This window comes from Musa acuminata, chromosome BXJ3-1 (assembly GCF_036884655.1).
Source record: "Musa acuminata AAA Group cultivar baxijiao chromosome BXJ3-1, Cavendish_Baxijiao_AAA, whole genome shotgun sequence".
Taxonomy (NCBI): domain Eukaryota; kingdom Viridiplantae; phylum Streptophyta; class Magnoliopsida; order Zingiberales; family Musaceae; genus Musa; species Musa acuminata.
The window spans coordinates 11,646,368-11,771,788 of NC_088349.1; the positions used below are offsets into that span (position 1 = coordinate 11,646,368).

The 125,421-nt window shown below is 39.6% G+C and overlaps 15 protein-coding genes across 17 annotated transcripts; 7 read left to right on the forward strand and 8 right to left on the reverse strand.

Annotated features, from left to right (window-relative positions):
* Positions 1-622: 622 nt before the first annotated feature.
* LOC135628749 (transcription factor AS1-like) lies at positions 623-1,849 on the forward strand. The gene is made up of 2 exons (XM_065135612.1): positions 623-1,350; positions 1,560-1,849. The coding sequence occupies exon 1, from the start codon at positions 841-843 to the stop codon at positions 1,276-1,278; it is 438 nt and encodes a 145-aa protein (XP_064991684.1). The 5' UTR covers positions 623-840; the 3' UTR covers positions 1,279-1,350; positions 1,560-1,849.
* A 243-nt stretch (positions 1,850-2,092) lies between these two features.
* LOC103989981 (histone-lysine N-methyltransferase ASHH3-like) lies at positions 2,093-11,478 on the forward strand. 2 transcript variants are annotated; one of them, XM_009408971.3, is made up of 12 exons: positions 2,093-2,244; positions 3,962-4,091; positions 4,510-4,612; positions 4,794-4,893; positions 7,706-7,784; positions 7,884-8,055; positions 8,146-8,226; positions 8,384-8,460; positions 8,540-8,630; positions 10,625-10,676; positions 10,752-10,836; positions 11,183-11,478. In XM_009408971.3, the coding sequence occupies exons 1-11, from the start codon at positions 2,224-2,226 to the stop codon at positions 10,815-10,817; spliced, it is 972 nt and encodes a 323-aa protein (XP_009407246.1). In that variant the 5' UTR covers positions 2,093-2,223; the 3' UTR covers positions 10,818-10,836; positions 11,183-11,478. The 2 variants fall into 2 exon arrangements, 1 of the variants encoding a protein (XP_009407246.1); XR_010493114.1 differs by lacking the exons at positions 10,752-10,836; positions 11,183-11,478 and having other exon boundaries at positions 8,146-8,282; positions 10,625-10,673.
* A 1,781-nt stretch (positions 11,479-13,259) lies between these two features.
* On the forward strand, positions 13,260-13,970 carry LOC135628182 (pathogenesis-related protein PR-4-like). The gene is made up of 2 exons (XM_065134721.1): positions 13,260-13,556; positions 13,668-13,970. The coding sequence occupies exons 1-2, from the start codon at positions 13,296-13,298 to the stop codon at positions 13,836-13,838; spliced, it is 432 nt and encodes a 143-aa protein (XP_064990793.1). The 5' UTR covers positions 13,260-13,295; the 3' UTR covers positions 13,839-13,970.
* Positions 13,971-14,225: 255 nt separating this feature from the next.
* On the reverse strand, positions 14,226-23,247 carry LOC103989965 (magnesium transporter MRS2-I). Of its 2 annotated transcripts, XM_009408946.3 has the most exons (11): positions 22,865-23,245; positions 22,753-22,782; positions 22,063-22,216; positions 20,152-20,273; positions 17,923-17,997; positions 16,893-17,120; positions 16,726-16,770; positions 15,374-15,418; positions 15,272-15,301; positions 14,981-15,100; positions 14,226-14,898 (listed from the first exon to the last, which is right to left on the reverse strand). In XM_009408946.3, the coding sequence occupies exons 1-11, from the start codon at positions 23,105-23,107 to the stop codon at positions 14,812-14,814; spliced, it is 1,179 nt and encodes a 392-aa protein (XP_009407221.2). In that variant the 5' UTR covers positions 23,108-23,245; the 3' UTR covers positions 14,226-14,811. The 2 variants fall into 2 exon arrangements, with proteins under 2 accessions (XP_009407221.2, XP_064991361.1); XM_065135289.1 differs by lacking the exon at positions 17,923-17,997 and having other exon boundaries at positions 22,865-23,247.
* Positions 23,248-25,552: 2,305 nt separating this feature from the next.
* Positions 25,553-29,549, forward strand: LOC103989955 (exocyst complex component SEC15A-like). Its single transcript, XM_009408935.3, has 2 exons — positions 25,553-25,757; positions 26,215-29,549. Exon 2 carries the CDS (start codon positions 26,229-26,231, stop codon positions 28,602-28,604), a length of 2,376 nt encoding a protein of 791 aa, XP_009407210.2. The 5' UTR covers positions 25,553-25,757; positions 26,215-26,228; the 3' UTR covers positions 28,605-29,549.
* A 981-nt stretch (positions 29,550-30,530) lies between these two features.
* LOC135629163 (probable CCR4-associated factor 1 homolog 6) lies at positions 30,531-31,418 on the forward strand. Its single transcript, XM_065136353.1, has one exon. It carries the CDS (start codon positions 30,531-30,533, stop codon positions 31,416-31,418), a length of 888 nt encoding a protein of 295 aa, XP_064992425.1.
* A 6,343-nt stretch (positions 31,419-37,761) lies between these two features.
* On the reverse strand, positions 37,762-38,622 carry LOC135629164 (probable CCR4-associated factor 1 homolog 6). The gene has a single exon (XM_065136354.1). The coding sequence runs from the start codon at positions 38,620-38,622 to the stop codon at positions 37,762-37,764; it is 861 nt and encodes a 286-aa protein (XP_064992426.1).
* A 12,244-nt stretch (positions 38,623-50,866) lies between these two features.
* LOC135629166 (probable CCR4-associated factor 1 homolog 11) lies at positions 50,867-51,730 on the forward strand. The gene has a single exon (XM_065136355.1). It carries the CDS (start codon positions 50,867-50,869, stop codon positions 51,728-51,730), a length of 864 nt encoding a protein of 287 aa, XP_064992427.1.
* A 9,893-nt stretch (positions 51,731-61,623) lies between these two features.
* LOC135629167 (probable CCR4-associated factor 1 homolog 11) lies at positions 61,624-62,487 on the forward strand. Its single transcript, XM_065136356.1, has one exon. It carries the CDS (start codon positions 61,624-61,626, stop codon positions 62,485-62,487), a length of 864 nt encoding a protein of 287 aa, XP_064992428.1.
* Positions 62,488-71,863: 9,376 nt separating this feature from the next.
* LOC135629168 (disease resistance protein RGA2-like) lies at positions 71,864-74,431 on the reverse strand. The gene has a single exon (XM_065136357.1). It carries the CDS (start codon positions 74,429-74,431, stop codon positions 71,864-71,866), a length of 2,568 nt encoding a protein of 855 aa, XP_064992429.1.
* Positions 74,432-79,719: 5,288 nt separating this feature from the next.
* On the reverse strand, positions 79,720-82,271 carry LOC135629169 (probable CCR4-associated factor 1 homolog 11). The gene is made up of 3 exons (XM_065136359.1): positions 81,467-82,271; positions 80,775-80,854; positions 79,720-79,956 (listed from the first exon to the last, which is right to left on the reverse strand). Exons 1-3 carry the CDS (start codon positions 82,269-82,271, stop codon positions 79,720-79,722), a joined length of 1,122 nt encoding a protein of 373 aa, XP_064992431.1.
* A 2,092-nt stretch (positions 82,272-84,363) lies between these two features.
* LOC135629170 (PRA1 family protein B3-like) lies at positions 84,364-84,810 on the reverse strand. Its single transcript, XM_065136360.1, has one exon. It carries the CDS (start codon positions 84,808-84,810, stop codon positions 84,364-84,366), a length of 447 nt encoding a protein of 148 aa, XP_064992432.1.
* A 2,821-nt stretch (positions 84,811-87,631) lies between these two features.
* LOC135629171 (probable CCR4-associated factor 1 homolog 11) lies at positions 87,632-97,403 on the reverse strand. Its single transcript, XM_065136361.1, has 2 exons — positions 96,787-97,403; positions 87,632-88,010 (listed from the first exon to the last, which is right to left on the reverse strand). The coding sequence occupies exons 1-2, from the start codon at positions 97,401-97,403 to the stop codon at positions 87,632-87,634; spliced, it is 996 nt and encodes a 331-aa protein (XP_064992433.1).
* A 2,092-nt stretch (positions 97,404-99,495) lies between these two features.
* LOC135629172 (PRA1 family protein B3-like) lies at positions 99,496-99,942 on the reverse strand. The gene has a single exon (XM_065136362.1). It carries the CDS (start codon positions 99,940-99,942, stop codon positions 99,496-99,498), a length of 447 nt encoding a protein of 148 aa, XP_064992434.1.
* A 23,778-nt stretch (positions 99,943-123,720) lies between these two features.
* Positions 123,721-124,218, reverse strand: LOC135629173 (probable CCR4-associated factor 1 homolog 11). The gene has a single exon (XM_065136363.1). The coding sequence runs from the start codon at positions 124,216-124,218 to the stop codon at positions 123,721-123,723; it is 498 nt and encodes a 165-aa protein (XP_064992435.1).
* Between the last annotated feature and the right edge of the window lie 1,203 nt (positions 124,219-125,421).

The window sequence follows — 125,421 nt, forward strand, 5'->3', positions numbered from 1 at the left end:
GGAAATCCTTCGCTCGTGAGCGCGGTTCTCGCGCCGGGATGGCTGTAAGATTCTCACGAAGCTGTACGAACCTGTGAAGATAAAAAGTGTTAGTGTATGGCAGCTCGTCATTTCCATGCGCGACAAGCTTTTTATTCTCTCTCGTCCTCCTGCTGGTTTGGCCTTTGGAGATCGCAAGGGACACCGCCGTTACCCACAGAAAGCTCCAAATCAAGATCTCATTCGTGTCGGTAACACAGCACAGTGCTCATATCTCGTGCCCAGTTAATTAAGATTAATAATTAAGGAAAATATTAAAGTCAAAGCCAATCTTCAAACGTATATCCATACTCTGCTGGCGAAAGGACAGCACTTGCAGAATTCTTTGGAAGATTCATGAACATTTCTTGAGGTTTTACATATATAGGATCTTTTCGTGTGTGAAGTAAATCTCCAAATGAAATAAATTTTTTTCTATGTTATTATCAAGTAATATGGATTTTGATGCTCATCAACGCAATCTTTGCAATTTAAATTTGACACTTTGCAGCTTTTCATAATGTATTTTAGACACGTTTTAATTTTGTTCTTGTCTTTTGTTTTTGTTTTTTACTTTTATAAAATTATGCAAGTAGGTTTGGTGATATCTATTTAATATCTTGATCTTCCTATTTCGAATTTGTTAAAATATGATAGTGAATAATTTTATGAGTTTAGGATTTTCTAAAAAAATATTTTGGATATATAAGTATACAAATTTAATATTTTTGGAAGTAGATAAGTCTTAATAAATAATATGTGCTTATTTATATTTTCTTTTTCGCGGTTGTTCACTTGCTATATAAATCCTTAAAACATTGCATGTCAAATGTTTCCAGGGAGAAACAGCTCAAGCTCACCAACCAGTACGGCACCGCCGCCGGCGGCCACCACCACCAGTACACTACCAGCACAGTCTGCTCCTCTTCCCGATCGCCGTCGCCCATGTTGTCCTCCTCCTTCCCGCGGTCGCGGGATATCGCGGCGCACCAGGTGCCCATCCTGGTGCAGGTGTGCGAGGAGGTGGAGGCGGGTCGGAGGGCGCGGGCGCACCGATGGAAGGAGGCGGCGCGGCGGCTGAACCGGCTGGAGCAGCAGATGGAGACGGGGACGTCGGAGGAGGTGGAGGCGAAGTTGCAGTGGCTGAGGGAGGAGGAGGAGGGTGCGTGGCTTGATGGGATGGTTGCGGATTGGAGGCAGAAGGTGATGCAGGCGGCGGAATCCGAGGCAGTGAGGATGGAGGAGGCTTGGGCCACGTAAACAGGCCAAGCTCGCAGCATTGATCCAAAGAATTGGCGGCGTGGTGGTATTTCTCTTTTCATATGACGAAAGGTAGATCGGTATATGTTACTGAGGCATTCCTTTCTTCTTCGGTTTCATTCTTTATTTGTGTACTAATATTATATTAAAAAATATATGAAGTTTATTATTCAACTCCTATCGGCCCCTTTAAAAATATAATAAAATATTATTTTATTATTTGTCATCCAAATATTTCTATTTTTTTTCTTCTTCTTATTTCATCCTCGTTGTCACTGCAGACACCCCTCGCCATTGATCCCGCTCGATGTCGGCCGTCCTCGCTCGTCGTCCGCTTGATGTATCTTTCGAGGAGGGGGAAAAAAAGAAGGATATTTATATTTATTTACAAATAATAATTTAAAAATATTAATTTTTTAAAATAAATTTATAATAGTAATAAGGGTCTGAAAATAGTAATTAAAAAATATTAGTGATTAACGTGATTAAATTAAGATATAGTTTTATCTTTGAATCATGTTAGCTGCTGTTAATCGTATCATATGTGATTAAAAGTGAGTTTGTTGGATGTTAGCGGAAGGAGATATATATATATATATATATATATATATATATATATATATATATATATATATATATATATATATATATATATATATATATGTGTGTGTACAAATATGTATATATATATGTATGTCTATATATATATATATGTGTATATCAGGAGGCTAACACGAATCTTAATGCAAAATCAAGCTTTAAGCGTTGCCCAAATCCACCCGATCCGAAATCGAAACGAAGCGTACAGAGTTCATAGACTTCCCTCCCACTACCCCCCCCCCCTCGAAGCCCCGCTCAAATCCACTTCCTGGAATCCCTTTCTCCTCCTTCGTCCCCAACACGGTTTCCCCGTTTCTCTCTTCGGGGGCGGCAAAGGAGAGTGTCATGCCGGCGCTCAAGAACAAGGTACTTCTCTACAAGATCTCCAGATCTTGTCTCTTCCCTGCTCTTTCGCCTTCGATTCGCTAGGTTTTCTTGCTATTGTGGTCGATTTTCTTCTTCTTTACCCCTTTTAAGTCTTTAGCTTCCGAATTCTTGAGGCTGAAAGGGGTTTTCTTTATCAGGTTTGTTTAAGGTAGAAATCTTTGTGGCGAAGCTGTGATTTTGGTCATATGACGCCGAAGTTTCCACTGTTCGAGGTTTTAGTTTGATGCCCGGATTCGTATTTATAGTTATTGGAGAAAGATATTTGTGAGTTTATTGATGTCGCCAAAGATCTACCATTTCTTCTTCTTCCCTCAAAGTAGCCTCTCGAACCTGTTGGTTTCTTGAAACTAGTTCTTGCAGGGACACAAAACTCCTTGTCTTTTTGATCAGTTTTTTAAAATTTTGATTAGTTTCTTACACTTTCTCTTTGAATGTTCCTTTTAACACCTACAATCACAAAATCCTTTGGGCATAGAGGTTCTTTGACATTATCACAGAACCTAACGGAAGGTCTACAAAGTCAACCAGATTCTGTCGTGCCTGCTAAGCCACTTATTTAATTTTCCTGACTAGATGCTTTAATTATTTTTTAGCAGTTTCTCCTTCTAGTATATTTCGTTGGTGTTGTGTATTTATATAGGCCGACACATTTTTGCTCTTGAAGCACATAGATGAATCTTTCTGTGTGAAAATTAAACTGATTCTGAGCTTTGTTTTTCTTAAACCGATTCTGAGCATTGTATGTGGAAATGGAGGATTCAAATTTTGTTGTTGTTTTGAGTAGTTCTGTGCTAGAACTTATTTGAACTGTCCAGAAGTCATTGAATTAATTGAATTGTGAATGAATTTGTGTTCTATCAGCCTCACATCTAATTGTTTGTGAAAGAATTAGATTATTTGAAATAAAAGGTCTCTTTTTTAAATGAATGAACTTTCTCGTCTTTAATGATTGTCAAAATTGTCATCTTAACATCCAAAGAGAAATACTCCATGTTCCCTCTTAAGCTTATTCAGGTGGTTGGCATCATCGAGCAAAAGTAACTTTGAATGCATATACCATTTTGAAATTGTTTCATACTGTATAGATTGAGTATTACTACTCTTACAAATGAAGTATGCTGGGCACTTGAAGTTCAGAAACATTAATTATAGGACACATTATCTTGGTGTGAAAAGTTTAGTTCAAAGTACTTCATGCCATCTTAATTTTTTTTCGAGAATATCCTATGGTACTTGGTTCTCAGTTTCTGGTGACTCTCAAGACCACAAATTATGTAATATGGGGCCCTCTGTAGTCATTTCCTTTCATATATATTAAGTTCCAAAACTGGTATGTATAGTCTCAATGTCTACTATGATGTCTTGTACACAAAATATATTAGTTGTGTGACATATAGAAACAATTCTCTTTCTAATTCTGAAAGTATGAAGTTCAGAATGCTTTTGACTTCATTTGCCTTTTCTGGGATGTCAATATTTTGTTAGTTAATTCATTAACTAGAACATGTGTTAGGTGCTTGTTTTTTGGTCAAAATTTAAATATGGTAATCATGGGTTTGTCTTAACTGTTCATAGCTTCTTATCAGATAACTTTTCTTGATTTCCAAAGATATTTTCTGGCATTTATTATTGTACAATGAGAGATGGTTTGGGAGTTTATTTCTTCTCTGATTTTTTTTACTTCAATTGTAAACAGAAGCAAGAACAAGGGAGCATTGAACGCATATTTGAGGAAATGCTCATGGAGCTTGGTGGTCAAGTTGATTTTGATCTTCCATCCTGGCTGAAGAAATGGAAACCTGCACAGTATATAAGCATAAAGCGCAGTATCCATATTAATTTGATCTGAACTTTATCATTATTGTACATAATCTCTTGATTCCTCTTTCTTTCATGCTGTTACAAACTTATGTTTCCTTTCATACTTTATGTTTTTTGATATGTACTAGATTCCATATATGAGCCAGTTCATCATATTACTGACAGTTTTATGTTACATACTATAACACAGAAAGATATCACTAATAGTTTGCAGTTAAATTTGCTGGAGCATTTTGAATATTTTTGGGATTTCGTACCAAGTTTCTTTTGCTTTGGGATGAGTATATCTAACTTCTGTTAAACATGGAAATGGGTTCTAAGTGATATATATTTGTAGTTGTTTTTTAGAGGGATGATAAACATAGAAATCATGACTTGGTTAATTTGCTCAAGAACTTATCGTTGACCATGACCTTTGAGAAGACATCTATCTTACCAAAAGGCGAATTGAGGATGATGGAATCTTCTGTTCCTGTACTCAATTAACAGGATCGTCAACTGTCTGTGATGGAGATTGTCATTGTGGGTAAGCAACTTCAGTTTCAGTCAATGAAGTCGTCAAACATGTTTTCTCAATTATGTAACTTTAGCAACTTCATTAATCAACACATCTATGGTTGATAATTTTTGCTGCAATGAGGGAAAACTTGTTTAACATACATTGATAAGATTGTACTGCTCATGATCTCCCCAATTCTTTTTTTCAGGATGCTATTCTCTTGTTGCTCATCTAGTTGCAAATGTGGTGACAAATGTCTTAACAAACCTTTTCAGCACAGAGATGTGAAGAAAATGAAAGTTGTAAAGGTATATTTTACAAATGTCTTACTTTTGTTCTACCATTTTTTAATGCTTAATTTTGCAAATTTTAATCATACAGACAATCTGAAATGAGTTGAACTTGAATTGCATGAAGAACTATTTAGGAATTCAATTTTTGGCTAATATTGTATGTTTAAGACAACACATGTGTTGGTAGATGAGATTTACCTAATCTAAGCCTACATATGACGTTTGTTGACCTTAGTTACAATATGCTGATTTTGTTTATATGATTTGTGATTCTTTATGGAACTTGAATTATGGAGGAGATACTAATTAAAATTACTCTAGACCATTAGAATTGAGACTTTTCATATTCTAAATCTTGATTTTAAGATACAGGAACTTTTGATGTTCATGAACATATCATTTTCTATTCCAAATTAACTTCTTATCAGTTAATGTTTCTTAATTTGAAAAATGAGTTAATCCATATGTCGATAATTTAGTTAGTCTCTTTGTTATAATTAGTCTTTCATTTTAAGTACAATGAATTGAATATTAATTGCCAAGTAGATGATTCTGCATTCAAGTATGTGCTAATCCAATTCTAATCATTGTTCAGTGTGAGCAGTGTTTTAATTTTGTATATAATAACATCCGTAAGTAGACACTACTGCTATCAAGCAGGTGCTAATCCAATTTTATTTTCCTCTATTCCCTTTTTGTTCATCAAACTCATGTCTTCTATGATGGTTTATGTTAGTACATGCTTCTCAAGATTCATGGTGTTGAAGATGTGGGTTTCTCAAACAATTTTTTTAATGTTTACTTTTAATATGTTCTAATCCTTAATGCCAATAAATCTGATTTATATCATAGTTTTTCCTCATTAGTCATGCTCCTCAATTTGCTTCTTCTGTTTATGCAACCTCCAACTTTGGCATTCATTGTTCCTTGTGCCCACATGCAATTATTGCCATGTAAGTGACACAGGCATGCAATGGTGCTTATGTTGTGTTTGTGCCATTACATCATGCGATGTTAGGTAATTTTTTGGTGAGAGCTCAACTTCGAGTTACTCTGACCTTCATGCAAACTTAAAGATGCCATGCAGTATTCTACATTGAATTTATGGCTTGATATAGAATCATAGATTGCATGATGCCTCTTTTCCTAGTTCTATTGACATGTTCTCTTGAATTTGAACAAGGAATTGACCATTCTATGTTAAGGCCATCCTCATTAATGAGAGCTCATGGTTGGGAAGTTGATGGATGACTAACAGAGAATTTATTCCAGGTGGGAATTTAAGATGTGATTTGGCCTCAGCCGCTTGGTGTAGAAAAACATACAAAATTCTTAACTCGATGTTGATTACTATGACTAGAAAAATTATGAAAAATACTCAGCCCATGCTACCTTTGGTCAATGCTGTTTATTAATGGCCTTCAAATTATCCATTGAACTATAGATTATGGATGAATTAGCCATAATTTCCAACTCTTTATATTGCCTTGAATGATTCAGTGCTTGATTCCTTTTCGAGGATTATTAGATGTTGGGACACTTATTATAGATTCTTATTATTTTACAAAATTCATTGGAGACCATGTGAACCTTTAATTAAAATCAGAAGATTTTGGATGCTAGAGTGACATTTAGATATTGCTAAAAGATGCAAGAAGCCAAGAACTGTCTAAGTAGGGTGCAAAAATTTAATATTTCTCTTATTCTTGTGTAGACTAAGTTATCCTTTGTTTAATCTTAGTTTGACTGGTTATATTACCTTTGATAAAGATCAGTGTCTGAAAAAGATTCAAGTATTTGATCGTAACTAATTGGAAGATTGGAACCTTACTGTTTGTTGTTTTTGATAGTTAGGATATGTGACAATATAAGTAACCTGGAACTCTGGAACCAATTATAATTTGATTTGAGAATAAAGGATACCTTTCAAGTTGAGATTGTTTAAATCTTGTTAATTTGGAGAAACACAGATGTTTTGGATGTCGAATGGCAAGAATCAAAGTATAAACTTATGCTTTAAAACCAAGTTATCAATGTTGCTATTGGCACTCTCTCAGGAGTTGTCAAAAGCATAAGGTTGTGTCTCTTGCCTATGCAGCCTTGTACCATGTACATATGGATTCTCACTAAGCAGTTCTTACCTTTGATTTGGACTTGTACTCTTCAGACAAATTGCAGAGGATTGAGCTGAGATAAATTACATTTAAATGTTGATGTTGTTTTTCAAAAGGTGATGTCATATTGTTAGTTTTAACTTCATGAACTTTCTGCTAATCTCCAACCAGGACCTTAGGAACCTTTTATATATTGTATACTCAATAGTATGTCACAGATTTTCATACTCCTGCTGCTGATATTGATGCTGCTTAATTATATATCTCAGATTTCTGCATGTGTATCTGAGTCTCTTTATAGACCAAAATGATTATTCATATTTAGAAGTGCAAGTTTAGTAAAAACTTGTGATTGAAGATGAATTATTTATCATCCTTCATTATTTGTCTTCGATATTTAGCTCTGTAAATCATAAATTTTAGAAAGCTACTAATCCCACCATGTACATGCATATTTCTGAGAATATAGTACACTTTGTACTATATACAGTTTCTAAACTGGCTAAATTTTCTTGCTCCATGGTTAGTCATCATCTAGTCATATTCAATGAACTGTTTTCATAGTCAAATTGTTATTCTTTTGATGGCAGTTTGGAACGCCATCTTGTTGTTTTTCTTTTTATGGAGGAGATTTAGTGTCCACTTGTTCTCTATATGGTGATATAGTAGCATTTGCTTGTGTCTAGACCTTTAAAAGATTTTGTCTCCTCTAGACAGAAAAATGTGGTTTTGGTTTGGTAGCAGATGAAGACATAAAACAAGGGGATTTTGTGATCGAGTATGTTGGAGAAGGTGACTTCTCCCTATTCCATTTATCTCCACTGTCCTTCAAGATAATAAAGAAAGATTGAGTCATACAAATCTTTGACTCATCTTTTTGATATTCTACAGTTCTAGATGACAAAACTTGTGAGGAAAGACTCTGGAAAATGAAGCACCGTGGAGATACCAACTTCTACTTATGTGAGGTTAATCATGATATGGTGATTGATGCTACATACAAAGGAAATAAATCAAGGTTTATAAACCACAGTTGTGAGCCAAATACCGAGATGCAGAAATGGTCCTATACAATTCTCCATTCTCATTATTTTATTATATAATCTTTTCCATCATGATGTAAATTTTGTTATAATTTTATGTTTATTTGTAGGAGAGTTGACGGAGAGACAAGGGTTGGAATTTTTGCCCTATGTGACATAAGAAAAGGCAAAGATGTAACCTATGACTATCAGTATGTTCCATTTACCTTGGCAGTCTTTCTTTTAGCCTCTTGCACGTCCTTCTTTGGTAATATTATCAATGTTGGTCATGTACTTATTTGTCTTCTTTTGCCTTTCCCTAGTGATTTATGTTACTTAGTAGTTCTATTCATTTAATGAAATCTTCAGGTTTGTTCAATTTGGAGCAGCTCAAGTTTGTCATTGTGGTACTCATAGCTGCAGGCAAAAACTAGGCAATAAACCTAGTAAGCAGTAGTCTTCTTTTAGTATTCTCTCTTATACAATAAATCCTTTTCTTATATTATATTTCCATGTGCAACTTAGGAAGTTTAAATACGGTGCATCATAAAAGGAAAACTGACTATGAGAACTGTATCGGGGAGCTTGTACGTGTGTGGCGTTCAAAGGACAAGAGGTGTGTCTAAACCTTGAAAATTTCTTGGCTACAGTAGATATGCTATGTAATATTTATAAACCTTGTATTGGATATTTGGCTGCACATTGCTTGTTATAGAGATATGTACCTTAATTTACAGGTTATATCTGTATACTGCATTTGCTAGGTATAATCTGTACAAATTTTTCCTTGGTGTGAATTTCTTTTATTGAACTAGTTAATTTATGTTCTTTGTTTTAGGTCCTAAAGGTGCTTAATGAAGTCTACAGTACTAAAATAGTGTTTCCTGATATATTCTTGATAATTGAGGGTTCAATATAATTCAATTTGGTACAATTATTATCATTTATCTTGCTGCTTAGAAATATAACTGCAGACTATCTCTCTATCTACAAAAGTGCCTTGCAATCTAGTTACCTCAATTATCTTTTTTTTCTTAAAGACGTTGATGGTAATCTCCAATTTGAAGATATAGTTACTAATGTCTTGCACAGAAGGGAAAATATTGTTCATTTAAATTTGGGTGTGCAATTATATGCTTAGCTCATGTGATTAGTTGGTGGACATGCTGTTCTCAGTTATTAATATAGAAGCAAAAGCATACTTCTTCTTTGGTAGAGTAAAAGAAAGTTTATTACCTTTCAAAATACAATACAAAACTGTGTATATGGATATTCATGAAACCATCCCAAATTAAACAGCCAAAAAATTAACATTAACGATGAAACTTTCAGAAAACAACATATATCCTATCCTCAATGTTCTCAGAATACTTCTTTAACACTGTACACTAGAATAACAATGCATTTAATCCTAATCCATAAAACCAGAGAATAAACAATCCACATAAGAAAAGACTATTGATTTTATTGAATAAAATAAAATTCAAGTATTTTTCTACTGGAGAGTCCACCTTTCCCTCTATGAAGAACCGACAACTAAAAGATTCAAGTATTTTTCTACTGAAGAGCCCAGTTTTCCTCTATGAAGAACTTGCAACTACAAATTTCAAAAACACAAGGAAGAATGCACCAGTGACGCAATCCAGAGACCCACTTGGCAATTGAATTTGAGCAGGATTCTTCTTACCAGCATGCTTCAATCAATCAGTAGATATTAAGATCATCTTGAAGCAATCTTGCTGCAAACAATATGCAATTTTCTCACCAAATCACAATAAAAAAATGCTCAGGCAAAGGAGAAAATGGATTACTTCCCAGCCTCTGTTCATTTCCAAGGATCTGTAGAAGGACAATTTCAGCAATCCTATTGATGGAAAATGACCATCTGGGAGTGCAACTTACTTGAGTAGTCATGATAGTTTAATAAATTCATATTCTGCATAGGTTTCCTCTTTCATGTTATATATCTTTACAGTCAAGCTGCAATTGTCCAGGAACATCCTTTGTGATTCATTTAATATGCTGCCATGACCTTCTTTGGTAGCATCAGAATAGATACTTGTCTCCTTAAATATGCAATCCTTGTAGAAATGATGGAAGGCCATTTTTTATTTACTTCTTAAATTATTATGTTGAAAATTATTGTCATACTTGTCCATAGTTGCACTTATATACCTTTTTTTTTCCCAATGATTTTCTAGAGCAGTGACTTAAATGTAGAAATAAGAAAATCTGGTGATCTACTTGACGAGTAACTTGTAGATTGTTTTGAAAAATCATATTGGGTATCTGTGTAAATTAGTTTGTAGAAGGATGATGTTCAGGTGGATATCTTTCACTTAAGCTGAATTGGATTATTGGATATGTTTGTTCTGTTAATTTGATATTATTTCCTGAATTTCACATCTGCAGTCATTCTTTTGATTGACAAATTCCACAAGATTTCAAATTGATTGTCTCATCTACTAGAAAATATTGTTAATCAGTACATGGTAGCATATGCTTTTTACTAAAATGATTTTACATTAGTGCTTCTGGTATATATTTTCAAGGAAATAATATTTCTGAAATATATTATTTGACATTTTATTGCTATTTATTGTTTTCCAGGTACTATGGAGGTTTCATATCTGATTTTGATTGTTTCTCTGGAAAGCACACCGTAAGTAATTAGTTTCCTTGGTAGCATGCTAGTTTCGCAATGTCCACAGATCTTATTGTGATTTTGTTTTGGCAGATAATATATGAAGATGAACATGTAGAAGTTATTGACATGTCAAAAGAAGATTGGGATTTCCTATGACCACATACACATTGTGTAGGTAATGCTAATTACATAAAGCATCAGCAAACCAGTCTCTTTTTGACTTTGGGAAATTTTTATGTTCATTGTCATAGATTTTAGATGCCCATGCCCATGCCTATTTTCAGTTCTTTTTTCGTATAAATCTTATTCCTATGGAGATCTAGTAGGATGTTATTTAGAATGGTTACTGATGATCATATAGACAAGCGTGTGTGCACTATCTGTTGCAAATATGGTTATTACAGATGTAGAATAGAATACTTTATTTTTCCAGTTAAATTTGAAGGCTGGCAATCTAAATAATTATGCATGTTAAATTTCTTTTTATCACTCAATCTGTTCTTTGTTGCTCTGCTTTGCAGTAATGTCCATGGTGATCCACTGTATCATTAGCCAATCATTCATTGTGTTCCTAACAAAGTCAAACGGTGTCTCCGCTGTGCTTGTTACCGGTTTGTACTAACTATTCATTTCTTCTTATGTCCGACTGATACTCTGATCTGATGTTACCATACCTTTCATTGATCCTGTCCACAATATTTGGAGCTGGTATAACTACGGCTTGAAATATTACCTGGAATTATTGTACCCATTTAACATGAAACAGTTTGTTTCCCTTTTTATACAATGATAAATGAAGATTGCTTAATTCTTGTAATTATGTGTTCTCTTCAGTTTTACTCGATCAGTTTGCCATCATGTTTTTCACAGCTCAAGCACAAGAGGTTCTATATGATGATTGTTCGTGGACTCAATTCTTCTCTGATAGCTTAATTGGTTGCCTAAAGTGATTTTGATTGATGTTGCCACTCATATAACCCTTTTTCCAACCCTTGTTTAGAAAAAAAAATTTGGAGTCTTCAAGTTTGAGGATGAAGATGCTGCTTTTAGGAATTTTCTATCAGCTACATTGATTGTCTTGAGGACAAGATACCTAAGCATACATTATTGAGTGCTTGTGTGGCTACTTTCATGTTCTAGCAAACTTAATGTGGCTGATAAAGGTGGTTTAGTTCATCTATCATCAAACTATTAGTATTTGCAACTCCAATACATGTTATCTGTCATAATTAAACAACACAGAAATTTATGCTCAGGAAAGTGACACCAGAAAGTTAAATTGATTCCGTGTTCTCCGTGTCTTTGTTTATGTGCACTGTCTATAGGTTGAGAAATGGATTAGTGAGTAGCTCAAGTCATCTAGTCATCAAAGCTCAAGTCATCAAATTTATGCTGGGTTCGATTCTTGGATCTCTCTTTTGCTTGTATTGAGGGATTGATTGTATTTGAAGGCTATCGATGGTATGAGAACTATCTTTAGTATTTGAAGGCAATCGGGTATGAGATCAATAGCTAATTATTGTAATTAGCTATCTTAGTGTATCGATTACTATATTTAAAAAAATTATATTTGCATTCATCTATGTTCATTTATGTTAATATTTTTTTATTTTACTAATAAAAATATAAAAATAAAGAGTAAATATAATTTTAATATTTCAATTGATGATGACGGATAATGTCGGTAGTAGTTGATGATGATGCCGAGAGTGGGTGTTGTGGATGTGGAGAGCGATAGTGAGAGATGAAGATCGCTTTGTATCCGTCGATATCGATGTAGTTGTTGAGCGATCCTTACGTTGCTCGACAAACGTTGCTCGACAACTGTTAGTACCGATATAGATATTGAGTGACGAAAGGGCTATCGATGCGGATGTTGAGTAGTGTCACTCGATAATTGTGTCAATGCCGACATAGATACAGAGTAACTTTCACATCTCGTTGTCATTTTTTTTATTCACAATAGTTATCCGTGGCCCCCTAATGACGTCACCGTCTGTGCCATCAACATCCTCCGTCGTCATTAATTAGAACATTAAAATTATCTTTTTATCTTTTATAATCGAGATACTAAATATAGCTAATTACATAATTAATCCACAAATAAATCAAGAGAGTTTTTACTTATTCATCACTTGCATGCACCATATGATATGTGTTTCTATCATATGTTTTCGAACCAATCATAGATAAGTTATTTATCCTTTTAAAACAAAAATACTAATAATGTTGTCCAATCATTCCTCCCCATTTTCCGGTCTTCTTGCGCCTAATCTCTGGTCTTCTCTTCTAGACGTTGTCAATCCTCTAGAAGAATTCAGACTAAACAGCGGAAGGAATGGAGCCGATCGGATACGATTGGAGCAGTGTTGAAGGATCTGAAATGTATAACCCGCAAGTTCCAGGCAAGATCAAAGCATAGAAACGATCCAAGGTTCAGCCGTCATGAGAGAAGCTTCGAGTCAACGCCGCCTTCACCTCATCTTCCACAAGCAATGCACACAGAATCGAGACTTGCGGCTTTGAACCAAACGTGAGGGACACGTCGCCGGCTGGTTGCAGAACCCCCGCGGCGCCCATAAATAGACGAACTCGGAGCACCGCAAGCGCCCCATCTGCACCGAGGCCGCTGCGATGAGGACTACGAGATCCATCGTTGCTGCACTGCTGCTGTGCCTGGCCGCGGCGGCGACCGCCCAGGAAGCGTCGAACGTCCGCGCCACCTACCACTACTACTATCCAGCGCAGAACAACTGGGACCTGAACGCCGTCAGCGCGTACTGTGCGACGTGGGACGCCGATAAGCCATTGGCGTGGCGGCAGAAGTACGGGTGGACGGCCTTCTGCGGCCCTGCCGGGCCCACCGGCCAAGCTGCCTGTGGCAAGTGCTTGTTGGTAAGCATCGGCGTTACAGCCTCCGGCTGACCTTTTTTTTGGCTTTACGTCCGCGATGTAGTTGACAGAATCCCAAAAGAAACGACGTGACGGTGTGTGGGGGTGTTGCAGGTCACCAACACAGCGACAGGGACTCAGGCGACGGTCAGGATCGTAGACCAGTGTGCAAATGGAGGGCTGGATCTGGATCAGGGTGTCTTCTCTCAACTGGACACCGATGGGACTGGCTACGCTTTGGGACGTCTGATCGTGAACTACCAGTTTGTGGACTGTGGTGACTGATGTGCGTCTTCGTCTTCTCCTCATGCATATCATGGCCCCATCTTTGTGTCGTCCCTCTCAACTCAATAAGAGGCCAAAAATGGATGAGGAAATAAACGCGATGAAATAATAAAGTTTCCATGGTTGTCAGTATGATCTCCAACTACAATCATCATGTCCTCGGTCACTCTTCTACTTCATCAGGCATCCAATCTCTTTTACTTTTTTCCCAGTATTATCCTACAATTTATAAGATATTGATACGGCAACATGAACTCATCCCAATAAAAATATTATAAGACAAAGTCATTATACATATAAATATAATACTTTTGAATATAAATTTGTAAGAACAAACACAGAAACATCTTTAGAACAATAGCAAACGAGCACTTTATTCCCATCTCATATCACAAAAGAAATAATTGTTATTGTATGGTGCCATCACTCATGCAGTACAGAGAGGAAATATTTCTCGGCCACTGGGACAAATGTCATGTCGCACCATCGATGGTTTTGTCAGGTGGCAAGATCAATAAACATACATGATAATGGATTCACCTTGGATCCATCTCGATGGAAAAAAGAAGATTGATGAAAATTTTGAGTGAGCTAGTAAACAACACTAAGTTTGGAGGACTTTCAGTGATCCACAACAAAGAATAAAAATGAAGGGTCGATGAAAATTTCAATGAGGTAGCAAAACAACATGTCTTTGCAATTTTATTTCTGACTGCGGATCAAAACTAGATCTTCTAGTCACTATGCAAATCACGAGACTTGAGTGCTAAGTCTTACCAGCATTTGGACCCACCAATGAAGAATTGGAAAGCTGCAGGTTGCCGGTCTGGAAACGTTGGCAAATAGGTAATTGAGACGAGACAGAAACACATTTGATCTTTCTTTGGGTGCAAGCTTGCACAGTTTGACTTGTTGCAGGAGCAGGTGATTTCAAAGAGTACTGTGATGAAACTTGAAACAAGATCTGAGCAGATCATGACCCAATAAGACCTTTGTGGCGAGCATAAGCAATTATGAAAATGAACAGGAAGCCACTGATAAGTCCCGACAAAATGACCACCTAGGAAGCGAACAAATGTTAGCCAGATATCAATGTGGATGTACATTGTTGATAGAAGCCTTTTGTTCACTGGTCAGCTTACCCATTTGAATACATGTCCATGGTCATCATTCCATGAATACGGTATGTTCATTCCAAATATCCCAGCAACCAGTGAATATATCGAGAGGGAAACTGTGCCAGAACTCAAGAACAGCTCTAGCTACAATACCACAACGGAAAAAGATCAGCAAACAACGATAAAAGCGAATATGTGGATTCAGAGGAAAAACAGTAGTGGTTTGCTCAAGAACGTGAAACAACAAACAAAACGCAGATCTTTAATTGTTTTGCAGCTTAAAATAATGGTGAAGAAGACTTCGACCGGTATTACCTGAATAAGTTGGTTTCGGTGGTTGTCAAGCTGCCAAGAAGAAATAAGTGATATTAGTTATTCTTTCTACCAAATTTCTTGGGTCAATTGACCAAATCTTACCTGAATATTGATATAGTCCTCTGTGTCATCAATATATTCGCGTAGCTGAAAGAAAATTTAGATTATGTAAATTAACCAGGCAAAGAGACACCTGATCCTATGATAATTATTGATTAGAAACATAATAAACGGGTAACATACAACAAAAAAACAATATAACTATCAGCAAATCAATACACCTAAAAAGCTCATGTTTTTTAATAAGATGGCATCCAAAAAAGATGCAACTACACTCGTGTTGCATACACATTGGGAGCATGAAGCAGATGACATCTAGATAAACAGTGAGATGAAAGTTAATGCACTGAACACATTTTAACTAGACCAATGCAGCATGAACATGGAAGTCTGATTGTTATCCTGATCACAAAAAAAATCTTTTATTAACAAAATAAAAGAAATTATGGGCATAAGCATAGAAATGTTATCAAAGGTACAAAGAAAACAAATGAAATTATCAAAGGAATTATAAAAAAAACCATTGTAGTTTGCTAAGTGGCTCTAGTATCTGATTAAGTTTCCTCTTTCAAGATATAAATCGCAGCAGTCAACTGCCATGATGACAATGTCAAAACCAGCTCATGTCACTCTTAATCCTAAACACCAATTGCTCTTGCTAAGGGGCAACCTAATACTGATTCTTTTATAAATTAAAATACAATTTCTATGCATGTTTCCATAGTCTACCACTTTTTTTCTCCAAAACAGATTTGAGTAAACATCGCTACTGAAGTTGCCAGATTATTGACATGCATGAGTAGACAATACAGAATTATTTATTTATCATATATCATTACAGCTCCTGCTAGTCCTCTACCATATCAACTCTTTTCTTCCTAGTTTCAATTTCATTATCCGAACTCCTTTTTCACATGGATTATGTATAAGCAACATTTTATTATTAGAACTTCTGGCATTCTGTGCATTAATCTTAGTTTATTCACAGTTGAAGTAACCTAACATAAATTTACACAACTCTGACATGCTCAATTCCTATCACAAAGCTGGCAGCAAATGAGCAAATGGAGAGGGGTTGATGCAACTATCATTTGTTTTTGGCTTCAGATTTTCATTTGGAACTATTGCCTTAGATTTCTTTAAACAATAGTTCATGAGGTAATGAACATGTTTTTGTCATAGAGATGGGCCGTATGGCTATCTGATTCACCATACCACCATTCTGCATTTGAGTAATAGCAATTCAATTAGTTCCACAATTTGCTCAGATGAATGGTGAAGAAATGTTATAATGAGACAGCATGTCCTGACTATTTCTTTTGAAAAAAGGAATCCGAATATGTTGGAACATATGATCTTAGATACTGACTAATAATATAATTATAAAGACTTACAGTAGTCAACTTGTTCAATGTGCCATCAATTTGCATGAAGTATGCCTGCATAGATTAAGAAAATGCTTAGAATTAGATATTGATGCACAAGTTAGTTCTCATCTAGCTTCTTTTCTTCTGCCTAAAAGTTTATGAATCATAAATAAAGAGACGAGTTGCTCTATGACCTCGAGTAACATTTCCAGCTCCTCAACATCATTCTCATTTCCATGTATAGTTGCTGCACTTGCCCTGCTTGCTCTGGATATCCTAGATCCAATTGTTGGTGAAGCAGGGAGCCAGTTAGGCATACTAGAACCGCTGACAGGAGAGGATGCTCCAGCCAGTTTCCTTGACAAGTAAAGATCTGCCATATCATCATCGTCATCCAATAACTGTTCAAGCTCATCCCTTACCTGGTGAACACAATAATTTGCCAAAATAGATTTAAAAAGAAGGGGTACCAACCTGCAATACAGGTCATTACACAGGAAGCACTAGCCACCATACAATTACAATTCCAACATGATGTACGATTTGTGCTTGCTATGCCACTGTTCGTTTTTCCTTCTCAAAAGGTAAATGATAAGATGGTTAACATTATGAACTTAAACCTTTTACTTAATCAATGGCTATTCTCTCTCAAGCACAAGTAATAACCCTGGCAATGAAAAGGAGGTGATCAACGAGACAGCAATTACACAGCTGGAAAATCATCACTAGCCCTGAATGGATTTAAAGATGGAGATCATTGGAGAGGGGCTCTCTTGGATAGAAGTTATGCACTGTTGTAGCATTTGATTCTATTTCCATTTTCTTTTGAAGTTTGTGAATAAATAGATATAATATAGACATTCATTTACTACTCAAATAATAGCATGTATAGCAACTATGTAATTACTTTGTCTTTTGTGCTGTTAGCATCACCATCATGCCAAGACATAACTTAGCATGCTGACATAAACATAGCAGCCCGCTGACACCCTCCATGCCACTGATGTTGATCTAAAAAAGAAGTTGATTTGTGATCCACAAATCTGCATATATCTCAAGCACTAAAGCATCATGATAAATCCATGATGAGACAGAAAAACATTTTTCAAATATTCTTAATTGATGATATTAATAAAATTAAGGTAAAAATAGGTTCGCAAACTGTAATTAAAAAATAACTAAAGATTAAAAAAATAATTGGATATATTGAAAAGTAAGACAAACCTTTTGGACACGAGCAGTCAACCTAGTCATGGCACTCTTCAACTTACGCACTCGATCCAAGTTACGGCTGCTAATCTACACAATGTATTTGCAATTGTCAAACAATCAAATGGAAAAAGGAAGAACCTAATTTGCATAGAGAGAAACAAATACCAAAATAGTAGTTAAAATAAAGGAAAAAAATAAAAAACAGAAAATAGCACAATGCAACAAACTAACTGCATCTATTCCAGACTCTAAACTACCATTTACCAGACCAAAGAATCAAAAGGGGTGCAAGCTACCATCTACCTGTAGCCAAGTGGTCCAAGTAACACAAATTTACTTAAAGCAACAACTTGATGTTCATCTTTAGTTAAGGTAATAGAAGACCACCTCCACAGATTAGATGACAGAATTTCCAGGTCATGACAGCCCATAAGATTCAGGCTTGAGAGACCACTGGTGGGTCTCATAATCTGGTCAATACCTTTTAACATGGTAGCCCTCATCAACACACTGTTAGCTATGTCCTTGATACAGTATAGAAACCGGAGACCCCTTGACATGGCAATAGGTGCAATCTCAGTTTCAAGACGCGACGACGACATAAACTTTCCGACACTGAAACTCAGTGATTGCAAAAGGCGCTCGGGCGCTCGCCTAGGCGCTCGGGCGAGGCGAGGCGAGGCCCGAGTGCCTCGCTAATGTCCCAGGCGGCACGCTTCAAACAGGCGCCGCCTGGGCGCTCGCCCGAGCCCAGGCGTTGGGCGCTTCGGGCGAGCGCCTGGGTAAACCAAGGCGACCGAACCAGAATTTTAGGTCTGGTTCGGTCCTGGTTCGGTTGTTAGTTGGTTCAATCGAACCAACTAAACCGATATAACCCCAACCCTAACCCTAACCCAACACTAACCTGCTGCCGCTGCCGCTCTCGATCGCGATCGCGATCTCGTCGCTCGTTGCCGCTGCTCGCCGTTGTCGCTGCTCGCGCCTCCCGCGAGCCTTCCCGCTGCTCGCGCCTCCCGCAAGCCCTCTCGCTGCTCGCGCCTCCTGCGAGCCCTCCCGCGAGCCCTCTCGCTGCTCGCGTCTCCTGCGAGCCCTCCTGCGAGCCTTCCCGCTGCTCGCGCCTCCCTCAAGCCCTCCCGCGAGCCTTCCCTCTGCTCGCGACTCCCGCTGCTCGCGCCTCTCGCGAGCCCTCCCGCTGCTCGCGACTCCCGCGAGACCTCCCGCTACTCGCGCCTCCCGCTCCCTTTCCTTTTCCCCCCGTCGCTCGCCGCTGCCGACACTGCTTCCTTTCTCCGTCAAGCTCAGACTGCTCAGTATACTCTTAAATCTTAATATTAAGTTTATTTGAATTTTGAAATGATTAATTTTCATTAATAGATTAATAATATATTATTTTGATTTTAATGTTATTAATTTTGTGATTTTGTATCTTAGATTTTTTTTAATTTAATAGCATATTTTTATTTAAAATTTTAAATAATTATATTTATTAATTATATTATATATTTTTATATTTTAGCGCCTCGCTTCGCTCAGGCGAGCGCCTAGGTGAGCGCCTAGCGTCTCGGGCGTTTTTGGACCTTGGCGCCTTTTGGCGCCTAGCGCTTTTTAAATCACTGCTGAAACTTCATCTAGATTGAGTCAGCAGATCAGATTGTATAGGAATAAGCAGAGGAGGAAAAAAATCTGAAAATAAAGGTCTCGTAGGCTGGTGGCAGATCAGAATCGAAGTTATCAATAGGATCTCTTCTAATCCTCTCCACTCTGCTTCACTCGTCTTATGCCTTTATATTTTCTTCTGTCTTTTCTCCCTTTTCTCTCTCAATTCTATTTCTTAGAAGATATCTTCTCTCGAAGAATACAGATCCTTGATTGGAGTGGAAAATCTATCACAACTGATGAACAAGAAAGTAGGGCAATGACTCTTGTATCAATCAGATACTAATTTTCCACAAGCTATTTTCTACCGCTGATCAATAAAATAGAAATGGTCAATATCTTCTGATATGCTGGTTTATGCCACCAATATAACAAGTGCCTTTTCATACAACTTGCAATCTGCCAATTCATGTGTATCCATTAGAAAGGATTCATCTCAGCACCATTAACCAAGATAGTCTAGTAAAATGTGATTCACCATTTTTTGCGACATAGGAAAAGGATATGCATGAACATAAGTTGTAATCTGATAAAGAATTCAGACCAACACAGTGAAGGTATGAATAGAGAAAAATTGATCCTTACCTTGGAAGTCAGCTCATCTAAGGCCGGGTAAGCAGCAGTCTCTAGTTCGCTGGTGCGTGCATCAAGATAGCTACAAATAGCTTCTAAAGCAACTTCCAGGGCTCGAAACTCAAAGGGAGATTCTACAAAAAAAAACTTTATTACCTTAGGCAAATATATTATTAATAAAATTGGATATACCAAAAGCATTATTATTTTCTATAATAAACCAATTAAAGATGTTCTTAAGCATTCTATTTTCTTTTTCACCTTAAGCAATAACTGTAACCATAATATCATTTTTACCTAGGTTTTATGACATATTTTCCACAAAGTAATTAACCTAGACAGCATATGTTAAATCCTGTACCCAAAGACAAATATATTGGTCCAAAATTCTCAATGCAAAATATGGCCAGTATACACACACATACACATACACATATACATACATATACATATATAATATATATAAATACAAATATATATACATATATACATATATATATATGTATGTACACACACACACATGTTATGTGTGTGTGTGTTCCAAAAGAACATTGCTTCTATCTCTTGGGCCCGGAAAGGAACATGTTGTTTGACTTATAATTAAAGAGGGGAGGAAGGGTTTTCAGAAAGTTTCTTGGTATTGGAATGGAATTCTTAGCGACATTTGAAATGATCACTATATTGACGACATTCCCTTAACCAAATGACCTGATCTAATAAACGTGGATAAAATGAGGAATTTCCAAGTAGTGTCTGATTAATCCATGAGAACTAGTGGAAGCTGAGTATTCCTAATATTTTCTTTTGCTCCTCTCTAGCTGAAAAAAATAATTAACATTATCCATATTCCTCTAGTAAATTTGGATGCATCCTCTCAGCGCAACCACACTATACCACACTATGAAGTGCATATCAATACTTATAAAGAAGCATTTCTGATTTTTCACAGGATTGGGGTAGCTGGAAAGTGATTCTTAATGTTCAACTCTCTTTATGGAAATTACTTTGGCAAAGTTTACCAACTTCTACTTGGATTTCCAAATTCTTTAATAATCAAATAGAAACTTGTACTATCTACCACATGTTCCAAGACTGTAATCATAGATTTGTGAGTACACTTATGCATCTTCTTACGGGACCATTGTTAAATCCAAAATAAGCATTTGTTTTCAAGTTTCTTTATGATTGACCTTAGCATTGCATGATTAGATAATAATCAGGATTTGGACAAAACATCAGCTAATAAAATCAGGATTCCAATTGCTTATAGAATCTACGACATGATTGTCTATTTAACCGCCGCAGCATCCAACCTCTCTTTGGTGTCGTGCTACAGCCATGACAAATATGAGGGGGTGCAGAGGACACCAGGAACAATTTCTCCATCTAATTTACCGATAGAGGATTCTTTAATCCTGGATTGTGATGGGTCTTTTAACCCTAACTATGACCTTACAGGTGCTAGGTACATCATCAAGATCCTCCAGGGGAATGTCCTCACAGCTGGCTGCAGCCTTTGCAAGGCGTCAAACCTACTCGGGCAGAATGTTAGATCATTAGGGAGGGACTAAACTAGGCATGTCAAGATCTACAACATATGGGTTTGCTCAGACTCACTACAGAGTATCATTATGCTGAGTAACTTGAAAGTGATTCCTTGGGCCATTCACGACATGCTGAATGACATCATCTTTCATCTTGCTAGTAATACTCATGAGTAGAGGGGAGATCTTTTTGCTGGGACAGCAATTTCCTTGAATCCGTTTTTTTTGGTAAACTCCTCTATGCACTTACATACTATTAACACATGAACACATAGGTCTTCAAATTAAAAAAATTAGCATCAGCTCTTCACTATGATGCATTGTCACATAGCAGATATGTCAGTTATTGAAAAACTTGGCAAAAGTCAGTATAGTATACCATCTTCTTCGACAGCTTCCACGTCATGTTGTCCAGTAACATTCTCTCTCCCCTCTCCATGTGCATTATTGACAACGTTTGCCAGTGGTAATCGTCTTTGAAGCTCTTCCACAATTGGAACAACATTTTCTTCTGCGGGATCCCTAAGCAAAACCTAGTCCAAAAAACACCACAAATTAGGATACCATGACAAAAGTCACTATACAATACTCGAAAAATCTAGTGCTTATAGATGGATGAAGGTTGTCTACTATAAACTTATGGTTTCTTTTTAATTTTACCACATGCACAATGATGCAGAGGAACCCACAAGTTCCAGTTAACCATAAGTGCCAGAAACAGTCTCCAAAACAATTAAAATCTGTTTCCTATTCATACAATTTCATATCATGACATTAGTGACTGATTAGTTTCTTCTTCTTCTTTTGATAGGAAAACCATTACTGCTCTTTGTCAAGCAGAAATCTTGAAAAAGAAAAAGACATGTAGCAAAGAACTTTTGCGGTGAAATTTGCATCATCAGAGAAGGCAAAACAGAAGGTCTTGTATATTGCATTAACGGAAATAATCTAATTAGGAGTTATTATTGGAGAAAACTTCAAAAGCTAAAGCAAAAGGAGCTTTTGGTGCACGGGGAAGTAATAAATCCTAATCACCAAAGAAAGACAAACCGTAGCTTTGCGCCATTACCTCGTCCGCGGTGATGATCGCTTTAATGTGCTGAATCCCAAAGCCAAAAGAAAGCAAATTAGCAAAAAGATCGTACGCCCTCCATATCAAGGTGAAAGACAAAGCACGCTACCTCAAGATTGAGAACGATGGCTCGCTCGCGTCCCAAAATCGTGGAAGGGTACGAGAGGAGGGGGTCCAGGATCCTGAGGTCGCGCGCATGGATCTGAACCCGGTGCATGATAGCGTACTTGTCGACGTCCAAGATTGTCCCTTCCCCGCTGGAATCGAACAGAATCCAGCTCCTCGCGGCCGCCGTCTTCTTCTTGAGCGCGGCCTGCGCCTCCGCGGGCACTGCCAGCGCGTCCCGCGCCATCTCCTCCTCCTCCTCCTCCGCCGCCGCCCCCGGAGCTCTCACATCTCCTCCGGCGAAACGAGGCGCAATCGGGGGAGCCGAGTCCCTCCTTCCCAATTGTGGCGGACAGCAGTGCGAACGAGGCGGTGCAAGCAACAATATAAACTTTTCTTTCCATATACAATAAAGGAGAAAAAATTGGTAAGAAGGAGAGGTAGGAATCCCACCTCTCTCTCTCTCTCCCTCTTTAATTTACTTTAATATTAGTGCTTCATTCTTTATTATTATTATTATTTGTTATTATTATTATTATTACTAATTATTTAATTATAGTGCCTCAATTATTTCCCTTTGCATCTACTTTATGTCGAGGTTACATTTCTTAATTGGACTTCAAATTTGTAGAACAGAAATTAAATTCAAAAAAAATATTCTGAAACAAAATAGTGTAATTATTATAATCAAAACATAGAGGTCACTGTTTTACAATGTTCTTCTTTTTCTCCAATGAAAAAAGAATACTTAATTATTTATGCTTCTTAATATCAAAGCTGAAGCACATGGATAAAGTAATCACATTACATGACAAAAAGGATCATGAGGTTCTTCATATCCAACAAACATTAGAATAACATGTTGCTTTTATTTTATGTGGTGTTTGTTCTCCAAGGTAAGGAGACTCCAGTCCTCGTCTATTCCTTTCAATACTATTTCTGACCGTTGACCCAGGAGGGTGGACACAAGTCAAAGGGGGGAGGTCAAACGTTTTCTCATTTCACATGGTTGACCAAAACATTTAATTTGATTGGGTGAGAAAATAGGATGATGTGTCAAACAATCTTGTGTTTCTTTCGTTGCAGCATGTACACATCAGATGGTTTATTTTTCCAATGTGGCCAACTTAGATGTAGGTGGAAATATATTTACACCTTAAATTTTATATGGTAAAGAGTACATTTTCTTCCGTTATTTGTTATAAGTAGACGATATTTCTAAAAAAAAATAATTTTTTTCAAATATGCTTCTGTTTTTATTTTTTTCAAATGGTATCCATATTTTATTTTAATCTCATAAATACCTCTCATTGTCACATGCCATTGTTATTTGTCACTTTTGCCCCTCAATGATCGTTTTCGTCTTGCTAGCTGTGAATTGGGCAAAGGGGATGATAACAAATTGTTTCTTCTTTTTAAATATTATTGTCGTTCGTTCTCAGTGTGCTTAGCTATAGACATCCGAGTTACTTTTGATGAACTATAAACAAGGACAAGTTTAAGGGTGGGCGCGATATAAGCATGGAAGCTACAAACAAGGGCACAAGCGTCAAATGAAAAACCATGGGGTGAGGGGTCAACGGGAGAGTTGTTATAAGACGACGAAGGAGCTTCGTTAAGTTTGATGAAGAGATTGACCTTGTGGGTCTTCAAGATAATAGTGAGATCTATCAAAGATAAAGATTGGGTTAGAGGTGGTGAGGAGGGGTTTTGTGACGATGAGGGAGAAGTCGACGAAGGTGATGGTTTGTGAAGCAACAGGTGAATTCATATGAATAATGCTTTATGCGATGGGTCATATAAGAGAATGGAGGGGAAACTCTACCATGGTTGTCTCATTTTATTTCGTCAAGATTGACGATCACAAAGCATACGGATAACTCGACGATCGATATGGTGGAAGATATTAGAAAGGAGATTGTAGGATGGAAATGACAACGATGATTTTACAAGATTATAGAAAATAAGTATATCATTTAAAAAAAATAAAAACAAGGATGCTTTCTGGAAAAGTAAAAAAAAGTTTATGAAAAATAAAAGAGAGCGTGAAGCATCAGAGGAAATCAAAAAGGGCTCTAACATCATAATATCATATCTGACGACCATCAATTTTATTCCTTCTTGGTTCTTCCTTGCCTTTCTTTTGAGAGCCTTTTCTGTACATGAGAATTGGGCATCTAATCCCAATGTGCTAAATGAGTTACGTGTAGCCGAAGGAGTCAAACTCGGAAAACATTCGATCCACGGCAGCATTTGACTTTTGTTGTGTTTATTATGTATACTTTTTTGCATTAAATTCCTGTTGTGCTTTCAAGCAAAAATATAATCGTGGATTAATAAACGGATTATAAAACAGTGCTTTACCCCTTATTAATTAATCGTTATTATACAGTAATCTTATCATTATCTCATTAGACCGGTCCGGCCCGTGGTCAAAGCCATCCGGTCCAGGACGGTCTGATCGGGCCGGTCGAACCGTGGCTCGGGCTTCGGTGTGCTCGATTTCCGGGGGCGCGCACTCGAACCGGGAGTCAGCGGCAGTGCGAAGAACTCGCGGGGCAGCAAATGGGACGAGACGGACGACGAAGACGCTGACGTTGACAGAAGACATCACAGTCTGGGTTGGTTCATTGTTGTTATTATTTAAAGCGACAAGTGGGGATCAAAGATACACTCCCTTTCTTCAGTTCCTAGGAAGCCCTAGCTTAAAGGAAGCCTCCCCACATTTCTCTTCTCTCGCCCTCGCCTGTGATTCTCAAGCGAAGCCTTCATTCCGATTCTTGTCCTCTGCGTTTCCGAGATAAAGGATCTGCATTTCGGAACGGTTGCCTGTGGTTTTTGTCATTCTCGTGGTTCTTGTTCTCTGTTTTTTTCCGGGGAAAAGGAGCCGCCTTTCGGTATGTTCGCTTGTGGTTTTTGGTGGTTTATATTCGATGGGTTTACCCGCTCCATTTAAGTTTTCTGGAGAGAAATCTTTTCCAAAGGTTATACATCATTTTGAAGTATTTTTTTTTCTAGAGAAAAAGAAGTGATTTTTCATTGAAATGAAGTCCTAAGGCATTATAATTTTCTTGGTAATTTAATCATTCTCTTGCTGATTATAGTTCTCTTGATGTTTATATCAGCGCAGGGGTGAAAATATTTTGTGTTTCTATAATTAAGAACTTTGAGGTTAAAAAATCTGAATGAGTCTTATGGCGTGAGATGAAAAGCTTTAATGGAGAGATCTTCTATTTGTTTCTTTCTAAGTTGTCTATAGAGTTGTCTGTCTGTTTAAAAAATAAAAAAAAGAAGAATCTGATTTTGGTTATTACTAGTGAAAAACTATAGTAATCTTATTCACATTTGTTTCAGATTTTGGGACAAAGATGCATGCTCCATCCAAGAAGAGAAATGTAGTGGAGAATGGGGATGAAGGGATTGATGTTGTCCTTGTGAGGTCGATCATAAATGGGGAGCATCAGAATGTGGGCCCCATTGTTAGGTATGCATTTGAGAGAGGGAAGCCTGAGGCCCTCTTGCACCAACTCGTGAATCTGGTTGGTAAGAAGGAAGTGGAGATAGAAGAGCTGTGCAGACTTCACTATGAGGAATTCATTCTTGCGGTTGATGAGTTACGGGATGTGTTGGTTGACGCTGATGAACTCAAGAGCTCGCTGTCGAACCAGAATTTCCAGCTACAAGAGGTGGCAAGTACACTTTTACCGAAGTTTGATGAGCTCCTTGAGCTTTACTCGATCAAGAAAAATGTCACAAAGGCCATAGAAACATTGGAGGTCTGTTTGCAACTCTCAAAACTATGCCTGACATGCAACATGCATGTCTCAAACAACCGGTTCTACCCTGCAGTGAGGATCTTGGACTTGATCGAGAAGGATTACATACAAAAAACTCCATTTCAGGCCCTCAGGAAGGCAATTGAGAAGCAGATACCTGTAATTAAGCTGCACATTGAAAAGAAAGTGTGTAGTGAGTTCGATGATTGGTTAGTTCACATAAGGAGCACGGCTGTGGAGATTGGGCAGTTGGCTATCGGACATGCTTCGTCAGCCCGACAAAGGGAAGACGAAAAGCGTGCACGCCAGGAGGAAGCTGAAAAGCAGAGTCGGTTTGGTGTTGGTGATCCTGTGTACACATTGGATGTTGAGCATGTTGATGAAGATTCGGTGCTAGAGTTTGATCTGGCCCCAGTATATCGGGCACACCATATACACAGCTGCCTCAGTCTTGAGGATAAATTTCGCAAGAACTATTACAAGAATCAGTTAATGCAGCTGAATTTGGACTTGCAGATGCCGCCAGTTCAATCCTTTCTTGAATCCCACAGACCTTTCTTTGCACAAATCGCTGGGTTTTTCATTGTGGAAAACCGAGTTTTACAAACTGCTGGGGGATTGTTGTCAGAGAGCCAGGTGGAGACCTTATGGAATACAGCTATCTCAAAGATGACATCTGTTCTAGAGGATCAGTTCTCTCGTATGGACACCGCAAACCACCTTCTTCTTATAAAAGACTTTGTTACTCTTGTTGCTGACACTCTCATGCACCATGGGTATGGGTTAACACCTTTGCTTGAGGTTCTTGATAACAACAGAGACAAGTACCATGAACTTCTCCTCAGTGAATGCTGCAAGCAAATAGGAGACACCCTTGCAAGTGATACCTTTGAACAGATGGTGATCAAGAAAGAGTATGAGTACAATATGAATGTAGTGTCATTCCGTCTTCAGTCCTCAGATACACTGCCAGATTTTCCATATATTGCGCCATTCTCTTCCTCTGTTCCAGACATATGTCGCGTAGTGCGTTCCTTCATTGAGGACTCTGTCAACTATTTATCATATGGAGGTCCTATCAACTTTGATGATGTTCTAAAGAAGTATCTCAACAAGCTTATGGTTGATGATCTGAACAAGGCTCTACTAAAGGTGATCCATACAGGTAATTTAGATGTATCACAGGCGATGCAAATTGCTGCCAACATAGCTGTTTTGGAATGCACTTGTGATCTTTTCCTATGTCAGACTGCCCAGCTTTGCTCGGGCCCTTTACACTTAGTTGAAAGGCCTCATGTTGGATTGACTGCCAAGGCTGTTTTCAAGGCATCACAGAATGCTGCTTATGATGCATTGCTGAATGTGGTTGATTCTAAGTTGGACGAGTACCTCGCTTTCATGAACAGCATCGAATGGACAGCTGACAAAGCCCCAGAACATGCAAATGATTATATCCAAGAAACTGTTATATATCTTGACTCCCTTATCTCTACTGCTCAACAGATTTTGCCTTTAGATGGTATCTACAAAGTCGGGGTTGGTGCTCTGAATCATATTTCTGATTCTATTATGGCAGCTCTTCTTAGCGATAGGCTAAAAAGGTTCAACCTAAATTCTGTCATTGGCATTGACAATGATTTGAAAATGTTGGAATCATTTGCAGATGAAAGATTTCAAAGCACAGGTCTCAGTGATCTAAGGAAAGATTGCAGTTTCCGAGATTGTTTAATAGAATCCAGGCAGTTGGTGAACCTTGTACTAAGCAATCAGCCTGAGAATTTCAAGAATCCTGTAATGAGGGAGAAAAGTTATGGTGCTTTGGACTACAAAAAAGTTGCGATTATCGCTGAAAAATTCAAGGATTCATCAGACAAGTTATTTGGGAGCCTTTCTAACTGGAGCACAGAGCAAAAATCCCGGAAGAAGTCAATGGACATGTTGAAAAGAAAGCTGAAAGAGTTCAGCTGAATTAACCATTCAGTTCAGTTATCATGGAATTCCCTCGATCTTGTCGTGGCATGGCAGAACTTTCAAGTGACAAATAGAAAAGTTGGATTACATGATAGCAGATGCAACCAGCAGCATCTCCCAATGTTGACCTCCCATTGTTATGGTGACCAGAAAATTACTGAAGAACAGAGAACAGTGAGAACAAGGTCAGTCTGTCACTGTTGCAGAAAACAAGAACAGTCAGATCAATTCAACTTTCCAGGATCAAATTTCAGCTAACAAGCTAGATATATAACCCACATCTCTAACCATGGTGACGATGAGGAAATATCATCATTGAATATTGGAGTTTCCATGTTAACATACTATGGGAAGTAACATGATTGACAATCAGGGATTGATGATGCGGGTCACTAAGGCCAGCAAACTAATTGCAGTGGTAAAGGTAAGTTTAACAACAAGTGGCTAATAACATGAGCAATATCCATTAGTTGATAATTAAATTTAGAAAGTTATAGCTGCTTGCGATTGATGTAGATGAATGAAAGGGTTCATGATCATGCCTCGCCACCTTTGATGTTATTCCATCGCAAGCTTTGCAGCCAAGGTGTTAGGTGCATGTTCATGATCCTTTTTGGCAATATCTTTTTTTTTTTTTTTTTTCCTTTTGGTGCTTAGCTTGTACTGGGTATGCAATAGACTTGTAGTCTCATTTTGTCTGGTTGGCAGCGTTTTTTGTTTTTTGTTTTGTGTTTCTGTTTTCTAGGCTGAGTGACATTGTGTAGAGGGAAACCATCAAAATAACCTTGATTTCATGTGCCATAAGCTGTTATTGATAATGTTCTTGCAAAAAATATGTTATTTTAGTACCTTGGAACACTAGATGATATCGAGCTGGATGGAACATCAATTTTAGATGGCACTTAATGTGTCCGTTATCTTTTTGTTAGATAGTAGTGCTATGTGAAAATTGAGTTAACACTTAGCTTTCGTGATCATTTAGTTCATTTGCAAGTTCCTTTTGTGCGAAATAAAATCTATTTTTTTTTGTATTGCTTGCTCGACTTTCTTGTCCTTTATATACGATATGGTGTCATACAATCAGATGTAGATAATGGTCTCTTTGCATGATGGGGAGGCGTTGGAGTGTGGTTTAGCCTTGAGGATCTTCACCTTTGAAAGCTTAACACGAGAGTGATTCAACTCTCCAATCTTAGATAGAATGACCAATATGGGTGTTGGAAATACTAGCAATTGCCTTTTTGTGTTAGAGAGAAATGGAATCTTTTAACCATATTTTCTTTCATTTGTATATTTTCCAAAATTATTTGGAATATTTGTGGGCAAAGAATTGGTATTCAGTTCAATTATTTCTCTAATTGGTCAGATGTTCAAATGCTCAATGAGAGGGTTTGAACCAACCCGAATTTAATACTGATGGATCTGGAAATAATAGGAGGATAGTAATGGCTCCTTCCTTTTACAAGATAATAATATAATTTTTTAATTTAGATTTTATTATATTAAACTATTTTCATGAGCAATAGACAATAGAAAATAATATCATTTGAATATAATGAATCAAGGTATGTAATATTGTACCGTATCGATGTTTCGAGGTTGATTTGATACGGTATCGATGTATCGAACGGTATATCAAGACGTATCGAACGGTACATTAGAGTTTATCGAATGATTTTTTTATTATTGTAATACTGTTATAATGTATTACGTTCGTGTACCGGTACGGATGGTATCATTTGAAATTACATACAATAATATAAAATGTAAGCTACTAAATTTTGTTTTGTATTCCTACCTAATCCGGACCAGAAACAATAGGAATCGTCTCTATATAAACACCAAAGGGGTCACCGCTCCTATTGACCGAGTCTTCCATTTAGATTATCCACACCATAGGCTACCGAGAGATCAGTGTATGCCATGGCCATCAACGTTTGGAAGGATAACCTGGTCGAGCAGGTGGACGTCATCCTTCGCCTTCGTGGCTCCTTTCCTTACGTTGCAATCGATACCGAGTTCCCGGGGTTCATTCGCTCCACCCCTCGCCATGCCTCCGAAGAAGAGAGATACGATGACATGAAGTACAACGTCGACCATATGCGACTGATCCAGCTCGGCCTCACCTTATTCGACAAAGATGGAAACACCCCGTGGCCGGGGTGCTGCTGGCAGTTCAATTTTTCGGATTTCGATCCAGATACGGATGCTTGCTCCGAGGACTCCATCGAGTTGCTACTGCACAGCGGCCACAACCTCCAGAAAAACCAACAGGACGGCGTCGATGCATACCGGTGCTCCTATCTGCTGTGCGTGAAGCTCTTCCGCCATCCCCACAAGTCCAAGTATATCACGTTTCATGGACTCTACGACGTGGCTTTTCTGATACAGATGATCACCCGAGCCCCATTGCCCAACACCTTGAACGAGTTCCTGGTTTTAACAAGGAGCGTCTTTGGTGATGATCTTTACGACATCAAATACATCTCTAGGTTTTGTGAAGGACTGCACGAGGGAAAGGCTGGTTTGTTGACACTATCAAAGTTGCTGGAATTGGAACCAGTAGGGATCCGTCACCAAGCAGCATATGACAGTCTACTGATCAGGGCGATCTTCAACAAGATGAAACAGCTATGGTTTGATATCGAGGACGAGAGATTTGTATCGGTCCTCTATGGTTTAGAGAACAACTGCATGAAAAGTAAGAAGAGGAAGTCGAGTACAGTAGCAGTAGCAGCAAGCAGTCCTCCACAAGTGCAACCATTTCAACCTTATAGAGGTCTTCTGGCTTCACCCTTCCAAGCTCACTGAGCTCCAACCTGGTTGCAGTGTAAACCTTACCAGCATCACCAATTATCTAGCCGCTTTCTTTCCTTTTGAGTTGTATGTTAGGTTTCTTGGTTAGAGCTTATGTTTTAGGTTAGATTGTTGGGTTATAGTTTATTTGTCCAAAGGAATTCTACATATAAGTTTCTATTGGTTTCTTAATCTCTATTCATAAGTTTAGTCCCTTCTTTTTAGTGTGGAATTGTTGTCATTTACTCATTATCTGGTAGCTACCAAAGCTACAATTTGTTTGGTTGGTAAAATGAATATATCGTTGATCAAATCAAACTATATCCAAAAGATCACATAAATAATGATTATTAGAGAATTATTTATATATAAGTTTGTGATTCCTTACATCTATTCTTCACCTCTAGTTGATTTTGATGACTTAGTCATGCAAGACAAACTATATAAGTGAATAGTAATGTTCATATTCTCCTAGTCATTCACAAAATAGTAATATGCTCCTCATCAATTCTTAGATGATATTATTATGGAGGATGGTACAACTTTAAACATAAATCATTATGCAATATCTACTCGACTCTCTTCTTCCTTTAGACCCGTAAATTTTCAAATATTTTTTTTGATCCTTCTATCGAACCGAATTTAATTTTCGTGTCTCATTTTTGCAAAATAAATAGAACATATGTCAAAATTTTTGTGGGGCACCTCTACTATGGGGACAAAACAAGAGTGAGGTGAATGACCAAGGTTGGCAAGCAACACTACATCCTCTTTTACACCTCTAATGGTAATCAAAACTTAATCATCCCCTTGCATATCCCTCTTCAAAGATTTTTGAGTTTGTTACCTTTTATCTTATGATTCTTGTTTTTGTAATAAAAGCATCCAATTAACTTTTCGATATATTATTTAAGAGTCGCTTTCATTCACATCAACTTACATTGTCCTATGCCAATTATTTCGATAAATAATTTTTTATTATTATATGATTTTCATTGATCATTTCACACAAGTTTACATCAAATTTCACTATAATTTCCAGTTATTCGATACTACAATTAGACAGCAAGCTTGAGCTTCATTTTTGACTATGCATACATCCATGATTACCATAATGTAGTTTTTAATAATATAAATTAACATTAAGATGAGTAATATTCTAAAATTCTAATAACTATTATATATATAATCTGATATGTCATATTTACAATCGTAATTATTAAATATATTAATATTAAACCTTTTCATTAATTAATTCACAATCGTCTGCACCATTCTAGTTAGTGGAAATCTTTCAATTATGTTATATTGATGGTACAATATTAGGGTCTTGAAACATCAGTATCAGTAAGATGCTTAAATTCAGATTAATATTAGTACATCTATCATGATTTTTAAATCAATCCAAGTCTTTAAACTTTTGATGCTGGATTAAAATCATCTTTTCTTCTGCTTATTTGTATTGTTTGCTGATTAGTTTTGCATGACAGTTTTCTACTTATTTATCTATTTCAGAAGCAAGTCGTAGCTTATAATCAAATCTTAGTATGAAACTGGTTCTATGTTGTGACGTGTCCTTTGATTTTTATGATATCATAGCTTAATAAAATAATTGACTCTTTGGCTTCGAGCCTGAATCATTAGCCTAAAATACTTAAGCCCTTTATACTTACTAAAAATATAATCTGTCAATTAAGATACCTACCGTAAAGCCTTGCCATTAGGGAGGAACCCATGCATGCATGGAAGAGTAATATGATCCTCCATGGCACATAAGGAATGAAATTAGTGATATATTTTGTTATTTGGGAAATTTTCTGACATTTAGAATCACACAAGTCTTTTTAGAAGGAACTCAAAGTTTGGAAGAGCCAAACATACGGACAGCTTTTGATCAGTAGAATGACTTCCTAAAGTATATCTTTTGGTTTTATCTAAGGTAGCTTTTGAAAGAATCTTTTTGTCTTTCGGAATAAAGGAATTTACAGATCCCAGACAAATTCATATACTATGGCTATCTTCAAGATTATTTAGTGACAAAGGACCAATAGGACATAGAAAATACAAATATAGAAATAAATATAACATTGTACACGAATATAGTAAATAATATAAAATGTAAATACATCCTATAAGAATAAGAATAAGATGTAAATAACCCATCAACCTAACCTAAAATCCAACATAGTGGAGGCCAAGATAAGGTGATGATGGCATAGCTACAAACAAATAGTGATTGTGTTAAGGTGCACACTGTAACGAGGTTGGAGTTTGGTGAGTTTCGAAGGGCATAGTTTGGAGATATTTTAAAACTCAAATTTTCATAAAATATAATTTTGGTATTTGTATTAACTATCTTGATGTAAAGATATGTCCTTTGAGTCATAAAAATAACCCCAATTTATTAATTAAGATATGAATATGTTTTTTTTTTCTTTTTTCTTTTTTCAGTTATATTTAATTTTGTATAACTACTCAGTTTACTATATATATATATATATATATATATATATATATATATATATATATATATTTCTACTTTCAATTATAATTAATTTTGTATTGCTACTAGGTATACTAAGTCATTCTATGGTCATACTTTGTAAAGGGATAAAACCAGTTGAATTTTTGGTAAAAAGATCAATCAACTCTTGCTCATAATGACATTTTGCATTAAGAAAATGATTATATCCCTCCCATATATTTATAATATTTATTTTTTTAATGAAAATTTATATACTCTATATTTTACCCTAATAAGGCAAAGCTTGGATGTCAAGGAGACGGGGTGGGAGAGTGCTTACTCTGCCTTTTCCCCATCTCCCATTCTCACTCATTCCCCATTTAGATAGGGCATAGACAAGGATTGAGGAATCCTTATTTGGGGTGAGGAACATGTGGATTTTTTATATTATCCTAATTAATTTTTTTATCTTAAAAAATAAAATTATTATCAAAATTAATTAATAATACTAAAAATATAAATAATAATAATTATATATTAATAATATTTAAATATAAATATAATTTAATATAACTAATAATATTTATTGATATTATGTTATCTAGTTCAATTGAATCATATGACTCATAATTGACTCACAATCAATTCAACTAATGTTCAACTTAATTTGATTTGAATTAGATGGGCGTCTAGTCTACCTAATTAATATGTTGGCTCAATATCTTGATCCATACATTTGTATGGGTATACATGGAGAGTGCTCTATCCGTCTTTGCATCGTAACTGTATATGTACTTATATTTATGGGTACATGTTGGTGTCATAGAACTCTTTGGATGAAAATGTTCTTGAAACCGTAGAGGACCCATACAAAACTCTTGTTCTCGATCTTAGACTTCAGCTATTTCATCTTGTCGAATACTTTCATATGCGGCTTGGTTATGGATCCCTATGGGCTCCAACTATAGCAACTTTAACAGCGCTACCAAACCAACATCTTCCTCACTCAGTCCCTTCACAAAACTCCAGTGAAATATTTAAGATCATAAGAATCACCGAAGATGCTCCTTATCAAGACTTAAGCTGACTTATAGGGTTGATAGTAGAGCTTCTCATGCAACTGGTAGAGGCATCCACACGCTGATGCTATCTCGTTGATTTTGTTGGGTCCAGCGCATGTGGACTTAGATAATTGAGTTTTTGAAGCCTAAATCATTAATTAAAAGGCAAAAGAGATATAGAGGTGAGAGAGAGATCAGAGTGTCCGCAGCAAACGTGTGCAGCGAACGACAGCAGCGCACAGAGAGAGGAGAGAGAAAGAGAAAGATTAGGATTTGAAGGTTTTTGCTTTATGATCAGTGGTCAAATATTGTCAGTTTTAACCTAAATTTTATGTGGAGAATCCTTATAGCAAACTCTACAATTCTAACTATGTGATTGATTTATTGTTCTATTGTTTATGTTGTACTGGTTGATATTTTTATTTTGATATCAAGTTGGTATTTTGATGAGGAACCCATTTTGATACACAAAGAGTGAAAAGAATTATTTTCCTAATAGATTTCTCCAGAAGTTGTGGTGTTTCGTAGCAGCAACCACATCCATATCATAATCTACAAAATTAAACTACCAACAACACTCTGAACGACGTTTTACGTCAAGTAATCGTATCTATCTTCTTCGAAGCCATGGCGGAGGGTGGAGCATATATTATTCATTTGTTGGTTATTTACTCATATTAATTATCTAATTTTTCGAAATTTTTTCTTAGGACACTCTTACCTTTTGAACTTGTATAGTAGTAATGTTAATTAAACTTGGTACATAATCCTCTCCTTGCTCGAGCCAATAGCCACTCTACCCAAAGATTCTCTACTCACACATAACAATGAAAGAAAATAGGGTCGATATTTTAGCCAATGCTGCGAAAGAAACATATCTGCGCTCCAATGCGACCAGGAATATGTGTGAAGCTCGATCGAACGTTGCGAAAGTTCAATTCGTATCCGAATATAATAGAGAAACTAGATTTATAATGGTGTTGGTGATTCGTCCTTGGAATTAGAATATGAATCACAATCAGATTCCCTGCAATCGAAATTAGTTTGACTAAATCTAGTAACATGCTTGCATAAATTTGGATCTGCAAGGTTCAGTTTGGCTATGAGATCCCAAGTACACTACACATTCAGGATGGCCGTGATGTCTCTTCCTGTTGGGTCACTAAGTCACTCACGACATCTTAGGTTGCTGCTACCTCTTCATGTTGGGTGTCAATTCTGGCACATCTAAGGCAATCGCAACACCACCTTCCACGTAGCATCGATGCCCTCTTATATCTCTGACACTACGTATAATTGTAATTCAAGTCAACATGTCACAATATATGAGAAGATGATACAAATGAGAAGATGACTCAACTGACTGTTACCCTTGCACGATCACACTAATGGTCGGATGGAGCGTGTAATTGTTTATGCCATTAATCATGTCCTTGAACCCAACGATCACACGTTAAACTATAAAAGGGGCTCTCAAGTATGCCATGAAATCTTAGGTTCACTCTTATACTATTGTATTTCTATATATTTGACACTTGACCTAATCGCCTAAACAAGAAACTAACTAAAGCATTGGTTGGTCATTATCAGACATGCCCCTAATATAGTTTAGTAGGGTCTCGACTCAAACTCTTCCATTGCTCGACACCATCCCATCCTAAGATAGATGAAGAAAAGAACCTTAGTTGGATCAGAAGTATATCATGAACTCTCTTAACTCGCTCTTATATTATTGTATTTCTATACATTCAACATTTAACCTTATTGTTCGAATAAAAAACTAACTTAAACATTCGAGGGGTATTATCCACCATACCCTTAATGAAGTTTTATAGGGGAACTCTTCCTTTGCTCGACACCATACCCTCCTAAGACAAATTGAGAATAAAATCTTGGTTGGATCTAAATCATCACCCACATAGAACAACCAACATCTGACTTAGCACTTATGATATAATTTGTTAAAGTTGACGTGGAAAATATATGTGCACTCTAATCTGACTAAGAATACGTGTGAAGTTTGATAGAAAATCACTAAATACAAATGGATCGGTCCAAAGGACGAAAAAAAAAAGATATGTGACAATTACAAAAAATAAATGTACTATAACGTAGTATAAAAACGATGTAACTGAATTGTTCACATATGGATCGGTCCAAAGGACAAAAAAAAAGGATGAAAAGTGATAGGTGATTGGAGGTGTTTCACGTATTAGAAAAAAAGAGACGATGAGAACTCTGAAAACGAGAGGTGCTTCTCGGGAAAAGCCCAAAGAGGATTTTTTTCCAAGAACTCGCCAAGTAAAATATAAATGGTTAAACCTCTCGATCCATAAGAATATGTGACAATTACGGTTGTCACTGCAAGCAGCGGGTTGGTGAACCATAAGCTTAGAAGACCGCCACGTGGGGAGGAAGCCTCCACGGATGTAGTAGGAATAGTGTGTGTGTGTGTGTGTAGGTAGCAGTAGCAGGATGAGGTGGAGGGTCGCATATGATGCGGTGGACGTGGCACCCCTTGGATTCCCCTTCTAACTGATCTCCATCGAGTTGGTCCCTATACCGTAGTAGAGACTCATACGTGCAAATAAATATGCATATCCTGGATCGTTGTCGTAGGTAACTTTGTTGCGTGCTTCACCTCGATGAAGATTTCCCTGAGCAGTGGACCTGTAGGGCTCGTTGGTGCGTCGTCGGCTACTGTTTCCCATGCTTGCATACGTCGGATACGTACGAGCACCGGTGCGCATGCATCGTTGTCGTCTCATCGACTTCTGGTGGCCGCAGCAGTAGTACGTGCTGCTGAGCACATTCTTTTCGTACATGTACTAAATTAAACCGCCAACCCCATGGCAGCCAATGGGTGTTGCTGCCGTCTTGGGTAAGGCCGACCTCTTCGGTCAATCCTTCGAGTCCTGTTCTTGACGCATCTATTCTCTATACCATAGAGGACCGATGCAGATCTGTCGTCCTCTATGTTATGCCTTCGTTGCTTCATTTTGTTGAAGAGTGCCCCAATTAGTAGACTGTCATATGCTGCTTGGTGACGGATCCCTACGGGTTCAAAGTTCAATAACCTTGATAGTCCCACCAAACCAATCTCTCCCCGACGCAGTCCTCCACAAAATCGAGATAGATATTTGAGATCATAAATCTGGCCGAAGATGGTCCCCACCAAATCGGAGAACTCGTTCAAGGTGTTGGGCAGTGGGGCTCGGGTGATCATCTTTATCACAAATGCCACGTCGTAGAGTCCATGAAACGTAACATACTTGGAGCTGTAGGGTTGGCAGAAGAGCTTCACGCATACCAGATAGGCGCACCGCTGCGCGTCGATGCCGTGTAGTCGGTTTTGCTGGAAGTCGTGCCCGCTCTGTACCAACAACTCGATGGAGTCGGGAGAGGAAGCATCCACATCGGGATCGAAATCCGAAAAATTGAACTGCCAACAGCACCCCGGCCATGGGGTGTTGCCGCCTTCGTCGAACAAGGCGACGCCCAGCTGGATCAGGTGCATGTTATCCACGTTGTGCTTCACGTCATTGTATCTTTCTTCCTCGGTGGCATTGCGAGGGGTGTCGCGAATGAACCCCGGGAACTCCGTATCGATTGCCACTATCGGGTAGGAGCCACGGAGACTGAGGATGAGCTCCAATTGCTCCACAAGGTTTGCCTTCCCCACGTTGATGGCCATGGCTAGCTGCACCACTCTCTCTGTCGCTTTCTCTTACTCTCTCTTACTCTCTCTTTCTCTTTCTCTTTCGCTTTCGCGCGCTCTCTTCACTAGAAGTACTGTATGTACTTTGCGGTCACCGTCTTTGGTGTTTATATAGACGATTTCCCGATCAAATTTGGTACGCATATAACACAGATTTCTAATTTACATTTTTTACATTATTCATTGTATTCAGACGATGATATAATTATTATTTTTTCTATTCATTTTGTATTGCCTACATTGCTAGCTCCCTTTCATCACCAAAAATTGTTTGCCTAGCAATTGGTTCTACGTTCCATATTAACCTTGCTACTTCATTAATTCCCTTCCCTTCTCTACCAAAAATATGTGTGATTCACCAACTTTCTCAGCTTATCCCTATTCCTCACCTACCACAATGGATTAATTTTACAACTCATCCAGCCCCTCCATCATCATCGTCATTAATTCTAGACCGGGCTTCCCTATTTAACGTATATTTGACATCTATTTCCCTTACATTCCTTCAATGTCTTGGATACCTTGATTATCGAGGACAAAGGCCGTGACATCACCATTCTCAAAATCCTATTATATCTTGTGTTTGACAGTTTTTATACAACTAGTTCGACTAAGCCTAGCTTAATGCCTACGTACATCTTCTACGTTCGACACTCCCTATATGACAAGTTCATATTATCTTGATCGATATGGTCGTCCCTCACTTACATTGCAAACTCTCTATGTGCACCATTCAAATTAGGACACCTTAATCTAGTTGCACATCTCGTGTATAACACTCAACACACTTTCGCTAGTAGTTAATGTCCGTATGTTCCAATGCTCTTGAGTGTCTCAAGTCCCATGCACCCTACATGAACAGAGCATGTGGGTGTTATTTAGAAGCATTTACTGCATGTAATATTTGTCTGAGTTTCTGAATCCGACTTATTCCAATACAACCAACCCTTTTCCCCAAACACAATGTGCGGCAAATGATATGACTATACTTGACAACCAAATAGAATCGATACATAGTATCTAGTCGACTATAGACAAGTGATCAGGGCTCAATGAATGTCACTTATTGGACCCTAAGGGCCCAGTCAACATATGATGATGTGGCACCATCTAAGCATGTATAGTTAGTATGATAATGATGTGCCCCTGCCTACACATACCTAGTCATCATAACAACTGATAGGTATATTTTATTTATACACCCTAGCTTCAGGCCTATATAAAAGGATTACTTCTCTAGTCATACTAAAACCCTCTAATAGTTATATCTTAGTTTGCCATGTCTTCAAGTACACAATGCATTTAAATTGTCGTGATGTCTTCGACTATTGCATCACCAAATCAGTCATGAGATCTTCGATTGTTGCCTCTTCATGTTGGGTGTGACGTCCCAATTCCGGCACATCTTCGAGACAACTAAAACACCTTTTGAGTAGCACTAATGTCCTCTTGTATCTCCCACATTCGACGTATTGTATACAAGCAATTTAAGGTGGCATGCCCCGATGCCCTTGTGCTTCTTATTGGGTCTAACACCCCCTCTTCAAGGCAACATATGCCAATGCCCTATTGTGTCTTTTAAGTACTATACCCGTAAGATGGACAATTCAAGTTAGTATGCCCTAATGCTCTTATCCGCTTCCTCAGTCAAACAATTCTACACAGGCAATTGAAGTAGACATGCAATAAAGTCCTTATGCATCTCCTTTGTTTGATACTCTCTACCTTAGCGATTCAAATCAGTATACCTAAACGACCTCAAGTGGCCCTTGCATATGAAAGTACCTACATTGGTAGTTCAAGTTAACATTCTTAGTGTCCTACCATGTCTCTTGCATTCAACTCTTCCAATACAACTAGTTCAACTAGGCACAGCTCAATGCTTTCACATGTATCCTGCATTTGACATTCCCTATGTGGTAAGTATATGTTGGCATATGCTATGCTCTCACTCCTCTCTTGCATCAAATACTCTATGCGTGATCGGTTCAAGATAGCATGCCCAAATTTCATCGTGCATCATATTCATTGAGCACTCATTGTTTATGTCAACACGCTCTGATGATCTCGAGTGTCACCACATCCTATGCACATTACACTAACTGAGCTTGTGGGCAGTACTAGAATCAGACATGCTCTTGTACAACCAACCCTTTTCCCTAGACACAATGTAAGGCAAATGATATGGCTATATTTAACAACCAAATAGAACTCAACATGTGGCACGTAGTCAAACTATAGACAAGCAACCAAGGCTCGATGTATTTTGCTTATTGGTCCCTTAAGGCCTATCTAGCATGTGATGATGTGGCACCACCTAAGCATGCATAGTTAGTATGACAATGATGTGCCATTACCTACACATACTTAGTGATCATTGTTGAATCTCATATTTTGATGATGAAATCAATTAATAAAGTTTGTGATCTAATGTGTGTTTAAGTGACGCAGGACTAGCTTCGATCAAGAAGAGACAGATTAATTAAAGCAGGAAGAATAATAAGTTAGGCCAGAATTGAATATGTTACAAGATTGGATGTAAGACCGGAGGAATGGTCGACGTGTCAGCAGAAGGTTTTGTGCCATGAGTTTGAGCATCGACCAAGAAGATCAAACATTGCACCAAAGAGATTGGATGTTGCGAGAAGGTAACATGCCGATTGGGCAATACGCCGAAGGAGAAGACGATGCGTCAAAGGATCAGACGAAGTGTTAGATGAACCAATGACATGCCAGACAACTTAGTATTCTTGATTGTAATAATTTGTCTAGATCGAAGTAGTTTAAGTTGTAATTAGGTTGGTTTAGAATGTAATTATACTAACTCAATTAGGGGATAACTGGGCCCGAATTAGGGCTATTTTGGGCCAAGAGAAAGGCCCATCCAATGATCCAAAAGTTGGGTCAGGTGGTGGCACCGCTAGTGGCTCAGTCTCCAAGACACAGTCTCTAAGACTGTGTCAAGCGATAGTACCGCCAGATTGGGTGGTGGTACTACCCAGTGTTAGGTGGTAGTACCGCTCGGACAGAGTCTTCCAAACTGTGTCAGACGGTGGTACCACCCAGCACAAGCAGTGGTACCGCCTAGCACAGGTGGTGGTATCGCTAGTACCCCAAAAATTGAGGATGAGACACTTTTAGGCTCCAAGTTTAAATTCATTTGGGGCATATAAATACCCCTCTCATCCCTGCTCATAAACACAAGAACTGAAGACAAAATAAGAGAAAATTATGTTGTAATCTTGTGAGAGTTCTCCTCTTTGAGTCTAAGTATTGATTTTTGTTTAAGAGAGGAGTAAGTGGGGGTATAAAGGTTTTCTCTTGAATCTGTCAAAAGGAGAATAGAGTTGTAAGGGTAGCTAGTCTTCGTCCATTGAAGGATGACCATTAGTGGATGCCGAAAGCCTCGACGGAAAAAGAATCGAGAGTGGATGTAGGTCACGATGACCGAACTACTATAAAACTCTATTTGCATTTACTTTAAACTCTTTACTTTTATTGCAAACAGCTTTATTTACTTATTCACTATGCTTTCGTATGTTTTCAAGTTAACATCTTTCCGATGTCGTTTTTCATCGAATGAAAGTTTTTCAAATCGGTGATTTTAATGAAAGCACTAATTCACCCCCCCCCCCCCCCCCCCTCCCCTAGTGCCGACTCGATCCTAACAATTGGTATCAGAGCCACTTTTTTCTCATTTGGTTTAACACTCAAGAGAAATGACTCTTTCCGGCTTTCAAGAGGGTTACTCTATCATTCGTCCTCCTATGTTCAATAGCACGGACAACACTTATTGGAAAACTCGGATGAGAGTTTTCTTACTTTCTATGAACTTTGATTTATGGAATATTGTTGAACTTGGTTGTCAAACACCTTCTAAATCTATGAATGAATGGAGTGATTTTGAGAAAAAATCTTTTTTCTTGAATGCAAAAGCTATGAATACTTTGTTTTGTACTTTGGATAAAAACGAGTTTAATTGGATTTTCATTTACGAAATTGCGCATGACATTTGACACACTCTTGAAATCACACATGAAGGTACTAGTAGAGTTAAAGATTCAAAAATTAATCTTTTGAGGCATAATTTTGAATTGTTTTGAATGAAGCCAAGCAAAACTATCGTTAATATGTACACCCTTTTTATGGATGTCATTAATAGTTTAAAAGCTCTTGGCAAATGTTTTTCGAATCTAGAACTTGTAAATAAAGTTTTACGTTCTCTTCCTAAAAATTGGGATTCAAAAGTAACTTTAATACAAGAGACAAAGGACTTGGACAAATTTTCACTTGAAGAACTTATCGGGTCTTTGATGACCTATGAAATAACTTACGTGACACATGATGAACTTGAGAACAACCTTCCAAAGAATAAGAAGAATTTTGTACTTAGAACAAAAGAAGATCACTCGAGTAAAAACTTAAGTGATGATGATGATGACATAGAACTTCTCACTATAAAATTTAAAAAGTTCATTAAACAAAAATCAAAGAGTAAAAGTAAACTTAAAAAGAACACAACTACTTGCTATGAATGTAAGAAACTGGCGCACTCCAAAATGAGTATATAAAACTAAATAAGAAGTTACCAAAAAAGAAGGAAGCACTCAAGGACGAATCGAGCGCATCCGAAAATGAGAAGCAAACCAACAAAGATAAGGTGGCCTTTCATAATGAGGTATGTAACTCATCAGAAATGTATTTGCCTTATTTTGAAATAACTTGATATATTTCATGAGTTATTAGTTTATATAAATTATTAAAAAAAATTATCATGACAATAACATGTTTTATGATAAAGGAATAAAAATGTTAAAATTAAATATAAAATTTGTACACCAAATAAGATTAATTCTATGCATATTTTAAGAAGCAATAATATGTATCTTAATAATTTTTATATTTCTTTTCGATTATAAATAATGATGCATGGCTTTTGTATGGAAGACTAAGCATGAAGAGTTAGATTCACTTAATGATGTAATGAAAATGTTAAAAGGTTTGGTATCATGCTTGATGATTTTACATTATACATGAGGATTTGAAGTAATGATGATTTGAAATCATATGTTTTGGAATTATGTGTTACATTTTTTGATCTTAATGATTTTTATGATAAATCTTGCTCTTTCAATTTTCAAACGCTGATGCATGTTTTGATTTGGCATAAAAGACAAAGGCATGTTTGTATGAAATAAATCACATAAATTTAAACAACTAAAAGGGAGAATGCATGTTTCTTGAAAATATCTCTAAAGCTTTTCAATTTTTCAACAAGTAATTCTTAGTGATGAATCTATTTTAAGTTATCTCTTGAATTAAGAAAACTGATTTTGATGATAAGTTTGGAATTGACAAATTGAATTTGAATGAAAATTTTCCAATCGAATCATGAACTTTCTTTTGATTTCTCTACTTGAGCTATCTTTTATAAGAATCAAAATATTATCTATCTTTGATTTGAGAGGACATCAATGCAACTTCAAATAGATTGGAGTGTTGGACATAAGTGATATGGAGTGTGGACAAACAAGCTATGCAATGATATTCGAGTGTTAACTTGAACCATACACAGAGAGTGTTGAATGCAAGAAAGGAGTGAGTGCATTGACATGTGTTAACATGAACTTGCCATTTAGGGATTGTGTAATGCAAGAGACATGTGATGGCATTCCCTCGTGCCTAGTTGAACCGATTGACTAGTGAGTGTCGAATGCAAAAGACAGTAGGACATTAAGAATGTCAACTTAAACTACCAATGTTTATAGTTTTATATGTAGGGCCCACATGAAGGCGTTTGGGCACACCAACTTGAATTGTTAAGGTAGAGAGTATAGGACGTAGGAAATGCACAAGGGCATTATGGCATGTCAGCTTCAACTACCTATGTAGAATTGTGGAGGAGGTGCTAGGGCATACCAACTTAAATTGTCCATATTAGGGGCATAGTACATAGAAGACACATGAGGGCATTGCCATGTGCTATCTTGAATGGCCTATAGAGGGAGTGTTGGACTCATGAGAAGAACAAGAGTATCAGGGTATATCAACTTAAATTGCTTGTATACAAAGTGTCGAATGTAGGAGATATGAGAGGACATCAATGCTACTCAAAAGGTGTTTTGGTTGCCCCAAAGATGTGCCAGAATTGGGATGAGTAGAAATCAAAGATATGCTAGAATTTGGATGAGTAGCAATCGAAAATGTTGCGAGTGATTTAGTGATGCAATAGTCGGAGACTTAACAACCATCTAAATGCATGGTGCACTTGGTATGTCATAGCCAACTTAAAGATGTGGTAGACTAACATATAACTATTAGAAGATTTGCATCTACCTTGAGAAGCAATCCTTTTATAGACCCCAAAGCTAGGGTATCCGAATGGAATATAACTTTTAGATGTCATGATAACTAGGTATGTGTACGCCGTGACACATCATCATCAAACTAACCATAATGCTAAGGTAGTGTCATACCATCACATGTTGATTGGGTTCTTAGGTCTCAATAAGTGATACATTGAGTATTGATATCTTGTATATAGTTTGGCTAGATGCCATATATCAAGTTCTAATTGGTTGTCAAATATAGTCATATAATTTACCTCACATCGTGTTTTGGGAAAAGGGTTGGTTGCATTAGAATACGTCGGATTCAAAAACTATATAACTAAAAACCTACACCAAAAGTAGTTAAGCGATGCCTACATGCTTTGTTTACATAGGGCACATGGAACATGGGGACACTTGAGAGTATCAGACCACGCCGACATGCATAACCAGTGTGTGGAGTATTGCACACAGAAGATGCACGATAATGTTGGAGTGTGCTAACTTAACATGCCCCATATAAAGAATGTTGGATGCAAGAGAGGAGTGGGGTAATCAGCATGTTCCAATATAAACTTGCCACATTGAGAGTATCGATTGTATGAGATATGCGAGGGCATCGAGTTGCACCTAGTTGAATCAATTTGGTAAGGAGTGTCACATGCAAGTAGCATAAAAGGGTTTTGATAATGGTGAGGGTGTCTAAGCATACTGACTTGAATTGTAAGGATATGGAGCATAGGATGTAGGAGATGCATAAAGGCATCGGGTCGTGTTGACTTCAATTGACTATGTAGAAGTGTCGGGCATGGGAGGCAAATAAGAGTGCTAAAGTGCATCAAATAAAATTGCCATCGTTAGTGGTGTAGAACATAGAAGACACGTGAGGTTATTAATATATGATAGTTTGGACTGCCTACGTAGGCAATGTCAAACCTATGACACGCATGAGGGTATCGAGGCATGCTAACTTGAATTACATATATATATAGTGTCTTGGATATAGGAGATATGAGAGGGCACTAGTGATACTCAGAAAGAGGTGTTTTAGTTTTCGGAAGATATGCTAGAATTGGGACATCACACGCAACTTGAAGAGGTAGTGACAGAAGATGTCGTGGGTGATTTGGTGATGCAACAAGTGAAGACATAGCGACCATCTTGAATTTTGCTATACTTGGGATGCCATAGCCAAATTGAAGACATGGCAAAGTGAGACATCACATTGTTAAAGGGTTTATGTCTGTCTAGAGAAGCTTTTATATGCTCTAAGCTAGGGTATCCGAAAAGAATATTCCTTTTAGATCTCATGATGACTAGGTATGTGTAAATGGTCGCACATCATCTCATAATATTTGTACATGCTTAGGTGATGCTACATAATCACCATGCTGATTAGTCTCTTAGGTCCCAATAGGTGATAAATATTGAGCCTTGATTATGTGCCTATAGTTTGCCTCATATCATGTTTGGGGAAAGGGTTGGTTGTATCGAAGAAAATTAGACCCTTATCTATAATAAAAAGAGTTAAGTAATATCCACAACCTCTATTTGAATAAAGCGTATGGGACATGGAGACACTCGGGAGCATTGGAGAATGCTGACATGAACAACTAGTATATGGAGTGCTAAATGCAAAAGCTACATGATGACATTGGGTTGTGAAAACTTGAACTATCCACGTAGAGGGTGTTGGATGTAAGAGTGGAGCGAGGGCATCAAGCGTGTGCCAACATGAACTTGTCACATAGAGAGTGCCAAATGTAGGAGCTATGCAAGAGCATTGAGCCGTGCCTAGTTGAACCAAATGTGTAGAGAGTGTAGATGCAAGAGACTTAGTAGGACATTGAGATGCCAATTTGAAGTGCAAATATAGAAAATTTCGAATGCAAGGGCCACATGGGGTCATTCAGGCATGCCAACTTCAATCGCTAGGATACGGAATATAGGACACGAGATGCACAAGAGCAACATGGCATGTTGACTTCAACTGCTTGGGTAGAATTGTTGGATGGATGAGATGCATAAGAGTACTAGGGCTCGCAAACTTAAATTAGGGGTATAGTACGTAGAAGACATGAGGGTATTGGCATGGGCTACCATGAATGGCAAACCTAGGGAGCATTGGACCCATGGGATGCGTGAGAGCATCGGGCCATGCTGACTTTATCTGCTTATATACAAAGGATCAAATGCAAGAAATATGTGTGGGCATCAGTGATGGGGATATAAAGAGGAATAACCTTTGTATATGAACAAATACTAGAAGACCATAATACGCAGCGGAATAAAATGGAAACACAATCAAATAGAACATCACGATATACGTGGAAAACCCCTTCAATGTGAAGGGTAAAAACCATGGGGCAAACTAGAGATAATCCACTATGAGAATAATGAATATACAAATCTTAATCTCTTGCCCTAAACCCTGGCAACAACCACAAGAGAATAACTGGGATACAAGGGGATCACGTCACTGCCCACAATATCTAAAACCTCCCCAAGTAATCGCAGCAAGAGTCTACTGTAGATTTGATCTAACCTGAGATGAGAACACTGCTAGATGATTGAGAATAGTCTCTCTGCGTTGTCCTTGTCTTCTTCCCTTTCTTTCTCTTGTTTTTCTGCCTTGTTCTCTCTCTTTATTGCTACGAGGACGTCAACGTTGCTGCCCACGTTGCTGTCTTTTTCTGCCTCTTTTCTACATCTAAAACGCAGCCCCCACACCCCCCTAATCTTAATTAGGGTTAGGTTAAGAGGAGGTGTGGGCTGTAGGCTGCCCTAGCCCACATGGGCTGAATATGGGCTATCAGCCCAACAATCAGTGCTACTCAAAAGGTGTTCGGGTTGCCCTGCATATGTTCTGAAATTGGTACGTCACACCCAACATGAAGAGGTAGCAATTGAAGATGTTGAAAGTGATTTGGTGATGCAATAGGTGAGACATAACGACCATCTAAATGCATGCTAATGTCATAGCCAACTAGAAAATGTGGTAGACATAGATCTAACTATTAGAGGGTTTGTGTCTACTTAGAAAAGCAATCCTTTGATAGACCCCAAGCTCGGGTATCTGAATATAATTAGATGTCATGACGACTATGTATGTGTAGGTAGTGGCACATCATTGTCATACTATACATGCTTAGGTGGTGCCATATCATCACATGCTGGATAGGCCCTTTCACCTAAGAAGTGACACACATCGAGCCTAGGTTGCTTTTCTATAGTTTGACTAGATACGACATGTTGAGTTATATTTGGTTGTCAAATATAGTCATATCATTTGTCTCACATCGTGTTTGGGGAAAAGTGTCGACTGTATTGGAATATGTTGGATTCGGGAACTTGACGAATCAATGACCATCTAAGTATATGGTGTACTTGGAATGCCATAGCCAATTGGAAAACATGGTAGACTTGATATATAACTATTAGAGGGTTTGTATTTGTTTAGAAAAGTAATCCTTTTATTGGCCCCAAACTAGGGTATCCGAATGGAATATAATTTTAGATGTCACGATCACTATGTATGTGTAGGTAGTGGCACATCATTGTCATACTAACTATGTATGCTTAGATGATGCCACATCATCACATGCTGGATAGGCCCTTAGGGCCTAATAAGCAAAATACATCGAGCCTTGGTTCCTTGTCTATAGTTTGACTATATGCCGCATGTTGAGTTCTATTTGGTCGTCAAATATAGCCATATCATTTGCCTTACTTTATATCTAGGGAAAATGGTTGGTTGTACAAGAGCATGTCTGATTCTAGTACTGCCCACAAGCTCTGTTAGTGTAATGTGCATAGGATGTGGTGACACCCGAGATCATCAGAGCGTGTTGACATAAACAATGAGTGCTCGATGAATATGATGCACGATGAAATTGGGGCATGCTATCTTGAACCGTTCATGCATAGAGTATTTGATGTAAGAGAGGAGTGAGAGCATCGCATATGCCAACATGTACTTACCACATAGGGAATGTCAAATGCAGGATACATGTGAAAGCATTGAGCTGTGCCTTGTTGAACTAGTTGTATTGGAAGAGTTGAATGCAAGAGACATGGTAGGACACTAAGAATATTAACTTGAACTACCAATGTAGATACTTTCAGATGCAAGGGCCACTTGAGGTCGTTTGAGTATGCTGATTTGAATTGCTAGGGTAGAGAGTATCGAACAATGGAGATGCATAAGGGCTTTATTGTGCGTCTACTTCAATTGCCTATGTAAAATTGTTGGACGGATAAGAGGGTTAGGGCATACTAACTTAAATTGTCCATCTTACAGGTATAGTACTTAAAAGACATAAGAGAGCATTGGCATGTGTTGCCTTGAATGGTCTACAGAGGGAGTGTTAGACCCAATAAGAAGCACAAGAGCATCGGGGCATGCCACCTTAAATTACTTGTATATAATGCGTCGAATGTAGAAGATACAAGAGGACATTAGTGCTACTCAAAAGGTGTTTTGGTTGTCTCGAAGATGTGCCGGAATTGGGACATCACACCCAACATGAAGAGGTAACAATCGAAGACGTGATGATTGATTTAGTGATGCAATAGCCATTTAAATGCATTGTGTACTTGAAGACATGGCACACTAAGATATAACTGTTATAGGGTTTTCGTATGACTAGAGAAGCAATCCTTTTATAGGCTTGAAGCTAGGGTATCTAAATAAAATATACCTTTCAGATGTCATGATGACTAGGTATGTGTAGGCAGGGGCATATCATTATCATACTAACTATACATGCTTAAGTGGTGCCACATCATCACATGTTAACTAGGCCCTTAGGGTCCAATAAGTGACACACATCGAGCCGTGATCACTTGTCTATAGTTGACTAGATACTATGTATCGATTCTATTTGGTTGTCAAGCATAGTCATGTCATTTGTCACATATCAGAAAAGGTTTGGTTGTATTGGAATATGTCAGATTTGGGAACTCGACAAATATTACATGCAATAAATGCTTCTAAATAACACCCACATTCTCTGTTCGTGTAGGGTGCCTGGGACTTGGAGACACTCAAGAGCATTGGAGCATATGGACATAAACTACTAGCGTAAGTGTATTGAGTGCAAGTAGACGTAATTTGAATGGCGCGGATAGAGAGTTTGCAATGTAAGAGAGGGGCGACTATATCGATCAAGGCAACATGAACTTGTCATATAGGGAGTGTCGAACATAGAAGACGTACGAGGGCATCAAGCTAGGCTTAGTTGATCTAGTTGTATAAAAAGTGTCAAACACAAAAGATATAATAGGATTTTGGGAATGGTGATGTTATGGCCTTTGTCCTCGATCATCTAGGTATCCAAGACACTGAAGGAATGTACGGGAAATAGATGTCAAATATACATTAAATAGGAAAGCCGGGTCTAGAATTAATGACGATGATGAGGGAGGGGCTGGATGAGCAGTAAAATTAATCCATTGTGGTAGGTGAGGAAAAAAATGAGGGTTAAGCTGAGAAAGTTGGTGAATCACATATATATTTGATAGAGAAGGGAAGGGAATTAATGTAGTAGCAAGGTTAATATGGAACGTAGAACCAATTGCTAGGCAAACAATTTTTGGTGATGAAAGGGAGCTAGCAATGTTGGCAATACAAAATGAATAGAAAAAATAATAATTATAACATCGTCTGAATACAATGAATACAATGAATAATGTAAAAAATGTAAATTAGAAATCTGTGTTATATGCGTACCAAATTTGATCGGGAAATCGTCTATATAAACACCAAAGACGGTGACCGCAAAGTACATACACTACTGCTAGTGAAGAGAGCGCAAAAGCGAAAGAGAAAGCGAAGGAGAACGAGAAAGAGAGTGTCAGAGAAAGCGACAGAGAGAGTGGTGCAGCTAGCCATGGCCATCAACGTGGGGAAGGCAAACCTTGTGGAGCAATTGGAGCTCATCCTCAGTCTCCGTGGCTCCTACCCGATAGTGGCAATCGATACAGAGTTCCCGGGGTTCATTCGCGACACCCCTCGCAATGCCACCGAAGAAGAAAGATACAATGACGTGAAGCACAACGTGGATAACATGCACCTGATCCAGCTGGGCGTCGCCTTGTTCGACGAAGGCGGCAACACTCCATGGCCGGGGTGCTGTTGGCAGTTCAATTTTTCGGATTTCGATCCCGATGTGGATGCTTCCTCTCCCGACTCCATCGAGTTGTTGGTACAGAGCGGGCACGACTTCCAGCAAAACAGACGACACGGCATCGACGCGCGGCGGTGCGCCTATCTGGTATGCGTGAAGCTCTTCTGCCAACCCTACAGCTCCAAGTATGTTACGTTTCATGGACTCTACGACGTGGCATTTGTGATAAAGATGATCACCCGAGCCCCACTGCCCAACACCTTGAACGAGTTCTCTGATTTGGTGAGGTCCATCTTCGGCCAGATTTATGATCTCAAATATATATCTCGATTTTGTGGAGGACTGCGTCGGGGAGAGATTGGTTTGGTGGGACTATCAAGGTTATTGAACTTTGAACCCGTAGGGATCCGTCACCAAGCAGCATATGACAGTCTACTAATTGGGGCACTCTTCAACAAAATGAAGCAACGAAGGCATAACATAGAGGACGACAGATCTGCATCGGTCCTCTATGGGATAGAAAATAGATGCGTCAAGAACAGGAGGACTCGAAGGATTGACCAAAGAGGTCGGCCTTACCCAAGACGGCAACAACACCCCTTGGCTGCGATGGGGTTGGCAGTTTAGTTTAGTACATGTACGATCTGCATGTACTAAAAGAATGTGCTCAGCAGCACGTACTACTGCTGCGGCCACCAGAAGTCGATGAGACGACAACGATGCATGCGCACCGGTGCTCGTACGTATCCGATGTATGCAAGCATGGGAAACAAACAGTACTCGACGACGCACCAACGAGCCCTACAGGTCTACCGCTCAGCGCAATCTTCATCGAGGTGAAGCACGCAACAAAGTTACCTACGACAACGATCCAGGATATATGGCATATTTATTTGCACGTATGAGTCTCTACTACGGTATAGGGACCAACTCGATGGAGATCGGTAAGAGGGAGAATCCAACGTATGCCACGTCCACCGCATCATATGCGACCCTCCACCTCATCCTGCTAATGCTACCTACACACACACACTATTCCTACTACATCCGTGGAGGCTTCCTCCCAATTAATGCAGCCATTTCAACCCACGTGGCGGTCTTCTAAGATTATGCATCTCCAACCCGCTGCTTGCAGTGACAACCTATCCCTCGTTTTCAGAGTCCTCCACCATCCAAGACCCAAAATACCTCCAACCATCTATCACTTTTCATCTTTTTTTTTTTGTTCCCTTATTGACCTGTCTATAGCGTGAACAATTCAGTTACAATATTTTATGTTTTTCTAGTATTACTGAAAATACTATAACATAGCATAAAAATTTTGTAACTGAACCAATTCACCCTATGTACAAGCCCATAAGAAAAGTGAGGAAAAATTATATTCCGAGCATTAGGAAAAAAAAGGGATATTGTTTGAGAATTCTGAAAATGAGGGGTGCTTCGCTGGAAAAATCCAAAAATATTGTTTTTTTTTTCCAGAATTCATCCATTTCAATATTATTATAAGTACCAATTTGTAAAAGGACGGCCATGCTAGCCGATCCGGATTTATGTAGACATTGATTTGTGAAGGATTTGGCCATTCCAACATGTTCCATTCAAGTGAACTTTTTATATCCATTATAATTTGAGCTTGAAACAACTATAGCATTTGATACATATTTCCATCCATGTTAATGTCCCAACCATGATCGGATTCTGATACGGATCTGAATTCAGTGATATTCCATCAAACTTCCAACATATTCCTAGTCAGGTTAGAATGGACATATATTTTTCACGTCAACTTTCATAATTATATCATATGTTAAATTCTAGTTCCCCAATATGGATGCTGATTTGGATCCAACCGAGGTTCTCTTTGGAGTTTGTCTTAAAATGGTTTGGTGTCAAGCGAAGAAAGAGTTTTAAGTCAAGACTCTTTGAAACTATGTAAAGGGAATTCTTAGCATTACTCCTATGATATTTAAGTGTGAATCTATTGAAATGAAATAGCATAAGAGTGAATCATCAAGTTTATTGTGTACTTTGGATCCAACCATCAATGTGGTGTTGGGCCAGCAAAGAGTCTGAGTCGAGACCCTATAAAACTACAACAGGGCATACCTAAAAATTCCTTTCGATTCTTAAGTTAGTTTTTTGTTCGAACAATTTATTATAATGTTGAATTTATAGAAATACAATAATATATGAGTTAACCAATGAATTTATGGTGTACATGAGGATTCTTTTATAGTATGACATACAACCGTTGGGTTCGAAACTGTGATTATGATACACAAGACCTGTTGTGTGTTCCATCTGTCCATATGTGCGATCGTGAACCCAGAAGACATGAGGCAATGGTCTGTCAAGTCACCGTCTCATTTGTCTCATGTTATCAGCTTCATGCTGCTGAGTTGGCCTCCTTGTTAGTGTAATAATGGTTGTCATGTCGATCGAAAGGGGTTGACGTGTCAGTCAAGTAAAAATAATATGTCAAAGAAATGATGTGTCAGCATAGCATCGGATAAGGATAAGGTATTATAATGTGCCCCCAGTTGTCTTTTGACACACAGAAAGATCAAAACATGATGTTAGCTTTGATGGTTGTTGACCTTGTGACATTTCTAGTGAGTGGTTTAGTCGTATTGTTATTGATGGGACGTTTCATGATTGATTCAATTGTACTGTCATCATAGCTTAGCATATTATGGCTAATTCAGTGATGTCATCATAACATAACAATTCAAGATCGATTAGATCATGATGTCATCATAGCATAGTGTTTCATGAATGGTTCGATCGTGGTGTCATTGTAGCATAGTTATTCATGATTGATTCAGTTGTACTATCATCGTAGTACATGGAGATGTTGATGTGGGGAATCATTACCCTCGAAAGCCCAAAATTTTCCGTACGTGGAGTGTGGTTGCATGACAAATCTGTCAGAATATCTAGCATGTCTGGTTTGTTCGTGGAAGCCATCTTTATCGCCTCGATTTCCTACAGATGCGTTGCTTTTGTTGTGCCTAATAGATTCGATTTAATCTTTGGCATTCGATAATGATTGCCTAACGTACCTCGTACATGGTCCAACCGAAGGGCTTTGTATAGCAACCAGCCAAATAGTTGGGGAATCAGAAAGATTACAATCTTTGTGAATGATTATCTTTGATCAACAGGATGTTATCAGGTCATCCATCTAGATGGATCGTCGAGCAAACGAATGGTCTGAACTCAAACGAGTTATCGATCCTGTCACCAACCTCAAAAGCATTAGAGCATTTAGCCATGAACAACCTATTTTTGGAATGTTGAACATTGGAGATGCTGCTTAGTTGAACTGCCCAAGCAGACAGTGTGAAAGTAAGAGAGAAGCAAGAGCATGAACTTCCACATAGGAAGATTGGTATGCAAGAGACATAAGAGGCAGCATTAGAGCATGCCTGTTACTACTGGTTGTCTATGGAGTGTCAGATATATGGTACATATCAGGGCATTAAGAATGTCAACTTGCATTACCAATGTAGAGGGTGTCAGATGTAGAGAACATACGAGGCTATTTCGACATGCCAACTTGAATTTTTATGATAGAGAGGGTGCAAAAGATATATAAGACCGTTAGGGTGTGTTGAGTTCAACTATCTATGCAAAAAGGGTTAGATGGAGGCACACATGAGTGCTGGGAATGTCAACTTAAATTGCAGCATTAGGATGTAGGGCATAGAAGACACATGAGGGCATCAACATGCATTGGTTTGAACTGCATGCATAGAGAGTGTTGGATCAAGCCGAATCACAAGGGTATTGTGTCAGATATAGAAGAGATAAGAGGGCATCGGTGCTACTCAGAAGGAAATGTTGTGGTTGCTTTCAATATGTGCCGGAATTGGGATGTCACACCCAACTTCAAGAGGTAGCGACCTATTGGCAACATAACAAGCAAAAACATCATGACCATGTTGAATTTATGGTTTACTAGGAATGACATAGCCAACTCGAAGAGGTGATAGATTGAGATATCGCTATTGGAGGGTTTGTGTTTGCTTAGAGAGGTAGTCCTTCTATAGGCCGCAAGTTAAGGTATCTGAATGAAATATTCCTTTTAGATGTTATGATGACTAGGCATGTGTAAGTGGCGGCACATTTTCATCATACTAACTGTATATGATGCCACATCATCACCATGCTGAATGTGATCTTGGGGCCCAATAAGCGGCGCACATTAAGCTTTGATCACCCGCCTATAGTTTGACTTAGATGCCACATGTCAAGTTCTAATTGGCTATCAAATTTAGACATATCATTTATCTCACATCGTGTTTGGGGAAAATGGATAGTGGTATTCGAGCACGTCAGACTCTTTAGAACTCGGCAATCATTATCTACACTAAAAAATAGTTAACGTCCAACCTTTATTTGCATAGGGTGTATGTGATGACTTCAAAGCCCACGTCGAGAGCATTGGATGCAAGACAGAGTGATGAGGTATTCAAACATGATTTTAGTGCTAAATTCACGAGACATGCTAGAAGATAAGATTTTACAACTATACAAAGAAATCTCTGAGGAAATCTCGCTCGACAATTGAGGAAAATCCTTCCTTCCCACGTATAAATAAGACACTATACTCAATCATTTCAAGTGTACATTCATCACCATAATTCAACTTATCATAGTATCAGAGCACGTGAGTACGCAAGCGATTTGCTAAGGTGGTTTGCAACTTGTGTCAAGCTTCTACAACAGTCATACACGAAGATATCAGTGGGGCGACGGACACGACAACGGATGCTTGAATAGTTTAGAGGATGAGATGATCTTGATGTATCCATAGTTTGTGGGCTGGATTTGGTACCGGACTGGGATCTCCTGAGATGTTGATAATTGCTAGTGGACAACTAAGAGAGCCATCGATACAACCTAATAAATCATAGCTAAATAGGATATTAGAAAATTATACATGCTAAGATGCATAATTGTCGTCTTTGGATAATTTGAAGATGTATTCATGCAACAACTTCCCGGCTTCGTTCATCCATAGTATCCGAGGAATGTCTACAAACTGTGAAAAGCTATTTATGGACTTCGTCAAGCTCCAAGATCTTGGTATACTAAACTTAGCTCGTTTTTGACATTAACGAGCTTCATCAACTCCAAGTCTAATACATCGTTATTCCTATGATTACAAAATGAAAATATAATCTATCTTCTAGTGTATGTGGATGATATTATTATCATAGACAATGATCTTCTAGGGATTCAGGCATTTCTAAAGCAATTGGGAACCTTGGGTTATTTTCTGGGAGTAGAAGTAACATTCTCATTCTCAGGTCTCCTCCTATCACAAAGAAAATATATTCAAGATTTATTATCAAAGACAAACATGCAAACGAGGTTACAACTCCCCTCTCTACTAGTGAATCACTTAAATTATGTGATGGAAGTCATGCTACTAACTCTACTCAATATCGACAAGTGCTTGGCTTCTTACAGTACTAGCTCTCACCTATCTAGATATCTCATTTGTAGTCAATAAATTATCATACTTCATGCATCGACCATCTACTATGCATTGATCTACGGTCAAACCAATTTTGCGGTATCTTAAGGAGACCCTCAATCATGGCCTCTTTCTCTGCAAACATGCCTCGCTTCATCTCCATGCCTTTGTTGATGTTGATTGGGTAGGAAACTTTGATGATAGAATATTCACGTTGGGGTGTATTATTTTCTTTGGAGCTAGTCCAATCAGTTGGAGTTCTAAGAAGCAAAAGACAATCGCATGATCAACAACTGAAGCTGAATACCATGCCATCACCACTGTTGCTGCTGAGCTCAATTGGGTCACAAATCTACTCAAGGAACTCAACGTCAACCTTTCCTCCTATAATATATTGTGACAATATTGGAGCTACCTACCTATGTGCCAATCCGATTTTCCATTCACGAATGAAACATATTGCCATCGACTTCCACTTCGTGGGAGATCAAGTTATCAAACATCAGCTTCGTGTTTCTCATGTATATACAGCTGATCAACTAGCAGACTCACTCACGAAGCCTCTTACCCATAAACTAATTTCATTATATTGGTCCAAGATTGATATCCTTGACAAAAGCTCAATCTTGTTGGGGTATGATAACATATAAAGATTTCCTTAACTATATGAGAAAATCTCGCTGGATAGTTGAGGAAAATCCTTCCTTTCCATATGTATAAATAAGACACTATACTCAACCATTTCAATTGTACTTTCGTCACAACAATTCAACTTATGGGCATACCATCTTGAACTTCTAGGTTAGGAGTATAGGACATAGGAGATGCACAAGGGCATCGTGGCATATCAACTTCAACTAACTATGTAGAAATGTTAGCGGAGGAGGCACATAAGAGTGCTAGGGTGTGTCAATTAAAATTGCCAACATTAATGGTATAGAATGTAGAAAACACGAGGTTATTGACTATGCTAGTTTGACCTAGCTGCAAATTATATATATATATATATATATATATATATATATATATATATATATATATATATATATATATATATATATATATATATATATATATATAGTCTCAGGAGATACTAGAGAGCACCCATGCTATGCAGAAAGAGCTGTTATAGTTTTCTAAAGTTGTGTTAGAATTGGGACATTACACCCAACTTGAAGAGGGAGTGATCAAAGATGTCACAAGTGACTCAGTGACAGAGACATAGCGACCACCTTGAATGTTTGTTATACTTGGGATATTATAACCAACTTAAAGACTTGGCGAAATGAGTGATCACTATTAGAGGGCTTATGTCTGCCTAGTGAAGCAGTCTTTTTGTATACCCTAGGCTAGGATATCAAAAAAGAATATTCTTTTTAGATGTTATGATGACTAGGTATGTGCAGTTGTTGGCATGTCATCGTGAATATATTTGTACATGCTTTGGCAGTGCTACATCATCACTATGTTGATTGGGTGCTTAGGCCCGACACATATTGAGCCTTGATTGCATACCTATAATTTGACTAGATTCCACGTGACAAGTTATAATTAATAAAAAAAAATCTAGTTATATCATTTCCCTCGCATCGTGTTTGTAGAAAAGGATTAATTGTAATAGAGAATATTGGACTCGAGAACTCGACAACCATTATCTGCATGAAAACAGTTATGTATCATCCATAATTTTTAATTGAGTAGAGCATATAGGATGTGGAGACACTTGGGAGCATCGGAGTATGCTAACATGAATAGCTAGCGTATGGAGTGTTGGACGCAGAAGTTGTGCAGTGACATTGGAGTGTTTTAACTTTGAACTATCCACGTAGTGAGTGTTGAATGCAAGAGAGGAGTGAGGTCGTCGATGTGTGCTAACATGAACTTGCCACATAGGGATTATTAAATGCAAGAGATGTGTATTGGCATTGGCTATGCCTAGTTGAACTGGTTGTGTAGTCAGTGTCGAATGCAAGAGACAATTGATTACATGCCGATAGTTTGCGTCACATCGTGTTTCGGAAAATGGGTTGGTTGTACTAAAGAGCATTGGACCATTATCTGCACTAAAAATAGTTAAGTAATGTCCACAACCTCTATTTCAATAGAGTGCATAGGATGTGGAGATACTCGGGAGAATCGAAGAATGCTGAAATGAACAACTAGCATATGGAATATGGAGTGCTAGATGCAGAAGCTATACGATATGATGACATTGGGGTGTGCTAACTTGAACTATCCACATATAGAGTGTTGGATGTAAGAGAGGAGCAAGGGTGTCAGGCTTGTGCCAACATGAACTTGTCATATAGAGAGTGTTAAATGTAAGGGCCATGCAAGGGCATTGGGTCGTGCCTAGTTGAACCAAATGTGTACGGAGCGTTAGATGCAAGAGACTTAGTAGGACATTAAGAGTGCCAACTTGAAGTGCTAATATAGAAAATTATGGATGCAAAAGCTACTTGGGGTCATCTGGGCACACCAACTTGAATGGCTAGGATAGGGAATATAGGGCACGAGATGCGCAAGGGCATCATGGCATGTTCACTTCAACTACTTGGGTAGAATTGTTGGACAGAGGGGATGCATAAGAGCGCTCGGGCGTGCCAACTTAAATTGTCCATGTTAGGGGTATAGCACGTAGAAGACACGATGACATTGGCATGAGCTACCTTGAATGGCCTACCTAGGGAACATTGGACTATGAGATGCATGAGAGCATCAAGGGGGCATGCCAACTTTATCTACTTATATGCTTATATACATAGCGTCAAATGCAAGAGATATGTATGGGCATTAGTGCTACTCAAAAGGAGTTTTCGTTGCCTTGCATATGTGCTGAAATTGGGATGTCGCACCCAACATGAAGAGGTAGCAATTGAAGATGTTGAAAGTGATTCAGTGATGCAATAGGCGAGACACAATGACCATCTAAATGCATGGTAATGTCATAGCCAACTAGAAAATGTGGTAGACATAGATATAACTATTAGAGGGTTTGCGCATAGAAAAGCAATCCTTGTAAAGACCCCAAGTTAGAGTATCCAAATGGAATTTAATTAGATGTCATGACGACTACGTATATGTAGGTATTGACACATCATTGCCATACTATACATGCTTAGGTGGTGCTACATCATCACATATTGGATAGGCCCTTATGACCCAATAAGTGACACACATAGAGCCTAGGTTACTTTTTTATAGTTTGACTAGATACCATATGTTGAGTTATATTTGGTTGTCAAATATAGTCATATCATTTGTCTCACATCGTGTTTGTGGAAAGGGCTATCTAAATATATGGTGTACTTGGAATGTCATAGCCAAATGGAAAATATGGTAGACTAAGATATAACTATCAGAGGCTTTGTGTTTTTTTAGAAAAGCAATCGCCCCATGCTAGGGTATCCGAATGGAATATAATTTTAGATGTCATGATCACTACGTATGTGTAAGTAGTGGCACATCATTGTCATACTAACTATACATGCTTAGGTAGTGTCACATCATCACATGCTGGATAGACCCTTAGGGCCCAATAAGTGACGCACATCAAACCCTTGGTTGCTTGTCTATAGTTTGACTACGTGCCACATGTTGAGTTCTATTTGGTTGTCAAATATAGCCATATCTATTGTGTCTAAGGAAAAAGGTTGGTTGTACTAGAGCATGTCGGATTAAGTACTCGATAACTATTACCTGCACCAAAAGTAGTGAAGTAATGCCCACATGCTCTATTAGTGTAATGTGGATGGGATGCGGCAACACTCGAGATCATCAGAGCATGCTGACATAAACAAGGAGTGCTGGATGAATATGATGCACAATGAAATTGGGGTGTACTAATGTGAACCATCCATGTATATAGTGTTGGATGAAAGAGAGGAGCAAGAGCATAACATGTGCCAACATGGACTTACCACATAGAGAGTGTCAAATGCAGGAGATGTGCTAGAGCTTTGAGTTGTGCCTAGTTGAACTAGTTTTATAGGGAGTGTCAGATGCAAGAGATATGACAGGATATTAAGAATGTCAACTTGAATTGAATATAGATACATTTAGATACAGGGGTCACATGAGGTCTTTTGGGTATGTCGACTTGAATTGCTAGGATAGAGAGTATCAGATGAAGGAGATGCATAAGGGCATTACTGTGTGTCTACTTCAATTACTTATATAGAATTGTTGGATGGAGGAGGCAAATAAGAGGTTAGTGCATTCCAACTTAAATTATCCATCTTAGGGGTTACTTAAAAAACACATATGGGCATTAGAATATGTAGCCTTGAATGGCCTATAGAGAGAGTGTTGGACCGAATAAGAAGCATGAGAGCATCGAGGTATACCAACTTAAATTGCTTGTATACAAAACGTCGAAAGCAGGAGATATAAAAGGACATCAGTGCTGCTCGAAAGGTGTTTTGGTTGTCTCGAAGATGTGCCGAAATTGGGACGTCACACCCAAAATGAAGAGGTAGTAATAAAAAATGGCATGAGTGATTTGGCGATGCAATAGTCGTTGACATAACGACCATTTAAATGCATTGTGTACTTGAAGACATGGCACACTAAGATATAACCATTAGAGGGCTTTCGTGTGACTAGAGAAGCAATCCTTTTATAGGCCTAAAGCTACGGCATCTAAATAAAACATACCTTTTACATGTCATGATGACTAGGTATGTGTAGGCAGGGGCACATCATTATAATACTAACTATACATGCTTAGGTGGTGTCCAATCATCACATGTTGACTGGGCCCCTAGGGTCCAATAAGTGAGACACATTGAGGCTTGATCATTTGTCTATAGTCGAATAGATATTATGTATCGAGTTTTATTTGGTTGTCAAGCATAGTCATATCATTTGCCATAAGGAAAAGGGTTGGTTGTATTGGAATATGTCGGATTCGGGAACTCAACAAATATTACCGCAAAGTACATACACTACTGCTAGTGAAGAGAGAGCGCGAAAGCGAAAGAGAAAGAGAAAGAGAGAGTAAGAGAAAGCGACAGAGAGAGTGGTGCAGCTAGCCATGGCCGTCAACGTGGGGAAGGCAAACCTTGTGGAGCACTTGGAGCTCATCCTCAGTCTCCGTGGCTCCTACCCGATAGTGGCAATCGATACGGAGTTCCCGGGGTTCATTCGCGACACCCCTCGCAATGCCACCGAAGAAGAAAGATACAATGACGTGAAGCACAACGTGGATAACATGCACCTGATCCAGCTGGGCGTCGCCTTGTTCGACGAAGGCGGCAACACCCCATGGCCGGGGTGCTGTTGGCAGTTCAATTTTTCGGATTTCGATCCCGATGTCGATGCTTCCTCTCCCGACTCCATCGAGTTGTTGGCACAGAGCGGGCACGACTTCCAGCAATACCGACGACACGGCATCGACGCGCGGCGGTGCGCCTATCTGGTATGCGTGAAGCTCTTCTGCCAACCCTACGGCTCCAAGTATGTTACGTTTCATGGACTCTACGACGTGGCATTTGTGATAAAGATGATCACCCGAGCCCCACTGCCCAACACCTTGAACGAGTTCTCTGATTTGGTGAGGACCATCTTCGGCCAGATTTATGATCTCAAATATATATCTCGATTTTGTGGAGGGCTGCGTCGGGGAGAGATTGGTTTGGTGGGACTATCAAGGTTATTGAACTTTGAACCCGTAGGGATCCGTCACCAAGCAGCATATGACAGTCTACTAATTGAGGCACTCTTCAACGAAATGAAGCAACGAAGGCATAACGTAGAGGACGACAGATCTGCATCGGTCCTCTATGGTATAGAGAATAGATGCGTCAAGAACAGGCGGACTCGAAGGATTGACCAAAGAGGTCGGCCTTACCCAAGACGGCAGCGACACCCCTTGGCTGCCATGGGGTTGGCGGTTTAGTTTAGTACATGTACGATCTGCATGTACGAAAAGAATGTGCTCAGCAGCACGTACTACTGCTGCGGCCACCAGAAGTCGATGAGACGACAACGATGCATGCGCACCGGTGCTCGTACGTATCCGGTGTATGCAAGCATGGGAAACAGTACTCGACGACGCACCAACGAGCCCTACAGGTCTACTGCTCAGGGCAATCTTCATCGAGGTGAAGCAATGCAACAAAGTTACCTACGACAATGATCCAGGATATATGGCATATTTATTTGCACGTATGAGTCTCTACTACGATATAGGGACCAACTCGATGGAGATCAGTAAGAGGGGGAATCCAACGTATGCCACGTCCACGGCATCATATGCGACCCTCCACCTCATCCTGCTACTGCTACCTACACACACACACTATTCCTACTACATCCATGGAGACTTCCTCCCAATTAATGCAGCCATTTCAACCCACGTGGCGGACTTCTAAGCTTATGGATTTCCAACCCGCTGCTTGCAGTGACAACCTTAATTATCACATATTCTTCTGGATCGAGAGGTTTAACCATTCATATTTTACTTGGCGAGTTCTTGGAAAAAAAAATCCTCTTTGGGTTTTTCCCGAGAAGCACCCCTCATTTTCAGGGTTCTCAGCGTTTCTTTTTCATCTAATACCTGAAATACCTCTAACTACGTATCACTTTTCAATTTATATTTCCGATTTTTTTTTTGTTGACCGGCCCAAAGAGGATTTTTTCCAAGAACTCGCCCATGTAAAATACAAATGGTTAAACCTGGTGCATCGAGCACCGACATGATCCACAATATCTCGATCTGACTAGGACCATGTGATAATTAAGGTTATTACCGCAAGCAGCGGGTTGGAGATCCATGAGCTTAGAAGACCGCCACATACGTTGAAATGGCTGTATTAATTGGGAAGCCTCCATGCATGAAGTAGGAATAGCGTGTGTGTAGAATGATGAGGTGGATGGTTACATATGATGCGCACTGTTGGTGTACGTGACACTCCTTGGATTCCTCTTCTTGCTGCTCTCCATCGAGTTGTTCTCTATACCGTAGTAGAGACATACGTACAAATAAATCTGTCATATATCGTCAATCGTTCTTGAAGGAAACTTTGATGCATGCTTCACGTCGTTTAAGATTAAACTGTGCAATTGACCTGTAGGGTGATAGAAGATCATATGATATTCTCAATCAATCTATGATTTGAGTATCAATCATATATTTGAAGAGTTGATCTTATTATGTGATTTGATTAAGTAAGTGAAATCTCTTCCTAAAAACTTATATAAATACTTATCACATCAATAAATAAAACTCATCCTTTTCGTAATTTATTTCTCAATTCCTTAAAAGTTAAATTGATTAAGGATATCATGATCTTTTATCATACCCCTGCAGGATTGAGCTTCTATCAAGGATGTCAATCTTGAACCAATGTAATTGAAATGTCTCATGGACGAGAGGCTTTGTGAGGGACTCTGCTACTTGATCAAAAGTATGTATGTCAGAAATACATAGTTGATGTCGGACAACTTGATCTTTGACAAAATGAAAGTTGATGGTAATATGTTTCATGCATAAGTAGAACACTGGATTGACATATAGGTAGGTGACACCAATATTATTACAGTATATTATAGGAGTGATTCGTATCACTGAAGGCATAAGATTTTGAAAAGAAAAAGTAGACTCGATAAAAATAACGTGATATGATAAAAGACTTTTTGAGCTTGAGAATCATAGCATCGAAAAATATTATATTCAAAAAATATCCTATGATACACAAGGCTCGAATCTTAGTGTTAACTTATATGAAGTATAAGAGCGTAGTTAAAGATAACATAAATAATCAAATATTTTAAGTTTTTGAAGGTTTAAGTTTTTTGAAATAGTTTTTCAAATGATGACTGATATTGTAGGAGACTATTAATCAAAAGGTTGATGATATAGAGACTTAGTATAAAAGAGCACATAATATGAGGATTATGACATGTGAAAGGTTGTTCTTACCTTATCCTCATCTAATGAATGTTATGCTGACTCATCGTTTCTTTGATATGTCATCTTTGCTTGGCCAACACCTCAACCCCTTTCAGTTGACATGACAATCATTGTTGCACTAATAAGGAGGCTGACTCAGCACTATGAAGTTGATCACATGATAAAAATAAGAGGTGACTTAACATACTGCTGGCATATGTCTTCTGGGTTCGATGTTGTACGATCGCACTTATGGCTAGATGGAGCACGTAATTTTTCTTATCATTAATTATAGTCTTGAACCCAATGGTCGTATATCGTAGCATAAAAGAATCCCCAAGTCCACCATAAACTCTTTGATCAACTCCTATATTTTATGAATCATCCAAATAAAAAACTAACTTAAGAATCAGATGATCATTTTAAAGTATGCTCTAATATAGGTTTATAGGGTTTTGACTCAAAACTCTTTGCTCGCCTACACCAAATTGAAGTTGGATCCAAAGTACAACATGAACTCACTAATTTACTCTTATACTATTGCATTTCTATAGATTGATCAAATCCTATGAATAAAAAACTACCTTAAGTATCAAAGTGGCAAAATCAAGAATTCTCTCGAAGTAGTTTCATAGGGTCTCGACTCAAACTTTCTTCTCGCTTGACACGACACCATTTTAAGACAGACATATATTCCACATTAGTAGTGCAAGTCAACATTCTTAATGCCCTAATATGTCCCATACATTTGGCACTCTATACACAACCAACACAAATAGTCATGCTCCAATACTACCTCTTATGTCTCCTATATTCGAATCTTCCTATGTGAAAGTTCATGCTGGTACATGTTGATGCTCTTGCTTCTCTCTTGCATTCACACTCCCCGCTTTAGCAATTCAAGTAAGCACACCTGAATGCTATTACATATTCTTATGTTTAGCATTTTATAAGTAGATAGTTCAAGTCTACACGATCCGTTGCTTTTGAGGGTGGTGACAAGATCAGTAATTCATCTGAGTTCAAACCATTTATTTGCTTAACAATCCATCTAGATGGAGGACCTGATAACATCCTCTTGATCAGAGATGATCATTTCCAAAGATTGCAATTTGATAGGATGATTTTACCCCATATCAGCTTATCTGCCACAAAGGCCGACACTTAAGCAGGTCTCCAAGTCACTAGCCCCAAAATAGCATCGCAGTGAGTCCCAATGTGCCCTGCATCAATGATTAGCAATAATCATCATATCTTATCAAGATCATAGACTTGAATGATCTTATCCTATGCCAACTAGTAAGAAGGCATAGGGATCAGGTATAAAAAGGAACCTATCAGCTCACGCCGAAGGGGGGCTCTCTACATACTAACTCAGTCATACATCTTACATTGTTGTCTTCTTTCCTTCGCTAACTTAAGCATTGGAGGGGTCGGGCCAAGCAACCCCCAACGTCGGCTTGTCATGCAGGATCATCGGTCGCCCGAAGACACTCGGACGACTCAACCCCCAGAGAGAAACCTTGAACTAGGAAGATCTCAGTCCGCCTACTCGATAATTTCGAATTGTGTCCTTACTAATAGAATGGTTTTTAGTCGGACAACCTATACGGTTTTACCTCACAAAGTCTCTTGTTGGGCTGGCAGCCCACAGATTCAGCCTATAGTGGGCTTAAACAACCCATAGCCACCTCCTCACTTAACCTAACCCTAATTCATATTAGGGGGGTGTGGGTGGCTGCGTTTTAGAGGCATAAAAAAGGTAGCAAAGTGGCAGAAAAAGGTAGCAACGAGGTAGTTTTTTGGCAGCCACGGGATTCCAAAGAAAAGGAAGAGACTGTTCTCAATCATTTAGTAGTGGTTTCATCTCAGGTTAGATCAGATCTACAGTAGATTCTTATTGTGATTACTTGGGGAGAATTAGTGGGGATTTAGATATTGTGCATAGTGACGTGATCATTGTATCCCAGTTATTCTCTTGTGATTGTTGCTAGGGTTTTGGGCAAGAGATTGAGATTTGTATATTCATTATTATTATAGTGGATTATCTCTAGTTTGCCCTGTGGTTTTTCCCCTTCACATTGAAGGGGTTTTCCACATATATCTTGGTGTTCTATTTGATTGTGATTTCATTTAATTTTCGCTGCGTGTTATGGCTTGCTAGTATTTGTTTGTATACAAAGATTATTTCTTTTTATATCCCATCAACTTGTATCAGAGCAGGGTTATTATGATTTAATTATTATATTTGAATATGGAGTTAGTAATATTTCTCGTATGATTAATTTAAATGAAAATAATTGGATGATATGGAAACCAAGAATGAAAAATCTCTTGTATTGCAAAGATTTGTATGAACCTTTGCAGGGGGATAGTGCAAAACCCACAACTATGATAGATGATTAGTGGAAGAGGTTAGATTGAAAAACAGTTGGGTTTATTCAATAGTGGCTTGATGATAGTGTCTTTCACTATATTTCTATTGAACGTTATACATATTCTCTTTGGAAAAAATTGGAAGGTTTCTATGAAAGAAAATAGCTGGCAACAAAGCTTTTTTGATCAGAAAACTTGTGAACCTAAAATATAGAGAGGGTGCTTCTATTGCTGAGCATTTGAATGAAATGCAGAGTATCACTAACTAGTTATCCTCTATGAAAATGTCTCTTGATGATGAGTTACAAATATTGTTACTTTTTAGTTCATTACAAGAAAGTTGGGAGACACTAGTGGTTTCCCTCAGTAATTCTGCGCCAGATGGTGTTGTCACTATGAGTCAATTAACAAGCAGTTTGTTGAATGAGGAGTTGAGAAGAAAGAATTCAGCAATATCTCAGAATGATTCATAAGCACTTATCTCAGAGAACAAAGGAAGGTCAAAGTCTAGAAGCAATTCATGCATGGGTAGGAGCAAGTCAAGATCAAGAAAAGATATTGTTTGCTATAACTGTAATGAGAAAATACATTACAAGAACCAATGTAAGCAATCTAAGAAGAACAAAAAAAAGGGAAAAGAAGTGGAGTCTACAAAGTCAAAAGATAATATCACAACTATAATGCAAGGTGGTGATTATTTGATTTTGTCTCCTTTTGATAATATTTTTTCTTGTATGTGTCAGGATCTTGAGTGGGTGATTGACATAAGTGCTTCTTATCATGCTATACCACGGAGGGAGTTTTTTTGCTACATACAGGTCTGAAAATTTTGATGTTGTCAAGATGGGCAACTATGACACAACAGACATCATTGGCATGGGTGATATCTATTTAAGACCAACCTTGGCTACAAGTTTATGCTTAAGGATGTGAGGCATGTGGTTGACTTGAGGCTAAATTTAATTTCAGTTGGAAGACTAGATGATGAAGACTATGATAGCAGATTTTACGAAGGGCAATGGAAGCTCAGTAAGGGTTCTCTTATTATAGCTAGTGGAAAGAAATATCATACTTTGTACAAGTTGTAGGCTAAAGCTTATGGTGAGCAGTTAAATGCTACAGAGAAAGACTTCAGTATGGAGTTGTGGCATAGGCGACTGGGACACATGCGCGAGAAGAGACTGCAAGCTCTTTCCAAGAAAGAGGTATTACCAGATCTCAGAGGTATACATTTAAACCCTTGTATTGATTGTTTGGCTGGTAAACAACATAGAATTTCATTTACTAGTCCTGCTATGTCTAGAAAAATACATGCCTTAGACCATGTTTATACAGATATATGTGATCCTTTGAGGATAAAAATTCCTAGCGGATCTGTTGATGTTCTTGGTATAAGTGGTGCACTTTATTTTGTTACTTTTATAGATGATTTTTACAGTAAAGTTTGGGCCTATGCTTTGAAGACTAAAGATCAAGTGATTAATGTCTTCAAAGATTTTTCATGCCAGGGTTGAAAGGGAGACAAAAAGGTAATTGAAATGTATAAAATCAGATAGTTGGTGGTGAGTACACAAGATTATTTAATGATTATTGCATGTCACATGAGATCCAACATGAGATGACAGTTTCTGGTACACCTCAGCATAATGCAATTATAGAGAGGATGAACCGCACCATCATGGAAAAGATTAGATGTATGCTTTCACAGGCCAAGATACCCAAAAGGTTTTGGAATGAGACTTTGAGGACTGCAGTTGATATGATCAACTTGTCACCATGTACAGCTCTAGATGGTGATGTTGCAGAGTATGTATGGTCAGGAAAATATGTTTTCTACATGCATTTGTAAGTGTTTGGTTTTCGTGCATTTGCATATGTTCCAGACAATAAAAGGTCCAAGCTGGATGGTAAGACTAAAGAATATATTTTTCTTGGTTACTCACATGATTAGTTTGGTTATAGGCTTTGGGATTCAGAAAAGCAGAAGACATTTAGAAGTAGAGATGTAGTCTTCTTTGAGGATCAAACCTTTGAAGATTTGAAGAAGAAGACACCGGCCAAGACTTTTGCAAAGGATTAGCATATTGTGACCCAATTACTCCTCCAGTATATCAGGGTAATGGGGGAGATGTGTAGGAAGATGGTGTAGAGTCTAATATTGATATGCCTGTAGGACATGTTGAGCAAGAAGAAGTTGGAGAGCAACTTCCCACAGAACCTTAGTTGAGAAGATCTTCTAGACAACGTTAATCTTCCAGAAGATACTTTACATATGAGTATTTGATGCTTACTGATGTAGGTAAACTAGAGTGTTACCAGGAAGTAGTTGAAAGTGAGCAGAAAAAGTAGTGGTTAGTTGCTATGCAGGAAGAGATGGATGCTCTTCAGAAGAACCATACTTATGATTTGGTACTACTACCAAATGGAATGATGACCTTACCCCCCCCAAAATAAGACAAGAGATATGCCGACAATTGGTCGGCATGGCTTCACATTGATGAGTTATGGGACAACCTCCCTTATGGGCTAAAGGGGGAGGTTGTTGGGCTGGCAGCCCATAAATTCAGCCCATAGTGGGCTTGAACAGCTCACAGCCCACCTCCTCACTTAACCTAACCTTAATTGATATTAGGGGGTGTGGGTGCCTGTGTTTTAGAGGCATAAAAAGAGCATCAAAGCGGCAGAAAAAGGTAGCAACGAGATAGTTTTTTGGCAGCCACGGGATTCCAAAGAAAAGGAGGAGAAGAAGGTAGAAAAGGAAGAGAAAGAAAGAGAAGATGACAAGGACAACACAGAGAAACTATTCTCAATCATCTATTAGTGCTTTCATCTCAGGTTAAATCAGATCTATAGTAGATTTTTACTGTGATTACTTGGGGAGAATTAGAGAGGATTTTGATATTATGCACAGTGACGTGACCCTTGTATCCTAGTTATTCTCTTGTGATTGTTGCTAGGGTTTTGGACAAGAGATTGAGATTTATATATTCATTATTATTATAGTAGATTATCTTTAGTTTGCCCCGTGAGTTTTACCCTTAATATTGAAGGGGTTTTCCATGTATATCTTAGTGTTCTATTTGATTGTAATTTCATTTAATTTTCACTATGTGTTAAGCATATACAAAAGTTATTTCTCTTTATATCTCATCAGCTCTTACATCATACAGGAAGAAGCACCTAGATGAACATATTATACCTTCGATAGTGAACTAATCGGATCGATTCATCAGTCGACGATACTCACGATATCATCACAATCTTTCTAATTTCTCGAGTATTTGATTGGTTGCTAAACCCTTCGATTGGACCATGTACACCGGACATCAGGCAATAATTGCTGAATGCCAAAGATCAAATCAAATCTATCAGGCACGACAACCAAAGCAATAAAGATGGCCTACAAGAACAAACCAGATATGCTGACAGATTTGTCATGCAACCACACAAGAAGAAAAACAAAATGTGTGTGGTGCACAAGAGCGACGCTAAGTTATCCAAGCTTTCGAGGGTAATGATTCCCGACATCAACACGGATAAATCAGCCATGAAACGCTATGCTACGATGATAGCACGGTTGAATCGATCATGAATAATTATGCTACAGTGACACCACGACCGAATTAACCATGCAATGCTATGCTATGGTATGCTATGATGACATCATGATCGAATCGACAATGAAGTATGGTGCTAGGATGACAACATCACCGAATCGGCACTATGAAGTTGATCACGTGTTACAAATGAGATGGTGACTTTGACAGACCACAGCCTCATGCCTTTCGGGTTTGTACGATCGCACCTATGGTCAGATAGAACACACAACAGTCCTTGTCATTAATTACAGTCTTCGACTCAATGCTTGTATGTCATAATACTATAAAAGAATCCACACATATTTACTTTTATAATATTGTATTTCTATAGACTCAACACTATAAAAGAGAGGCATTTTCAGGTATGCGCCCTCTTGTAGTTTTATAGGATCTCGATAGACTAGAAATACATGAAAATTTTGATGAAATATCACTGAATTCATATCTGTATCGGAGTCCTATCACGATTGCAACATTAACATATATGAAAATATGCATGATATAGTTGTTTCAAAGTCAAATTAGAATGGATATAAAAAGTTCACTTGAATGGAAAATATTGGAATGGCCAAATCCTTCACAAATCAATATTGAAATGGCTGCATTAATTGGGAAGCCTCCATGCAAGCAAGTAGGAATAGGCTGATGGAAGACTAAATCTCCAACAATACTTGAAGATATTATTTGTGCAACAACATCCCCGTTGGTCTAACCACGTACTCGGTTAAGAACATATGATGATACTTCAAAACAATGTAAATGAATAAAATATAAATAACTTGATGTCGGAATACAATAAAACGATATTTAGGTGTTTTATATTTGTTCCATGCACGATAGTCCGTCTTTTTCTTTGAAAAAAAGAAAGTAAAGTAAATCTATACCTCTCCTCTTGTACTTGACTTAGAAATGCTTAAAGTAAACCTTAGCCTTATGAGCTTTTACAAATGCCTCGAACAAAAAATAATACTTGGTCATAAAATACATCTAGAAAATACATAATAAGACCAAACAAATGTCAGCCATAATGAAAGAAAATGATAATAAAATACAATCTGGTACCTTACCTACATGGTCTGATGTGGTACGATAAGTTCTTTGGAGAAGACTGGATTCTGAAGCATATCTAATTTTAGATTTGGAGTTTACTAAAATAGCTGGTAGGAAGGTGGATGATTAAGAGATCCTCTACAATTTAGTTTGTAGGAAATCTTTAGGTTTTATTTTGTTAGAATGACAGGACATGCTCGACACAACTGCAATTTGATGCGTCAACTACTGCCGGAATCATATGGTGTCTAAGGATGTTCTGAACAGTTAAACGAAATATTATTCATTTTATCTCAATCTACTCTAATCGTAGTATAAAATATTCCAAGGTAGGAGAACGTACGCTGCTCCGCTGGTTAAAGTCGCAGCTTCGGACAACCTTTAACATCAACGACTGGTAGTAGTTTAAGCTCCTCTGGCATGGATGACAGAGCTCTGCAGCCATATATAAATAAAGAATTCAGAAGATTGAATCCTTGCAGCCACTCTGGCAAAAAGTCCAAATTCTCACATCCAATAATTCTCAAGCTGTCGAGTTTAACACATCGTTCCATGTCCCGTGGCAAACACCTCAGCTCTTGGCATCCAACTATCTCCAAGTCTCTTATATGTTGGAGGTTATGCCAACCTTTCAATTCAGATGTCTGCAGCATCTTATTGTTCAACCAAATACTCAATCTTGAGACCCTGAGATGCACCTCTAGAGCTTTGAATTTTGGACATTGGATTAATGTCAATTCATAAAGTTCCGAAAACAAAAATTCTTCTCTCCCAACTTTTAGCCATTTTTCCAGTGCAGGCATATGAGAGAATGTGAGTTCTCTCAACTCCGGAAATGTCCCATTGTCACCGTAGAATGTTTCATCTATAATATTGATTAAATCCATACCACTTATTTCAATAATCTCGAGACTGAGTAGTTGTCCAAGTGACGGTAGCATTTTACATCTCTTGAGATTGATTAGTTTGATCTCTTTCAACCTGTGGAGATAGTAAAACCCCTCTTTTATCCATACGGGAAATTCCTCGTCTGCATATAAAATAATCTCTAATTTTTTCAAGTTTGAATTGGGTTGAAGGCGTTCAAGTACCTGCAACCAAACTGGTTTGGAGGTTCTCATGTCAACCATATTGTTCCATTTCCAATGTAGCTTTAGATATATGAGTTGTGGAAGTATATCATACAACTTTAAAGAAGTTGAAGTATCTTCTGAATTTGACACTTGTTCGAGATTTTGTAACCATAATTCTTTTAGATTAATCAATGATTGTAACTCTGAGAAGGCATTTCCAATATCACCAATTATGATATATCCAGACAACTTCAGGAGATTACTTATCTGACTTATTTTATGCAGCATTTGATTCAATGGACATCCATATATATTGAGGTTTGTCAGCTTTCTCATATTACTCAAACCCTCAGGTAATTCGACAAGCCATTGACAACCTTCCAAATCTAGCTCTTGTAGATTTACAAGACCGGTGACCGAAATAGGTAGCATTTGAAGCTTTGTACAATAAGTTAGTTTTAAAACATGCAAATTCTCAAGATTATGTATTTGCCTCGGAAGATTTTGAAGCTTTTCGCAATGAGCCAAATTTAAGATTTGTAAATTCCTGAGCTTGCATAAGGATTTAGGAAGTGCTTGGATCTCAGACTGGGCAAGGTTGAGGTATCTCAAGATTAGCAACTTGTCCACTGTATCGGGTAGCTGCTGGACTTTGATAGCTCGTAAATGTAATATACGTAGATGTATGAGGTTGGTAAATATACCTTTTGGAATATGTAGGATATGATATTTGTATTGGAGATCCATTTCCTTTTGTTGTAATACCAAATCTCTCAAATTGTTGACCCCATCGGATAAGATCGTCGGAAATGTGATGGTATTAGAATCGACGAGCATACGTAAATAGAGACATTGTTGTGGGATTGTTGAATTTGAATCAACCTCCGTCAAGAAATAGCAATGCTCCGTGGCAGCAAATGAAAAATCAAGGTCGAGGGTCCTCACATATTCCCTTATCATCACTTCGTCCTCGTCTGACGAAAACAGCAGAAGGCCTTCAGCAGCTAACACATGGAAGAAGTCTTTATAATTGGCCATGTCATCTTGTACAATCAGCCAGTGGTACAACATTAATCGTGTCCATTTACGTGGCATGTAATGAATTCTAATAAAATTCGTATCCAAACCAGAAATTTGTTGTTGCCATCGATTCATTTCGGTATATCTGAATACGGAGCCATACATCTTGGCGCCTGCGGGAGTCCCATAAATTGAATCATAGTCTGTCCTACAGAATTGACGTATCGTGTTTGCTTCCTCCTGTTGATCAGGCCGGATGAGTGCTTGTCTCATGCACAATTCTACCCAAGCATCCTCCGATAGGTACTCCAAGGGATACGGTCGGATGGCGGACCCCAATTTATGGTCACTAAAATGCAAGTCAGGAATGACCACCGCGGTACTCCCCGGTGCGCCGACGAGCAATAGAAAGTTCTCCAATTGGAGCCACTTATCCTTGTCCTCCTCCTCGACGTTGAGATCATCCAGAACGAGGAAGTATTTGCTTTCATGGACTCCATCGTAGAATAGCCAGATGTCCTCGCACGGTTCCCCGGTTATTGATCTCGTGAATTCTCTCATGATCCACATGGGATCCAAAGAAGCAATGCTTGGGACATCCACCCAGATTCGATGCTGGAAATGGTCGTGCACCCAGGAGTGGTGGTAAATCAACCGACCAAGGGTCTTCCTCCCATCACCGCCTTCTATGAGCAGCCATTCAACACAATCGCCAGACTGTTGTTGCTGCAAAATGTCGATGATTTTTTCTACATCCTCGTTGCGTCCCACCACCTCTTCTCTTAGGACGGTGGAGTACTCTTCTTTTTGTCGTGGATCCACAGACTCCATTATCTCCTTTGATAGGCCCAACAGAGACCCCCTCCTCACCAGACAGTTCAGCTTGATGGGGATATAAAGAGGAATAACCTTTGTATATGAACAAATACTAGAAGACCATAATACGCAGCGAAATAAAATGGAAACATAATCAAACAGAACACCAAGATATACGTGGAAAACCCCTTCAATGTGAAGGGTAAAAACCACGGGGCAAACTAGAGATAATCCACTATGAGAATAATGAATATACAAATCTCAATCTCTTGCCCAAAACCCTAGCAACAACCACAAGAGAATAACTGGGATACAAGGATCACGTCACTGCCCACAATATCTAAAACCTCCCTAAGTAATCACAACAAGAGTCTACTGTAGATTTGATCTAACCTGAGATGAGAACACTGCTAGATGATTGAGAACAGTCTCTCTACGTTGTCCTTGTCTTCTTCCCTTTCTTTCTCTTCCTTTTTTGCCTTGTTCTCCTTCTTCTCTTTGGAATCCCGTGGCTCTCAAGATCTGCCTCATTGTTATCTTTTTATAGCCTTTTTCTGCTTCTAAAACGCAGCCACCACACCCCCCTAATCTTAATTAGGGTTAGGTTAAGAGGGGGTGTGGGCTATGGGCTGCCCTAGCCCACATGGGCTGAATATGGGCTATCAGCCCAACAACCTCCCCCTTCAGCTTATAAGGGAGGCTGTCCCATGACTCATCAATGTGAAGCCATGTCGACCAACTGTCGGCATATCTCCTGTCTTTCTTTTGGTAAGGTCTTCGTCAACATGTCTGCTCCGTTGTCATCTGTATGAATTTTCTGAAGCTGCAACTGCTTCTCTTCAAATACATTTCGAATCCAGTGGTATCTGACATCTATATGCTTTGACTTGGAATGAAACATTGGGTTCTTACACAAATGGATGGCACTCTGGCTGTCACAATGCACCACATAATTTTCCTATTTCAGCCCCAATTCTTGTAAGAATTCTTTCATCCATAACATTTCTTTGCATACCTCTGTAGCAGCAATATATTCTGCTTCTGTGGTGGAGAGAGCAATACACCTTTGTAACCGGGATTGCCATGACACAGCTCCCCCTGCAAAAGTAAGTACATAACCTGAAGTGGACTTCCTCGTATCTATATCTCTTGCCATATCTGCATCTGTGTAACCTGTCAACATAGGTGGTCCACCTCCAAAGCTTAAACAAACCTTAGAGCTCCCTCTGAAATATCTAAAAATCCACTTCACTGCTGCCCAGTGCTCTTTGCCTGGATTTGCAAGAAATCTGCTAGTAACACCCACTACATATGCGATGTCTGGCCTCGTACATACCATTGCATACATTAAACTTCCAACTGCTGAAGCATAAGGAACCTTTTGCATTTTCTTCTTCTCCTCATCACTTGACAGACTCTATTCTGAGCACAACTTGAAGTGACCTGCAAGAGGAGAACCAACTGGTTTTGCATTGCTCATACTGAATCTTTCCAATACCTTCTCGATGTATTTCTTCTGTGACAACCAAATCTTCTTGTTTTTCCTATCACGAGAAATCTGCATGCCTAGTATTTGCTTTGCTGGCCCCATGTCCTTCATTGCAAAAGACTCACTCAGTTCCTTCTTCAACCTGTCAATTTTAGACATATCTTTCCCAAGAATAAGCATGTCATCAACATAAAGTAAGAGAATAATAAAATCCTCACCAAACCATTTGATGTACACACAATGATCTGAAACCGTTCTTTTGTATCCATTTTCTGTTATAAATGAATCAAACTTTCTGTACCACTGTCTTGGAGCTTGCTTTAGCCCATACAAGCTCTTCTTCAACTTGCAGACAAAATTATCTTTACCTTTGACTTTGAAGCCTTCTGGTTGCTCCATATAAATTTCCTCCTCCAAATCACCATGAAGGAAAGCTGTCTTCACATCTAACTGCTCAACCTCCAAGTCCTGGCTAGCAGCAATACCAAGAGCAACACGAATAGAAGACATTTTAACAATAGGAGAAAATATCTCTTCAAAGTCAATACCTTTCTTTTGACCAAAGCCTTTCACAACCAATCTAGCTTTGTACTTTGGTTGAGAACAATATTCTTGAGTCTTCAACCTAAAAACCCACTTGTTCTTCAAGGCCTTCATTCCATTTGGTAGCAGCACCAAATCATAAGTGTGGTTCTTCTGAAGAGCATTCATCTCTTCCTGCATAGCAAATAACCACTTCTCTTTCTGCTCACTAACTGCTTCCTGGTAACTCTCTGGTTCACTTGCATCAGTAAGCATCACATACTTATCTGTAGAGTATCTTCTGGAAGGTTGACGTTGTCTAGAAGATCTTCTCAACTGAGGTTCTGTTGGAACTTACTCTCCTACTTCTTCTTGCTCAACATGTCCTGCAGGTAGATCAACATCAGGCTCTACACTATCTTCCTGCACATCTCCCCCATCACCATGATATACTGGAGGAATAACTGGGTCACAATCTGCTAATCCTTGCAGAAGTCTTGGCTGGTGCCTTCTTCTTCAAATCCTCAAAGGTTTGATCCTCAAAGAAGACCACATCTCTGCTCCTGAACACCTTCTGCTTTTCTGGATTCCAAAGCCTGTAACCAAACTGATCATGTGAGTAACCAAGAAAAATACATTCTTTAGACTTACCATCCAGCTTGGACCTCTCATTATCTAGAACATGTGCAAATGCACGACAACCAAACACTCTCAAATGCCTGTAGGAAACATCTTTCCCTGACCATACATGCTCTGCAACATCACCATCTAGGGCTATACATGGTGATAAGTTGATCACATCAACTGCAGTCCTCAAAGCCTCATCCCAAAACCTTTTGGGTAGCTTGGCCTGTGAAAGCATACATCTGATCTTTTCCATGATGGTGCAGTTCATCCTCTCTGCAATTGCATTATGCTGAGATGTACCAGGAACTGTCATCTCATGTTGGATCCCATGTGACCTGCAATAGTCATTAAACAATCCCGTATACTCACCACCATTATCTGATCTTATGCATTTCAATTTCCTTTCTGTCTCCCTTTCAACCCTGGCATGAAACTCTTTGAAGACATTAATAACCTGATCTTTGGTCTTCAAAGCATAAGCCCAAACTTTCCTAGAAAAATCATCTATAAAAGTGACAAAATAAAGTGTACCACTTATACCAAGAACATCAACAGATCCACCAAGAGTTTTTGTCCTCAAAGGACCACATACATCTGTATAAACACGGTCTAAGGCATGCATTTTTCTACATAAAGCAGCACTAGCAAATGAAACTCTATGTTGTTTACCGGTCAAACAATCAATACAAGGGTTCAGATGTATACCTCTGAGATCTGGTAATACCTCTATCTTGGAAAGAGCTTGCAGTCCCTTCTCGCTCATGTGTCCCAATCGCCTATGCCACAACTCCATACTGAAGTCTTTCTCTATAGCATTTAACTGCTCACCATAAGCTTTAGCCTGCAACCTGTACAAAGTATGACATTTCTTTCCACTAGCTATAACAAGAGAACCCTTACTGAGCTTCCATTGCCCTCTGTGAAATCTGCTTTCATAGTCTTCATCATCTATTCTTCCAATTGAAATTAAATTCAGCCTCAAGTCAACCACATGCCTCATATCCTTAAGTACCAACTTGCAGCCAAGGTTGGTCTTTAAATGGATATCACCCATGCCAATGATGTCTGCTGTGCCATAGTTGCCCATCTTGACAACACCAAAGTTTCCAGACCTGTATGTAGCAAAAAACTCTCTCCGAGGTGTAGCATGATAAGAAGCACCTGTGTCAATCACCCACTCAAGATCCTGACACACACAAGAAAAAATATCATCAGAAGGAGACAAAATCAAATAATCACTACCCTGCACTGTAGCTGTAGTATTATCCTTTGACTTTGTAGACTCCACTTCTTTTCCCTTTTTCTTGTTCTTCTTAGGTTGCTTACATTGGTTCTTGTAATGTCCTTTCTCACCATAGTTATAGCAAACAATATCTTTTCTTGATCTTGACTTGCTCTTACCCATACGTGAACTGCTTCTAGACTTTGACCTTTCTCTGTTCTATGAGATAAGTGCCTGTGAATCATTCTGAGATGTTGCCGAACTCTTTCTTCTCAACTCCTCATTCAACAAACTGCTTGTTACTTAACTCATAGTGACAATACCATCTGACGCAGAATTACTAAGGAAAACCACCAGTGTCTCCCAACTTTCTGGTAATGAACTGAGAAGTAACAATGCCTGCAACTCATCATCAAGAGACATTTTCATAGAGGATAACTAGTTAGTAATACTCTGCATTTCATTCAAATGCTTAGCAATAGAAGTACCCTCTCTATATTTTAGGTTCACAAGTTTTCTGATCAAAAAAGCTTTGTTGCCAGTTGTTTTTCTTTCATAGAGACTTTCCAATTTTTTCTAAAGAGAATATGTAGAAATTTCAGTAGAAACATGGTGAAAGACACTATTATCAAGCCACTATCTAATAAACCCAATTATTTTTCGATCTAACCTCTTCCACTCATCATCTGTCATAGTTGTAGGTTTTGCACTATCCCCCTGTAAATGTCCATACAAATCTTTGAAATACAAGAGATCTTCCATTCTTGGTTTTTATATCATCCAATTATTTCCATTCAAACTAATCATGCGAGAAATATTACTGGCCTCCATGTTCAAATACAAAAATTAAATCACCAAAACCCCGCTCTGATACCAGTTGATGGGGATATAAAGAGGAATAACCTTTGTATATGAACAAATACTAGAAGACCATAATACGCAGCGAAATAAAATGGAAATACAATCAAACAGAACACCAAGATATACGTGGAAAACCCCTTCAATGTGAAGGGTAAAAACCACGGGGCAAACTAGAGATAATCCACTATAAAAATAATGAATATACAAATCTCAATCTCTTGCCCAAAACCCTAGCAACAACCACAAGAGAATAACTGGGATACAAGGATCACGTCACTACCCACAATATCTAAAACCTCCACAAGTAATCACAACAAGAGTCTACTGTAGATTTGATCTAATCTGAGATGAGAACACTGCTAGATGATTGAGAACAGTCTCTCTGCGTTGTCCTTGTTTTCTTCCCTTTCTTTATCTTCCTTTTCTGCCTTGTTCTTCTTCTTCTCTTTGGAATCCCGTGGCTCTCAAGATCTGCCTCGTTGTTGTCTTTTTATAGCCTTTTTCTACTTCTAAAACGCAGCCACCATACCCCCTAATTTTAATTAGGGTTAGGTTAAGAGAGGGTGTGGGCTGTGGGCTGCCCTAGCCCACATGGGCGGAATATGGGCTATCAGCCCAACACAGCCTGCGCACCATCTCCTTGAGCTCCGATAGAATGGCTTGGCGAGAGGCCACTCGGATGCTGCAGATGGAGTGTGACAAGTGATTCGATGCTGCAACCGCTCCTCCTCTTGGATGCCAGTCAAGGATCCTACCGAGCAGATCGTCGACGTCCACAATGGCTGCACCGACGTCGGTCACCCACTCCTCCAACTCCGGCTACTTAAACGCTCGAAGCAGAGCGTCCAAGATCGTGCCATTGATAGCCCAGAGGCGATCTCGAATCATCTCCATGTGGTTTGGCATGCCTAGTAGTCGTCCCTGCACCATCATCGCAGGCATTGGCAGAATATGCAATAGTAAGCGATCCAGATCTAATGCCAACGCCATGGCTTTGATGTCAGGGTTGCGGCCATGGAACTCTAGATTATCAATTGAGCCGTGGACTGGTATTACTCAAACCCACTTGGAATCTACAAAAGTATTTGTGCCTCATAGTTGTTCCTTTTCGTACAATACTTCGTTTTCATCCCAGGCAACCATTAATGATTGATGAAAGTTAATCTGGGTATCAAGACATGCATCAAAATGAATTATCAAGTTACTTGATTTAAAAATAGAAAAAAAATAATGAGAAAGTAATTTCTACTTGATAAAGGAAGATTGATGATCAAGACAATGATGTCACACATCGATTGGAGCTACAACCGAAAAGTGAACAATGGGCTGAGTTATTTGTGGAGCCGACGGTTATTCGAAAATATTACTTTTATTCTGGTCTTCGACCAAGCATATCCTCATGCACAAATCTTTGACAAGAAAAGAGTCATGAAAGAATTTAATTGAATTATTATTGTGTTTATAGAATTGAGAAACAAAAATGAGATTTCGTTTAATATGAGGTGTAAGTAGAACATCATTGAGTGGTGCCACTAATACAATGACGCTTTTGGAATCTACCTTCACAATCTGTGCAAATAACGAATCAACCATCCAAGCAAGCTCCAAGTAATGCATTCTTCTATGTGGTTAGTTACCTTTGCGCGGGTCTCCTGCAATCTCACAATCTTTGTCTCGAGCGAGGCAAAAGATGTTGCCTTTGTCTCAAGCGAGCGAGCTGTAAAGGAACAAAAAGAACTTGTGGTCTCCAATGATACTCTACCCCTCATTAATTCGTTCTCTTATTTCTTATCTTCTTTCGTCTGTGTCAAGACACCGAGCAAATGGGTTTCTTTTTCCTTACCGTTTGCCTTTCTTATGCTCCGAGGGAGCATGAACGTACCAAGACAGGTGTGCCAAGGTTTCCCTTCCCATGCCATGTACCACGCCACCGGCCGGCAAAGTTTTAGCCCATGCCGGACGTAGACCATTTTGAGCAAATTTAACTTCTTCCCAAATTTGCAAATAAATATGTCATATATCCTGGATCGTTGTCGTAGGTAACTTTGTTGCATGCTTCACCTCGATGAAGATTGCCCTGAGCAGTAGACCTGTAGGGCTCGTTGGTGCATCGTCGAGTACTGTTTGTTTCCCATGCTTGCATACATCGGATACGTACGAGCACCGGTGCGCATGCATCGTTGTCGTCTCATCGACTTCTGGTGGCCGCAGCAGTAGTACGTGCTGCTGAGCACATTCTTTTAGGACATGCAGATCGTACATGTACTAAATTAAACCGCCAACCCCATGGCAAGCAAGCGGTTTTGCTGCCGTCTTGCGTAAGGCCAACCTCTGCGGTCAATCCTTCGAGTCCTCCTGTTCTCGACGCATCTATTCTCTATACCATAGAGGACCGATGCAGATCTGTCGTCCTCTACGTTATGCCTTCGTTGCTTCATTTCGTTGAAGAGTGCCCCAATTAGTAGACTGTCATATGCTGCTTGGTGACGGATCCCTACGGGTTCAAAGTTCAATAACCTTGATAGTCCCACCAAACCAATCTCTCCCCGACGCAGTCCTCCACAAAATCGAGATATATATTTGAGATCATAAATCTGGCCGAAGATGGTCCTCACCAAATCAGAGAACTCGTTCAAGGTGTTGGGCAGTGGGGCTCGGGTGATCATCTTTATCACAAAAGCCACGTCGTAGAGTCCGTGAAACGTAACATACTTGGAGCTGTAGGGTTGGCAGAAGAGCTTCACGCATACCAGATAGGCGCACCGCCGCGCGTCGATGCCGTGTCGTCGGTATTGCTGGAAGTCGTGCCCGCTCTGTGCCAACAACTCGATGGAGTCGGGAGAGGAAGCATCCACATCGGGATCGAAATCCGAAAAATTGAACTGCCAACAGCACCCCGGCCATGGGGTGTTGCCGCCTTCGTCGAACAAGGCGACGCCCAGCTGGATCAGGTGCATGTTATCCACGTTGTGCTTCACGTCATTGTATCTTTCTTCTTCGGTGGCATTGCGAGGGGTGTCGCGAATGAACCCCGGGAACTCCGTATCGATTGCCACTATCGGGTAGGAGCCACGGAGACTGAGGATGAGCTCCAAGTGCTCCACAAGGTTTGCCTTCCCCACGTTGATGGCCATGGCAAGCTGCACCACTCTCTCTGTCGCTTTCTCTTTCTCCTTCGCTTTCTCTTTCGCTTTCGCGCTCTCTCTCTTCACTAGCAGTAGTGTATGTACTTTGGGGTCACCCTCTTTGGTGTTTATATAGACGATTTCCCGACGCATAACACAGATTTCTAACATTATTCATTGTATTCGGACGATGTTATAATTATTACTTTTTCTATTCATTTTGTATTGCCTACATTGCTAGCTCCCTTTCATCACCAAAAATTGTTTGCCTAGCAATTGGTTCTACGTTCCATATTAACCTTGCTACTTCATTAATTCCCTTCCCTTCTCTACCAAAAATATGTGTGATTCACCAACTTTCTCAGCTTATCCCTCATTTTATTCCTCACCTACCACAATGGATTAATTTTACTGCTCATCATCGTCATTAATTCTAGACCGATCAATATTAAGTTGTGCCTCCCACAATGGTTTAATTAGGGCTTTCCTATTCCACATGTATTTGACTGACATCCATTTCCCTTCCATTCGTTCCGTGTTTTGGTTTCCTTGATGATCGAGGACAAAGGCCGCAACTTTGTCTCTCACTAGACCACATCATATTAACCCATTGCTTCAAATCCTTCCCTTCCTCGTGCAATTGCCTGCCCCTTTAACCAATTAGGGAAATACTTCTAATTCTTTGTTCACATATATTCCATATAATTTTGAAAAACATGCCATGTGGGAAAATATGATTAATAATTCCTTTTGTTTTTTCTTCAAACACAAAAAGCAGTTGCTAGTATTTTCAATACCCATATTGGTCGATCTATCTAAGATTAGGAGCAACGCTGCGATTAACTTTCAACAAAAGACCTTCACCCTTAGCATAGTAGGAAGATGTCAAACCTTTCAAGCTTATATATAAATAAATCTATTGGCTGACTTGGTAGATGCAACCCCATTCTAATCATACTTCCATTTCATGCCTAAGTATCATCACTTGGAATAAGAAAGATATCATAATTGATATCAAAAATTCACTTGAATCTAAAATTGCATTGACCAATTTCTTTAACATGTTACATAAATTTGAATTTGCATGGTTGGTTGATTCCCTTTACATTTTGGTTTATCTGAATACTGAAATCAATGAACCTTCCGACCTGACTAATAACAGACGTGGTGTCTAATCATATATCACCAAAGTTAAATCTGTATTCGATCCTAAATAGGATTAGGATCTAAATAAATTGTCTTAGCATGAATTAAAATTAGATTTCAGATTATATGGGTGATTCAACATGTGGAATCCTAATCAAAATTGAAGTTCTAATTAATTTAAATTTTTTGCTGAAATTGAAAATGGGACGATCAAATTATTTATTTAGCATGTCAACATAAATTCGGATTTGCATGATCGAGTCAATTAACATAGTGGAGACTTCATTCAAGTATGTGACTTGGATAAACTATATTTTAATATTGATTAAAATTAGATTTAAGATGATACAAATGATTCCAATATCACGTTGGAATAGGAACACGCTCGGTTTGCGTCGATAGTGACATGTTGGGTCAGTACATAGAGCTAAAATATTCAATGGAATTGAAATTTAAGTGATCAAATCCTCTAATATTTTTATATATAAAATATTTAAAATATCCTCAATATTTTTTTATATGATATTTTGTTATTACTATAATTTATGTACAACTTCTTTTAAAAAACTCGGATATATGTGTATGCACTAATCATAAATTTAAAGAAATATATAAAAAAATGGTCCCATTTGATATTGGGAATCACTATGAGCTCTATTCCCATAATCCTAACTTGAGAACAGAACAGTTTGATATACTCTGTAATCAATGACGATATGATCAAGTTGTAATTGTCAAGAAAATAATGCGATCCTGTAAGCGGGAACAACCAATCCGCCGCTTGCGGCCTCTGTTTCATGGAGAAACCGATCGTCCGTCGCCCTGAACAGCGAATGCAGGCAGATGATCACTGTCCCGATCATGATGGCTCCGAAGACGGTCGGTCCGGCATTGGAGAAGATGAGAGCGAAGATCGTGGCCACGGAGAGCACGCCGAGGATGGTCCCGTCGGTGATCAGGCGGCCGCAGCGGACGACCGGCCGGTACGGGTGAAGTAGAGGAAGAACCAGGCGGCGGTGAGGGCGATGAAGGCGAACATGGAGGCAGGGTGCCGGAGGAGGGAGACGGCGAGGACGGAGAGGCAGAGGAGGGTGTAGTTGGTGCGGAAGTAGGGTATGTTATGGCGGAGGCGGAAGCAAGCGTCGCCGGCGCTGGCGGGGCGAGCGAGGGCGGTGACGTCGAGAAGCTGCAGCCACGGGCGCTGGGCGGAGATCAGGGCCCTGCCGTGCTCCTTAAAGCTGGAGACCAGGTCGGCGGCCCCGGCGGCGGGAGAGGACGCGTTAGGCGGCGCGGGGGCCGGAGAAGGGCGAGCCTCCGAGACGGAAGGCCGCGATGGGGGCACGGGCGCTGGATCGGGGTAGGCGGAGATGGGAACGTAGGCGGGCGGCGATGTATTGTGCATCTCGGCAGCTCCTCCAACCACGGATTCCTTCTTCTGCCACCACGGTGGCGGGAGAGAGAGGGGAGATGCAGGAAGAACCCAGAGAGAGTCGCAGATGACAAATAAGCGGCCAAATAGGCAACGTGTGGTAAACGCATTCTCGCCCGATTTGGTCGAGTCACCCCGAAAAGTTGGCCAGCTGATATGGTGTCTCTCGTGCGTTAGTCGAGAAAATGCTGCTGGCATTCGGTCCCGAGGATTTTACTTTCTCAGTTGTTTTTACCAAAATTGCATGTAGTCAGTTGTTTTTGTTTTTACACCTACCAATTTAATTATTTATAAAAAGCCATTGATTGTCTCTTTTGTTTTTTACTTAAGAGCCCCTATTTTCATATTTTAACTGGGTGTAAGAGTTCCCTTCTTTATTTTTATTTGACATCCATTGAATTGATTCATGTCTCATGAGTCAGTAACCCTATTTATTGGCAATTCAAATCAATGAGCTCCGATTTTCTAATATGAATCATTCATTCAACATTGTGAGTGGTTTAAGTCGGCAAGCCATAATACCTTATGTATTTCATAATTCCAAAACTATCTAGTTAGACGAATCCATGACGTTAGAACCTTATGTGTTTTATGTTTTCGATAATTTTTAGACGGATAGTTCAATTCAACAAGCTTAAATACCCTCATGCGCCTTATGTATTAGATGCCCTCGGACATCTTATACCCATTATGTGACTAGCTCAAATTGATATGTCTTGACCCTGATATGTCTCTTGTTCCAATACACCCGATACGAGTCAAACTCGTCAAATTTCACTATCCTCATGTGTCTCGTATGATCAACCAAACCAAAATGGGTGATTCAAATTAGTATACTTTTGATGCTCTGATGCCTCTCATACATTCAACACTCCCTATACATGTTATTCAAGTCAACACACTATGATCCTATAAGCATCACATGCATGTGACACCCACTACGACAGTGACTCAAGATAACATACCCAAATGCCATTATGTATTTCATGTATATGACATTCCTATGTGGGCGATTCAAGTCAGCATGCCCTAATGCCTAATGTCTCATGCGTCTAGTATCCCCTATGTAGGTAGTTTGATTAGCATGTTGTAATGCCTTCACGTGTCATGCATCTCACATGCTCTACAATGGAACTTGAGCTGACAAGTTGTGATGCTATCACATGTCTAGGTGTCTCATGCATCTAATACCTTTTGCTAGAGTAGTTCTAAGTTAGGAAGCCTTGATGCCCATGCATGATTTTTGCATTCGACACCCTCTATATAGGTGATTTAAGTCATCAAGCTGTGATACCCTCATGCATCCAACATCGTCTATGTGGCGGGTCTACGTCGACATATTACAATGTCGATGCATGATTCATGCGTTTGACACCACCAACACAAGTGGTTCAGGTCAAGTCCCAACTCATATATCTAAATACTACTTATGTAGGCAATTTAAGTCAACACGCCTTGATGTCCTCATTTGTTATATAGTTAACACCCTTAGATATTTGACAACCCCTATGCGAGCAGTTCAAATCATCATACCTTGACATTCCTATGTCTCATGTGTTCAACACCGCCAATGAGAGCGGTTTAAGTCAACAAGCCTCGTTACCCTCATGTGTCTCATGCATTCAACACCTTTACATAGGTCATTCAAGTTGGCACACTCAAATACATCCAACACCCTTTATGTGGGTTGTTCAAGTCTATACATCCAACACTCTTGCATGTCTTCTGCTTTTGACACCTACTATGCAAGTGGTTAAGTAGACATTTCCTACATAAATAGTTCAATGCATGCCTTAGTGCCCTTGTGCATCTTATGTGACTAACACCCCTTTATATGGGCAATTCAAATGGCATGCCTTGATACTCTTGTGCATCTCATGTTTATGACACCCTTATGTGAGTGATCAAAGATTGGCAAGCCCCGATCTTATGTATCTTATGTATCCAAGAACCCCATATGGGCACTTTAAGTTCGCATTCATGACTCCCTCATGATGGGGATATAAACAGGAATAACCTTTGTATATGAACAAATACTAGAAGACCATAATACGCGGCGGAATTAAATGAAAGCACAATCAAACAGAACGCCAAAATATACGTGGAAAACCCCTTCAATGTGAAGGGTAAAAACCACGGGGCAAACTAGAGATAATCCACTATGAGAATAATGAATATACAAATCTCAATCTCTTGCCTTAAACCCTAGCAACTATCTCAAGAGAATAACTGTGATACAAGGATCACGTCACTACCTACAATATATAAAACCTCCCCAAGTAATCACAGTAAGAGTCTATTGTAGATTTGATCTAACCTGGGAGGAGAACACTACTAGGTGATTGAGAACAGTCTCTCTACGTTGTCCTTGTCTTCTTCCCTTTCTTTCTCTTCCTTTTCTGTCTTGTTTTCATCCTTTTCTTTGGAATCCCGTGGCTATTTTCTTCTCCCACATTGCTGCCCTATTTATGTCTTTTTCTGCCTCCAAAACGTAGCCACCACGCCCCCCCTAATGTTAATTAGGGTTAGGTTAAGAGGGGGTGAGTTATGGGCTGCCCAAGTCCACTATGGGCTGAATTTGTGGGCTGCCAGCCCAACAACCTCCCCCTTCAGCCCATAAGGGAGGCTGTCTCATGACTCCTCAATGTGAAGCCATGCCGACCAGTTGTCGGTATATCTCCTGCCTTTCTTTTGGTAAGGTTTTCATTCCATTTGGTAGTAGTACCAAATCATAAGTGTGGTTCTTTTGAAGAGCATCTATCTCTTCCTGCATAGCAACTAACCACTTCTCTTTCTATTCACTTTCAACTACTTCCTTGTAACTCTCTGGTTCACTTGCATCAGTAAGCATCGTATACTCATATGTAGAATATCTTCTGGAAGGTTGATGTTGTCTAGAAGATCTTCTCAACTGAGATTCTGTTGGAATTTGCTCTCCTACTTCTTCTTGCTCAACATGTCCTGCAGGTAGATCAACGTCAGGCTCTACATCATCTTTCTGCACATCTCCCCCATCACCTTGATATACTAGAGGAATAATTAGGTCACAATCTGTTAATCCTTCTGCAGAAGTCTTGGCTGATGCCTTTTTCTTCAAATTTTCAAAAGTTTGATCCTCAAAGAAGACTACATCTCTGCTTCTAAACACTTTCTGCTTTTCTGGTCCCCAAAGCCTGTAACCAAAATGATCATGTGAGTAACCAAGAAAAATACATTCTTTAGTCTTACCATCTAGCTTGGACCTCTCATTGTTTGGAACATGTGCAAATGCACGACAACCAAACACTCTCAAATGCTTATAGGAAACATCTTACCTTGACCATACATGCTCTACAACATCACCATCTAGGGTTGTACATGGTGATAAGTTGATTACATCAACTGCAGTCCTCAAAGCCTCATCCCAAAAGCTTTTGGGTAGCTTGGCCTGTGAAAACATACATCTGATCTTTTCCATGATGGTGCGGTTCATCCTCTCTACAATTGCATTATGCTGAGGTGTACCAGGAATTGTCATCTCATGTTGGATCCCATGTAACCTGCAATAGTTATTAAATAATCCTGTATACTCACCACCATTATCTGATCTTATACATTTCAATTTCCTTTTTGTCTCCCTTTCAACCCTGGCATGAAACTCTTTGAAGACATTAATCACCTGATCTTTAGTCTTCAAAGCATAGGCCCAAACTTTCCTGAAAAAATCATCTATAAAAGTGACAAAATAAAGTGCACCACTTATACCAAGAACATCAACAGATCCACCAGGAGTTTTTGTCCTCAAAGGACCACATACATATGTATAAACATGGTCTAAGACATACATTTTTTCTAGACAAAGAAGCACTAGCATATGAAACTCTATGTTGTTTACTAGCCAAACAATCAATACAAGGGTTCAGATGTATACCTCTGAGGTCTAGTAATACCTCTCTCTTGGAAAGAGCTTGCAGCCCCTTCTCGCTCATATGTCCCAGTCGCCTATGCCATAACTCCATGCTGAAGTCTTTTTCTGTACCATTTAACTGCTCACCATAAGCTTTAGCCTGCAACCTATATAAAGTATGACATTTCTTTCCATTAGTTATAACAAGAGAACCCTTACTGAGCTTCCATTGCCCTTTATGAAATCTGCTATCATAGTCTTAATCATCTAGCCTTCCAACTGAAATTATATTCAGCCTCAAGTCAACCACATGCCTCACATCCTTAAGCACCAACTTGCAGCCAAGATTGGTCTTTAAATGGATATCACCCATGCCTATGATGTTTGCTGTGTCATAGTTGCCCATCTTGACAACACCAAAATTTCCAGACCTGTATGTAGCAAAAAACTCCCTCCGTAGTGTAGCATGATAAGAAGCACCTGTGTCAATCACCCACTCAAGATTCTGACACACAAGAAAAAATATCATTAGAAGGAGATAAAATCAAATAATCACCACCCTGCATTGTAGCTGTGATATTATCTTTTGACTCTATAGACTCCACTTCTTTTCCCTTTTTCTTGCTCTTCTTAGGTTGCTTACATTGGTTCTTGTAATGTCCTTTCTCGCCACAATTATAGCAAACAATATCTTTTCTTGATCTTGACTTGCTTCTACCCATGCGTGAACTGCTTCTAGACTTTGACCTTCCTCTATTCTCTGAGATAAGTGCCTATGAATCATTCTGAGATGTTGCCGAACTCTTTCTTCTCAACTCCTCATTCAACAAACTGTTTGTTACTTGACTCATAGTGACAACACCATCTGGCGTAGAATTACTGAGGGAAACCACTAATATCTCCCAACTTTCTAGTAATGAACTGAGAAGTAACAATGCCTGCAACTCATCATCAAGAGACATTTTCATAGAGGATAACTGGTTAGTAATACTTTGCATTTCATTCAAATGTTTAGCAATAGAAGCACCCTCTCTATATTTTAGGTTCACAAGTTTTCTGATCAAAAAAGCTTTGTTGCCAACTGTTTTTCTTTCATAAAGACTTTCCAACTTTTTCTAAAGAGAATATGCAGAAATTTCAATAGAAACATGGTGAAAGACACTATCATCAAGCCATTGTCGGATAAATTCAATTGTTTTTTGATCTAACCTCTTCCACTCATCATCTGTCATAGTTGTGGGTTTTGCACTATCCTCCTACAAAGATCCATACAAATCTTTGCAATACAAGAGATCTTCCGTTTTTGGTTTCCATATCATCCAATTATTTCCATTTAAACTAATCATGCGAGAAACATTACTGGCCTCTATGTTCAAATACAAAATTAAATCACCAAAACCCTTTGCTCTGATACCAGTTGATGGGGATATAAACAGGAATAACCTTTGTATATGAACAAATACTAGAAGACCATAATACGCAACGAAATTAAATGGAAGCACAATCAAACAAAACACCAAAATATACGTGGAAAACTCCTTCGATGTGAAGGGTAAAAACCACGAGGCAAACTAGAGATAAACCACTATGAGAATAATGAATATACAAATCTCAATCTCTTGTCCTAAACCCTAGCAATAATCTCAAGAGAATAACTGGGATACAAGGATCACGTCACTGCCTACAATATCTAAAAGCTCCCCAATTAATCACAGCAAGAGTCTACTGTAGATTTGATCTAACCTAGGAGGAGAACACTATTAGATGATTGAGAACAGTCTCTCTACGTTATCCTTGTCTTCTTCCCTTTCTTTCTCTTCCTTTTCTACCTTGTTTTCCTCCTTTTCTTTGGAATCCCGTGGCTATTTTCTTCTCCCACGTTGCTATCCTATTTATGCCTTTTTCTGCCTCGAAAGCATAGCCACCATTCCCCCCCCTAATGTTAATTAAGGTTAGGTTAAGGGGGGGTGAGTTGTGGGCTGCCCAAGCCCACTATGGGCTGAATTTGTGGGCTGCCAGCCCAACACCTCACACATCTAACTAATTTGACACCCCCTTAGGTTATTCAAGTAGCCATGCTCCTAAGGCCCTTAAGTCTCTTATGTGTTTAAAACCCACTATGCAGGATATTCAAGTCGATGCTACACAATGCCCTCGTGTGTCTCATGCATTCAACACCCCCTATGTTGATGATTTGAGTTCAGACATCATGATAGCCTCTCATGCGTCTAACACCATCTTTGTAGTCAATTTAGGTCCACATGCTTGATGCCCTTACGCCTCTCGTGTATCCCATGATACCCTCATACGTCTTATGCGTTTGAAACCTATGTAGAGACAGTTCACCTTGGCATTCTAAGATACTCTTGTATGTCTTATATGTTTAACACCTTCTTTGCAAGTGGTCCAAGTCACACATCATAACACCCTCAAATATTTCATATGTCTGATAGCTACTAGTAGATAGTTAAAGTCAGTATGCCTCAACAACAATATGCCTCTTATGCATTCGACACCCACTAACACCTTCATATGTCTAATGCATCTACACGTGCTACATGAGTGATTGAAGTTAGCTAGCTCTCACACTCTTGTGCATCTAACACCCTCGTATGTTTGACAATCCTATACGAGTGGTTCAAGTTGTAATGCCTCACCTTTGAAGCATCTCATGCATCCAACAAACCTAACGTAGGCAGTTAATGTCAACAGGCCTCAATTCCCTCACACATCTCATGAGTTTGACACTCTTATATGGGTAACCAAAGCGTTGTCTCCTCATTCCATAAAATGCATCCATTTGAGATTAAAAAAAAAATATAAGTCTCATTTAATTGTTTTCTAAAATAGACAACAATAATTAAGGTATTAGAGATGAATATTGTGCTATAGAATAGGACGTTTTCTTCTAATTTTGTATCAAAATGATTGCACACCTCTTATGATTTATCACGTGAGTTAATCATTTGACCATTTGATCGCTGCTATCAGACATATTTCATTCACAATTAAGTTCTAATTAGACAACCTCATAATATAGCCTTTGCTACATTGATATCTACGTAATACTGCTTTTATCATGAATAAAGCATAGTATAATATAATAATTTTTTCCTTCTAATACTAATGCAATAATTAAGATGGAATTCATGAGCATTCCCATCCTTTAAGTTAATAAAGTCTGATAGAAAATATTTTGGTAACCATTCCCAGTCCACCAACTAATCATTTTAAAAGCGCTAACATTAAAGAAAAAAGTCGAATCACCCAGTAGGAAATAACGTGGTGAGTGGTTATGGTTTGTTGATTTATATGGATAATAATCCATGGGAGGTCATTTAGACCGACCCTATCGACTTTTGTGGCCAATAGTTCATGAAGGTTGTTCGGGCCTATTTATCCCTCTATCGGCCCCCATGGACAATAGTCCATAGGAGGTCGTTCGAACATATCACCTCTACAGACAAAACACCATGGGAGACGTTGGGGCTATTATGGAGGATCTCCTTAATTGGTCAGGTATAAAAGCCGACCCCTGGTGTCGGCCCAAGAGTCAGACCTCTTTCCAATAACCTCTCACACCCTATATAATTTCTAGAACTAACCTTCGTGCAATAACCCACCAAAAAGCCCACCTCGGCCTGACCTCAAGACCATCTCGAATGGGTCGAGGTTATACGAAGACCACCTCAATCGCACTAGGACTGCCATAAGGGTTCCTCGGATGTCTCTATGCCTTTGGGACAAGACCAAGCTGGGTTGACTCGACCGTCGATGATGCATCCCCTCAATAATTTGGCACTAGAAGGAGGGCATTGAATATCGTAGGAATGCCCGCCTATATGTTGGAAAATCTAGGGACGATATCACATGCGCAGCGAAAGAATATTAAAAATAAAATCCCTAATTTCTCAAAATATATGTTAATTGTCATGCGAAGATTGATGCACAAAAATCGACAAACTTAAAACTGTGTATATGAAAAATTGTATTACCTAGGAAGATCGTATATCTTTGAATCCTTGAATCCTTAACAATTTGGCACTAGAAGGAGGACCTTGAATATAGTAGGAATATCTGCCCATGAACCCTTTACACAAATGGGAAGCTACTTTAATAGTGCAAAGATTGAGTGCTCCAGTGAAGAAACTCTACCCCCAATCTATAGCACCTTTACACAAATGGGCAGCTACCCCCAATCTATAGCTCCAGTGAAGAAACTCTACCCCCGATCTATACCACCTCCACTCAGACACTAGGGTATTACTGGCCTCTATTCAATGACTTAGAACTCTCACCTCCGAGGATGAATATGAGGCACTTGGTTGTCCCTGCAAAGGCATTATTGAACCTCATGAACCAAGTGTAGGCGCTCACAAGCATAATGCAGGCAATCGCTCCCCTCTTGTCCCAACTAAGTCAACAGACTATCTTGTCATCGCAACCACGATCGATATCTCAACCACCGCTAGCACCCGCACCTATCGGAGTCATAGATGCCCTACAAACCGATGACGCGGTATCGACACGCAGCGGAGCACATATCTGGTATGCATGAAGCTCTTCTGCCAACCCTACAGCTCCAATTATGTTACGTTTCATGGACTCTACGACGTGGCATTTGTGATAAAGATGATCACCCGAGCCCCACTGCCCAACACATCGAACGACTTCTCTGATTTGGTGAGGACCATCTTTGGCCAGATTTATGATCTCAAATATATATCTCGATTTTATGGAGGACTTCTTCAGGGAGAGATTGGTTTGGTGGGACTATCAAAGTTATTGAACTTTGAACCTGTAGGGATCCGTCACCAAGCAGCATATGACAGTCTACTAATTGGGGCACTCTTCAACAAAATGAAGCAACGAAGGCATGACATAGAGGACGACAGATCTGCATCGGTCCTCTATGGTATTGAGAATAGAAGCATCGAGAACAGGACTCGAAGGATTGACCGCAGAGGTTGGCCTTACCCAAGACGACAGCAACACCCCTTGGCTGCCATGGGGTTGGCGGTTTACTTTAGTACATGTACGATCTGCATGTACTAAAAGAATGTGCTCAAAGATAAGATTTCCCCAACTATATGATAGAAGAAATCTCTCTATTCTGTTGAGGGAAATCCTTTCTCCTAATCTGTATAAATAGAAGAGGGAACATGTTAATGCATTGAAGCATTTTTCATTTCTTGAATAAAGCTTCTTCACTTCTTCAATAAAGCTTCTTTAAGATTCGCTCTTGCCTTTGGCCAACGACCAACGTCATTGAGAAAAGCGAAGCTTCGCCCTTGTCTAACACCGCTGCAGCCACATTCCTAAGAGGCTCCACGACCAATTCTCATCTTCCTCACCGCGGTAGCCTTCGCTGTCTTCGCTGATTTGCCAACAGTCGGTGGACTTAAGGAGAACGAAGGGCGGATTTAAGGAGAATGAAGGGAACGCCTGTGCCCTCACAGCAACAACAATCACAACAGTAGCAATGATCTGCTCTTGCCCTACTCATGAAGTCTCTTGCTTGTAAATCATTCTTTGCATCGATCCAAAATTGGTATCCTTATCAGGAGCACCATCTTGCGGGGGCATGATAGAAGATAAGATTTTCTCAACTATATGAGGAAATCTCTCTATTCTGTTGAGGAAAATCCTCTATTCTGTTGAGGGAAATCCTTTCTCCTAATTTGTATGAGAGAGAACATGTAAATGTATTGAAGCATTTTCATTTCTTCAATAAAGCTAAAGCTTCTTCAATAAAGCTTCTTCAATAATTGTTCTTATCTTCTATTCTTTCCATCATGGTATTAGAGCAATGAGAAAAGCAAAGTTTCGCTCTTGCCTTTGGCCAGCGACCAACGTTGTTGAGAAAAGCGAAGCTTCGCCCTTGTTTTCAGCCAGCAACCAACGCCGCTGCAGTCACATTCCTAAGAGGCCCCATGGCCAATCCTTATCTTCCTCACCGCGATAGCCTTTCCTGTCTTCGCTGATCTGCCAACAGTCGGTGGACTTAAGGAGAACGAAGGGCGGATTTAAGGAGAATGAAGGGAACGCCTGTGCCCTCACAACAACAGCAATCGTAATAGTAGCAGCGATCTGCTCTTGCCCTACTCACGAAGTCTCTCATTTGTAAATCATTCTTTGCATTGATCCAAGATTGGTATCCTTATCAGGAGCACCATCTTGCGGGGGCATGATAGAAGATAAGATTTCCCCAACTATATGAGGAAATTTCTCTATTCTGTTGAGGAAATCCTCTATTCTGTTGATGCTCTTGCCTTTGGCCAACGACCAACGTTGTTGAGAAAAGCGAAGCTTCGCCCTTGTCTTCGGCCAGCGACCAACGCCACTACAGTCACATTCCTAAGAGGCTCTACGACCAATCCTCATCTTCTTTACCACGGTAGCCTTCGCTGCCTTCGCTGCCTTCGCTGATCTGCCAACAGTCGGTGGACTTAAGGAGAACGAAGGGCAGACTTAAGGTGAACGAAGGGAATGCCTGTGCCCTCATAGCAACAGCAATCACAATAATAGCAGCGATCTGCTCTTGCCCTACTCACGAAGTCTCTCGCTTATAAACCATTCTTTGCGATCCAAGGTTGGTATCATTATCAGGAGCACCATCTTGCGGGGGCATGATAGAAGATAAGATTAAAATTTCCCCAACTATACGAGGAAATCTCTCTATTCTGTTGAGAGAAATCTTTTCTCCTAATCTGTATAAATAGAAGAGGGAACATGTTAATGTACTGAAGCATTTTTCATTTCTTCAATAAAGCTTCTTCACTTCTTAAATAAAGCTTCTTCAGTAATTATTCTTATCTTCTATTCTTTTCATCAAATATATCATCCTGAGTGTCAAGAAAATGTCCCTCGAAATGGACGATGGAGTCCACTTGACATTTTCTGATAGAGATCTGCAGCAATTTTCATTTGCATCCGTGCCAAATCGAAGACTTAATCCACGACAAGACTCGTTCTTTTACGGTATTCAGAAAATTAAAATGAAATTGATATTCTTTCTTTAGATACTAAACGTGTGCAGTTGATGATCTTTTTTTGTGTTCATTATTTACTGAGAAAAATAAGAAAAAGTTCCTCTCTGTTTTGACTGCCTATCTGCTTGACACTTGAGCTATTTCCCCACAGATACAAGCTAGTGAATCCTATGGTTCATGATTTATGTAACAAAACTTTCATACCGATTAAAACTTTCTACAAAATTTGAAAAATCATATGGTTTTTCTGCTACCATATGATCAAGGTTTATCAGGAAGTTTGAATCATGAGGATCTTACCCAAGTTTGAATCATTTTGAAAAATCATGAGGAGCTTCTCTCATCGGAAAGAGTAAATGCAAGTAACTTGCCCAAATTAAATAGACATGAATCTTTATAGACGCAACAAGTATTAAGAGTTGTATGATACAGAAACATATTTCTCAACTGTAATAGGTCAAACAAATGTGTTTTTTTGAACATATTTGACAGAATTAGGTACTACAATTGCATTTTAATTCCATAGGCTGTTCGTGTACCTGTTGCAAATACGTACAAAAAAATATGTCATGTATCCTTGATCGTTCTTGTAGGCAACTTTGTTGCATGCTTCACCTCGATGAAGATTGCCCTGAGCAGTAGACCTGTAGGGCTCGTTGGTGCATCGTCGAGTACTGTTTGTTTCCCATGCTTGCATACATCGGATACGTACGAGCACCGGTGCGCATGCATCGTTGTCGTCTCATCGACTTCTGGTGGCCGCAGCAGTAGTACGTGCTGCTGAGCACATTCTTTTAGGACATGCAGATCGTACATGTACTAAATTAAACCGCCAACCCCATGGCAAGCAAGCGGTTTTGCTGCCGTCTTGCGTAAGGCCAACCTCTGCGGTCAATCCTTCGAGTCCTCCTGTTCTCGACGCATCTATTCTCTATACCATAGAGGACCGATGCAGATCTGTCGTCCTCTACGTTATGCCTTCGTTGCTTCATTTCGTTGAAGAGTGCCCCAATTAGTAGACTGTCATATGCTGCTTGGTGACGGATCCCTACGGGTTCAAAGTTCAATAACCTTGATAGTCCCACCAAACCAATCTCTCCCCGACGCAGTCCTCCACAAAATCTAGATATATATTTGAGATCATAAATCTGGCCGAAGATGGTCCTCACCAAATCAGAGAACTCGTTCAAGGTGTTGGGCAGTGGGGCTCGGGTGATCATCTTTATCACAAATGCCACGTCGTAGAGTCCATGAAACGTAACATACTTGGAGCTGTAGGGTTGGCAGAAGAGCTTCACGCATACCAGATAGGCGCACCGCCGCGCGTCGATGCCGTGTCGTCGGTATTGCTGGAAGTCGTGCCCGCTCTGTGCCAACAACTCGATGGAGTCGGGAGAGGAAGCATCCACATCGGGATCGAAATCCGAAAAATTGAACTGCCAACAGCACCCCGGCCATGGGGTGTTGCCGCCTTCGTCGAACAAGGCGACGCCCAGCTGGATCAGGTGCATGTTATCCACGTTGTGCTTCACGTCATTGTATCTTTCTTCTTCGGTGGCATTGCGAGGGGTGTCGCGAATGAACCCCGGGAACTCCGTATCGATTGCCACTATCGGGTAGGAGCCACGGAGACTGAGGATGAGCTCCAAGTGCTCCACAAGGTTTGCCTTCCCCACGTTGATGGCCATGGCAAGCTGCACCACTCTCTCTGTCGCTTTCTCTTTCTCCTTCGCTTTCTCTTTCGCTTTCGCGCTCTCTCTCTTCACTAGCAGTAGTGTATGTACTTTGGGGTCACCCTCTTTGGTGTTTATATAGACGATTTCCCGACGCATAACACAGATTTCTAACATTATTCATTGTATTCGGACGATGTTATAATTATTACTTTTTCTATTCATTTTGTATTGCCTACATTGCTAGCTCCCTTTCATCACCAAAAATTGTTTGCCTAGCAATTGGTTCTACGTTCCATATTAACCTTGCTACTTCATTAATTCCCTTCCCTTCTCTACCAAAAATATGTGTGATTCACCAACTTTCTCAGCTTATCCCTCATTTTATTCCTCACCTACCACAATGGATTAATTTTACTGCTCATCATCGTCATTAATTCTAGACCGATCAATATTAAGTTGTGCCTCCCACAATGGTTTAATTAGGGCTTTCCTATTCCACATGTATTTGACTGACATCCATTTCCCTTCCATTCGTTCCGTGTTTTGGTTTCCTTGATGATCGAGGACAAAGGCCGCAACTTTGTCTCTCACTAGACCACATCATATTAACCCATTGCTTCAAATCCTTCCCTTCCTCGTGCAATTGCCTGCCCCTTTAACCAATTAGGGAAATACTTCTAATTCTTTGTTCACATATATTCCATATAATTTTGAAAAACATGCCATGTGGGAAAATATGATTAATAATTCCTTTTGTTTTTTCTTCAAACACAAAAAGCAGTTGCTAGTATTTTCAATACCCATATTGGTCGATCTATCTAAGATTAGGAGCAACGCTGCGATTAACTTTCAACAAAAGACCTTCACCCTTAGCATAGTAGGAAGATGTCAAACCTTTCAAGCTTATATATAAATAAATCTATTGGCTGACTTGGTAGATGCAACCCCATTCTAATCATACTTCCATTTCATGCCTAAGTATCATCACTTGGAATAAGAAAGATATCATAATTGATATCAAAAATTCACTTGAATCTAAAATTGCATTGACCAATTTCTTTAACATGTTACATAAATTTGAATTTGCATGGTTGGTTGATTCCCTTTACATTTTGGTTTATCTGAATACTGAAATCAATGAACCTTCCGACCTGACTAATAACAGACGTGGTGTCTAATCATATATCACCAAAGTTAAATCTGTATTCGATCCTAAATAGGATTAGGATCTAAATAAATTGTCTTAGCATGAATTAAAATTAGATTTCAGATTATATGGGTGATTCAACATGTGGAATCCTAATCAAAATTGAAGTTCTAATTAATTTAAATTTTTTGCTGAAATTGAAAATGGGACGATCAAATTATTTATTTAGCATGTCAACATAAATTCGGATTTGCATGATCGAGTCAATTAACATAGTGGAGACTTCATTCAAGTATGTGACTTGGATAAACTATATTTTAATATTGATTAAAATTAGATTTAAGATGATACAAATGATTCCAATATCACGTTGGAATAGGAACACGCTCGGTTTGCGTCGATAGTGACATGTTGGGTCAGTACATAGAGCTAAAATATTCAATGGAATTGAAATTTAAGTGATCAAATCCTCTAATATTTTTATATATAAAATATTTAAAATATCCTCAATATTTTTTTATATGATATTTTGTTATTACTATAATTTATGTACAACTTCTTTTAAAAAACTCGGATATATGTGTATGCACTAATCATAAATTTAAAGAAATATATAAAAAAATGGTCCCATTTGATATTGGGAATCACTATGAGCTCTATTCCCATAATCCTAACTTGAGAACAGAACAGTTTGATATACTCTGTAATCAATGACGATATGATCAAGTTGTAATTGTCAAGAAAATAATGCGATCCTGTAAGCGGGAACAACCAATCCGCCGCTTGCGGCCTCTGTTTCATGGAGAAACCGATCGTCCGTCGCCCTGAACAGCGAATGCAGGCAGATGATCACTGTCCCGATCATGATGGCTCCGAAGACGGTCGGTCCGGCATTGGAGAAGATGAGAGCGAAGATCGTGGCCACGGAGAGCACGCCGAGGATGGTCCCGTCGGTGATCAGGCGGCCGCAGCGGACGACCGGCCGGTACGGGTGAAGTAGAGGAAGAACCAGGCGGCGGTGAGGGCGATGAAGGCGAACATGGAGGCAGGGTGCCGGAGGAGGGAGACGGCGAGGACGGAGAGGCAGAGGAGGGTGTAGTTGGTGCGGAAGTAGGGTATGTTATGGCGGAGGCGGAAGCAAGCGTCGCCGGCGCTGGCGGGGCGAGCGAGGGCGGTGACGTCGAGAAGCTGCAGCCACGGGCGCTGGGCGGAGATCAGGGCCCTGCCGTGCTCCTTAAAGCTGGAGACCAGGTCGGCGGCCCCGGCGGCGGGAGAGGACGCGTTAGGCGGCGCGGGGGCCGGAGAAGGGCGAGCCTCCGAGACGGAAGGCCGCGATGGGGGCACGGGCGCTGGATCGGGGTAGGCGGAGATGGGAACGTAGGCGGGCGGCGATGTATTGTGCATCTCGGCAGCTCCTCCAACCACGGATTCCTTCTTCTGCCACCACGGTGGCGGGAGAGAGAGGGGAGATGCAGGAAGAACCCAGAGAGAGTCGCAGATGACAAATAAGCGGCCAAATAGGCAACGTGTGGTAAACGCATTCTCGCCCGATTTGGTCGAGTCACCCCGAAAAGTTGGCCAGCTGATATGGTGTCTCTCGTGCGTTAGTCGAGAAAATGCTGCTGGCATTCGGTCCCGAGGATTTTACTTTCTCAGTTGTTTTTACCAAAATTGCATGTAGTCAGTTGTTTTTGTTTTTACACCTACCAATTTAATTATTTATAAAAAGCCATTGATTGTCTCTTTTGTTTTTTACTTAAGAGCCCCTATTTTCATATTTTAACTGGGTGTAAGAGTTCCCTTCTTTATTTTTATTTGACATCCATTGAATTGATTCATGTCTCATGAGTCAGTAACCCTATTTATTGGCAATTCAAATCAATGAGCTCCGATTTTCTAATATGAATCATTCATTCAACATTGTGAGTGGTTTAAGTCGGCAAGCCATAATACCTTATGTATTTCATAATTCCAAAACTATCTAGTTAGACGAATCCATGACGTTAGAACCTTATGTGTTTTATGTTTTCGATAATTTTTAGACGGATAGTTCAATTCAACAAGCTTAAATACCCTCATGCGCCTTATGTATTAGATGCCCTCGGACATCTTATACCCATTATGTGACTAGCTCAAATTGATATGTCTTGACCCTGATATGTCTCTTGTTCCAATACACCCGATACGAGTCAAACTCGTCAAATTTCACTATCCTCATGTGTCTCGTATGATCAACCAAACCAAAATGGGTGATTCAAATTAGTATACTTTTGATGCTCTGATGCCTCTCATACATTCAACACTCCCTATACATGTTATTCAAGTCAACACACTATGATCCTATAAGCATCACATGCATGTGACACCCACTACGACAGTGACTCAAGATAACATACCCAAATGCCATTATGTATTTCATGTATATGACATTCCTATGTGGGCGATTCAAGTCAACATGCCCTAATGCCTAATGTCTCATGCGTCTAGTATCCCCTATGTAGGTAGTTTGATTAGCATGTTGTAATGCCTTCACGTGTCATGCATCTCACATGCTCTACAATGGAACTTGAGCTGACAAGTTGTGATGCTATCACATGTCTAGGTGTCTCATGCATCTAATACCTTTTGCTAGAGTAGTTCTAAGTTAGGAAGCCTTGATGCCCATGCATGATTTTTGCATTCGACACCCTCTATATAGGTGATTTAAGTCATCAAGCTGTGATACCCTCATGCATCCAACATCGTCTATGTGGCGGGTCTACGTCGACATATTACAATGTCGATGCATGATTCATGCGTTTGACACCACCAACACAAGTGGTTCAGGTCAAGTCCCAACTCATATATCTAAATACTACTTATGTAGGCAATTTCAGTCAACACGCCTTGATGTCCTCATTTGTTATATAGTTAACACCCTTAGATATTTGACAACCCCTATGCGAGCAGTTCAAATCATCATACCTTGACATTCCTATGTCTCATGTGTTCAACACCGCCAATGAGAGCGGTTTAAGTCAACAAGCCTCGTTACCCTCATGTGTCTCATGCATTCAACACCTTTACATAGGTCATTCAAGTTGGCACACTCAAATACATCCAACACCCTTTATGTGGGTTGTTCAAGTCTATACATCCAACACTCTTGCATGTCTTCTGCTTTTGACACCTACTATGCAAGTGGTTAAGTAGACATTTCCTACATAAATAGTTCAATGCATGCCTTAGTGCCCTTGTGCATCTTATGTGACTAACACCCCTTTATATGGGCAATTCAAATGGCATGCCTTGATACTCTTGTGCATCTCATGTTTATGACACCCTTATGTGAGTGATCAAAGATTGGCAAGCCCCGATCTTATGTATCTTATGTATCCAAGAACCCCATATGGGCACTTTAAGTTCGCATTCATGACTCCCTCATGATGGGGATATAAACAGGAATAACCTTTGTATATGAACAAATACTAGAAGACCATAATACGCGGCGGAATTAAATGAAAGCACAATCAAACAGAACGCCAAAATATACGTGGAAAACCCCTTCAATGTGAAGGGTAAAAACCACGGGGCAAACTAGAGATAATCCACTATGAGAATAATAAATATACAAATCTCAATCTCTTGCCTTAAACCCTAGCAACTATCTCAAGAGAATAACTGTGATACAAGGATCACGTCACTACCTACAATATATAAAACCTCCCCAAGTAATCACAGTAAGAGTCTATTGTAGATTTGATCTAACCTGGGAGGAGAACACTACTAGGTGATGGAGAATAGTCTCTCTACGTTGTCCTTGTCTTCTTCCCTTTCTTTCTCTTCCTTTTCTGTCTTGTTTTCATCCTTTTCTTTGGAATCCCGTGGCTATTTTCTTCTCCCACATTGCTGCCCTATTTATGTCTTTTTCTGCCTCCAAAACGTAGCCACCACGCCCCCCCTAATGTTAATTAGGGTTAGGTTAAGAGGGGGTGAGCTATGGGCTGCCCAAGTCCACTATGGGCTGAATTTGTGGGCTGCCAGCCCAACAACCTCCCCCTTCAGCCCATAAGGGAGGCTGTCTCATGATTCCTCAATGTGAAGCCATGCCGACTAGTTGTCGGTATATCTCCTGCCTTTCTTTTGGTAAGGTTTTCATTCCATTTGGTAGTAGTACCAAATCATAAGTGTGGTTCTTTTGAAGAGCATCTATCTCTTCCTCCATAGCAACTAACCACTTCTCTTTCTATTCACTTTCAACTACTTCCTTGTAACTCTCTGGTTCACCTGCATCAGTAAGCATCGTATACTCATATGTAGAATATTTTCTGGAAGGTTGATGTTGTCTAGAAGATCTTCTCAACTGAGGTTCTGTTGGAACTTGCTCTCCTACTTCTTCTTGCTCAACATGTCCGGCAGGTAGATCAACGTCAGGCTCTACATCATCTTTCTGCACATCTCCCCCATCACCTTGATATACTGGAGGAATAATTAGGTCACAATCTGTTAATCCTTCTGCAGAAGTCTTGGCTGATGCCTTTTTCTTCAAATTTTCAAAAGTTTGATCCTCAAAGAAGACTACATCTCTGCTTCTAAACACTTTCTGCTTTTCTGGACCCCAAAGCCTATAACCAAAATGATCATGTGAGTAACCAAGAAAAATACATTCTTTAGTCTTACCATCTAGCTTGGACCTCTCATTGTTTGGAACATGTGCAAATGCAAGACAACCAAACACTCTCAAATGCTTGTAGGAAACATCTTACCTTGACCATACATGCTCTACAACATCACCATCTAGGGTTGTACATGGTGATAAGTTGATTACATCAACTGCAGTCCTCAAAGCCTCATCCCAAAAGCTTTTGGGTAGCTTGGCCTGTGAAAACATACATCTGATCTTTTCCATGATGGTGCGGTTCATCCTCTCTACAATTGCATTATGCTGAGGTGTACCAGGAATTGTCATCTCATGTTGGATCCCATGTAACCTGCAATAGTTATTAAATAATCCTGTATACTCACTACCATTATCTGATCTTATACATTTCAATTTCCTTTTTGTCTCCCTTTCAACCCTGGCATGAAACTCTTTGAAGACATTAATCACCTGATCTTTAGTCTTCAAAGCATAGGCCCAAACTTTCCTGAAAAAATCATCTATAAAAGTGACAAAATAAAGTGCACAACTTATACCAAGAACATCAACAGATCCACCAGGAGTTTTTGTCCTTAAAGGACCACATACATCTGTATAAACATGGTCTAAGACATACATTTTTTCTAGACAAAGAAGCACTAGCATATGAAACTCTATGTTGTTTACTAGCCAAACAATCAATACAAGGGTTCAGATGTATACCTCTGAGGTCTAGTAATACCTCTCTCTTGGAAAGAGCTTGCAGCCCCTTCTCGCTCATATGTCCCAGTCGCCTATGCCATAACTCCATGCTGAAGTCTTTTTCTGTACCATTTAACTGCTCACCATAAGCTTTAGCCTGCAACCTATATAAAGTATGACATTTCTTTCCATTAGTTATAACAAGAGAACCCTTACTGAGCTTCCATTGCCCTTTATGAAATCTGCTATCATAGTCTTAATCATCTAGCCTTCCAACTGAAATTATATTCAGCCTCAAGTCAACCACATGCCTCACATCCTTAAGCACCAACTTGCAGCCAAGATTGGTCTTTAAATGGATATCACCCATGCCTATGATGTTTGCTGTGTCATAGTTGCCCATCTTGACAACACTAAAATTTCCATACCTATATGTAGCAAAAAACTCCCTCCGTAGTGTAGCATGATAAGAAGCACCTGTGTCAATCACCCACTCAAGATTCTGACACACAAGAAAAAATATCATCAGAAGGAGATAAAATCAAATAATCACCACCCTGCATTGTAGCTGTGATATTATCTTTTGACTCTATAGACTCCACTTCTTTTCCCTTTTTCTTGCTCTTCTTAGGTTGCTTACATTTGTTCTTGTAATGTCCTTTCTCGCCACAATTATAGCAAACAATATCTTTTCTTGATCTTGACTTGCTTCTACCCATGCGTGAACTGCTTCTAGACTTTGACCTTCCTCTGTTCTCTGAGATAAGTGCCTATGAATCATTCTGAGATGTTGCCGAACTCTTTCTTCTTAACTTCTCATTCAACAAACTGTTTGTTACTTGACTCATAGTGACAACACCATCTAGCGTAGAATTACTGAGGGAAACCACCAATATCTCCCAACTTTCTAGTAATGAACTGAGAAGTAACAATGCCTGCAACTCATCATCAAGAGACATTTTCATAGAGGATAACTGGTTAGTAATACTTTGCATTTCATTCAAATGTTTAGCAATAGAAGCACCCTCTCTATATTTTAGGTTCACAAGTTTTCTGATAAAAAAAGCTTTGTTGCCAACTGTTTTTCTTTCATAAAGACTTTTCAACTTTTTCTAAAGAGAATATGCAGAAATTTCAATAGAAACATGGTGAAAGACACTATCATCAAGCCATTGTCGGATAAATTCAATTGTTTTTTGATCTAACCTCTTCCACTCATCATCTGTCATAGTTGTGGGTTTTGCACTATCCTCCTACAAAGATCCATACAAATCTTTGCAATACAAGAGATCTTCTGGTTTCCATATCATCCAATTATTTCCATTTAAACTAATCATGCGAGAAACATTACTGGCCTCTATGTTCAAATACAAAATTAAATCACCAAACATTACTGTTAGAACTCCTTCTCGCTAATTGAATTATTATCTCTATAATAATTCACTCGACTCATTGACTGCGGACGTACTAGGCCACTACGCCGTAGTCCCCAGATGATATAGGAGAATCCAATCCTTTGGACCTATCTATCCTTAGTTACCATGTACCTATAGTCTCTCAACCATCTAATATCCCAGAGGCCATATATCGAGTATGGTACTATCAGGCCCATATGATTTTTTTCTCGAGTCTTACTCTAATCGAATTCTCCCGAAGAACTCTTTCTCTCTCAATCCGAATGACCTTGGCCAATGATTTATCTGAGCAAGAACATAGAATATTTTTCTCATGATACTGAGAGCAGATGATCCTCTATCAACACTCAATAACCCTCATAAGGTTGGCTGCCACTCCCAATAACCGGTTGTACTAGATTTAAATTTTTAAACCTATAAATCTAGTATCAAAGAATGAAATACTCATACAGGACATCTTTGGTGTCTCAAGTCTAAGGACCATATACACTATTGGGACTATAGAATCATTGTCTGACAATAAGGCATCATTAACCATCAAGTATTTCGTGAGCAAATCAATTAGTGAACTCATTCTCCAATGAGCACCTGTATTGTATCCTTAATATCCCTGCACAAGTAGTTTTGAGACCAGCTGACTCCATCATATGGACAAGTATATAATACACCAGTTTGTTTGGTTATCTCGATATCCTTCTCGAGTAACCTATGATCGGGATTATTTAGAGTCTGTGTTTAAAGATGAATTAGTCTCATTATCGTAATCCTATCATGATCCGATTCCCATTGTACAGATCCATAGAGATCACAATGTATATATACAATAAGCAATATAAAGTAAGAAGTTACCATAATAATAATAGTAATAAAGATTGCGTGTCATGTCACACATGTCATCACTCACGTGAATGACTTGCAGGGCACCAATGACTAGCACCTAGGCCACTTGTGTCCAACACCACCTATATGTGTGGTTCAAGTTGCACACCCCAATCTCTCGTGTATCTCATATGATTGATACACCCTACATAGACTATGTAAGTCAACACACTCTAATGTGCTACTAGATCTAGTGCATCTAACTTCCTTGAACATTTGATGGCTATACATAAGCAGTTAGAGTTAACACACCTAAATGCCCTTGTGCATCTCATTTGTCTGAGATCCCTCATGTAAGCAATTAACTCTACACGCCATAATGCCCTCATATATCTCTTGCATTTGACACCCACTACATAGTTAGCTTATGTCACCTATCACGACACCCTTACTTGTCTTATGCATCAAACAACCCCATACACAAGCAGTTCAAGTCCACATGCAATGATACCCTCGTACGTCTTATGTGTTTGAAACCTTTGTAGAGGTAGTTCACCTTGGCATCCCAAGATACTCTTGTATGTCTTATATGTTTAACACTTCCTTTACAAGTGGTCAAAGTCCACACATCATGACACCCTCAAATATTTCACATGTCCGATAGCTACTAGTAGATAGTTAAAGTCAACATGCCTCAACACTAACATGCCTCTCATGCATTCGACACCGATTAACACTTAAATGTCTAATGCGTCTACACACGCTACATGGGTGGTTGAAGGGAGCTCGCTCTCACACTCTTGTGCATCTAACACCCTCTCTTATGTTTGACAATCCTATACGAGTGGTTCAAGTTGGAATGCCTGAATTTTGAAGCATCTCATGCATCCAACAAACCTAACGTAGGCAGTTAATGTCAACAAGCCTCAATTCCCTCACACATCTCATGAGTTTGACACTCTTATATGGGCAACCAAAGCGTTGTCTCCTCATTCCATAAAATGCATCCATTCGAGATTTTAAAAAAAATATATGTCTCATTTAATTGTTTTCTAAAATAGACAACAATATTTAAGGTATTAGAGATGAATATTGTGCTATCGAATAGGACGTTTTCTTCTAATTTTGTATTAAAATGATTGCACACCTCTTATGATTTATCACGTGAGTTAATCATTTGACCATTTGATCGCTGCTATCAGACATATTTCATTCACAATTAAGTTCTAATTAGACAACCTCATAATATAGCCTTTGCTACATTGATATCTACGTAATACTGCTTTTATCATGAATAAACCATAGTATAATATAATAATTTTTTCCTTATAATACTAATGCAATAATTAAGATGAAATTCATGAGCATTCCCATCCTCTAAGTTAATAAAGTTTGATAGAAAATATTTTGGTAACCAATCCCTGTCCACCAACTAATCATTCTAAAAGCACTAACATTGAAGAAAAAACTCGAATCACCCACTAGGAAATAACGTGGTGGGTGGTTATGGTTTGCTTTCTATGGATAATAATCCACGGGAGGTCATTTGGACTGGCCCTATCGACTTCTGTGGCCAATAGTTCATGAAGATTGTTCGGGCCTGTTTATCCCTCTATCGACCCCCATGGACAATAGTTCATCGGAGGTCGTTCGAATATATCACCTTTACAGACAAAACACCAAGGGAGACGTTGGGGCTATTATGGAGGATCTCCTTAGTTGGTCAAGTATAAAAGCCGACCCCTGGTGTCGGCCTAAGACTCAGATCTCTTTCCAAAAACCTCTCACACCCTATGTAATTTTCAGAACTAACTTGTGCGTCAGAGGAGTCGGGTTAGAAAATTCCTCCCAATGCTAACCTTTGCGCAATAACCCACCAAAAAGCGCACCTCGGCTTGACCTCAAGACCACCTCAGATAGGTCAAGGTTATGCGAAGACCACCTTAGTCGCACTAGGACCGCCACAAGGGTTCCTCGGATGTCTCTACACCTTTGGGACAAGACCAAGCTGGGCTGACTCGACCATCTATGATGTGTCCCCTCAATAATTTGGTACTAGAAGGAGGGCATTGAATATTGTAGGAATGCCCGCCTATGTGTTGGAAAATCTAGGGGCGATATGACATACGCAGTAGAAGAATATTAAAAATAAAATCCCTAATTTCTCAAAATATGTGTTCATCATCGTGCGAAGATTGGTGCACAAAAATTGAGAAACTTAAAATTGTTTATATGAAAGATTGTATTACCTAGGGAGATCATATATCCTTGAATCCTTGCAAATCTCTAGAAGAGAGTGAAGGAGATCAAGTGTCGATCTCTCTAGCGGTGATCCACACAACATGGTTGCGACGATGCTCCTTAAAACTCCAAACCTGTTATCTGAGGAGGAGAAGGGGAGGACAATAGGAGAGGCAATCAAAAAAGCTCTAGCCTATGAACCATTGGTTCCTTGTCTACTTAACTCTAATGGATCTAGCTCTATTAAGTATTGGATCTTCATCTAACTATCTAAGCCTCGTAGATTAGTGGTTCTCTATCCAATAATCTCTTATTGACTCTTATTAGATTTCATCCATAGGATCCAATAATTCATGAGCTTATTAGATATCCAATAAGATAGGAGCTCCAGCCGATATCTCATATCTGAACCATTAAATATTGCAACATCTACTATATGTGTGTGACCCTTTAGGCCAAATATCGAGCTGGTCGTGAGTCATAATTGTCAGAACTCATTCTAGCTCATTGAATTATTATCTTCATAATAATTTACTCGACTCATCGAGTGCGGATGTACTAGGCCACTACATCGCAGTCCCCAGATGATATAGGAGAATCCAATCCTTTATATCTATCTATCCTCAATTACCATGTACCTATAGTCCCTCAACTATCTAATATTCCAAAGACCATATATCGAGCATGATACTATCATGCCCATACGGTTTCTTATCAAGTCTTGCTCTAATCGGATTCACCCGGAGAACTCTTTCTCTCTCAATCCGAATGACTTTGGCCAAGTATTTGTTTGAGCAAGAAAATAGAATATTCCTCTCATGATACCGAGAGCGGATGATCCTTTATCGACACTCAATAACCCTCATAAGGTTGGCTGTCACTCTCAATAACCGGTTGTACTAGATTTGAAAATTTCAAATCTATAAGTCTGGTATCAAAGAATGGAATACTCATACAGGACATCCTTGATGTCTCAAGTCTAAGGACCACATACACTTTTGGGACTACGGAATTACTGTTTGTGAATAAGGCATCATCAACCATCCAGTATTTCGTGAGCAGATCAATTAGTGAACTCATTCTCCAATGAGCACCTGTATTGTATCCTTAATGTCCCCGCACAAGTAGCTATGAGACCAGCTGACTCTATCATATGGACAAGTATACAATGCATCAGTTTGTCTGGTTATCTCGATGTCCTTCTCGAGTAACCTATGACCGGGATTATTTAGGGTCTGTGTTTAAAGGTGAATTAGTCTCATTATCGTAATCCTATCATGATCCAATTCCCATTGTACAGATCCATAGAGATCTGTACAATGTATATATGCAATAAGCGATATAAAGTAAGAAATTACCATAATAATAATAGTAAAAAAGATTGCGTGTCATGTCACACATGTAATCACTTACATGATTGACTTGCAGAGCACCAATGACTAGCACCTAGGCCACTTATGTCCAACACCACCTATATGTGTGGTTCAAGTTGCACACCCCAATCTCTCGTGTATCTCATGTGATTGATACACCCTACATAGACTATGTAAGTCAACACACTCTAATGTGCTACTAGATCTAGTGCATCTAACTTCCTTGAACATTTGATGGCTATACATAAGCAGTTAGAGTTAACACACCTAAATGCCCTTGTGCATCTCATTTGTCTGAGATCCCTCATGTAAGCAATTAACTCTACACGCCATAATGCCCTCATATATCTCTTGCATTTGACACCCACTACATAGTTAGCTTATGTCACCTATCACGACACCCTTACTTGTCTTATGCATCAAACAACCCCATACACAAGCAGTTCAAGTCCACATGCAATGATACCCTCGTACGTCTTATGTGTTTGAAACCTTTGTAGAGGTAGTTCACCTTGGCATCCCAAGATACTCTTGTATGTCTTATATGTTTAACACTTCCTTTACAAGTGGTCCATGTCAACACATCATGACACCCTCAAATATTTCACATGTCCGATAGCTACTAGTAGATTCTTAAAGTCAACATGCCTCAACACTAACATGCCTCTCATGCATTCGACACCAATTAACACTTAAATGTCTAATGCGTCTACACATGCAACATGGGTGGTTGAAGGTAGCTCGCTCTCACATCCTTGTGCAACTAACACCCTCTCATATGTTTGACAATCCTATACGAGTGGTTCAAGTTGAAATGCCTGAATTTTGAAGCATCTCATGCATCCAACAAACCTAATGCAGGTAGTTAATGTCAACAAGCCTCAATTCCCTCACACATCTCATGAGTTTGACACTCTTATATGGGCAACCAAAGCGTTGTCTCCTCATTCCATAAAATGCATCCATTTGAGATTAAAAAAAATATATATGTCTCATTTAATTGTTTTCTAAAATAGACAATAATAATTATGGTATTAGAGATGAATATTGAGCTATGGAATAGGACGTTTTCTTCTAATTTTGTATCAAAATGATTGCACACCTCTTATGATTTATCACATGGGTTAATCATTTGACCATTTGATCGCTGCTATCAGACATATTTCATTCACAATTAAGTTCTAATATTAGACAACCTCATAATATAGTCTTTGCTACATTGATATCTAAGTAATATTGCTTTTATCATGAATAAACCACAGTATAATAAATATTTTTTTCCTTCTAATACTAATGTCATAATTAAGATGAAATTCATGAGCATTCCCATCCTCTAAGTTAATAAAGTTTGATAGAAAATATTTTGGTAACCAATCACCATCCACCAACTAATCATTCTAAAAGCGCTAACATTGAAGAAAAAAGTCGAATCACCCACAAGGAAATAACGTGGTGGGTGGTTATGGTTTGTCGATTTCTATGGATAATAATCCATGAGAGGTCATTTGGATTGGCCTTATAGACTTCCGTGGTCAATAGTTCATGGAGGTTGTTCGGGCCTGTTTATCTCTCTATCGGCCCCCATGGACAATAGTTCATAGGAGGTCGTTTGAACAAATCACCCCTACAAACAAAACATGGGAGACGTTGGGGCTATTATGAAGGATCTCCTTAGTTGGTTAGGTATAAAAGCCGACCCCTGGTGTCGGCCCAGGAGTAGGACCTCTTTCCAAAAACCTCTCACACCCTATGTAATTTTCGGAACTAACTTATGCATTGGAGGAGTCGGGTTAGAAAATTCCTCCTGACGCTAACCTTTGCGCAATAACCCACCAAAAAGCCCACCTCGGCCTGACCTCAAGACCACCTCGGATAGGTCAAGGTTATGCGAAGACCTCCTTAGTCGCGCTAGGACTGCCACAAGGGTTCCACGGATGTCTCTACGCCTTTGGGACAAGACCAAGCTGGGCTGACTTGACCGTCGATGATGCATCCCCTCAATAATTTGGCGCTAGAAGGAGGGCATTGAATATCGTAGGAATGCCCGCCTATGTGTTGGAAAATCTAGAGGCGATATCACATGCGCAGCGAAAGAATATTAAAAACAAAATCTCTAATTTCTCAAAAGATGTGTTCATTGTCGTGCGAAGATTGATGCACAAAAATCGAGAAACTTAAAACTATGTATATGAAAGATTGTATTAACTAGGGAGATCGTATATCTTTGAATCCTTGAATCCTTAACAATTTGACACTAGAAGGAGGACCTTGAATATAGTAGGAATATCTGCCCATGAACCCTTTACACAAATGGGAAGCTACTTTAATAGTGCAAAGATTGAGTGCTCCAGTGAAGAAACTCTACCCCCAATCTATAGCACCTTTACACAAATGGGCAGCTACCCTCCTTTCCCCAGCTGGATGCAACCACCTCTACTCAGACACTAGGGTATTACTAGCCTCTATTCAATGACTTAGAACTCTCACCTCCGAGGATGAATATGAGGCACTTGGTTGTCCCTGCAAAGGCATTATTAAACCTCACGAACCAAGTGTAGGCGCTCACAAGCATAATGCAGGCAATCGCTCCGTTCTTGTCCCAACTAAGTCAACAAACTATCTTATCATTGCAACCACGATCGATATCTCAACCACCGCTAGCACCCGCACCTATCGGGGTCATATATGCCCTACAAACCGATGACACGGTATCGACACGCAGCGGAGCACATATCTGGTATGCATGAAGCTCTTCTGCCAACCCTACAGATCCAAGTATGTTACGTTTCATGGACTCTACGACGTGGCATTTGTGATAAAGATGATCACCCGAGCCCCACTGCCCAACACATTGAACGACTTCTCTGATTTGGTGAGGACCATCTTTGGCCAGATTTATGATCTCAAATATATATCTCGATTTTGTGGAGGACTTCCTCAGGGAGAGATTGGTTTGGTGGGACTATCAAGGTTATTGAACTTTGAACCCGTAGGGATCTGTCACCAAGCAGCATATGACAGTCTACTAATTGGGGCACTCCTCAACAAAATGAAACAACGAAGGCATGACATAGAGGACGACAGATCTGCATCAGTCCTCTATGGTATAGAGAATAGAAGCGTCGAGAACAGGACTCGAAGGATTGACCGCAGAGGTTGGCCTTACCCAAGACGGCAGCAACACCCCTTGGCTGGCATGGGGTTGGCGGTTCAATTTAGTACATGTACGATCTGCATGTCCTAAAAGAATGTGCTCAGCAGCACGTACTACTGCTACGGCCACCAGAAGTCGATGAGACGGCAACGATGCATACGCACCGGTGCTCGAACGCATCCGATGGATGATTACAACGAATCTTAATACGTCATCCTGAGTGTCAAGAAAATGTCCCTCGGAATGGACGATGGAGTCCACTTGACATTTTCTGATAGAGATCTGCAGCAATTTTCATTTGCATCCGTGCCAAATCGAAGACTTAATCCACGACAAGACTCGTTCTTTTACGGTATTCAGAAAATTAAAATGAAATTGATATTCTTTCTTTAGATACTAAACGTGTGCAGTTGATGATCTTTTTTTGTGTTCATTATTTACTGAGAAAAATAAGAAAAAGTTCCTCTCTGTTTTGACTGCCTATCTGCTTGACACTTGAGCTATTTCCCCACATATACAAGCTAGCGAATCCTATGGTTCATGATTTATGTAACAAAACTTTCATACCGATTAAAACTTTCTACAAAATTTGAAATTGAAGAGAACTATTATAAAAAAAAACTGATACCGAGAAGAAATTAGTTTGGTTAGTCGTGAAAGTATTATATTTTGAAGATATTATACACCTAAAATGTATTACATCCATAAGGATAAAATTTATTCAATTTGTATTTTTTATATACATTATGGCTGAATAATATTGTTACTTTTTTTTTTCATATGATATATGATTTTCTACTATTAATTTCAGTTTAAATTGGATGTTCTATTTTTTTTTCTAAAATTTCAAACTGCAGCGTGCTAGATGATTGATAAGACCCTAAGATCTTATCGTGGAAGAAATGGAAGAAATGGGGATGCTCTGATACCAAATGATAAGACCCTAAAGTCTTATTGTAGGCTCTGATACCAAATGATAAGACCCTAAAGTCTTATCGTAGGCTCTGATACCAAATGGTAAGACCCTAAAGGTCTTATCGTCGCTTTGATACCAAATGATAAGACCCTAAAGTCTTATCGTGGAAGAAATGGGAGAAAAGGGAATGATAATGATCACTTCGAGGGGATCGGCCTCCTTGATCGCTTCGAGGGGATCGGCCTCCTTGATCGCTTCGAGGGGATCGGCCCTCCTTGATCTCTTCGAGGGGATCGACCCTCCTTGATCTCTTCGAGGGGATCGGCCCTCCTTGATCACTTCGAGGGGATCGGCCCTCCTTGATCACTTCGAGGGAATCGACCTCCTAGGGTTTGTCCAAAGACAATAGTATTTTTCATAGATTACCGAAAAGAAGTAGTTACATCCCTATTTATAGAGTTCCACCCAGGGTCCATCAGGACTTGAACTCTAATAATAAATAAATATTAAATAAACCTCTACTTGACTCTAACTGAACCAAACCGACTCAATAAACAACTGGACTAAACAGACTCAATAAACATTATTCAAAAGCTCAGAAAAAGGGTCCTAACAGTTCCTCCCTCTTCAAATCAGCCTTGTCCTCAAGGCTGAGTAGCATCAATCTCAGGGAGCTTCTCTTTTAGCACTTTAACAATAGACTATCTGCAACGCATCACAACCCGTTGATCAAGTAAGTATGGTCTCCACTTTTTGAGAGTGTAAGCAATAGGTCGATTTTTCAGTGTAGTAATCGTTGCATGAAACTTCTGGCCCTGTATAATCAATTTTATCTTTGAACCTTTGCTATCACAAGTGAAAGTCCATCCATTAATGATCTTTACTTCGAATCTATCATAGTCTTCAATGTGATGGGCCAATCGGTCAACAGTCTCACTATCCATAGAATTGTTAGTAATACCAGTATCAATCAAAACTATAACAGGCTGATGTTCCAGAGTTTTGCCAACTTCCATAGTTTGCGGGTTAGAGTAGTCGGCTAATGCATGCATTGTATGTATGGTAGGTCCAACCTCTTCATTAGAATTTATACCTTCATGATCGAAGTCCACATTCTTAGCTTTCGATTCCTCTCCAATTGATTCAATCATCAGAAGTTGCCCTTGTTTACATCGGTGCTCCATACTCCATTTTTCATCATAATACAAACCCCTTGCTGATCTTTCCTTGCTAATTTTTTTCTCATGTAGATTTACAAATGAGATCGCAGCTATCATAGTACGGGGTTGACAAGCCTTAACTTAACACCGGATCTCTGGAATAAGCCCTTCAATAAATGTATCTAGAAGTTGTCGGTTCGACCAATCTCTAGCTTGATTTGATAATCTTTCAAATTTACTCTGATATTCTAACACTGTAGAAGTTTGATGAATTTTGGCGAGCTGGCGATCAACATTCTCATATTCGGATGGGCCAAAGCGAACAAGAAGCCCTCTTTTGAACTGCTCCCATGAAGGAACTCCGTGAAAAGTTTCATACCAATCGTACCACTAGAGTGCATCTCCCTCGAGTTGGATTGAGGCCACTTCTACCTTGGATTCTTCTGGGGTTCTGTGAAAACGGAAAACATTTTCTGCCTTAGAGATCCAATTGGTCGGATCTCCATCTTTCCATCTCGGAAATTCCATCTTCATGTGTGAGTAATTTGTGTCATAATCTTGGGGCCCTTTTCCTGTATCTTCAGATCTGTGCAACGTAGAACTTGAGCTCCCACCTTGTTGAAATTTATTAAGGCTCCCCAGTAAGTCCTTTTTGAAATCATTAAGTACTTCTTGTAATCGGTTCTCAATTCTAATTTCCAATGCTTCCATTTGTGCTTTCACTGAGTTATCGGTGGCCATTGCGTAAGACTGTAAATCTGTAATCTCAACTCCTGTTTTTGGTGTCGGACAAGGGCATCAACACTGTAGATGCGAAGTTACCGAGGAGGTGGACGCTAAGGGCAGTGCTGCGGTCGCTGCGTTGGAGGAAGAGTAGCTGCCCTGTTTCTATCGAGGCGTGGGGTGAGAGCGCCGAGGTTGGAAGGTGACTGCGTTGATGTGGCTGTAGCTGGGGGCAGCGTCGCCAAGGGCCTGTCACTGCGGTGGTTGCGATGGTGCGGATGGAAGGCAGCGTTGCTCTGTCTCTACCGCACTACGAAGGCGTTGGTGACGTCGATGGATCGCGTGCGGTTGAGTACACAACGGTGTCGTTGAAGCGACCGAAACAGAGCTTGCTGCGTGTGCTGTTGGAGGGAGGCTGCGGTGGTGTTGCCGAGGTTGAGGCTGCAGGGAAAAATAGGAATCGACGGTGGCAGGCTGGGCGGCGAGCGGCGTCGTCGCTGGCTGGGCAGCAGCGGCGACGGTGGTGGCAACCATTCGCAGAAGCAAGAGGATTGCCCTGTTTCGGTCACCAAGGGGCCAGAGCAAGGGTGAGTGGCGGCGGTCGTTCTCGCCCGAGCCAGGGGGAGCGGCGGCTGGGAGGCGAGCAGCGGTCGCCGCACGGTGGCTGGCAGTGGTAGTGGGTCGGCTGGAAGGCGACGGCGCTCGAGGCGTGGCTGCGATCGACGAGGGGCTGCGGCAACAGAGGAAGCTCTGTTTCTTTCACCGCTGCAAGGAGGGGCTGCGGCAACCGGCGGTTGCGGCTGCGGTGCCGGCGGTCCTTCTCGCTCGATCGAGATGGTAACGCGAGGAGAAGAGGTCGCTGGCCAGGTGATCGAGCGGAGGCGATGCGGCTGGGAACAAGGGCAATCCGTGAGTTGCCCTGTTTCGGTCGCCGCGAGGAGGGCGACAATCGGCCGCAGCGGCTGCGACCCAAGGGAAGGCGGGCGGCGGTGGAGAGGCAGCGGTGGTGGCGCGGCTGGGAGCAGCGTCACCAACGATCGCCGAGGAGGAGAGGTCGAGCGGCTGCGCTGCGACGCAAGGGGAGGCGGGCGGCGGTAGTAGGGCTGGGATGGACGTTGGCAGCGTCGTCTCCTGGCCGGGGAACAGCGGCGGCGGTGGTCGCCGGCCGGGAAGCGGGGCGATGGTGGGCGCTGGCCGGAGAGAAGCAGCGGCGGGTGGGCTGGCCGGAAGCAGGGGACGCAGGGGTGGCTGCGGCTTCTTCTTCCTCTCGTGTTTCTTCTTTTACTTTTCCTTTTTTTTTTTTTTTGAACGAGATGACGAACTACAGCGAGAACGCCGAGGATCGCTGCTCTAATACCAAATGATAAGACCCTAAGATCTTATCTTGGAAGAAACGGAAGAAATGGGGATGCACTGATACCAAATGATAAGACCCTAAAGTCTTATCGTAGGCTCTGATACCAAATGATAAGACCCTAAAGTCTTATCGTGGAAGAAATGGGAGAAAAGGGAATGATAATGATCACTTCGAGGGGATCGGCCTCCTTGATCGCTTCGAGGGGATCGGCCCTCCTTGATCTCTTTGAGGGGATCGGCCCTCCTTGATCTCTTCGAGGGGATCGGCCCTCCTTGATCACTTCGAGGGGATCGGCCTCCTAGGGTTTGTCCAAAGACAATAGTATTTTTCATAGATTACTGAAAAGAAGTAGTTACATCCCTATTTATAGAGTTCCACCCAGGGTCCATCAGGACTTGAACTCAAATAATAAATAAATATTAAATAAACCTCTACTTGACTCTAACTGAACCAAACCGACTCAATAAACAACTGAACTAAACAGACTCAATAAACATTATTCAAAAGCTCAGAAAAAGAGTCCTAACAATGATGTTGGGATTTTACTTTATCGAATTAGCATAGATTAACACCAATGATTTTTCTGCTACCATATGATCAAGGTTTATCAGGAAGTTTGAATCATGAGGATCTTACCCAAGTTTGAATCATTTTGAAAAATCATGAGGAGCTTCTATCATCGGAAAGAGTAAATGCAAGTAACTTGCCCAAATTAAATAGACATGAATCTTTATAGACGCAACAAGTATTAAGAGTTGTATGATACAGAAACATATTTCTCAACTATAATAGGTCAAACAAATGTGTTTTTTTCAACATATTTGATAGAATTAGGTACTACAATTGCATTTTAATTCCATAGGCCGTTCATGTACCTGTTGCAAATACGTACAAAAAAATATGTCATGTATCCTTGATCGTTCTTGTAGGCAACTTTGTTGCATGCTTCACCTCGATGAAGATTTGCCCTGAGCAGTAGACCTGTAGGGCTCGTTGGTGCATCGTCGAGTACTGTTTGTTTCGCATGCTTGCATACATCGGATACGTACGAGCACTGGTGCACATGCATCGTTGTTGTCTCATCAACTTTTGGTGGCCGCAGTAGTAGTACGTGCTGTTGAGCACATTCTTTTAGGACATACAGATCGTACATGTACTAAATTAAACCGCCAACCCCATGGCAGCCAAGCGGTGTTGCTGCCGTCTTGCGTAAGGCCAACCTCTGCGGTCAATCCTTTGAGTCCTCCTGTTCTCGATGATGGGGATATAAAGAGGAATAACCTTTGTATATGAACAAATACTAGAAGACCATAATACGCAGCGGAATAAAATGGAAACACAATCAAACAGAACACCAAGATATACGTGGAAAACCCCTTCAATGTGAAGGGTAAAAACCACGGGGCAAACTAGAGATAATCCACTATGAGAATAATGAATATACAAATCTCAATCTCTTGCCCAAAACCCTAGCAACAACCACAAGAGAATAACTGAGATACAAGGATCACGTCACTGCCCACAATATCTAAAACCTCCCCAAGTAATCACATCAAGAGTCTACTGTAGATTTGATCTAACCTGAGATGAGAACACTACTAGATGATTGAGAATAGTATCTCTGCGTTGTCCTTGTCTTCTTCCCTTTCTTTCTCTTCCTTTTCTGCCTTGTTCTCCTTCTTCTCTTTGGAATCCCGTGGCCCTCAAGATCTGCCTCGTTGCTGCCTTTTTATAGCCTTTTTCTGCTTCTAAAACGTAGCCACCACACCCCCCTAATCTTAATTAGAGTTAGGTTAAGAGGGGGTGTGGGCTGTGGGCTGCCCTAGCCCACATGGGCTGAATATGGGCTTTCAGCCCAACATCCTCCCCCTTCAGCCCATAAGGGAGGCTGTCTCATGACTCCTCAATGTGAAGCCATGCCGACCAACTGTCGGCATATCTCCTGTCTTTCTTTTGGTAAGGTTTTCGTCAACATGTCTGCTCCGTTGTCATCTGTATGAATTTTCTGAAGCTGCAACTGCTTCTCTTCAAATACATTTCGAATCCAGTGGTATCTGACATCTATATGCTTTAACTTGGAATGAAATATTGGGTTCTTACACAAATGGATGGCACTCTGGCTATCACAATGCACCACATAATTTTCCTGTTTCAGCCCCAATTCTTGTAAGAATTCTTTCATCCATAACATTTCTTTGCATACCTCTATAGCAGCAATATATTCTGCTTCTGTGGTGGAGAGAGCAATACACTTTTGTAACCTGGATTGCCATGACACAGCTCCCCCTACAAAAGTAAGTATATAACCTGAAGTGGACTTCCTCGTATCTATATCTCTTGCCATATCTGCATCTGTGTAACCTGTCAACATAGGTGGTCCACCTCCAAAGCTTAAACAAACCTTAGAGCTCCCTCTAAGATATCTAAAAATCCACTTCACTGCTGCCCAGTGCTCTTTGCCTGGATTTGCAAGAAATTTGCTAGTAACACCCACTGCATATGCGATGTTTGGCCTCGTACATACCATTGCATACATTAAACTTCCAACTACTGAAGCATAAGGAACCTTTTGCATTTTCTCCTTCTCCTCATCACTTGACGGACTCTGTTCTGAGCACAACTTGAAGTGACCTGCAAGAGGAGAACCAACTGGTTTTGCATTGCTCATACTGAATCTTTCCAATACCTTCTCGATGTATTTCTTCTGTGACAACCAAATCTTCTTGTTTTTCCTGTCACGAGAAATCTGCATGCCTAGTATTTGCTTTGCTGGCCCCATGTCCTTCATTGCAAAAGACTCACTCAGTTCCTTCTTCAACCTATCAATTTTAGACATATCTTTTCCACGAATAAGCATGTCATCAACATAAAGTAAGAGAATAATAAAATCCTCACCAAACCATTTGATGTACACACAATGATCTGAAGCCGTTCTTTTGTATCCATTTTCTATCATAAATGAATCAAACTTTCTATACCATTGTCTTGGAGCTTGCTTTAGCCCATACAAGCTCTTCTTCAACTTGCAAACAAAATTATCTTTACCTTTGACTTTGAAGCCTTCTGGTTGCTCCATATAAATTTCCTCCTCCAAATCACCATGAAGGAAAGCTGTCTTCACATCTAACTGCTCAACCTCCAAGTCCTGGTTAGCAGCAATACCAAGAGCAACACAAATAGAAGACATTTTAACAACAGGAGAAAATATCTCTTCAAAGTCAATACCTTTCTTTTGACCAAAGCCTTTCACAACCAATCTAGCTTTGTACTTTGGTTGAGAACAATATTCTTGAGTCTTCAACCTAAAAACCCACTTGTTCTTCAAGGACTTCATTCCATTTGGTAGCAGCACCAAATCATAAGTGTGGTTCTTCTAAAAAGCATCCATCTCTTCTTGCATAGCAACTAACCACTTCTCTTTCTACTCACTCTCAACTGCTTCCTGGTAACTCTCTGGTTCACCTGCATCAGTAAGCATCACATACTCATCTGTAGAGTATCTTCTGGAAGGTTGACGTTGTCTAGAAGATCTTCTCAACTGAGGTTCTGCGGGAACTTGCTCTCCTACTTCTTCTTGCTCAACATGTCCTGCAGGTAAATCAACACCAGGCTCTACACTATCTTCCTGCACATCTCCCCCATCACCATGATATACTGGAGGAATAACTGGGTCACAATCTGCTAATCCTTCTGTAGGAGTCTTGGCTGGTGCCTTCTTCTTCAAATCCTCAAAGGTTTGATCATCAAAGAAGACCACATCTCTGCTCCTGAACACCTTCTTCTTTTCTGGATCCCAAAGCCTGTAACCAAACTGATCATGTGAGTAACCAAGAAAAATACATTCTTTAGACTTACCGTCCAGCTTGGACCTCTCATTATTTGGAACATGTGCAAATGCACGACAACCAAACACTCTCAAATGCTTGTAGGAAACATCTTTCCCTGACCATACATGCTTTGCAACATCACCATCTAGGGCTGTACATGGTGATAAGTTGATCATATCAACTGCAGTCCTCAAAGCCTCATCCCAAAACCTTTTGGGTAGCTTGGCCTGTGAAAGCATACATCTGATCTTTTCCATGATGGTGCGGTTCATCCTCTCTGCAATTGCATTATGCTGAGGTGTACCAGGAACTGTCATCTCATGTTGGATCCCATGTGACTTGCAATAGTCATTAAACGATCCCGTATACTCACCACCATTATCTGATCTTATGCATTTCAATTTCTTTTCTGTCTCCCTTTCAACCCTGGCATGAAACTCTTTGAAGACATTAATAACCTGATCTTTGGTCTTCAAAGCATAAGCCCAAACTTTCCTGGAAAAATCATCTATAAAAGTGACAAAATAAAGTGCACCACTTATACCAAGAACATCAATAGATCCACCATGAGTTTTTGTCCTCAAAGGACCACATACATCTGTATAAACACGGTCTAAGGCATGCATTTTTCTAGACAAAGCAACACTAGCAAATAAAACTCTATGTTGTTTACCAACCAAACAATCAATACAAGGGTTCAGATGTATACCTCTAAGATCTGGTTATACCTCTAAGATCTGGTAAAACCTCTCTCTTGGAAAGAGCTTGCAGCCCCTTCTCGCTCATGTGTCTCAATCGCCTATGCCACAACTCCATACTGAAGTCTTTCTCTGTAGCATTTAACTGCTCACCATAAGCTTTAGCCTGCAACCTGTACAAAGTATGACATTTCTTTCCACTAGCTATAACAAGAGAACCCTTACTGAGCTTCCATTGCCCTCTGTGAAATCTGCTTTCATACTCTTCATCATCTAGTCTTCTAACTGAAATTAAATTCAGCCTCAAGTCAACCACATGCCTCATATCCTTAAGTACCAACTTGCAGCCAAGGTTGGTCTTTAAATGGATATCACCCATGCCAATGATGTCTGCTGTGCCATAGTTGCCCATCTTGACAATACCAAAGTTTCCAGACCTGTTTGTAGCAAAAAACTCTCTCCGAGGTGTAGCATGATAAGAAGCACCTGTGTCAATCACCCACTCAAGATCCTGACACACACAAGAAAAAATATCATCAGAAGGAGACAAAATCAAATAATCACCACCTTGCACTGTAGCTGTAGTATTATCCTTTGACTCTGTAGACTCCACTTCTTTTCCCTTTTTCTTGTTCTTCTTAGGTTGCTTACATTGGTTCTTGTAATGTCCTTTCTCACCACAGCTATAGTAAACAATATCTTTTCTTGATCTTGACTTGCTCCTACCCATACGTGAACTGCTTCTAGACTTTAACCTTCCTCTGTTCTCTGAGATAAGTGCCTGTGAATCATTCTGAGATGTTGCCGAACTCTTTCTTCTCAACTCCTCATTCAACAAACTGCTTGTTACTTGACTCATAGTGACAATACCATCTGGCGTAGAATTACTAAGGGAAACCACCAGTGTCTCCCAACTTTCTGGTAATGAACTGAGAAGTAACAAGGCCTGCAACTCATCATCAAGAGACATTTTCATAGAGGATAACTGGTTAGTAATACTCTGCATTTCATTCAAATGCTCAGCAATAGAAGCACCCTCTCTATATTTTAGGTTCACAAGTTTTCTAATCAAAAAAGCTTTGTTGCCAGCTATTTTTCTTTCATAGAGACTTTCCAGTTTTTTCCAAAGAGAATATGCAGAAATTTCAGTAGAAACATGGTGAAAGACACTATCATCAAGCCACTGTCTAATAAACCCAATTGTTTTTCGATCTAACCTCTTCCACTCATCATCTGTCATAGTTGTAGGTTTTACACTATCCCCTTGCAAAGGTCCATACAAATCTTTGCAATACAAGAGATCTTCCATTCTTGGTTTCCATATCATCCAATTATTTCCATTCAAACTAATCATGCGAGAAATATTACTGGCCTCCATGTTCAAATACAAAAATTAAATCACCAAAACCCCGCTCTGATACCAGTTGATTGGGATATAAAGAGGAATAACCTTTGTATATGAACAAATACTAGAAGACCATAATACACAGCGGAATAAAATGGAAACACAATCAAACAGAACACCAAGATATATGTGGAAAACCCCTTCAATGTGAAGGGTAAAAACCACGGGGCAAATTAGAGATAATCCACTATGAGAATAATGAATATACAAATCTCAATCTCTTGCCCAAAATCCTAGCAACAACCACAAGAGAATAACTGGGATACAAGGATCACGTCACTGCCCACAATATATAAAACCTCCCCAAGTAATCACAGCAAGAGTCTACTGTAGATTTGATCTAACCTGAGATGAGAACACTGCTAGATGATTGAGAACAGTATCTCTGCGTTGTCCTTGTCTTCTTCCCTTTCTTTCTCTTCCTTTTCTGCCTTGTTCTCCTTATTCTCTTTGGAATCCCGTGGCCCTCAAGATCTGCCTCGTTGCTGCCTTTTTATAGCCTTTTTCTGCTTCTAAAACGCAGCCACCATACCCCCCTTATCTTAATTAGGGTTAGGTTAAGAGGGAGTGTGGACTGTGGGCTGCCCTAGCCCACATGGGCTGAATATGGGCTATCAGGCCAACACTCGACGCATCTATTCTCTATACCATAGAGGACCGATGCAGATCTGTCGTCCTCTACGTTATGCCTTCGTTGCTTCATTTCGTTGAAGAGTGCCCCAATTAGTAGACTGTCATATGCTGCTTGGTGACGGATCCCTACGGGTTCAAAGTTCAATAACCTTGATAGTCCCACCAAACCAATCTCTCCCCGACGCAGTCCTCCACAAAATCGAGTATATATTTGAGATCATAAATCTGGCCGAAGATGGTCCTCACCAAATCAGAGAACTCGTTCAAGGTGTTGGGCAATGGGGCTCGGGTGATCATCTTTATCACAAAAGCCACGTCGTAGAGTCCGTGAAACGTAACATACTTGGAGCTGTAGGGTTGGCAGAAGAGCTTCACGCATACTAGATAGGCGCACAGCCGCGCGTCGATGCCGTGTCGTCGGTATTGCTGGAAGTCGTGCCCGCTCTGTGCCAACAACTCGATGGAGTCGGGAGAGGAAGCATCCACATCGGGATCGAAATCCGAAAAATTGAACTGCCAACAGCACCCCGGCCATGGGGTGTTGCCGCCTTCGTCGAACAAGGCGACGCCCAGCTGGATCAGGTGCATGTTATCCACGTTGTGCTTCACGTCATTGTATCTTTCTTCTTCGGTGGGCATTGCGAGGGGTGTCGCGAATGAACCCCGGGAACTCCGTATCGATTGCTACTATCGGGTAGGAGCCACGGAGACTGAGGATGAGCTCCAAGTGCTCCACAAGGTTTGCCTTTCCCACGTTGATGGCCATGGCAAGCTGCACCACTCTCTCTGTCGCTTTCTCTTACTTTCTCTTTCGCTTTCGCGCTCTCTCTTCACTAGCAGTAGTGTATGTACTTTGGGGTCACCCTCTTTGGTGTTTATATAGACGATTTCCCGACGCATAACACAGATTTCTAACATTATTCATTGTATTAAGACGATGTTATAATTATTACTTTTTCTATTCATTTTGTATTGCCTACATTGCTAGCTCCCTTTCATCACCAAAAATTGTTTGCCTAGCAATTGGTTCTACGTTCCATATTAACCTTGCTACTTCATTAATTCCCTTCCCTTCTCTACCAAAAATATGTGTGATTCACCAACTTTCTCAGCTTATCCCTCATTTTATTCCTCACCTACCACAATGGATTAATTTTACTGCTCATCATCGTCATTAATCCTAGACCGATCAATATTAAGTTGTGCCTCCCACAATGGTTTAATTAGGGCTTTCCTATTCCACATGTATTTGACTGACATCCTTTTCCCTTCCATTCGTTCCGTGTTTTGGTTTCCTTGATGATCGAGGACAAAGGCCGCAACTTTGTCTCTCACTAGACCACATCATATTAACCCATTGCTTCAAATCCTTCCCTTCCTCGTGCAATTGCCTGCCCCTTTAACCAATTAGGGAAATACTTCTAATTCTTTGTTCACATATATTCCATATAATTTTGAAAAACATGCCATGTGGGAAAATATGATTAATAATTCCTTTTTTTTTTTCTTCAAACACAAAAAGCAGTTGCTAGTATTTTCAATACCCATATTGGTCGATCTATCTAAGATTAGGAGCAACGCTGCGATTAACTTTCAACAAAAGACCTTCACCCTTAGCATAGTAGGAAGATGTCAAACCTTTCAAGCTTATATATAAATAAATCTATTGGCTGACTTGGTAGATGCAACCCCATTCTAATCATACTTCCATTTCATGCCTAAGTATCATCACTTGGAATAAGAAAGATATCATAATTGATATAAAAAATTCACTTGAATCTAAAATTGCATTGACCAATTTCTTTAACATGTTAAATAAATTTGAATTTGCATGGTTGGTTG

Bases quoted from the DNA above. Each gene is read 5' to 3' on its own strand.
- LOC135628749 (XM_065135612.1), top strand. From the start codon at position 841: ATGTCAAATGTTTCCAGGGAGAAACAGCTCAAGCTCACCAACCAGTAC.
- LOC103989981 (XM_009408971.3), top strand. From the start codon at position 2,224: ATGCCGGCGCTCAAGAACAAG. The intron at 8,461-8,539 runs GTAAGCAGTAGT...TGTGCAACTTAG, and splicing joins AAAACTAGGCAATAAACCTA to GAAGTTTAAATACGGTGCAT. The intron at 10,677-10,751 runs GTAAGTAATTAG...TTGTTTTGGCAG, and splicing joins GTTTCTCTGGAAAGCACACC to ATAATATATGAAGATGAACA.
- LOC135628182 (XM_065134721.1), top strand. From the start codon at position 13,296: ATGAGGACTACGAGATCCATCGTTGCTGCACTGCTGCTGTGCCTGGCC. The intron at 13,557-13,667 runs GTAAGCATCGGC...GGGGTGTTGCAG, and splicing joins CCTGTGGCAAGTGCTTGTTG to GTCACCAACACAGCGACAGG.
- LOC103989965 (XM_009408946.3), bottom strand. From the start codon at position 23,107: ATGGCGCGGGACGCGCTGGCAGTGCCCGCGGAGGCGCAGGCCGCGCTC. The intron at 22,217-22,752 runs GTAATGGCGCAA...TTTTTGGACTAG, and splicing joins CGATCATCACCGCGGACGAG to GTTTTGCTTAGGGATCCCGC. The intron at 17,998-20,151 runs GTAAGGATCAAT...TACATTGTGTAG, and splicing joins TAGATGAGCTGACTTCCAAG to ATTAGCAGCCGTAACTTGGA.
- LOC103989955 (XM_009408935.3), top strand. From the start codon at position 26,229: ATGCATGCTCCATCCAAGAAGAGAAATGTAGTGGAGAATGGGGATGAA.
- LOC135629163 (XM_065136353.1), top strand. From the start codon at position 30,531: ATGGCCATCAACGTTTGGAAGGATAACCTGGTCGAGCAGGTGGACGTC.
- LOC135629164 (XM_065136354.1), bottom strand. From the start codon at position 38,622: ATGGCCATCAACGTGGGGAAGGCAAACCTTGTGGAGCAATTGGAGCTC.
- LOC135629166 (XM_065136355.1), top strand. From the start codon at position 50,867: ATGGCCATCAACGTGGGGAAGGCAAACCTTGTGGAGCAATTGGAGCTC.
- LOC135629167 (XM_065136356.1), top strand. From the start codon at position 61,624: ATGGCCGTCAACGTGGGGAAGGCAAACCTTGTGGAGCACTTGGAGCTC.
- LOC135629168 (XM_065136357.1), bottom strand. From the start codon at position 74,431: ATGGAGTCTGTGGATCCACGACAAAAAGAAGAGTACTCCACCGTCCTA.
- LOC135629169 (XM_065136359.1), bottom strand. From the start codon at position 82,271: ATGGCCATCAACGTGGGGAAGGCAAACCTTGTGGAGCACTTGGAGCTC. The intron at 80,855-81,466 runs GTTGGCCTTACG...GTTCCTTTACAG, and splicing joins TCGAAGGATTGACCGCAGAG to CTCGCTCGCTTGAGACAAAG. The intron at 79,957-80,774 runs GTAACTAACCAC...GCGTTTAAGTAG, and splicing joins TGCAGGAGACCCGCGCAAAG to CCGGAGTTGGAGGAGTGGGT.
- LOC135629170 (XM_065136360.1), bottom strand. From the start codon at position 84,810: ATGCACAATACATCGCCGCCCGCCTACGTTCCCATCTCCGCCTACCCC.
- LOC135629171 (XM_065136361.1), bottom strand. From the start codon at position 97,403: ATGGCCATCAACGTGGGGAAGGCAAACCTTGTGGAGCACTTGGAGCTC. The intron at 88,011-96,786 runs GTTATTGAACTT...TTTTGGTTACAG, and splicing joins GGTTTGGTGGGACTATCAAG to GCTTTGGGGACCAGAAAAGC.
- LOC135629172 (XM_065136362.1), bottom strand. From the start codon at position 99,942: ATGCACAATACATCGCCGCCCGCCTACGTTCCCATCTCCGCCTACCCC.
- LOC135629173 (XM_065136363.1), bottom strand. From the start codon at position 124,218: ATGCCCACCGAAGAAGAAAGATACAATGACGTGAAGCACAACGTGGAT.